The 144,179-nt window shown below is 38.6% G+C and overlaps 4 protein-coding genes and 2 long non-coding RNA genes across 6 annotated transcripts; 5 read left to right on the top strand and 1 right to left on the bottom strand.

The window, feature by feature from the left end:
* The first annotated feature begins 15,160 nt into the window (after window positions 1–15,160).
* LOC110880879 lies at window positions 15,161–16,405 on the top strand. Its single transcript, XM_035978156.1, has 2 exons — window positions 15,161–15,979; window positions 16,091–16,405. The coding sequence occupies exons 1-2, from the start codon at window positions 15,161–15,163 to the stop codon at window positions 16,403–16,405; spliced, it is 1,134 nt and encodes a 377-aa protein (XP_035834049.1).
* Window positions 16,406–37,402: 20,997 nt separating this feature from the next.
* On the top strand, window positions 37,403–45,337 carry LOC110880878 (histidine kinase CKI1). Its single transcript, XM_022129313.1, has 9 exons — window positions 37,403–37,430; window positions 37,528–37,591; window positions 38,152–38,194; window positions 39,301–39,534; window positions 40,837–41,499; window positions 42,113–42,476; window positions 43,008–43,591; window positions 43,964–45,004; window positions 45,128–45,337. Exons 1-9 carry the CDS (start codon window positions 37,403–37,405, stop codon window positions 45,335–45,337), a joined length of 3,231 nt encoding a protein of 1,076 aa, XP_021985005.1.
* Window positions 45,338–46,247: 910 nt separating this feature from the next.
* LOC110880877 lies at window positions 46,248–47,279 on the top strand. The gene is made up of 2 exons (XM_022129312.1): window positions 46,248–46,386; window positions 46,471–47,279. Exons 1-2 carry the CDS (start codon window positions 46,248–46,250, stop codon window positions 47,277–47,279), a joined length of 948 nt encoding a protein of 315 aa, XP_021985004.1.
* A 25,998-nt stretch (window positions 47,280–73,277) lies between these two features.
* Window positions 73,278–75,459, top strand: LOC110884323. The gene is made up of 2 exons (XR_002561057.2): window positions 73,278–73,568; window positions 75,250–75,459. It is a non-coding gene; the product is annotated as an uncharacterized LOC110884323 (long non-coding RNA).
* A 6,913-nt stretch (window positions 75,460–82,372) lies between these two features.
* Window positions 82,373–93,434, bottom strand: LOC110884321 (histone-lysine N-methyltransferase EZA1). Its single transcript, XM_022132027.2, has 16 exons — window positions 93,324–93,434; window positions 90,822–90,952; window positions 90,560–90,724; window positions 89,144–89,228; window positions 88,917–89,030; window positions 88,788–88,835; window positions 88,595–88,703; window positions 88,333–88,405; window positions 87,706–87,817; window positions 87,435–87,616; window positions 87,209–87,343; window positions 83,926–84,013; window positions 83,793–83,840; window positions 83,373–83,501; window positions 83,220–83,297; window positions 82,373–82,850 (listed from the first exon to the last, which is right to left on the bottom strand). Exons 1-16 carry the CDS (start codon window positions 93,357–93,359, stop codon window positions 82,596–82,598), a joined length of 1,788 nt encoding a protein of 595 aa, XP_021987719.2. The 5' UTR covers window positions 93,360–93,434; the 3' UTR covers window positions 82,373–82,595.
* Window positions 93,435–93,989: 555 nt separating this feature from the next.
* Window positions 93,990–96,288, top strand: LOC110881039. The gene is made up of 3 exons (XR_002559569.2): window positions 93,990–95,432; window positions 95,540–95,608; window positions 95,728–96,288. It is a non-coding gene; the product is annotated as an uncharacterized LOC110881039 (long non-coding RNA).
* Window positions 96,289–144,179: the final 47,891 nt, after the last annotated feature.

The raw sequence follows: 144,179 nt of genomic DNA, 5'->3' as shown, positions 1-144,179 counted from the left end.
GAATTCAGAATAGATATCATCCCTGGAGCAGCTCCTATTGCTAGAGCACCCTACAGGCTAGCACCGACTGAAATGAAGGAATTGAGGACCCAGCTGGATGAACTGTTAGCAAAAGGTTTCATCAAGCCTAGTTCGTCTCCCTGGGGAGCACCTGTCCTGTTTGTGAAGAAAAAGGACGGATCGATGCGTCTGCGCATTGATTATCGCAAACTCAATAAAGTCACGATAAAGAATAGGTACCCATTGCCAAGGATCGACGATTTGTTTGATCAATTGCAAGGGGCTAGCTATTTCTCAAAGATCGACTTGAGGTCGGGCTACCATCAACTGAAGGTCAGAGATGAAGACGTACACAAAACAACATTTAGGACTCGCTACGGTCACTACGAGTTCCTAGTGATGCCTTTCGGGCTCACAAATGCACCGGCTGCGTTCATGGATCTCATGAATCGCGTCTGTAAGCCATACTTGGACAAATTTGTCATCGTATTCATCGACGACATTCTTATCTATTCAAGGAATAAAGCCGACCATGAGAAACACCTACGATGTATTCTCGAATTGCTGCATCGCGAGAAACTCTATGCCAAATTCTCTAAATGCGAATTCTGGCTACGAGAAGTCCAATTTCTTGGACATGTCGTAAGCGAGCGTGGTATCCAGGTGGATCCCGCTAAGGTAGAGGCGGTCATGAATTGGCAAGAGCCAAAGACGCCCACAGAGATCCGTAGTTTCCTGGGATTGGCAGGATACTACAGAAGATTCATTGAGAATTTCTCAAGGATTGCTGCGCCCTTAACTTCTCTAACCAAGAAGAAGGAAAAGTTTATTTGGGGCCCTAAGCAGCAAGAATCCTTTGATATTTTGAAACAAAGGCTGAGCAACGCTCCTGTGTTGACGCTACCGGAAGGTACCGAAGAGTTCGTAGTTTACTGCGACGCGTCACACACTGGCATGGGTTGTGTGCTCATGCAGAAAGGCAAGGTGATTGCCTATGCTTCAAGACAGTTGAAGGTGCACGAAAACAATTACACCACCCATGACTTGGAGCTGGGTGCCGTTGTATTCGCACTAAAACTGTGGGGGCATTATCTATATGGAATCAAGTTTGTGATCTATTCAGATCACAAAAGCCTTCAACATTTGTTCAATCAGAAGGAGCTAAACATGAGGCAACGCCGTTGGATGGAGACCTTGAATGATTATGATTGTGAGATCAGGTACCATCCCGGCAAGGCGAATGTAGTCGCTGATGCCCTGAGCCAGAAAGAAAGGATGAAACCCATCCGAATCAATGCTAGGAGAATGGAAGTAAAGAATAACTTGATTGAAAAGATATTAGCTGCACAGCGAGAGGCTGTGTTGGAAGCTAATTATCATAAGGAAAAGTTAGGAGTAACTGAGGAGCAGTTAACTCTTCACAAGGATGGACTTTTGAGATTGAATGGACGGATATGGGTTCCTATTTATGGAGGACTACGAGATGTTATCCTCCAGGAAGCCCATAGTTCCAAATATTCTGTCCATCCTGGAACAGACAAAATGTATCAGGATTTAAAGGCAAACTATTGGTGGATAGGCTTGAAAAAGTCTGTAGCCGCCTATGTAGCCAAATGCTTAACTTGTGCGCAAGTCAAGGCTGAGCATCAAAAGCCATCTGGCTTGCTACAGCAGCCTGAACTTCCTGAATGGAAATAGGAGTGTGTAACTATGGATTTTATCACCAAGTTACCAAAAACGAGCAAAGGAAACGACACAATATGGGTTATAGTCGATAGACTGACTAAGTCAACTCATTTCTTACCCATTAAGGAGACATATAGCTCCGACACTTTAGCCCAGCTGTATGTTGATAAGATTGTGGCCTTACATGGCATACCTGTATCTATTATCTCTGATAGGGATACTAGGTACACGTCACATTTCTGGAAGAGTTTCCAACAATCTTTGGGCACACGTTTGAACTTCAGTACGGCTTACCATCCTCAGACAGACGGTTAGAGTGAGCGTACTATTCAAACGTTAGAAGACATGCTGCGAGCATGTGCTATCGATTTAGGTGGTAGTTGGGATAAGAACTTACCCCTAATCGAATTCTCCTACAACAATAGCTACCATACCAGCATAAAGGCTGCGCCTTTCGAGGCATTATACGGTAGGAAGTGTAGATCGCCTGTTTGTTGGGCGGAAGTGGGAGAGGTCCAATTATCAGGACCAGAGATAGTTTTCGAGACAACGGACAAGATTGTCCAGATTCGGGAACGTCTCAAAGCTGCCCGTGATAGGCAGAAAAGTTACGCTGATCCGAAGCGTAAGGATTTTCACTTTGAGGTAGGTGAAAAAGTGTTACTAAAGGTATCACCCTGGAAGGGGGGTGATGCGTTTCGGTAAGAAGGGTAAACTGAGCCCGCGATACATAGGACCTTTTGAGGTTATCGAACGGGTCGGGTCAGTTGCCTATAAATTGAACTTACCAGAAGAGCTCAATGGAATTCATAATGTATTCCACATCTGCAATCTAAAGAAGTGTTTTGCTGATGAATCATTAGTGATCCCACACACAGATGTGCATATAGATGAGAGCTTGAAGTTTGTGGAGAAGCCTTTGTCGATTGAAGACCGACAGGTGAAAAAGCTCCGAAGAAAACATGTGCCAATAGTTAAGGTTAAATGGGATGCCCGGAGAGGTCCCGAATTCACGTGGGAAGTTGAATCCACGATGAAAGAGAAATATCCCTATTTGTTTGAGTAAATCTCGGGTCGAGATTTATTTTAAGGGGGTGAGGATGTAACACCTCGAAATTTTGTGTCCAATAATGTATTGACACGTGTCTTGAGTTTACACGTGGCATTTAATATTTAATAAAGGACTAATGTTGACAAACCTTGAAAGTGTGTAAATTCGAGGGTTATAAATGTCAAACAAGGGTAAGTATACTGTATAGTAACCCTAAACGATGCTCGTACCTTCAAACGAATAAATCATGGATCGTACGGAAACGAAACGCGGAAAAAAAAGTGAGAGATTACAAGTTGCGGGGGTTAACTGTGTCAACATGTTTAATTATACCTCTGAGTGACCCTTTGACGTACCCGAGGCTTTGTAACAGTAAAATACGCTTACTAGGATATACTGTATAAATTCCGCGAAGTTCCGTTTTAAAATGAGAAAATAATGATCAAATTCGTACGAGAAGGGTTAAAAGCGTCAACAATGAAAGTCAAGACTTTCCGAATAATTAACAAGATAACCGGGGACTTAACAATGCGGGTAAATAACACGAGGCCCTTAGTTGTAAATAATCAAGGGCCAAATCGCAAAGTTACCCCTTCAAACCCGAAAGGTCAGGTTAATAATTACAGAAGATTTCGTTATTAATTACCAGATTCTAGTCATGATTACAAAAGATTTAAAAATCCTGAAAAAACCAACCTCTCGCGGGCCGCGTAAAGGTTTGGGTTAAGTTGAGGCGGGCCGCGAGCCTCCTGGTTGAACGCGTCTGATTTTAAACTTCAGGCGGCCCGCGTAAAAAGTGCATGGTTCTTCCATGCGGGCCGCGTGAGACGCCCAGATGCAGAATGTTTGGACAGACTTGCCTTTTGAGCTAGTGAACGACCAAATGAGCAATAAGTGAAGCATGGGTGCCCTCTACTTGCCTCCTAGCATCAAGGGCCACCTGCCCATCATCCATACTCACTTGTAGACTGATGTGTGATGATCTAGAGGCCTTTCTTGCACTATAAATAAGCATGCTTGGTTCACAACTAAATCACACTTCAAAACACACCTTCTGCTCATTTCTCAAGCTCCCAAGCTTTCTTCTAACATTCCTAAGTCGTGCACAAGTCTCTGTAAGTATGCCAAACCTTCTGTGACTTTGTTTTTGCTTAGTTTAGCCTAAAAGTCAATCCGTCGTAACTAACGATTGACTTTGCGATAACTCACGAATGGTCCAGTGAATTCTCGAATCAAAAGTAGTTATGTGTTGGTATTCATGAGGGTAATAAACCTCTGAAAGGGTTCCCCCTGATCACCACTCTAACTAGTTCAAATATCGAGTCAAACGTATGCTTAAAAAGTCAACAGAAAGCCGTTTTGCGATTTTGTACATAATCTGTAATGTATATGCTATGAAACCTGTTTGAACACTCATAAAAACATGATATTAAGTATATTAACTTGTCTAAGCTCGTTTGATTCGGTCATTTGCCATATTGACCCGGTTCGGAGCTGAAAGTCGCAAAAGTTTGACTTTTGCTTTGACTTCAGTTCTGACCCGTTTTAGTGCAATGTAGATATGCCTTAGGACTCTCTTAGGACCAGGTCACGTGATGGTACCACCCTCTGTGACCGGTTCGTTGTGTGTCCGAGTCTTTTACGCATTTCCGTTAATTACTTAAAAGTTGACCGTAACGCCCTTTTTAAAATAAAACGAGTATTTCGGACACGTGAAGGGACCATAACCTTGCTTACTAAATTCTAAGCATGTCCCTAAAGTTTCACGCCAATCCGAGGTCTAGAATGGGAGTTATGCTAAATAGTGCATTTATAAGAAACTTTTGTAATAAACGGCGCAATTAGCATAACGCCTACCTAAGCCAAGATTTCGTCACCAAAACTTTTAACCACTGTAGTAAAATAATATTTTGGGATTTTTAAAGATTTTTAATTAATTTTAACCTGCTCATAACCTGCGGTTATGGCTACGGTTCGGTAAATACCGAATATGCCCTTTTCGGCCAAAACTCGAGTTCTACAAGGTCTTTTGACCCGATTCCAGTTGCTACTGATTTTAAATAATAAATAAGATAATTTAGACTTATTAAACTGATCGGGAAACTCAGGTTTCCTATAGAACTCAGAAATCCCTTTAAAAGTCTTTAAAATGACCGGAAAACCCCTACGGGGCGTATAATGAACTAAAACTCGTTACGGGCATTATGGAAGGTATCCTACTGATACCACAACCTCTTTAAAGTATATTGACTTAGGAAAACAGTGTAGGACTCCTACGGTTACCCGTTGCGCCTATTGCGCGCACGGTTCGGCTTATGTAACTAGTTTACATAAATTAGCCGATACGGGTCAAACCATATCATTTTGACCCCAAAATCCAGAGTGTGAATATTAAACCCATATAAAACAAGTCTCCGAACTTGTTGGGTCAGAATCACATCCCATTCTCGGTTTTCGCCTTTCACGCGATTAAACCGTATCTATCACTCGAAACTAACCGGTCTAGGCTACGGCTAATATAAAAGACCCGTTAGGATTCTAATAGGTGATTTTAAAACCTTCGTTCCAGAATATGGAGCCCCAGTAAAAGATATCTGTGATTTAACTGGTTAAGGACAATACTTGCAAAGGTAAATACTTTTAACTTATTTTCCCTTATACGGGCTTGGGTTACGGTATATAAAATACCGCTTGATTGAGCATCAAATCTTCCATCGCTTAGGTGGTTAATTGAATAATTTGATCGGCTCATTTAAACAGTCTTGTTACTTAAAAGCCTTTGGGGGGTTAATGACCATGTCCCGGATATCCTTGGCATCATTCGAAGAAATGGCCACGACCTTGACAGTCGGGTGTAGGCGTAAACCCGGTTTTATGTCTATACTATTAAAAGACGTAGCCGATGGTTTACCCACCTCGGTTTTACGCAATGTGGTGTGTCTATTGATCTTTAACCCGGACAGGATCCGGGCTACTGAACGCATAGAAGGAACATGTAATTCGTTCACAAGATTATAATTTTAAATAATTCTCCCAAGTTATAAAAGAATTTGTGCCTCGTGCATTCAAACCAATTTTAATAAACATTTTTCAAAAGTGTCGGTTGAATGTATTTACCAGTGTAAACTGACGTATTTTCCCCAAAAGATTAAGTGCAGGTACTACACGTAATCGGCTGGCAATAGCTCCTTAGCATCTTAAGAAGTCTCGCAAGCTTGATGTCTTATCTGTTGAACAACATTTTTATTTATTTTGATCCCTCCTGTGGATACTATTCAACTACTTGTGATACATTTGATATTACAGTAAATGGTTGAATTATATTTATCTTTATGCTTCCGTTGTGCATTTATATATTGTGGTTTGACTATATTGTTGCCAACTACGTCACGATAATCCCCCACCGGGCCCACCGGTGATACACGTGGAAATTGGGGTGTGACAACGATGAACATTTAGCAACATAATGCACATTCCATTAACACAATGAACATTCAGCAACATAATGCACATTCCATTAACACGATGAACATTCAGCAACATAATGCACATTCCATTAACACGATGCACATTCAGCAACATAATGAACATTCCATTAACACAGTGAACATTTAGCAACAAAATGCACATTCCCTTAACACGATGAACATTCAGCAACATAATGCACATTCCATTAACACGATGAACATTCAGCAACATAATGAACATTCCATTAACACAATGAACATTCAGCAACGTAATGCACATTCCATTAACACGATGAACATTCAGCAACATAATGCACATTCCATTAACACAATGAACATTTAGCAACATAATGCACATTCCCTTAACATGATGAAACTATCATCTTAATTTACATTAAGGATAGACGAAGTTCATATGAACTTACCTTGGTACTTACCCTTACCTGTAAATTCTTACTTGGTTTCCCCTATATACAACATACCAAACTTCATTTATAAATAAGAAGTGATTTCGGAAATCACTTACCTTAAGTGTCCGTATTCGCATCCGTTTCCTCGCCTCCTTTTGACCCGTTAGCCTTCCATGCTTCCATCCATCTTGAGATGATCCCTATACTTTCATGTCATCGCATTCACATTCTTGTTAGCATACATGATTGTACATATTAACGATCACATCAAATTCATGTTTTACATTTGACTTTCATTAGTCAATTCTAACAAGCATAAGGCATATTTCCATAAGTCAATCTTTTCAAACTCATAATTCATCACGTCATCACATATAACACATATGGATATAACACGCATCATATGACTTTCTATAACATTACAATTGTGACAAAAATTCTAACATTGCTACTTATGCACAGTTGACTTTCAGAAAGTCAACGATTAATCATATGACCTTTCGACTTAACCTCATACATCCATGTCATTATAGTAGACTATACTAATGACACTATACACATTTCATACTCACGATGCAATAAGCATACAACCACATGATCATCTAGTTATATGCACACACCAAACATATTCAATTTCGTTCATTATAGTAACATAATTCTACAGCTAACATCATGACCTATGCTTAACAAGACAACATCATTCTAACTTCATCATGTTCTAATGATCTCATATGCTTCACATTTAGTGTACTTTTACTTATCAATTTTGATTAAGCAATTATTCAAACATGTAGTAAACATCATACCACTCCAACATAGAGTACAATATTCTAATGCATACTTTTACCAAATAACATGGCCAACCAAATCCTACATGAATTCCATCTAAAAATAGATTTTTCATGTTTAGTTATCATCAAATACATCATATCCCCATATTACATGATTTCATCCATTACTTGCATACCATGTCATCTATTAATCTCACCTAGGCATTTCATCAAACACTTGGTGTGCATACCACAGTTTATGCATAATGTACAAGCTCCTAATGCATAATCTTCCAAATTCATACATAATTCATCAAATCCTCCTACTAATTAACATATATCATTCACACATAAACATTCAAACATATTATCATCATAGTTCTTTCAATTCTTCTAACAAGACTCCGTATTACTCACATAATACATCAATATTCAATAAGAATTAGACATGGATGATGATTCAACCCATCATTCTCACCATAACTAATGGGTTTCACCTCTAACCATCAAATTAACCTAAATAATACATAACCCATGTTCTATATGATGATTCTAACATATCCTCATACTCAATTTCATACCAATTCACGATCTACAACATAACCCACTTCGTGAAAGATCACCAATCTAACTTTTAAGACATACCTTATGATCCCCTCGTGTAAGTGATCATTGATCCGTGTTTATTCATGAATTTAGACCTCGATTCACCCTTCAATTTGATGATTCTTCATGCTTAGGGTTTCTTGAGCTCATGGAGCTCCTGCTTGTTCTAGAACACACACGATTTGTGTGTTTGTGTGTGTTTTTCATATATTAAATTCAACTTTTACTTTGCCCCACTTTAGTCCCTCAAGTTTGCCACTAAATAATATTGGCACAACTATCATCCTTTAATTGCTTTTTACCACCTTTCTAACTAGGTTAAATTGCCTAGTTGTTTATTTCATGATATACCATATCAGAACATTTACCGAATATAAACATTTGGGTTTTGGGGTGTTACATGCGATGACTTTATAAGCAAGCTTTCCAATAGGCTAAGGGAATGTGGTAATATGACCCAGAGTCCTTCCAATTTACCCTCGAAAATATATTTTGTAAATTTACTAAAAACTCACCAGTAATCTTACCTAGGAGTCGGGTATTTTTAAGTAAGTTTACCACATCACAATGCTAATAGCTTAACTATAACTCATCCGAGGTGGATTCTAAGCCCAAAGCAATACTTTGTGTGATTTTGATATTCTCCACTCATTATTATTACTTATATAATTTATTTTCTGTTTTTTATATTTAGTCTACAAACAATTCAAAAGATAACTAAGTCAACTAGTTGGTAACATAAAAAAGATTGAGTAGTAAAAGTCTTGTCTTTTGGGTTAGACACTTGGTCATTACATAAATATTACTACAAACGATAGATATGATTGTCTATTATGTATGATTGGTCTAAGTAAAAATCAAATCTTATAAATTTAGAACAAGATAACAAAGTTATTATATTAACTCACCCAAAACACAACACATTAGACACAACCCCACATATGTCTACGTAACAAGCTATGCATGATGAAATTGTAAAGCGTCAATTATAAAGTGTTGTGTATTACACAAAATGGAAGCAAATAAAAACCAGATTTTTAAAAAGAAAACACAGATAAACAAACTTTTTAAGAAATTGATAAATTTAAAAGAGAGCAATAACATCGGTGTCCTATAATTAAAGATTTTAAAGTTGGGTATAGAAAACTCGTGGTTGGTACATCTCCATGTTATATAGATTATTGCTTTTTTTTATTCTTTTCGGTTTTCATTTAACATTATTAGACCGACCGTACTGGGGTGTTTTTCCCCCTAATACCGCCCGAAAACGCCGGAAACCGCCCTCCCCTCCGCCCCCGTGGGCGTGTTTGGCCAATTTGTTTGGTCTGACGTGTTTTAAATAACGCTAAAGGGGCAAGGGTTTGACCAATAAGATTCATTTCCATTTTTGTAAAACCAATCAATTTTTTGATGTTTTTTTATTTAATTTTATTACAAAGATAATGGCCCACAATGTACACATCCCACTACATCCATTTTAGAAAACACCAAATAATGCCTCATTACTGACTAGGCTGTCACATGGCGCAAAACGCCCAAAGGTGAATCATGCACACTACGCATGGTCTTATTATTATTGTTTTTTATCCTTTTCGGTTTTCATTTAACATTAGATTTAGTTTTTTTTTTAACATGTAACATCTAATGCAATTTAGTTTTTTTCGTTAGTTTTTAACCAGAGTTTGCCTTAATATCCAATATTATATATAATATTATATATAATATTAAAGAAGAGAAGATGAATAGTGTTGTTAAACATACAATACATGTTTTACAAGTTCTATCATTTTTTTTCTTTATTCTATTTCATCATTTAGTGTAAACTTTTTCATTTACAACTTATTTAGTTTAACTATTGTTTTTTTTTTCCTTTTACTTTAACCAAATTATTTTTCTACCCTAAATAGTTTTTTTAACGAACACGTTAAAACCGTTTTAGACATATTTTTTTTTATTTTTCATTTTCTTTGCTTTAACGAGTGTGACAAAGGTTTTTTTAGTTTAATATTTTCAACAAACACGGCGATACTCTTTTAAACATAATTTTTAACTTTTTTTCTTTGCTATAACGAGCGCGCCAAAACCGACCAAGTTTTTGTCGTTTTCTTTTTTGTTTACTTTAATCTTACATTTGTTATTTACTATATCGTTTTACCATTTGTTATTATTTTGATGTTCCGAGCCGAGTTATGGCGCAAATAGCATAACCCATTAATATATCATTTTAATTAATTTTACAAATTTATTTATCAGTTGTTATGGTGTGCTACGACCCTAGTTATTACCAAAAATAAAAACATAAAACCCCAATTTGTGAAGGGGTATGGTCCCAAAAAACCGCGCAAACCTTCCTACAGGTCGCGCACAGGACCATACTCCTTAATCAACAAGATGTTCAATCCCAACCTCGCGCGGGTACCCCAGCATTGACTAACTTCGCGCGGGGTCTAAAGAAAGAATATTAATCTCAATACTTTGCCTTCTGAATAAGAGTCTTCAACAACTATAATCCTGCGCGGGCTAGTTACGTGCTTAGTAAGGGCCGCGCAGGACCTGTAGCGCATGACCACTTCAGAAGGTACAAAAGGTACAAGTGACAGAGAAAAAGAGCCAATCCGCGTCCTTCAGACTCTGCTCAATCGTGCTCCACGATCGTCTGACGTGCAGGAGACAAAAAGTACTCAAGGACACCTACGTGGCACCAATAATAGGGCAGAGACATCTGTCCCACGATCTCCACTTACCTGCTGATGGCAGAGCGACAACGAGGCCGACAACAGTGACATGTGGCTCCAATCACGGTGCGCCAGCACCGGAAAACTTCTAGAAGCCATTAACGGTCGACACCAGTGAGACAAGGAGCATATCCGCTATGTTGTCGCCTTCCGGCCCAAGGCCTATCAGCCCACATCCTCTACACCTCTCCGGCTATAAATAGAGACCTTAGTTCACAGGTTAATTCATTCTATTCCCTCTACTCTCACTCTTTACTCACTTTAATCTTCTCAAAGCAGATACTTATTCTCACGCCGGAGTCTGGTTAAGAGGGAAACCCCCATATTCCCCTCTTAACGAGTTAACGGTGTTCTGTTTTGCAGGATTAACCCGTCATTAAGGAGCCCAGGAAACCAAAGAAGATTAACCCTTATGGTCGAAACATAAACCAAACTAATTAACACTAAAATTAGTTACGTGTTTCTTCATTGGCGCCTACCGGTTTTTTGCAAATCGCTTTCATCTTCTTTATTCTGAGCTTTCGTTGTTTTTTTCCTTCGATCATGGCTGGTCAAGGAATTATTCCTGATTTTGGCTTTAGAACAAAATCTAATGCAGTGTTGGGGGAGGACAATCAAAACCTCCAAGCCCAACAGATAAAAGAAATCGGCGAAATCGAAGTAGTCAACACCGGGGGACCCCGCGCGAGTATCACTCGCATCACCCAGACGGTAACCCCAGGAAACAACGGTGCTGGACCCTCGAATCCAGCTCCACCTCAGAACATTTCGGCGCTACTAGGGCTACCCGAGGGTGAAACTCCAGCCTCTTGGTACGCCAAGCAAATTGCCACAATCAATGCGACGTATCAATCTTTGAGCGCACAGCAAGCAGTGTTAACGGCAGAACCATCCTTGGTTACACCTCAGGGCCAGAGTCAGGGGGCGCGCCAGATACCCCCACAGGAAAATATCCAAGGAAGAGCTAATAAACCTCCCCCCACGAGAAGGCTGAGCGTGCACGACACGCGCGACACACGGGGAGAGACAGAAAGCTACTATGACTATCCGTCACATGTCCAAAGAGGTCCAGTTCATAGCCGGCTCACGCCGCGCAACATGAACAACGAATGGGACGATACTGACCCAAATGATCCAACATGGCAAGACGATGAAGGTTCCTCAGTCTTCAACCGTTTACAAAAGAACCATGAACATTACAGGCCGAGACAACATGTTGGGTACAGTGAAGAGGCAGAGCGAGACTTTCGCCTCGCCTATCGACCAGCCGAAGCTGCAGAGCATTCAAAATTCATCCCAAAGATGGCGCTGGCGCCGCTATCAAGAGAAAAATTACCACCGACAGTTGGAAAGTTTAATGGGTTGACTGATCCTGATGATCACGTCAGAGTTTTCACAAGCGTTGGTTGCATGGGAGGATGGAATATGCCCATGTGGTGTCATTTGTTTATTCAAACCTTTACAGGGGCTGCTCGCGCCTGGTTCGACAGCCTCCCGCGGGGAAAGATCAAGTCATGGGTCGATTTCAGAACACAGTTTGTGAATCATTTCAGCCAACAAAGACGTTACCAGCGCGACACAGCCGAGGTAACAGACATTTGGCGCAGAGAGAATGAAGGTTTAGAAGATTTCATCACCCGCTTCAACAAAGAATGTCTGGAAATTGGTGGTGTAAGCGAGCAACTCACGCGCGCTCACTTCAAGAAAGCCATTCGCTGTGATAGCCTTATCAGGACTATCACAGGAAAAGACCGAATGCCCAAAGAGTGGGATAAGCTCATGGAAGCCGCGAAGATAGTCGCGCAAACTGAATAGTCACTGGCTGGCAACAAAAACTCTTATACTGAGGACCGATTTTCTAAAGGAAGCTCGCGTGACAACAACAGACGAAACAAAGGCAAAAACCCTGGGTGGAAAGCCAGCCATTCCAGCAGTTATGACGAACGACCTCGTTATGAGGAACGATCTCGTTACAAAGAAGATGCACGAGACACTATTGATCGCATCGGGTAAGGAAAGCGGTCAGGAACGAGAATCGAGAAAAGCATTGGACTCCGTTCATAAAGACACCTAAAGAGGTGCTCATGACGGAGAATCATGATTTTAAGGCGCCAAGGCCTATGACCAACAAAAAGGGGCAAGACCCCAACCTGTATTGCGACTCCCACAAGGATTCAGGTCATCTGACTGTATCAACTTAAGGCAAGAAATCGAAAAAGCACTGAAAAGTGGAAAGCTAGGTCATTTAGTAAAGAACGTGCACAAAGAGACATGTCAGATTCAGCGCCACGTTGATGGAAGAGACAAAAAGGTCAGACGCCTGGAAACACATATGGTCAATGGACCACGATACAGCGCTAGAGATAAAGGCAAGCGACCTTTCGAACCAGCATGGGAAGAGCAACAGGTTATCTTCCCGGTAGTGCGCGAGGGTCCACGCGCAACGTGCCCCGTCGTCATTACCGGCATTATCGGCCATTATGAGACAGAGTGCGTATTCATTGACCCAGGAAGTACATCAGATATCATCTATGAGCAATGCTTTAATCAGTTCGACGATGAAGATAAAGCAAGACTTGAGCCAGTCGATTATCCTTTGTCGGGATTCTGCAATGAAATGGTCTTCCCGCTAGGCCAAATCAGCTTCCCCTCACGCTTTCTGACGGGAAGCACTCAAGAACAACAATGGTCAACTTCATGGTAATGCTTGTCAAATCAAGGCATGGCGTTTTGATTGGGAGAGAAACCCAAGGAGAGCTCAACATGGTAACCTCCACCCCCCATTCAGCAATCGGGTTTCCAACCAAGACGGGGGTGGCAATTATCTATGCAAAAAAGGAAGTAATGTCGGCAGATGAGTTGCGCCCGACAAAAGCGCCAAAAGTCTCAACAACAGAACCAGAAAATGGGTTTTAAATCGTAAATAGCCAGAACAAACGGTGACGATAGGCCACGCTATCTCACCAAACATCAGAATGCACCTCAAACAGCTCTTGTTCAGAAACATGGATATTTTCGCTTGGACTCCGACAGACATGACCGGTGTCCCGCGCGACGTTACAGAGCATTGTCTAAACACTTATCCCTCCATTGAACCAAAAGTACAAAGAAGGCGCAGTTTCGGAGCGGATAAGACCAAAGCAATGAACGAGCAAGTATGTGAGCTCTTAAAAGCAGGAATCCTTCTAGAGGTGCGCTATCAGAGTTGGGTGGCAAACCCCGTAATGGTGGAGAAGTCAAATGGAGGATGGAGAATGTGCGTTGATTATACAGATCTCAACAAGCCATGTCCCAAAGACTGCTACTCTTTGCCCGAGATCGAAAAAAAGATAGACTCTCTCGCACCATACAGATGGAAATGCTTTTTAGATTGTTACAAGGGGTACCACCATGTTCAGATGAAACTCCAAGATGAAGACAAGACAGCTTTCAGAACCGATCTCGGCATCTTCTACTATACAAAGATGCCGTTCGGTCTCAAAAACGCCGGCACGACATACCAGCGCCTGATGGATAAAATCTTCGTGGATGATATTGGGAAACACATCGAAGTCTACATCGATGATCTAGTAATCAAGAGTCCCGAAGAAGGCCAGATGCTAAAGGATATTGGGAAAACGTTCAACTCGTTGAAAAGTGTGAACATGAAGTTAAATCCTGCCAAATGTTCCTTTGGTATGGAAGAAGGGAAGTTTTTGGGCTCCCTAGTCACAAACGGCGGCTTTAAAGTAACCCAGAAAAGGTTCAAGAAATAGAGCGAATGCCGTCACAAAAAAACAATCAAGGAAATGCAACGATTAGCCGCCCTTAGCCACGCTAAACCGTTTCTTATCAAATCACGCTGCAAAGTCATATCCTTTTATCAGCACCTTGCGCAACTGCGTAAAGAAGCAAGAATTTAAGTGGACACCCGAGGCAGAAGCCGCATTCCAGCAGATGAAGGAATGTTTGATAAAGCTCCCTACACTGACCGCGCCGTATGAGAAGTAACCACTCATATTGTACTTATCTTCTTCGGATAAGGTAGTAGGGTCGGTATTGATGGTAGAAAGAAACAGAGTTCAAACTCCAATTTATTATGTCAGTAGGGTGCTTACTGATCCAGAAACGAGATACTCCACAATGGAAAAGTTGGTATTGGCGCTACTTCATGCTTCTAGAAGGCTGCGCAGATACTTTACGGGGCACGTAATCATAGTACTTACCAACTTTCACATCGGCATAATATTGCGAAAACCAGAGACGTCTGGGCGGTTAGCAAAGTAGGCGATCGAGCTAGGTGGCCACAACATCTTGTATAGGCCGCGCCCAGCCATCAAGGGTCAAGTTCTAGCAGACTTCGTCACAGAAGTCCCATTGGAAAAAATCAAAGATTGTGAGATTGTTGAGACTCCCGAAAAAGACACATCTAATGAGTTGTGGTTACTATACACTGATGGGGCATCAAATGAGGACGGCGCAGGAGCAGGGCCTAGTGAGCCCCGAGAAGCATGAATTTACATACGCCGTCAAGCTGGACTTCAAGAACACCAACAATGAGGCAGAATATGAAGCATTTCTGGCAGGCTTGCGCCTCGCCATAAAAATGGGAGCTCAAAATCTACAAGCGCGTGTCGACTCGCTTCTGATCGCCAGTCAAATCAATGGAATTTATGATGCAGAGGGCGAGGTCATGGCCCAGTATTTGGATCAAGCGAAAGAGTTACTTCAACGCTTCAAATCATACAAGGTAGTTCACATCAATCGCTCTGAAAACAAACCAGCAGACACCTTGAGAAAGCTCGCTTCAACGGCCTTTCAACATCTAGCCAAAGATGTAAGGATTGAAGTACTCAATAATCCATCAGTCCTGCTGCGCCAGTTAAATGTGATCGAAGTAGGGCAGCCATCTTGGATGACCCCTATAATTCAATATCTGCAAGAAGGAATACTCTCGGAGAGCAAAGCAGAGGCAAGGAAGATTCAGAACAAGGCCCTGCATTATGAAATGAATGGTGGTATTTTATACCGAAAGTCCTTCTTGGGGCCCTTATTGCGCTGTGTGGACCCCCAAGACGCAAATTACTTGATTAGAGAGATTCACGAAGGGATCTGTGGCATCCATGTAGGACCACGCATGGTTGTCGCGAAGATTATGAACGCTGGTTATTACTGGCCAGGGATGCATGTCGACGCTCTAAGGGAGTTGCGCAAATGTGATTCATGCCAAAGACACTCCCCGAAAACCCTGCGCCCGAAAAACGATCTCATTCCTGTATCCACTGCTTGGCCTTTCCAACAGTGGGGAATTGATATGGTGTGACCTTTCCCTGATGCTCCGGGAGCCGTAAAGTTCATAATCGTTGCCGTTGATTATTTTACTAAGTGGGTGGAGGCCAAAGCTCTCGCCTCAACCACTGCAAAGATGGTGCGCAAGTTTATCTGGGAGCACATCATTTGCAGATTTGGTCTCCCACTCAAAATCGTCACAGATAATGGTACCAATTTTGCTTTACAGGATCTCCAAAATTGGATGAAAGAAATGAAGATTGAGCACACTTTCTCCTCCGTTGCGCATCCTCAAGGCAATGGTCAGGTGGAAAGTGTCAACGAAAGTATCATCGAGGGGATAAAAGCCCGACTGGGCACAAAGAGAAGAGGTTGGGTAGATGAGCTCCCAAGCATCCTGTGGGCTCACTGAACCATGCCGAAGACAAGCACTGGCGAAACTCCTTTTAGCCTAGTATACGGCTCGGAGGCAGTTATCCCAGCTGAAGTTGGACTCCCCTCACCGCGTTTGACAGCAGTCAACACGGTTAATAATGAAGCAGAGCGTCGTCTCGACCTAGATTTATTGGAAGAAAGGCGCGAAATTGCGCGTATTAAAGAAGCAAAGTACAAAACACAGCTGGAAAGGTACTACAATGCGAGAGTCCGCATTTGTCCCTTCACTCCAGGAGAATACGTCTTCAGAGACAACGAAGCTTCAAACGCTGAACGACCAGGAAAACTAGCACCCAAATGGGAGGGCCCATACTTGGTGCATGAAGTGCTAGGGAAAGGGGCATACAAATTGCGCACTTTGGATGGATACATCATCCCACGCACGTGGAATGCGCAACAATTGCGCAAGTGCTATATGTAACTACCTTTGGCCTTGCGCCCTTTACTTGCTTATGTTGGCCATGCCCCTTTTCTGATTTCTATGTTGGCTAAACGCCCTTCTAGTTTACGATGTACGTTGGCCTAAGTGCCTGTTTCTCAAATCAATGAAAGCATATGCCTTATGTTTTTCTTTTATCATAATGACATCTACGTTACAAATGCATGTTAAACTTTTGATTAGCACGAAAACACTTCAGTAAATTACGAGCTCTTGAGTCACGCCTCCAAGGTCCTCCGCAAACATAGCGCGAGACCGGGCAGTTGCACTCATACAAGAGCCACACTTACATTTATTCGCACTAACTTAACCAAAGTTTCTAGCAACAGTGCAATAATTGTAACCTGACAAGAAAAGCAAACATGAAAACATTATATTTAACAAGCGCAGAAGCGCAACAATTACATACGAAAGTAAGTTCAAAACAAGCGCGACCGCGCAAGCAATTACATTGCAAACCTAGAAACAAAGTAAAAGGCACAGAAGCCTATCTATTCATTCATGACCGTCACCATCATCATCATGTTTGTCATCGCCATGTTGGTCACCAGCACCATCACCATCACCACCGTCGCTCGCTGGCCCCTCCTCATCAGATAAATTAACCATCTCTGGTGGGTCCAGAATGGCCTTAAGACGATGACACCAGTCGTCATGCTGCAAAGCTTTTGTGACCAAGTCCATCACGGGCAGCGCTAGATGATCGTATGCACTTTTAGCACGAGCCAACTCTGCATGAACTTCATCAGTCACCGAGCAGTGACTTGTGTCAAACTCCTGCCCGAACATCTCCTCAGCATGCTGTGCACATTCCAGATAACCTCCACGGTGACCAACAGCGCGCGAGGCATCTGTGAGAGCAGCAACAGTCCCATCCAGCTCCCTAGCATTCAAAATCGAGTTGGCCATCTACAGCAAAAGAAATGAATGAGAAACTGGCCCCACTAAATAAAACCCAAGTTAAAAAGAGAACAATACCAGCACTAATCCCCTGCCACGCATCCATTCAGCCTCCGAGGACAGCGTGTCGACAATACCCTGGACCTCAGCATAGTTATTTTGCGCTACATTCAGGGCAGACGAACTTATGGCAAGCGCTTCCTCGGCCTTTTTCCTGGCCTCCTCAGCAGAAGCAACCTTCGATTTTTCAGCTTCAAGATCGATCTCCAAGGACTCACACTTGTCAACCTACTCTCGTAGGCGGCGTTTTAGCTCGGCAATCTCGACGTCCTTGGTGATCAGATCCTTGTCTTTTCTTGACAATTGCGACTTTACATCAGCCAGCTCAACCTACGAAAAGTAAAAACACTCAGACATATTATACAAACAAAGCACAAAGGGAGAAAGGGCAAACGTGTCCCAAACCTCAGCATTCTCCTTCGCCGCTTGAGCATCTTCAACTTTCCCAGTCAATTCCACAACATTACCCTCCAACTCCGTAATCTTGTTGCGAGCTGCATACGAACGCTGGTTGTCCTTTTCACATAACTTCTTGAACTCAGCACGCTCCTTGGAAAACAGCTCTTCAGCCACGCGAAGCTTGCCGCGAAGGCCTTCACGGCCCCATTCTTCTGATTTCCTATCCGATTCAAATTTCGCCTTTTCCTCAACAAAGGCAGCCTTAGCAGTCTCATAATCCTTCACTTCTTTGACCAGCCGGTCACGGTACTTCTCCCAATCAGCCCGCTCCTTCACCATTGTGCGCCATTCACGCACAATCTGGTGATTGGCGGCGCGAGTGTTGGCTTCTCCAACAATGTAGGCTTGATACAGCCCATCATGGGTTCGCGCCCTTTGGCGATTCACCTTGCCAGGAGTGAAAGAATTTAGGAGCCATTCTCAACACGCTGAGAAATCCTTGAATGTGTCTTTCTGCTTCAAACCCCAGGGAGCCTGGTGTGGAGCGTTGCCGCGCAAATCCTCGGTATACGTCTTGTAATACAGATCTCCAATAGTATCTTTTGGACCGATAGGAGATTGCGGCACGAAACCTCCAGGACCACCAGAGCTCGCGCCCCCAGCAACAGCAAGTTTCTCCTTATCAACAGCGGAGCCAGACCCACCAGCAGAGGTTACTTGAGTAGTTTGAACGGGGGCATCAGCTGACAAGGGTTTAACCGGTTTCTCAACCTCTGGTTCTTTCCTTCTCTCATGAATGGGCTGGTCAAGCCCTGTGACGTGAGCGACCTCCGGACCCTGCGCCTTTTCAGGAAAGGTCGCAGCAGTAACCTCGCAGCAGTAACCTCCGGACCCTGCGCCTTTTCAGGAAAGGTCGCAGCGACCTCCGGACCCTGCGCCTTTTCAAAAGCTCTCTTTCTTTCCATCTCCTTTTCCTTAACAGGCTTCTCGCCAGCCTTGTGCTTCTCCTTCTCCGACTCAGTAACCTTGAAGGGTTTGATGATAACCTTAGTGACCTTGGGCCTTTTAAGCGCCGGCTCTGAGGGCTCTGTGATAACAACTCCCTTCTCTTCAGGGGTCTTCTTTTTGGCCTCTGCAAAAATAAAGTGTCAGAAGAAAGTTGACAAAGGAATGTAAAAGTAGGATCCAAGAAGCTAACCAGGAGAAAATCTGTAAAGAGAGCGCAAGTTGCTCTTCTTTCCGATCAAAGGAACTCCACCAGGCTTTGACATCACAGAGGCACCAACTGCAGCCTCCCTGCTTCTTTTCCTGATCAACTTCATAGCAAGCTCTTCCTCCGCTACTTCTTCTTCGTCCTCTTCTTCTTCATGCGCGAAGGAAGACAGAGTGGCCCCAGCATTAGGGTTGCGAGAACCCGCGCTACCTGAGCTCTTTGAACCGGCAACTCCCGCCTTCTTCTCGCCTATACGCGATAAACCTTCAAATGAATCACTGATAATAATGTAATCTTCTAAGTTACTTTGACGAAGGCGGAGGGTACCTTTATCAGCAACACCAGCAGTTGTGCGGCTGCTACCACCTTTCTTACTGGTCACATCAGCATCGATGGTAATGACTTTCTTCTTCTTGGTTTTCTTCTTCTTCTCTTCCGGGTCGATACCTAAGTCGCGCAACACACCTGCAAAGATGGTAAACCAGGAACTTAACTCCCCATTGGAGGATCCGACAGACTCCTCGCTATAAAGATAAACAATCTCTTTCCCAGCAGAAGTCAATGCGCGCAGAGGTCGAGGGTTAGGAATATGCGCACCTTCAGTTGAGGTAGGTGGATCGGCAAAAGTATCAGCAACTGGGTACATGAAGTGACCTTTAATCTGGTCGTACCAGTATTCCTCCCCCGCTCTAAGTGGGCGCATGCCCATGGACCCTCCGAAAGTGGGGAAGGCAGCTTGATACAGATGCGCCTCTACATGTTAAATTACATAAGTAAATACAAGTTACGAAACAAGAAATCAAAAAAACTAAGAAAATTACTAACCTCTATCGTCGAACTTCAAAATTGGAACGTCCTTGCTATCCGCCGCCCATTGGTCACTCATCCCCGCCGTTACTAAAACATTTTCACCAAACACTCGGTTTGGGGTGGCAGTAAGCTTGAGATACCAATTCTCTTGCTTAGGAATCGGCAGATCTTCCTTCACAATCGGCTCAGACCAGGCACGGAAGGTCATGGCAATCGGGATCACTTCCTCGCGAATATAAAAAAAACTTTGGTTTCCAGTTATGGAAACTCTTGGGAGGGTTCAGAAGTATCTTCTTCGCGGCACCTCGACTGGCGAACGAGTAGAAGCCCATATTCCTGATCAGCTGATAAAAAACCCTGAATCTTTCAACAGTGGGCTCTATGTCGTGAGATCGAGAAAGAAATTCGAAATGACGAACCCTAACCATCCCAGGAGGACTCATCTGCGAGATGTGAAATCCATAAAACTGAAGAATATGGGCCATAAAATTCGTCGCCGGCAACCGGAAGTTGCCCTGATTAAAGAAATCTTCAAACAACGTGATGTATCCCGGCGGTGCATCAGCGGCCGTCTGATTCTGGCCGGGATACCTGGCATCCCATTCCGGTGGAAATCGGAAACTCCGAACAATCTGCTCAAACAGCCCTAGATCTCACTTGAGGATGTGAACAAGACCTTCTTCACCGGGATTATCTTCATGATGTTCTTCAGCCATGAATATAAGTTTAAACTTCGAAAGTTCCGAAAGAAGTTCTGAAGATGTGATGTAGAATCTTGAAGATCTGCTATCGTTTTCTTCAGCGATTTGAAAATGCAAGGAAATCGAAAGAAAGAGGAGAGAAAAGATGACAGCAGAAGAGGAAAAAGTGATCTCCCCTCTCATCTCGTCGGATATATATACCCATCGCATTTAATGCGATGGGTAAATATGCCGAGATCATCGCGCGCGTGCCCAATCACAGAACGCCACGTAAGGCGGGAATATCGGAGTGACGGTTACCACGCGCGCGTGGGCCTCACTCGCCTGACGGAAAGCCGAACCGTCAGGGGCAACTTGATGACAGCCGTGTCAGCGGTCAACTAAAACGTCGCCATCAACGACATTTGCACCAACCCGTCAGAATTTAAATTTCGATGGTTTTTCCGCCTAAAGTTACTACAAACTTCATGCAGAAGATACTAGGGTCGCGCATCATTTACATTTGATCAATACTCTTTCGCGCATTAACCTAAAGACAGCGAATCACCAAGAACCAACCTGGTAGTCGCACTGTAATAACGGACAAGCAGTTACTCGCGCGCCGACAACCAGGATCAAGCAAGCATTTTCAAAGCATTAACACTCCTTTTTTCTAAGTCTAGAGCTCCAACCACTTACTTCGGGCATTGTGCAGCACTGGACTGGGGGTACTTGAAGGGGTATGGTCCCAAAAAACCGCGCAAACCTTCCTACAGGTCGCGCACAGGACCATACTCCTTAATCAACAAGATGTTCAATCTCAACCTCGCGCGGGTACCCCAACATTGACTGACTTCGTGCGGGGTCTAAAGAAAGAACATTAATCTCAATACTTTGCCTTCTGAATAAGAGTCTTCAACAACTATAATCATGCGCGGGCTATTTACGTGCTCAGTAAGGGCCGCGCAGGACCTGTAGCGCATGACCACTTCAGAAGGTACAAAAGGTACAAGTGACAGAGAAAAGAGCCAATCCGCGTCCTTCAGACCCTGCTCAATCGTGCTCCACGATCGTCTGACGTGTAGGAGACAAAAAATACTCAAGGACACCTACGTGACACCAATCATAGGGCAGAGAAATCTGTCCCACGATCTCCACTTACCTGCTGATGGCAGAGGGACAACGAGGCCGACAACAGTGACACGTGGCTCCAATCACGGTGCGCCAGCACCGGAAAACTTCTAGAAGCCCGTAACGGTCGACACCAGTGAGACAAGGAGCATATCCGCTACGTTGTCGCCTTCCGGCCCAAGGCCCATCAGCCCACATCCTCTACACCTCTCCAGCTATAAATAGAGACCTTAGTTCACAGGTTAATTCATTCTATTCCCTCTACTCTCACTCTTTACTCACTTTAATCTCCTCAAAGCAGATACTTATTCTAACGCCGGAGTCTGGTTAAGAGGAAAACCCCCATATTCCCCTCTTAACGAGCTAACGGTGTTCTGTTTTGTAGGATTAACCCGTCATTAAGGAGCTCAGGAAACCAAAGAAGATTAACCTTTATGGTCGAAACATAAACCAAACTAATTAACACTAAAATTAGTTACGTGTTTCTTCAGCTTGGTTTGTAGCTTATGTGTTCTGGTGCTTTTTGTTCATACCATGCACTTAATTACATACAAGCAACCTACCATTGAATGATTTACTGTTTTCTCTAATAATCAAACCTGTGTGTTCACCAACTTTATAGTTGACCGTTTTTAGCATGTTTTTCAGGTGATAAAGTTTGTGATAGCCATGGACTTGGACTTAGTAGAGATTGCATTTGAGGACTAGACTGCATGAACATTGTATTTGTTTCAGGCATTGCCATGATAGCATTTGGTTCGTCGTCACATTCACGCGTTTCCGCCTTGATAGGGGTGTGACACAGCTCCACAAATGTTTACCTAAGAGTGCATAGATTGATATATTCTAACACAGTATGTCATCAAGATATATAGGGTATGCATGATGAAATTGTAAAGCGTCAATTATAACGTGCCACATATTACGCAAGATGGATGAAAATAAAAACCAGATTAATAATAAAACACAAATAAACAAACATTTTAAGAAATAGATAAATCTTTAAGAGGGTAATAATGTAGGTGTATTTTTATTAAAGGTTTTAATGTTAGGCATCAGGCAACCTGTGGTTGGGGGCATCTCCATGTTACATTAATTTTTTTTTTTTTATCCTTTTCAGTTTCCATTTAACATTTAACATTTAATTTAATTTTGTTTAACAACATGTAATATCTAATATGCTAAATATTTTAGATATTTTAGTTTAAAGACAAAAATACTCTTGTTTTTTCATTAGCTTTTAACTAAAAAAGCTGTCTTAATACCCAACATTGTTACAAAAAATAAAAAAAAAATTAAAAACATAAAACCCTAACATGTTACTTGAAACCCCAAGTACCCAAACCTATTACATTTGAGAAACCATATAAACTAAACTAATAGGTTGTTTGACATCTTCTGAATGGTTAAATATTAAACCAGTAATAGGTTTGAACCATTAAGTGCTGAATCAGTAAGAGGTCTGAACCGTTAAAAGTTAGTATAATGCTTAACCGTTCAGAGGCAGATGTCTGACCAATTCAGATTATAGGTCTTAACCATTCAGATTCAGTATAATGCTTAATCATTTAGAGGCAAATGTCTGAACCATTCAGACATCTGCTCGCAAAACAAACAGTCTGAACCATCAAGTGTTTAATCAATAAGAGCTCTGAACCATTAAAAGTCTCATTAAGAGCTAAACAAACAACCTCTAATTGTATAATGAGTTAATTACATAGTTAGTCCCTGTGGTTTGCACAAAGTAACATACTTAGGTACTAATTGTTTAAAATCACATTATAGGGTATTAACTTTTCATTTTGTAACGTTTGGAGGTATTAACGTTATTTGTAGGTTTAAAAACACATTCTATTACTACCTAAATATATTATTTTGTGCAAACCACAAGGACTAACTATTTTAATACCCTAGAAGTTAATACCTCCAAACGTTACAAAATGAAAAGTTAATACCCTAGAAGGTGATTTTAAACTATTAGTACCTAAGTATGTTATTTTGCGCAAACCACGTGGACTAACTATGTAATTAACTCTTGTATAATTAATTCAAATCTTTATAAAGTTTTCTTTTTTTTTTTTTTGTCTTAAATCTAATAGAAATTCCAGTTGTATCCATAAAAACACTTTTTTTTATTGCAAGACTAGCTTGAAATATATATTGTTTTGAATAAACCAAAACTTGGTTATTAAAATTGAATTGAAAGTAGACAAAAATATATAAATAAAAGTGTTTTTCTATATATTTAAATTTTGAGTAAACTGCTAAAATGGTACCTGAGGTTTGGTCACTTTTACCACTTTAATCCAAAACTCAAACTTTTTGAATCTGGGTCCTTGTGGTTTCAATTTTCATCTAAAATCAAAATCTGGTCAGATTTTTCAGTTAACATCCAGTTTTTCTTTTTTGTATTTTTTCTCCCTTTTAATAAAGGTCAAAATGGTCTTTTAATGTTTTATTAAAACAAATTAAAAAATCTGACCATTTTGCCATTTATTAAAAGGGATGAAAATGATAAAAAAAAAAACTAGATGTTAACTGAAAAATCTGACTAGATTTTGATTTTAGATAAAAATGACAAAAAAATTGAAACCACGGGGACACAGATTCAAAAAGTTTAAGTTTTAAACTAAAGTGTCAAAAGTGATCAAACATTAGAGACCATTTTGACAATTTACTCTTAATTTTTTTTCTTTGATATTACATGTTATCAGTGTAAACTAAATTGAATGTTAAATAAAGATTGCCATTTAAATAAAGACTCTTGTTTTTTAGAAAGAAAATTATGGTTCAAGTATAATTAGTATTTGTTAGTATAAATTAAGGGTTGGAATAATGTAAACTTCGGCGTTAAAAATAAAGAATGTTAAAATAAGATTAAAAACAAAATATAAAAACAAAATAAAACGAGATATGACAACCTTGGATTGTGACATACCAATTTTTGAAAACTTATAAAATAGGTCCACTGCGTCATGTGGTTTGTATTAATACACCTTAAGATATAATGATATCGTTGAATAAATTTTCAAGGTTACGATACCAAAGAGTGCTTTTATAGAAGATTTTAATAATATGATAACTAAAAGATTAAATACGACAAACTATCAAAATTAAATTGAATTAATTTTGGTGTCATTTTTTCACGTGTCACTCACATTGTCGCCTATGCACGTATTAATTGAGTTAATTGAGTTAATTGAGCTATGAAACACTGATGAATAAGTAAATGCTTTTTGTCTCACATAGAGGACATAAACATTTAATGTTTTTGCTTTGGGTTTACTACATCAAAATACATTTTTTTTTCCTAACGGGACATCAAAAATACAATTAATTTTACCCTTTTGTTATCATATGGAAAATGTTTTATGTTGTCAATGACTGAATGCATGTAATAATTTATAATTGTGACATTACACAACACTATATCATAGTAAGTAAAAGATGTAAGGGTGGAGAGAGTGTTTGTCTCTCATGCTAACATGTCACAACTTCTCTAACATCTATATTAGTGTAATATAAGCTTTTTCCACTACTTATATTTTAGGCTTTTTACCTGTCACAACTTATCAAATCACATGAAATACTAAATGTTTCGTATGCTTCCCGTACCATAACTAATTTTAAATTAAATCTAAAATGAAAAAGATCAACTAGAATGTGATTGCTTAGATTTCGTACACTCAACATCTCCATGATGCTTAGCATGGTTGGCAAACGCCCAACCCACCTTGCCACACCACCATTTGCCGAATCACTTTGTCGCACCGCATGGAGTGGTGCACACCGACTTGCCGTATGTTGTCAATGGTGTTTGCTGAGCTCACTCCCTCCACCCTACGTATTCTAAGGATATTGATATAAGTAATACCTTTTATTTGAAATATATAGTATGACGTAAAGATGTAAGATAAACGTAAGTAATAAGTTAAATCAATTTTAGTTTAAATAACTCTCTGATTCTATTTTTGTTGTATTCATATGTTTTTCTAGAAATAATGCAAAATTTTAAATTACTTAAAAAAATATAATAATAGTAATAACAACAACGACAATAATAAGCAATGTTGGAAAAATTGGGACTAGTCGCTAGTTGGTCAGGAATTGATTAACTATTGGGTAATTGGTGCATTAGTCGCTAGTCGGCCCTAATAATCCAAAAATCAGTGATTCCGACGAGATTCCGGCCAAAATTTGTATGGGTCGAATAGGAGCTAAAACATATCTACTTAAAAATATTACTTCAAAAATGTGTGTATATATAAATCAAAATTATATATAAAAATCTCAATTTAATTAGAGCTTAACGATTCTTACAACAATGATAATAAATTAATAACCATCGAAATTAAAAGTTAAAATAAAACAAAAAGGTGTAAATTTTATTTAAAATAATTTAAAAACAAGAAAAAGGTTATATAGAAGAATGGGTCCTTGACTCTAGTCTAGTTGTGAAGAAGGTACCATGCTATATCTCCTGCATGGAATCAACCAACCGACATTCAACTATCTTCTCACGTAATTCCGTTTACCGTACTAGAAAACACACTTTTATAGTACGTAATAACTCATAGGAAATTTACAATCTACCTTCTAGTAGTGTTATAAACCTCCTTATCGACTCTCATACCATTCAGCCAATAATTCCCTGTTTTGATTCAAGCTTTAGCTACTCGTCTTCCTTCCTTCGCTGCTGTTGTTAAGCTTCGCGAGCAGCGGTGATAGAATCCTCCTCGACAGATTCAAGGTAACCAATCGACCTCTAATTTCTTCTTTTGCACCACAACTTCATTCACGCACAAACTAAACTATTATTGATAATATAAAATGGTAAATAATTTTTTTACGGCCAACAGAATCAATCCCGAGCACTCTCGGGGCATCCACTGGACAAACGGAGTACTCCGAGAGTAACCCGAGTCCACCACCAATTCCAGGGAAAATCCGGTAACCCACTCGCCCATAGGCACGATGGTGAAATTACCAGTAAAACCGATCCAACCCAGGTTTCCCTGGTTCTCCTATTATTGCCCACTAGTGCCTCACTCTGCATCAAATGTGAGTTTAACGGGCATCTCTCAAGAGAAATGCAAACATTCCACCACTTGATTTAGAGATCATTGGCAACGGTAAATAATTAAATAAGTAATGTTATATTGTTAAGACTGGAAAGTATTCATAGTGTTGTAATTTACTAATTTATGCATCAATTCAGTGTTCTAGGTTGATAAACTGAATCAAATATATCTGATCAAAAATAAATATATATTTTCTGGGTTAAGTAGTTTAAGAAATTTTATATTTTTATTACAACTAAAATGGGAAATACATAAATTGCACGAGTTAATGGATTAAGGTAAGAGATTTTCTAAATTAGAGCTGAAATTTGTCAATTTCGTTTTGGTAAATATTTGTTACCCAAGTTACGTTAATTGTCCAACAATTTGTTGTCATAAAACGTATGTAACTTAATACATATGTAATATACATATATAATGAATATAAGGAAGATAAGATAGTAATTTTACATAAAATTTAAGTAATTATATTCAAACACAAGGTACAATTTTTTAAAGCTAGATGTGTTACAAATGGTTAAAAAATATTGAAAACGAATACATTAGAATAAGGAAAAAATGAACACATGGAAATTGCAAATTTTAAGTTGTGAATATTTTTTTTTTTTTTTGTGATTATCAAATGGGAATATTAGAATAAGAATACTCTTATAAATGGAAATTGTAAATTTTAAGGTGTGAATATGGGTTTTATTTTCTTTATGGATATCAATTTACAAGATTAGAATTTTAGAATAGGAGAGGAGAAACTAACCAAAATTTATGCCAAAATCAACCTTTAAATCCCTCAATTCGGTACCACCTTACAAAACTAGAGAGGAGGAGGGTGATTTCTTTGGTTTCGAGTTTCGACCTACAAGAGAAGCGAGACGGCTCATTCATGGGGCAGCTGCAAGTATAAGAGGAATCGACGTTCATCTTCTAGAGGCTAGAAAGTAATTAAGGTAAAACACGATAATCCATTTATTTTAGCTACAAATTTTGCCATATGATTATGAAGTTGATTGGTTGTGTTTAATAGTTAGTAACAAACTCTATGAGTACATTATTATCTAGGAAAGAATGTAAGGTGACACTTATTTCTGGGTATTTTTCTCATACTTGATTTGAAAATAACTAATTGTCTAATGCTTGAGTTCTCTACTAGCATGAAGGCGACGTTGGAGGTGGTAGGGTTTTTTTTAGAGAGAGAGAGATAGGAGGAAGAAGATGAGAGTGAGTCCATCTTTGTAACATCCGTCAAAATGGGTTTTCCAAAATCTGATCCGTTTTGAAATACGGATCCTAACTCTTGAAACTCCGAAAAATTTTCGCGAAATAAACAACCATTGAAGGATTTATCCTAATTCAATTATGAATTTAGTGTTTATTTATTTATTTACTTAGTTAATTAGTATTGCAATTTTCTTAAATCCAGTTAGTTTGTTAGGTTAAATATGGGTTTTTAAAGTTAACAACCAAGGTAACTTAGTTAGTGTAATAAAAGGGGGACTTACTGTAACTTTGTGAAACATGGAGTCCTTTATAATGAAAACAAAGAAAAAATAAATAAATATACGGGGTTGGACAGCCACACAACATATACAATCAATCATCTAGCAAAGCTTCTTCATTTAAAAAAAAAAAGATATTGCCGCCAAGCTTCAATTAGTTAAACAAGGAATGCATGCTGATTGTTCGAGATAAATTTCTTTTCCGCGTTTCTGTTTTTGGTGTCAATCACGAACCTGGACGTGGTTCACCTCCCATATATCATCGGTTTTTTTTTTTTTTTGGAAACTTTAACAACTTTCAAAACAAGAATTAAAAACGCGTTTTCTTCGATTTGATGATAATTACACCTTGTTAAATCCCCCCACGAGCCCAGAAATCTCTCTCAAATAACTTGTTACTAGCCGTCGGAGACGACCGAAGCCGCGACGAGAAATCACTTTTGCTTCGGTATACCTTTAAACCCACTCGTGTATAATCTTTGTTTATACATAGATATACTAGTTACATTACATAAATAATAAAAACAAACTGTATTACACGATTTCTTGTTCAACTTGAGTTTTGATTATTCCTACCGAAGAAGATGACCAGTTAATTTGAATTAGCAAACTAAGCCAAGCTTTCTGGCAGTGTTGTGTGATATTTATTAAAAGAACTAGTTATAAAAACTTTCGCCGCGTTGCGGTGAACTTGTTTTATTACTTAGTCTGTGTTTATATGTGTTTGAAATCACTACGAGCGCGTCGTACACGGAACCGCTGACAAAAATAAAAAGAAAATGTAGAAAGAGTAAACTGCCATTTTGGTCCCCGAGGTTTGGTCACTTTTGCCACTTTAGTCCAAAACTCAAATCTTTTGCATCTGGGTCCCTGTGGTTTTAGTTTTATTGCCATTTTGGTCCAAAAATGAAATCAGGTCATATTTCTCTTATAAAATCCTATAATTTTGTCATTTTCCTCAGGGGCAAATCAGGTCATATTTGTCTTATAAAATATGGTATTTGTTTATAAAAAAGAAATGATCATTTTGCCTGTGCAGAAAAGGACAAAATAGCAGGATTTTATAAGAAAAATATGACTTGATTTCATTTTTGGACCAAAATAGCAATAAAACTGAAACCACAGGGACCCAGATGCAAAAAGTTTGAGTTTTGGACTAAAGTGGCAAAAATGACCAAACCACAGGGACCAAAATGGCAGTTTACTCATGTAGAAAAAAACACTAAAAAATAACTGAAAGAAAATCAACTAAAAAAATTGTATGGTAATGATATTGTTCGGTAGAAACCCGTAGTCAGAGATGAGCAAATAGTAATGGGTACCGGTACCGAATTTCCTGAACCGAAAGATCCTAAGTACCAATTCGGTACTGACGTTTGGCGTTCCTGGTACCGGTTCGCTACCGGTTTTTACCTCCATACACCGATACCGTAACCGGGGTATCAGTTGGCACCGAGCTCATCCCTACCCCTGAAACAAAAAAAAAATTGTACGATACCGCTGTTGTTCGTACGGTACCTGTGATCAGGGATGAGCAAATGGTACTGGGTAGCAGCACCAAACTTCTCGAACTAAAAGACTATCATACTCACTCCAGTACCGACTTTTGGCGTTTTATGTACCATGCTGGTGTTGCTTTTTACCTTCATGTACCAATAACGAACCGATATTTTCAATACAAGTACCGGTTGACACCAAACTTATCAAACTTAAAAAGTAAAGAAAATAATAATTTTATAATATCAAAATAATAAAACTATAAAAAAAAAACTGTATCTAATAGTTGATTATATTAAATATTTTTAATACAATTTTTAATATATAGAGTAATATATAGGGTAATTTCGTTGGCTTCAATAATCTGATACACCAATTTATCCATGAAAAACAATGGTTTAGTTGGCTATTAAAATAAAATAGTTATTAAAATAAAATTTTAAGTTTTATTAGTGACTCTATATGACTCTAGATAATAAACTTGCTGTTGTCCTAAATATGTTTATTTCAACAATTCAGTTTTATTAGTGAATTGTAAAATCAATTAAATCAATTAAATTACTTACATAATTCTTATAAAACCAGTTCACTATTCACAAAAATAAAAGGAAACAAAATTGTAATGGTGTGTCGTCTGGACAACTTATAACTTTCCAAGTGGTGACAATCCTTGATCTCACCCGGATCCATTGAATCTAAGAAATTGTGATGGCACCAGTCGTTCTCTACGTATAAATATAAAATACGATTAATTTTATTTTTTTTTCCTATTTTATTTAGTACGTCCTAAATTCTTGTTTTAGGATAACTCCCATATTGTTTCGAGTTCTCAAATCCTATCCGCGTGATTAATCTTACAACGAATCGCATACGCAACTGTGAGTAGATCTTATTTTTCCCCTTTTTGTCACTTTAATTTTTTGGGGTGTATCATGTGTCACGTGTTCATAAGTGTTTCATATTATTTTCCCAACATGCAAACTTAAATGTCATATGTGTTCATGATTGGTATCGCATTGTTTCACATACATGTATTACGTGTTTACTGCTTTGTGTCGCTGTTTCGCGTGGATCCACCATTGGTTGACCGGTTCCCCCACGGCCATGAGCGAAGTCGGTATCACCTCATTGTTTCGCAGTTTCGCTTTTCGCCTCTCGGGGCTTGAATCACATCATTTGTTTCGCTGATTATGTTTCATTATGTCTTGTCACATTACTTGTTGTTGTGGATTGATTGATAAATTATTCATTGATGTCACTATTACATTTAATATTGCATGTTACGTAATTTTCATTAAATAAAAACAACTAAACTTTTAAGGTTAAATAAAAATAAATAAAGATCTACTCGCCAACTTTTGTTAACCCAAAAAGCATTTTTACACATGATACAGGTGAACAGGTACGAAGAGAAGATTGGACATAGGATGGGCCTTAGTTAACAAGAAACGGATTAGTGTAGTTTATTTGTTATGAACAATGTCTTGTGTTTGTAATCGTGTATTTGAATTATTTGCTTCGTGAAACATTTGTTATGAATTAATGACTATTTAAAACACGCAATAGGAAGTCATAAGCTCTTAGGATCAACCCAATCATGCCCCGATCACCTATTCCGCTGCGGGTCGGGGTGTGACAGATTGGTATCAGAGCTATTGACTTTAGGGACATAGGATAGGTTATTAGACCCTTAGAACCTATAATTTAGTCAACTAGGACCTATGTGCTTATGTGATTTTATGTTATGCTTAACTTATGAATTGTTATTGCTCACGCACTTAAATTTCTTTCATTTCACACACAAACGCATGCAAGCACTTTATTTGCTACTTGATTACGTGATACATGTAATGTGTTATAACTATGTCATGAAGTCTACATATGTGTTACATATATACCATACGAACTTATAAAATCCTTATTTATAAGTTCTCAATTTCACTAAATTTTCGTAAACATTTCCCTCCATTTTCCAAATACTGATTTCATGTTATTCAAACTTTTGTGTTGTTTTTGTTTTCAAATCTCATCAAAGTGAGTTCATGTGACGGGCATGTAGTAACTGGAAGGGTTCGAGCATCAGTAGTCGGGACATCCTGTCTAGGATTGGTATTCGTATAAATCCAAATTAACGGACCAGTTTTCCTACCTGGGGACTAACGATGAGCGTACGAATGACCTATTAGGCCAAAGCATGCCACACCAAACGTCGTGTGAACTAACCCTACTTTGAGTTGTCACAATGTCCAACCAAGGATACCCTCCGATTTTCATACATTACATTCATATTTCTCGATTTTCTCCGGGTTTTAGTGCACGTTATCAGGCTAACACATGCGAACCATACGAAATCCCGGTAATCATGGGGGCCCACATGATTACGAAGGTGAAGTATGGCGGCATGCAAGGCCCAATTACGAGCAAAGCCCAAGAACACTTTTAAAAGTGTTACAATGAGTTATTGTTTTCCAATACACCCCAAACGTTTCCATTTTATCATATGTTTATATTTTTCGTGTATCTGCTAGCAAATCCATCAAAATCTCACAAACACGTTTGCGTTAATTCCAGAAACTCCGGTAAACGCATGGCTGCCCAAATTGCCATGCAAATAGCTACTGTGATTCCTAACATTATGATCCAAGCCTAGCAAGTCGTACCTCTTCAAGCCTTCCCAATCACCCAAGTGGCACCAACCCATCTTACCAAAACAAGAAACCCCACACTGGTCCTCACCCTCAATACAACAAATGCCACTATCACCCTCAACTGACTATTCCTCGCCGATTGGGTGCCAATTGTGGGTGTTATGGTCATTTGGGTAACACTTGTTGTACCCCTCAAAACACAGCTCCACCTCCAACCCAAAACATGATCCAACCCTATCAACAACCACATTATCCATGGTTCCCTATGTTCGAGCTTGCTTTAACTGTGGTGACCCTACCCACTTCAGAAACACGTGTCCTAAGCTAGTTAACATCATCAACGCTCAAGCCCAAGTGAACACAGCTAACCAGACGAACCAGGCAAACCCAACACCTCCATCAGCAAGGGGTAGAGCCTATAACATCAACACAAACCCAGCTGAGGTCAACAACGATGCGAACGAGCAACCCAACTAGCCTTTCTCCCACCATAAAGACTCAAGGCTCCAGTCGTTTATCTCATTTTATCTACATTCCAAGTTTTTATTAATTTCATTTCTTGTTTTGACTATTCAAGATGCAATTGTTTTCAATTTGGGTTTTGACGTTTCAAGTTAACATTATTTCACATTATTTCATCGTTGCAATTAATGCTATGCTACGCCAGTTGTTTTCATTACAAATTTATATCATGTCACTTTACATCGATTAAATTTCATGTCGTCATACATCACGGTAGACCTCGTTTCATAACTTAGGGAAAGTGGGTAACGTCTCACTTTTTCATATGCTGTCCACTTCCTTATAACACCAGATAGAGGTACCATCATCATTTAGTCTTGTTTTCTTCAGATTCAAGACTCAAGCATTGGTTGTTGTGTTTGGTTAGGTTTGGTAGAATTTAAGACGAGTCACATAGAACTAATCATGACTTGATAACAAAGCCAATGAAAATTTGATAAGGACATAGTGGATAAGCTGCTCGTACTTCCTATATATAAGTGTACTTGTCAAAGGATCAAAAGTGTTGTTAGATTGTCATGAGAAGTTCTGTGTATGTAGTGGATAACGATGTGTTGATAATTTCGTTTCGTATTTCATATGTAACAATATCATTCTGACATTTCGATTTCCTCAAAACCCCTTATCATGATTACAAATTCCAATTAGACATTCCAATTACAACTTCTTAGTAAGTCTTTGTCGTGATACGAGCTATCTCCGTGTTATGACGCTTGTCACTTCTATACCTCTGGCAACAAAGAACGATTCCTTTACCGGGAATGTTACTGCCACAATCAAACCTAAACCCTACCTTGATTCTATCTTAGTGAAGACTTTTAGGGTTTATACTAAAACAGTACCAATTAAGGTTTTCTCTCAATTTCGGGATGAAATTCCTAAAACTAAGGGAGACTGTAACATCCGTCAAAATGGGTTTCCCAAAAGCCGACCCGTTCTGAAATACGGATCCTAACTCTTGAAATTTAACTGAGAAACTTAACATAAGTTAGTGATAAGGACCGCACGAGTGTAAAAATTATAAACACTGATACCAACTCTACAATGATTAAAGTATTAGGACCAACTATGCAATATCCGTTATAGCAACATACTTTATTTTTTATCCATAATAGTAACATACTATATATGTATTTACTAATATATGCAATGTAATTCATTTTTATCTGCAATAGCGAAATACTTTATGGGGTCATATATAAAAACACATTGTGTTTTTCAAATAAGTAATACACATTGACGTAAATGAATCAAATGTTTTCAGCGAAGAATTCATGAACCGTTCAGTAGGAAGGTCGTTTATGTTCGTTCGTTTAGTAAATGAACCTACATAAATAAGGAATTTCGTTCGACTAGTTAAATGAACGAATATGAACAAAAGTCCCATTCCTTCAATTGTGTTTGTGAACGCTCGGTAATGTGTTCATGAGTGTACGTTCATTTACGATCATTCATGTTCGTCTGTTTATAATGTTCATGAATGAATACTTCGACCTTCGTTTCACTAATAGGACTTCAAGTTCCAGCACTGCTCCCTCCGTCGTCCATTTCTAGCCTTCGTGAATGCCGATTTTATTTGTGTTCGTGAACACATTCATATCTTTAATTAACGAACACCAACAGAAAATCTCGTTCAGTAAGTGTTCATAGCCTTGTACGTACGTGTACACCATTGAAACCCATTACTCAAACCACACTTTTCTCATTTTATAAATACCCTTGTATGTGTTTTAATGTACGCCAAGACACATATACATACACACATATACATACAGACATATAAATAATACATACGCATATAAATAACAATAACAAATAATTAAAGTTAATAGTAATACAACACAACATTAAAAAAATTAAGTTAAACATAATATTAAAATAATAAAGTTGAAAATAAAATAATAATAATAATAATAATAATAATAATAATATAAATATTAATTAAAAAAGTAATTATATTTTGTTGGAAAATAGTCGGAAATTTCCAAAGAATTTCTGACAAAGATTATTTGTCATTTTTCTCTCTTTTAGTCGGAAAATTATCAGAATATCCGACCAATTTTTTTTTGTAGTTATTTTTTGTTGGAACGTGACATTGTTCTAGTTGATAGTATTATATTATTCTATGATTCTATTTTTCACATTTTATTATATTTGTATTGTTTTGCATGTAATATATGTCGTGTACTAATTATACTAATCGTTGCATGTTCCCTAATTTTGATTAATATACAGTAAATTGTAAAAGACTTTTACTTGAGGTATATATTGCGACTTGTAGAAATTTTATCGACTTATTATTATGATTTTTAGAAATGTGAAAGATCAGCCTATTCCGGGTTTGAATCTTATGATATGAGAGCTTAACTTTTTCTTGTAAGAATAGCTAGGCATGACTATTTATATGATTATTAGTGTTCGAATAATTATAACCAAATAACTTTGAATGTTACTAGTTCTAAGCAAAACACTAATTTGATGATATCCTAATTTATAGTTATACCGAGAAAGAGAACGTTAATCGCTTACACATTATCTTGTCTACACTCCAAGATATGGAGTTATATGGTGAGTTGAAGAAATATAGTATTCAAACAAATCATGTTCACTTTCTTGGCTATATTGTGAGTGCTATAGGAATACATGTGGACAAAGTCCAAGCAATCTAAGAATAGTCTTCTCCAAGTATAGTGACTAGGGTTTGAGCAAATGATCCCTTGGAGAATGCCAATTGTATCATAAACCGAAGAAATTAAAGTCTAAAGAAGGAACAAATGATCCCTTGAGCAAATGATCCCTTGGCTATATTGTGAGTGCTAATGGAATGTCTAAAGAAGGAACAATTTAAGTAGACCTAAGAAATTAAAGTCTATAAAATACATGCAATATGACGACCTTTTGGAGAATGCCAATTGCATCATAAACCGAAAGTCTGGAGTCTTCGATATAGTGATCGATCCCTTGGCAAAAGAACAACCCTTCTCGTTATTGTCACTATTGAAATATATTTTTACCTTTTTTAACGGCAAACTAACATACTCCTAAAATATATTTCTACATACACCTTGTAATTTTAGAGGGAAGAAACTTTACCACCACAATTTACTTAACTTCTCATGTCTAATGAGTGGGAATGGAATAGAAAAGACTAGTAAATAACATTTTAAAATAAAACACGCCCTAAGGGCCTGTTGCCAATACGTAAAACCTGGATTTTGTGATGAAACTCAAATTGGTAAGAAAATAACTCAAAGAAAATTTGCCAAAATTTAATGTCAAGATTGATGAATAAAAGGATAAAAATCATCCCATTTTATCACCATACTAAACTACGCAAAAACTTCAAAACAAAGATTGGTGATTGCTTTCAAGTCACAAAAGCAATAAAGAGTACAATCCTATAACTAAATTTGATTTAATGAATGTTTAAGCCACTAATTAAAGCTTTGTAATCACATTAAAGGAGTCGGTCGTGATAAAAAAAAAACCTGGTTAAGAAGAATTGGACCTTTTGCCTCTAAGTCTAAACTATGAAGTATTACACTTTCATCCAAAATCATTGTTTTTTAATAGGAAACTAATTTACCCCTAAATAATCTAATTTTGCTCACAATGGGTTACACCCACACCACTTGGAAGAACTACACCTTAACAAATACCTTTGAGTCCTTAGGCTATAAGCTTTTTGATACATATAATAGTTGTAAATTATTTTCCTTGTATTACATTTTTGGAGTTTTGTATTATAGTGGTTGAAATACCAATTATTATGTTTAAAAAGATTTAAAAAAATCGTAGAATTGCAAGCTCCTTGGGGGTTTAGTTCTAGTTTTAGTTTTGGCTACTATTTTCAAATTATTATCTAAAAAACTACATACCATTTCTTAAAAATGACAGCTGTTAAATATCAAAACATTAAATTAAATATCATACTATATTAATTCCATAGTAAAATCTGTTACATAAACTAATTGAAATAAAGACGTAATGTTGTAACTATGTGACAAACTTAGGAAGTGACAATCGAGTGATGTTATTTTGATACTCAAAAGTAAAATAATAAACACAATAGAAGGGATATGAATTAAAAAGTTACAGAAGATGAAGGGTGAAATGAAACAAGAATTAAGTTTGTGAATTCATTACAATGATAAGATAATCCATTACCTATATAGATATTATCATCTTATGTGTTAACAAAACAATGCTTCATTTGTGTTGAGAAGCATATGGAGACAAGGTGGCCGGTGATTTCAATGGCGACAAGGTGGCGATTTCATTGCATTTAAGGTAAGCCTTGTTTAAGTTGTAAAATACAGTTTTGGATGGAGTAGATTGGTTGAGTTTCAAGTTCTTTCAGATTACTAATCATTCCGGTTTTAGATAAAAAAAGGTCGGGTTTTATGTCGAAATAGATATGGGTTGATTGAAATCCCTTATTATGATGGAGATAAATATATTGATGTCTTATAATCTCATTGATAAAATTGAAAGAAGCGTGAAAACCTTGAAAGTGTATTGTATGGAGGCTAGAAACAATAGAAACACGTTTTATTTAGGAAATTATTATTTGTTACTACTAACTGAATAAAAAATAATAATGGATACTATTAAATCATTAGTTTTTGTCATAATTATGCATAAGAAGATACTCTAACTCACTTTTGTGAGATAAAATAGTATTTGTATAGAACTTGACTGTGAAATTCTATGTTTATAGATCGTTCGAAAAGAATAGCAAAGGAATAATAGATTATCAAAGAAGAATTTGAGGTAAATTCTATTGTTTTTTTCCCCACTTTTTCTTATTTTACCATAATATGATAATTGAAATTATATGAATGCGATAGGATGATAGAGTTCAATGATCATATTAATGTCAACGGGCTACTCGTAAGCTATTCTACAAGCCATTTATTGATAAATAAAATATATTTATTTATATATTAGTATGCTATTTTAAATATTATACACCATTTATTAGGAGACTACATGCTTTTATTGGTAGAGCATTATCACAAAATATTATAAAGATTATAAAAGTTTTATTACCTTCTTGATACAAAAATTAAGTCAACATGTTTTAAACATTTAATGTTTATGTATAAAGTCAACATGCTATTTTAAATATTTAATGTTTATGTAAAGTCAAGTGTGGTAAAATATAAAAAAAACGTCAATGGATTAAGTTATATATTTTCATTATACTAGTAGAGATATATTTCTTGTAAGTGGTAATTGTGTAAAACGATGAGAAATATTTATAGACTAGCAAATAAATTAGGAGTGTTATGGGGGATGGATGGAGTTCTTCTCACTTTTGTAGAATGCTTCTTCTCATCCCAACTTAACACATAGATCCGCATGCATCTCATCCGAACCAACACATAGATCCGGCCGCATCTAATCCCATCTAACAAATAGATTCGTCAGCGTTCTTATCCCATCCTAACTCGTAGATTTGCCCACATTTTAATCCCATCAGAACTCATGTCTTAAAACTCAACCAAACAACTTGTAGTATGTTAGTGCTAAAAAATTAGCATTGATTGCAATATATCATATTAATGTAATACACTCGATATGCTTGGAATGAACAAGGCAAGTGAATTGTAGTGTAATCATGACTTTAAACATTTTCCCCTTCCAAATATCAATATAATTTACCAAGAATAATAATTATCATTAATGATCTTATTAGTATTATTAAACTAAATGATTATTTTCCAATTACAAAATCTTTTTCCCAATTTATTTTACCATAAAAACTTAGTTTTCATCTCTAAAGTTCTCTCACAAATCTTGGAACTAACTTTGTGATTGCAGGTTTCACCATTGGTTATAGTCTTCTTACAATCACCATAAGATGATCACATCACGACGGTTATTTTTTTGGATTCTATCGGTAAGTTGCTTGCTCTTAGAACTTGTAATCTTGTTCAAGTAGTTGTTTTTAGCAAAGAAGTTAAACTCTCTTAATTACATATATATTGTTGCAGTCACTTATCGGGTTGCTGATTATTTGCTTATTGGTCCCATTTTGGGTTGCAAATTTCAAAGATGAAAAGAAAGTCGTTTTAATGACAAATAAAACTCATCAAGAAATATGGTCGGTTATACAAAAGGCCACAACTACATTGCTTCTAATGAACTCATCGGCGAACAACTTAGCCAAAATTGTAGCCACGTCACTTGGTAAAACCGATGTCACGTTCTCTCACATCCAATCTAAGGTTCGCTTACCTTTCCCATTTATTAGATAACGGAGCTTGAATAACATTTAGATTAATCACCTTTTCTTAACAAGTTAGCTTTTTAAAAAAGATTGAATTATGAGTTTGTTAATTAAGGCTCTGAATTTCTAACATTCTACGAACCCGACATGAAATTTATGGGTTTGGACTTTAGTATAAACATGTTTGGGTCAGTTTGGAGTTGAACCCGCGAACCCATTTAGCTAAACAGGTCGAGTTTGTGTCAACCCGCCGGTTCACGGGTTAACCCATTAGTCCATTTCTTTTCTTAATATGTGTTTTATGTCATAAATTAAATTCTATTTGAAAATCTAAAACTTATAAGAGAAATTAACATAAAGTTTTATATTTAAAATGTAATTGTTTTATATATGTTTGTATTATTTTTGTTGTAAAAATGTATATTTGGAGTATTAATATGTGAAAAAAAATTGGGTCAACCCGTGAATATTTGTGTCCTGTTCAAGTTCACATATTTAACAAGGTTTTCAGGTTCAGGTCCGTGTTAAATTTCTAGGTTTATGACAAGTTAGACGTACTAACTTACAAACACAACCCGTTTAACACCCTAGGGTTATTCATTTTAGACTTTAAATTTGATAAATTTAGAATGTGTGAACTTTATTATGTTCTTTTTTTTTTCATTTTCATTAAATGTACATTAGAATATGTACTATTTAATGTTTTAAAAAGTTTTAAATGCATGTCTTTTATATTTATGTTTAGATATAAACATTTTTTTACTAATGGGATGGTGGTCCATTAGCAAAGACAAAGCCTTTAAACACCTTGGTAGGGGGAGATCTTAGGTTCAAGTCACAAAGACGAAAAGAATAAAAGAAATTTGCTCTTAAAAAATAGATATAAATAAATTTTATTAAAAATTAAGTTGTATCTAAATAAAGCATGTTTTTTTTTGCCTCATAATAAAAAAATATTACAACTCGGTTTTCAATAAAATTTATATTGACATATAGATAAAAAATAACCAAATTGTTTATATATATTTTTTAAAATATCAAATATGACATGAAAATCAAAATTTTATGTTAAATTAAAAACACATATACACTACTAGAAATGTTGGTAGGGAACACGAAAGTTGTCTAATTGAAAAAAAAAAAAAGAAAAATACATTAAAGTTTAAAGAAAGTGAAATTGCTATGTATTTATCAAACTAAAAATGTATTTCTCATTTTACAACAATCCATTTAAAGATAAACAATCTTTACTCTCAAGAAACAATCACTAAAATGTAATCTTCTATCCTTTTGATCAAAGGTGGCTCCTATATTATTTCAAGCACTCCTAACAATCCCGCGAGTGTCACAAATTTCGTACATCAGAAAAGATGGCTTGTTCTTTGCATTATACTCGCAAGCGGACCGACAAATCTTTGCGGTCTATTCAAATACTTCACTTTCTAGACACCCAAATGCGCGAATTACTTATCTATGGTACACTCAGCGTGTTGATTCCCACACCGGGAACTTATTTGGAGAAGCTGTTGTGTTTCCTACTTTGGCTAATGAAACATGGTTACAATACGCACTGAACACGACAAATGGATCCGCTTTATTAGGTAACTCATGGACTGATGAAAAACATCCTCTTGTCTTGAACATAGCTCGCGTGGATAAAAATGGAGTTGTCTCGCTCGGGTCTGACCTCCAATGGTTCTTAGATATGTTTTCGGGCATTAAACCGTTTGGTGGCGGTTTGTATTTGGCTACAAAAGATGGGAAAGTTATAAGTGATGGGATCCCAAACACGCGTATTGTTTATGAAGAAAATGCAACGGTTTCTTTCGAGATTTTAAAAGCAAACGGAGACCGAATAACATTACAACTTAATTACGAGACGCGGAAAACTTATGTTTTCGACGTTTCGGGAACAAAGTATGTGTTATACCCCTCCTCACTTGACATCATTGGAATGCAAACGGTATGATTAATGTTTCTTATAGAATTTTTCATTTATTTTTTATTTATAGCCTTAATTGCATAGATAAGTAACCAAGCTCAGAAATAAATGAATCTCAACAATGTATTTGAATTTATATAATAAATATTAAAAGTTGTAAATCAAAAACAGAACAAGATTTTGAATCAAAAGTAGGTTTAAAAAAAAAAACTAAGCAATGAAGGTGTAACTCTAGTCGTCGTCGTCATCATCATCATCATCATACTCAGTAAATCCCATCAATAGCAAAGCAAAGGTAGGGTCTGAGAAGGGTATGATGTAGACAGCCTTACCTCTACCCCCCGTAGGAATAGAGAGGCTGCTTCCAGTGAGACCCCCGGCTCGATAGTAGTTTTGCATCAAGCCTTGGACATAAGGCACATAACACTCAGCAATCAGGACAAAGACCGATTAGTGCATGTACCCTTTTGTCTTTCAGCTATCAACGCCACTACATGATGCATGATTAACCGTCCTCAGCTTTTAACGTTATTTTCACAAAATTAGTAAAATAACGTTAAAATTAGTGCACATTCACTTTTGCCCCCCCCCCCCCACACACACACATATATACATTAATATGGCATTTTTCCAGGTGTATGTGTTAGCATTACCATATGATGAAGTGCAAAGCAGGATGCATTGGAATCTAGTTATCGTGTCGGTGCTTTCGTCGCTAATGATTCTCGCAGTCGCTATTTCCATGGTGTTAACATTGAAGTTGGCAAGAAAAGAAATGTGTTTAACAGCTGCTCTTGTCAAACAAAAGGAAAAAACACAACAATTAGAGAGAAAAAGCAAGAATCAAAGTGTTGCATTTGAAACTGCTAGCCATGATATTCGTGCTTCGCTAGCAGCGATTAGCGGATCAGTAGAGATGTCGATCAATGAGAATCATCAAGGATCCGAGTTAGCCACAGACTTGAGAATTGTTCAATCTTCTACAAAATATCTTCAGGGTAAGTGATTTGAGGTTTTGCAAACGGGTCCATTTAGATCAACTAAAATTACATGACGGGCAATCTTGGTTTAAAAAGGCGCGCTTAAATGCAAAGCGACCCTAGGCGCAAAGACCTGCTCCTTGTGTGACATAAGGCAAGCTCAGCACAAAAAACGAGCTTTTTTGGAAAAACAACCCCACTGAGGCGCGTGCTTCTTGTACGTGTTTTTGTGCATTAAATTGTTTACATTAAATCATATATAAACCTTTATTTATAACTATATTTTGGGTTAGGGATGCTAAAAACCTATAGGATATATAAATATATTTGTATATACAAGCACCTTGCGTCTCACGTACGAAAGGCCCTCCGCTTTTGCGCTCTGCTCTTTGATTTTAGAGTTTAGACCTTGTTGCTTTTGTGCTCTTCGCGCTTTTTTAAACCAAGCGGGCGATCTGAATCTACTCAAATTACACAACGGGCCAATCTAAGTCTACTCAAATTATACAACGCGTAAATAACGTTTAACTAACCACGACGTTGTTGCAGGTTTACTGAACTCTATTCTTGACACAAGTAAAATAGAAGCAGGCAAGATGGAGCTAGAAGAAAAACCCTTTGACCTGGTCAAAGTTGTTGAGGGTGTAGTTGACTTATTCTATCCAGTTGGAATAAAAAAGGAAGTCGATGTGATTCTAGACGTACAAGATGATCTGTTGACCAAATATTCACAAGTCAAAGGTGACGAACGCAGGCTTAAACAAATATTATCAAACTTATTAAGCAATGCAATCAAGTTCACATCAGAGGGTCATGTTTCTGTTGGTGTTCGGGCTCGTGCAATGAGCCAGAATGTGCAGAGCTCGATAACTGCCTCGGATCATGATAGGTTTGAACGATGGCGGTCGTGTTTGTTTTGTAGAAGTAATGACAAGTGTGGTGGTGATGTTGAAGCAGTTGATGAAGTTGTTGGTGATAGTAACTGCATGGAGTTTGTGTTTGAGGTTAATGATACTGGAAAGGGTATTGCAAAAGAGAAACAAGCTTCTATTTTTGAAAATTATGTGCAGGTTAAAGAAACTGAACATGAGTTTGAAGGCACTGGATTAGGGCTCGCCATTGTTCAATCTCTGGTAACGTTTCGTTTACGTCTGCTTAACGGGTCGTGTTTGCTGGTTGGTGGGTTGAACCCGACATGAACCTAAAAATCGTGTGACATGCATGAACCCAAACACGACCCGTTAACCCCGAGATTTTTTTATTTTTTATATCTCAATACTTAAAATTCTATATTTGCGGGTATTTAGTCACACACATGAACCCGAACACGAGAGGTGTATTCATGGGTCCGGGTTGACACAAACAGGACCCGTTTAACTAAACGCGTCCGCGGGTTCAACTCGAAATTGACCCGAACCCATTTAGGGTAAACCCAAACCCGCAAATTTTGTGTTAGATTCGTGTTGTGTCAGAAATTTACACCCCATATTTCATCCTTATAACAGGTAAGATTGATGGGTGGAGAAATAAGCATAGTTGACAAAGAACCCGGAGAAAAGGGGACATCTTTCAGGTTTCATGTCGTTTTTAAGGTTATCCGATCTGATCAACATGTAATTAGTGATGAAGAAAAGGTCAACATGTCATCAGGGTCAAACACCGGGTCAAACACCCCCTTCTGTAGCCCCAAACGAAGAGATTACAACTCCAGTACAGTTGTTCTTTTCATTAGCAGCGACGAAAGACGTAAAGTGTCACAAAAGTTTATACGCGCTAGAGGGGTTAAAGTTGTTGTAGCGAAAACTGTTGGAGAGCTTTCGGAAACTCTCAAGGAGTTTAGACAGTCCGCGAGTAAAGTATGCTCTCCAGGTTCTTATATAAATTTAAGTTTCGGGTATTTGACAAGGCCCGGTAGGAGCCCAAATAAGGAGGTTCCTTTAAGTGCATTGGATGGGACAGATGCGTCACAGGCCCGAATGAGTAATCCGACCACTCAAACGGGCTTTATATTACTTGTGGTGGACACAACGCGGGCCAATTTTCGTGAGCTATGTAAGGTGGTGGCTGAGTTTAGAAAAGAGTCAAAAGATGCTTGTTTTAGAGTTGTTTGGTTAGGATTTAGGTGCATGCAAGCCCATGGGTTGGATGAGAAGCAACTCCCACCGTCGGATGTCATCATACCAATGCCGCTTCATGGGTCCCGGTTATACTCGTTGATCGATCTTTTACCGGAGTTTAGAAGTAAGTTCCCCTGCACGCCGCCACGTGGGAACCCGCATACACCCGAAAGACAAGTGGAAGTAGAAGAAATCACTAGGATTTCACCAAACAAGAGCCCATTGAGAGGGAAGAAAGTGTTGCTAGTTGAGGATAACTCTATGCAGCAGATGATTGCCAAGAGGATCTTTTTGAAGAATGGTGTGATATTCGACATGTGTACGAATGGGAAAGAAGCGTTGACTTTTGTCTCCAAAGGGTTGACTGATCAAAAAGATCTTGGAGCTTCACATATTCTTCCATATGACTATATCTTAATGGATTGCCAGGTAACTTTTTTACTTTTTTGAAGGGTAAAAAAAGTGTTTACGGTCAACTCGCATACTGAAAAAGGGTCTTGGTGTACACTTATGATTTAGATGTATTAGATGATAACGCTTATGATTTTACAGATGCCTGTGATGGACGGCTGTGAAGCAACATGGCAGATACGACAAATGGAGAAAGAGTATGGTGTACACATCCCGATCATCGGTTTATCTGCGCATGGAGAAGGCGAAGAATTAAACAAGTTCGTAAAGGGAATCGATAGTCATGTTTCCAAACCATTAAATGAGCACAAGTTGTTGAAAGTGATCGAAGATCTTCATAGCAGAAACTAATCTTGAACTTGATATTTATTTGTAGCTTGTACATACTTGAGTTTTGACATATAGCTCAGGTAGTCTTTATTCTTTGTTGGGTACAACAAGATTTACTCCTATTTTTTGACCTTGCTTCCCTAATTCATTTTTGAGCGTTTATTACCAATTTCCTGAAACCCGGTTAATCTCTTAACATCACACACTTAGTTAGATAGTTAAAATAGATAGTTATATAGCGGTTACGAACTACAAGGACCAATGTTGTCAAAATGAAAGGTGGTAACCACCACCTCTTACCGAAAGGGTGTGTTCCCTCCTTCACACCTATTCCGATCGATACAAGGCAAAGACAGGAAGAGAGGCACCGGTTGAAACTTGTGGACAGGAAACGACATACCTCTTCACGATTAATCACAGCCACACATTCAAGGGACGTGTCTATTCGCAAAGAGACACAACTCTTCACTCGTACCCGTTGAAAACTATAAATAGGATCGATTGTTTTCATTTGTAATCACTTACTCTCTCATTCGATTGTACATACATTCAAGTTATTATTTATGCAAGTTTGTTTAAACACGCTCGTTCTAGAGATCAAGATCCATTTCGGGCCAACAAATTGGTATCAGAGCATCAGGCTCTAGGCGTGGGAATCGCAAGGCATCGCAGGGAATTCGCGATCAGGTTTCAATTTCGTTTTTCAATTCGCAAGTTCAATTCAGAATTTTTGATTTCGGTTCTAGGGTAATCGGTTGAACCGAAGGGTTGGTTAGGAATCTAGGGTTTGTTTGATTCCGGGGTTTTAGTGCGAATTAGATTATTTGGTTGTTTGATTATTACACGATTCGGGTAATCGTGGGTTGTTGAGATCTATTGAAACCAAGAAAGTTAAAGCGTAGTAAAGGTGAAGATTGTTCAACAAGAAGACATGTCAGGAACATCCGGACAAAATCCGATAATAATACAGAAGGAAGGAAATTCTCTTTCCCAGTTTCAGTGTCCAATTCTGAAACCAACAAACTATACGGTTTGGGCTATTCGTATCAAGACGATCCTTGAAGCGAATGGTTTGTGGGAAACGATCGAACCGGCATAAAATGCAACGGTAGACACTAAGAAAGACAAGTCTGCAATTGCATATCTGTTTCAAGCAATACCAGAAGATGTTGTATTGCAAGTTGCAAGTTGTAAGACTGCAAAAGAAATTTGGGATAATCTAAAGGTTAGACACGTTGGTGTTGATCGGGTACAAAAGGCGCGTATGCACACGCTATTGTCAGAATTTGAATTGTTGCAAATGAAGGATGAAGACACTATTGATTCGTTTACCGCAAAGATTAATAGTATCGTTACCCGGGCAACTGAAGTAGGAACGACATTGAGTCAACCGACTCTAGTACGCAAACTCCTAAATGGCGTACCGGATAAGTTTACTCAAATCGTTGCCTCCATGGAACAATACTCCGATCTAGAAACTATGACGCTAGAAGAAGCGGTCGGAAGATTAAAGACGTATGAAGAACGACTAAGGATAAAGAAAGGAAATCAAGGAGAAAGCCAAGATAGGCTTATGTTCACACATCATGATAACACCAGAGGAAGACAATCTGGAAACCGCGGTCGTGGTAGATTTAACCAAACGCGTGGAAATTGGCGAAACAACGGAAATAGGCAAAGTCCCAGAAACGAAGGATCTACATCTAGATCTAAAAATGGAAATTCTAGAAATTGGAGGAAATTTGCAAGAACCGACCTAAGTAAGATCCAATGTTTTAAGTGTCAGAAGTTTGGACACTTCAAGAAGAACTGTTCTGAGAAAGACGAAGTACAAGAACATTCAAACCTCGTCGAGGAAGACGAAGCACCAGTATTGCTAATGGCAATACAGGAAGAAAACGTTGTTCAAGAAAGGGTTCTACTAAACGAAGAACGTACCAACAAGTTACGCCTCAATAGATGAAAGTCTATGGTACTTAGACAACGGGGCCAGCAACCACATGACAGGAGTGCGAAGTCACTTCAGAGAGTTAGATGAAACGATGACAGGGCAAGTACGGTTCGGTGACGGGTCGCACGTAGAAATTAAAGGCAAAGGTTCAATACTACTGGAATGTCTAAACAAGAACAAAAGATTGTTTCACAAGTATACTACATTCCAAGTCTGAAAAGCAACATATTAAGCCTCGGACAACTTACAAAAATCGGTTGCAAAGTTGTTATGGACGGAGATCTACTGACTATTCGAGATCGAAATAGAAAGCTACTAATGCGAGTTAAGAGAATGAAGAACAGGCTGTACAAAGTCAAACTGAAGACTGGAAAACCAATCTGCCTACTCTCAAAGACCGAAGACATAGCATGGTTATGGCACGCAAGGTTAGGCCATTTATACTTCGATGCTATTAAGGAAATGACTCGTAAGAACTTGGTGCATGGAGTTCCTCAAATAAGTCATGCTAGTCAAATCTGTGACGCATGCTTATTAGGAAAACATAGTAGGGCATCATTTCCAAATCAGGCAAAGTTCAGATCCATAAAACCTCTGGACTTGGTCTATGGAGATTTGTGTGGTCCTATATCCCCACCAACACATGTTGGGAAGAAGTATATATTCTTACTTGTAGACGACTGTACTCGCTACATGTGGGCATATTTACTAACTTCCAAGGATCAAGCATTCGAAACTTTTAAGGAATTCAAAGAAAAGGTGGAAAAGGAAGCGCAGACCAAGTTAAAAATGCTAAGGAGGATAGAGGAAGTGAATGCACATCGGCTGAATTCAACAAATATTGCAAAACCAACGGCATAGCAAGACAGCTCACAGCACCGTATTCCCCACAGCAAAATGGAGTAGTAGAAAGGCGAAACAGGACGACTACTTGCAGTATGCTGAAGGCAATGAACATACCACAGAACTTTTGGGGTGAAGCAATACGACACACGATATACGTACTAAACAGGGTTCCAACAAAAGCCCTGGTGAACAAGACACCATATGAAGCATTGAAAGGAAGAAAGCCAAATCTGGAACACTTGAAGGTCTTTGGCTGCACTGCTTACGCTAAGGTACTACCACTTCAACAAAAGAAGTTAGATGATAGAAGTGCACCTATGGCTTACCTTGGAATAGAAGAAGGATCAAAGGCATACAGATTATATGATCCGGCGCAGAACAAGATATGTGTCAGTAGAGATGTAAAGTTCATGGAAGGTCAACCATGGAACTGGAATAGTTATATGGAAACGGTGGATTCAGGGAATCCCGAATGGACAAACTTCGTCATTCGAGAAGATGACAACCCACCAGAATTAGAAGAGGATGAACCAAGTAGGTCTGGTAGTAGCGGGCCACATCATGAAGAATCAGGAGTAGATCAGACAGAAGAACCAAACTCCTATGAAACCCCGCCAGCACACTCGTACAATCAGAACTCAGCAGGAAGTTCAAGCAGTTTATCAAGTGGAGGTCCATCCACCTCTGAAAGTACAACAGAAAGTATTAGTGACACTCCAGTAAAACTGAGAAGTCTCGAAGATTTATACGAAGAGACAGAGGAAATTCAAGTAGATCCACAAGAATTATTACTTGCTGAAGAAGAACCAAGGAATTACAAGGAAGCGTCTAGTGACAAAAGGTGGATTGAAGCAATGAAGGCCGAGTTAGACTCGATAAACAAGAATAACACTTGGAGATTGACAGAATTGCCAAAAGATCACAAGGCAATAGGTTTAAAGTGGGTATTCAAGACTAAGAAAGATGCAAACAGAAACGTAGTCAGACACAAGGCAAGACTGGTTGCGAAAGGATATGTTCAGCAACACGGAATAGATTTTGACGAAGTCTTTGCACCAGTAGCACGTATGGAAACAGTACGGCTAATGTTGGCTTTAGCAGCATATCAAGGTTGGGAGGTACATCATTTAGACGTGAAGTCTGCATTCTTGCACGGAGACCTTAAGGAGGAAGTCTATGTATCACAACCAAAAGGATTTGTAAAGCCAGGAAATGAAGGAAAGGTTTATAGGTTATCAAAAGCACCGTATGGATTAAGACAAGCACCAAGAGCCTGGAATACAAAGTTAGATCAAACCCTAAAGTCACTTAACTTCAAGAAGTGCACTTTAGAGAATGCAATCTATACAAGGACAAGTGAAAGTTCTACGCTAATAGTTGGAGTCTATGTTGATGACTTGATAGTCACTGGAACTTCAAAAAAGGAGATAGATATCTTCAAATCTCAGATGAAGAACAAATTTGATATGAGCGATCTAGGATTGCTAGCATACTATCTGGGAATAGAAGTAATTCAAGCAGAAGGTGAGATAGGCATCAAGCAGACAGGATATATCAACAAGATACTCAAAGACACCGATATGTTATCCTGCAATGACACAAAGACTCCCATGACTCCAGGAACTCAATTAACAAAGACTGAAGAAGGAGATCTAGTAGATGCAACACATTACAGAAGCCTGATAGGTTCTCTCAGGTACTTATTGCATACAAGGCCAGATCTATGTTATCCAGTCAGTCTACTTAGTAGATTCATGCAAGAACCAAAGGAACAACACTTGAAAGCAGTGAAGCAAATACTACGTTACATCAAAGGAACTAAAGAGCATGGAATCATTTACAAAAGGCAAGGAGGATGTAAGATCACAGGTTATAGTGATAGTAGTTTTGGCGTTAATACAGACAAAGGAAAAGGAACAACTGGTCTGGTATTCTACTTTGGAGAATCACCTATAACCTGGTGTACACAGAAGCAACAGACAGTGGCATTATCATCATGTGAGTCAGAATTCATGGCAGCCACTGCAGCAGCATGCCAAGCACTATGGCTTAAAAGATCGTTAAGTGAAATTACAGGCTGGAAGGAAGAAAAGATAACACTCAGAGTAGATAATGTTTCAGCAATAGCACTCATGAGAAATCCAGTCTTTCACGGAAGAAGAAAGCACATTGACACACGCTATCATTTCATAAGAGAATGTGTGGAAAACGAAGATATCACTGTGGAACACATAAGTGGAGAACTACAACGGGCAGATATACTAACAAAGGCACTAGCAAGGATCAAGTTTGCTACAGTGAGGGAACTGCTCGGAATTCAAGATTTGAAACAACTTACGGATGTTCGAGATTAGGGGGGTGAATGAAACCCGGTTAATCTCTTAACATCACACACTTAGTTAGATAGTTAAAGTAGATAGTTATATAGCGGTTACGAACTACAAGGACCAATGTTGTCAAAATGAAAGGTGGTAACCACCACCTCTTACCGAAAGGGTGTGTCCCCTCCTTCACACCTATTCCGATCGATACAAGGCAAAGACAGGAAGAGAGGCACCGGTTGAAACTTGTGGACAGGAAACGACATACCTCTTCACGATTAATCACAGTCACACATTCAAGGGACGTGTCTATTCGCAAAGAGACACAACTCTTCGCTCGTACCCGTTGAAAACTATAAATAGGATCGATTGTTTTCATTTGTAATCACTTACTCTCTCATTCGATTGTACATACATTCAAGTTATTATTTATGCAAGTTTGTTTAAACACGCTCGTTCTAGAGATCAAGATCCATTTCGGGCCAACATTTCCCATATGAACCTAAGCTTAGTTCTAACAAAAGAAGCTACTTCTTAAGTGAGCTGGGTCGGTGGAATACTTGAGAAGCCTTTAAGGTGACATTCAGCCACTTGGATGCATTAAACCCCCGAGCGGTCATCAAGCGATGCATTCTCTCGCCATCCTGCTTAAATCCACCATGTATAAGAGCATTTATAACTCGCTCAAATTCTCCCTGCGTTAACTTGTCCTTATTAGCCTCGACAACCCCAAGGGCTTCTTTTCTTCCCGAGCCCAAGCATACATATCACAAAGACTTATATGAACATCAAGTAAAGGAGAAACAGATCGTCAGATGGTTTGAACTTCTTTGAGTCCAATAATTCTCTCAACAGAAAATCCGCTGACTTGGGATCATCGACATTAACATAAGCCATGATCATTGAGCTGTAAATTTTAATGTCAGCCTTGGCTTCTCACGGCGCTAAGAAAAACTGCGCCTCAGGAAGTTTTGTTGTTTGTTTTTGACTTTTTGTGTCAATTTCACGCATTTCATGTCTTTTTATATGTTTTTTTATGAAATTAGGTAGTATTTTGTTTCTTATAAAATATATAATTCTTATATTTATTTTTCAGTTCCGCCTTGAGGCGTACGCCTCGTGAGGCAAAGGGAAAACACCTCGAGGCACGATTCCGTACTTTTAAACCTTAAAAACATCAAAAACACACATAAAAGACATGAAATATTTGAAATTGACTAAAACATAAAAAACAAGCATCAAAATTCCCTCCTCTTTTTGATGGGAATTAAATTCACTAGTCTAGTATGCCTTGAATCTTGTTATATAGTTTTATTGAACAGATAAATTTTTATAGGTTGCAGAACTTGTACTGGATGAAGAATCATTTGAAACTAATGTAAGAGATTATTCACAACTAGTAAATGCACATGCCAAGCATAACCAATTAGATGATGCTGAAAGAATACTTAAGAAGATGAATGAAAAGGGAATATCCCTCGACATATCAATGAAAACCGCAATGGTTCATATGTATAGCAAGGCAGGCAGGCAACCTAAATCTTGCAAGAGGCACGCCACAACCGTTTTTTTAAACAATTGATGTTTTTTATGATGAAATTAGTTAGTATTTATTTTTATAAGATATCTAATTTTTTATATTTATTTTTTAATTCTGCCTCAAGGCGCACCTTTTAAAATAAAATGTTAGACCCAAATTTATACCATCTATTCCCTGGCAATGAAGATAATAAAAGCATAAACGCTTATATAACAAAATTTAAAAGATGATAAGTACCTTGAAATACATTTGATAATTGTGGTCTTTGAGTTGATCAAGCAGCGCAACCCAGTCAACCCTGTTATGTTAAAGTAGCTCAATCCATTCTGCTATCAAAGGAGAAGGGTCATCATCCACTTGCAATGAAACTATTTTCTCTGTAACAGTTTTGCATTTCCCGGAAATCGGTTTTGGTTCTTGAGGCCATATAGATCCTCCAGCTTCATGAATTTGCTCTGCCACTTCGGCTTTGAAAGATCAAGACCATAAATATTAGTGGGGTAGGGGCGTCCATCACTCACCACACAGTCATCACTCACAACATACAATCAAGTTTCGCCATGTCATCAAGCATCATTCCATCACTAGTGATAGATTTTAGTGGAAATGTCCATCACTCACCACACAAACATCTACCATTAAAAACAACTCACCACACAAACATGTACAACGCGTGCTCCAGGAACGGAACCAATATAAATTTAGCCGAGCACGGGCTACGGCTCAAGTCCTATTCGTAGTGCATTTTTTTATTTTTTTTTTCTGTTTTATAACAAGGATACCCCTAAATTAATACAAGGATACCCTTAAGACCACACGGTGTGGGCATTCAAAAAAGGCGTTGTTGCTGCTCAACGCCGTTCACACTGTCCCATCCTCCGCGTTACCACGGCGTTATTGATTAGGCCGGGGAATCTCCACCGGCGTGGAAGAGCTTTTGGCATCGACGTGGCAAGTGGTTAATGGACGTGAATGTTAGTCGTTTAACCCTAATGGTTAACTTTTAAAATTTATTAAAAAACTTACCTTTTTTTAAATTCTAATTTCACACTATAAATACAACCCCCTTGTTCATTTTTAAATTACAAACTCCACCACTTCACCTAAATTTATACAAACTCTCAACGTCGTTTCACTTCACCAAAAAAACCGAGGATGAGAGTCGTTGTGTGGATCGAAGAAGATTGTACTTTGCGAGTCGTGGGTCGAAGCTTTGAGCTAACACCAGATACGCGCTTGAGCGGTCCTTTTTAGAGGACAACCCGACAACACTTTCAAGCCTATACGGGTGAGAGCAACCGAACCGTCGACTCCCTCTCGTATCGTTTTAGGACCACCCGTCTCGATTGCGAAAGATTCGAGATGATCCACACCACCGTGGAGCTCGAGGGTGGTGATCTCGGGGAGGACGACATCATCCAAGTGGCTCTCATCAGCTTTAGGCACGTGTACCACCGTGAATTCAAGCTCCGCTCGACGTGGGAAATTATTGGATTTTTTATTTAAATTATCTGTTGTTTAGTTTCGTATTTTTATTTTATGTAATGTTTTTAAAATTTATGTAATGTTTTTTTAATGTTATGTATTTTTTTACTTACTAGTAATCCAAATTTTTAAGAATATTTTTTAGATGTTTACATTTTAAGCTATTATATTTAACTTTTTTAATTAATATTGTTCACATAAATCAAACCTTCTAATATGTTATTATGTTTCTTTAAAGTTTTTATCAAAACATTTTCTTTTATAACACTTTGAAGATCATTTAATTTTTATATTTCTTATAGGCAATAAATAAATCATTTTAATAATAAATAAACATGTCAATGTTTTTATTGTAAATACTCAACATTCAAGAATAAAACTAATAATTCTCACTAGAATGAGTTAAACACTTAAATTTAAACATAAAAATATATGGATTAAGCCTACTGCTGTAAGTTATTAGTTCAGTTTGTTTTTTTCTAGTTATTTAAAATGGTTATTCGAAAACCAAATTGAAACTTTTGACTATTAAAAATCCGAAAACCTAATCGTCAATTTTTATTGGGGTCTTCTATTTCCACACCCCTATAATCTTATTTTCACATCCCTATTTGTATACGGGCCGTATAGACTTATACGGGCCGTATAGAATGTTTATGCACAGAATTTAATGAGTGGAATGTTTTTTTTTTGTTTTTATATGTATACGGGACGTATATTATATACGGGTCGTATACATATTTGCATATTGTTTCGAAGGTTGGACAAGGGTTTTTAGTTTTGAGATCTGTATACGGGCCGTATAATGTTATACGGCCCGTATAGCCCGTATAGAAAGGTTAAATTTTTTGTTGAAATCGGGAAACCGTTTAATAAGTTTTGTAAATTTTAAAATAGTGTTGTATATATCGGATTATGTTACGAGTTTGTAGTTAAACGTATTTATTATGTTTAATAAGTTTCCTCTTTGTAAAACGATAAATATGTATAGAAAAGTTAATTTTTTGTTGCAATCGGGAAACCGTTTAATAAATTTTGAAAATTTTAAAATAGTGTTCTATATATCGCATTACGTTACGAGTTTGTAGTTAAACGTATTTATTATGTTTCATAGCTTTCCACTTTGTAAAACGATAAATATGTATAGAATAGTTAATTTTTTGTTGCAATCGGGAAACCGTTTAATAAGTTTTGTAAATTTTAAAATAGTATTGTATATATCGGATTATGTTACGAGTTTCTAGTTAAACGTATTTATAATGTTTAGTAAGTTTCCAATATGTAAAACGATAAATATGCGATATGATTATGATAAACTACGACAACAATTATTAAACAAACAAGTTAACATCTAAACATAAGATTATATTTATAATGTTTTACATCTAAAACAAAAAAAAAAAGATAAACTTTTACAAAGTTTCAAACGTAAAATAACAAAATAATAATAATAATAATAATAATAATAATAATAATAATAATAATAATAATAATAATAATAATACAATAAGCAGCTACGGCGGCGGTGGTGGTGGTGGTGGTGCAGCGCCAGCTCGTGGAGGTAGGGGCGCGGCAGAATGCATAGCCACAATCGCCTCGACCATCCACTGTACATCATCTCTCACTGCAGCTAAATCCCCTCTGACTGCAGCTACATCCGACTCGACTTGAACGAGTCTCTCCTCCACCCCCGGTGGAGGCATCACACGCTGTCTCACGCTGCGTCGAACGTACGGGCGATCACCCCGTAACTCCTCCGCAGCTACCTGTGACCGATCGACAGTATGAGCGACCCCCTCTCCGTCGCCTCCCTCTCCCTCGCCCTCGCCTCCCTCGCCCTCGCCTCCCTCTCCCTCGTCTCCCTCCTTATCATCACCCTCTCTACGGGGTCCCTCACCCACACCATAAGCCCAAACCAGCTGCCCTCCCTCGACCTCGCGAGCCAAACCCATCGATATGGCTGTGTCCCTCCCAACCCTGTCAAGCTGGCGTGTCAGGGTCATATCACTTGCCACCTGCGGGGACAGGAGGCGAAAGAAACCCTTCGCCAGACAGGTGACGAAGGCCCCACAGCTGATGTGGGAAGAGGGTCGCTTAAAAGCGTAGTCGGCGAGATATGCGGCCAACTTGTACGCCAAGTTGGCCCTCCCGCCGGTAAGTAAGTCGTGCAAGAAGAATAGGTCATTTTGGGTGACCCATTCCCTGTTATCATGATGACCGGGGATCGTCACGGCGATACACTGATGTAGGTATCGGTGTAACGGGTCGTAAAGATCAGTCGCCCGTGCCTTCGGGGATCGCTGCTTCGGTTTCGCAAACTCCCCGAACCCAATAATGCGCTAATACGGCCACAACACGTCAGTGGACGTGCTGACTGGCGCATCAAAAAATGCGCGGGACCTTGCGTCCTCCTGTGAGTACAGACCCAAGGCAACAGCGAACTGAGGAAGTGTCATCCTCTGAGTCTTGCCGCAAATAGTAAAAGCTACGGCCTCTGTCGTCAAAAAATGCTGAAAACCCCCACCCCGGGTGTTCGTAAATGAAAAGGTAGTTAAAAACTCTAAAGTAATCTCCCTGTGGGCCCGCTCTGCGGCGGCATCAAATAAGCGGTCCCACGGGGAGTTAGCTAGCATGAGCTCCCAGACCCGACCGGTTGCTCCAATATCGATCAAAAACTGAAAATATACGGTCCGAGGCGCATCCAGCACCATCTCCCGTAATTTGCCCAAAGCCCCATAGGCAACCGTACCTCGGGGGATATCTCTAAGAAACCGCCCCGTCTTAGTAAAATCGGGCACAACCTCCTCCTCCTGTCCACGTCCACGTCCCCGTCCGCGTCCACGTCCACGGCCCCGACCCTGACCCGACCTCGACCTCTACGGGTCGCACCAGCTGCTTATGACTCAGCCATATCGTCTGTAACAAATAACAATTATGTAACACCTCGTAAAATCGTAACCAATAAAATAAAGACACGTGTCATGTAAGACAAACGTGTCAGGAACCCGGATCAAATAAAAGATGTATGGTAGGATTTAAAAAGGGCGTCATGTTATTAAAATACCTCTGAACGACCCAAGGGCGACATGTTATTAAAATACCTCTGAGCGACCCAAGTCATAAATCCCAAGACCTCAAATCATTATGATAAACATCTAATATGTTAACCGGATACTCTTAAATAAATAAATTCCATCCCTATATGGAAAATGCGTTCTTTACAATGCTACTACAATCAGGAAATTTACAATTCTGATTAAAAGAATTAATCTTGAGCTAAAATATGTCCAAGCATGAATTCTTGAAATATCCGTCACTTTAAACTTATCACTAAGTGCCAAAGTGGTGTAAGTGCATGCAAGGCATGCAATATCTGAGCAAAAGGGACCCTCAGCTGAAATGAAATGCACAAGATTCGGATTGGAAAGAAGTGCATGGTCAAAGCCTATGATGTAACGCCCTACTTTTACATACTTTCCATAATTAGAAAGCTCGCCTTGTAATGCTATTTTTGGAAATCTTGTATTATTGTAGTCGTCTTTTCGTTGTAAAATCCGAGACTTGGATCATAAATAAAATTCGTATTTCTTTAAATTCACCATCTACATATTCATACATGTTCATACGTTCGAATTCATTGTACATCGAATCCTTATTTGTAACTCATACTTATACTTATTCACGATGCATGTCCATGCTTGTCCTTATATTGTTGATACCTAAAAACCCCTAATAATATGCTTATTTATACAACGGTTTATCATCTAATATGTGACATATACTTGTCACTTACAAACATGTTACATACTTGTACATTACACTTTTTACCTAGTTAAATCATGTTTTATTTCATATTTCACCTTGTTACAAGTTAGGGGAAACATTGTTGCATATTATTACACAACTTAACTAACAAAATTACTCATTATAATGTCTTAAAAAATAAAAAAATAAAGGAATATGGCAGCCCCAATTCAGCAAAATTCAGCCCCATATAGTTGGGTTTTGTGGGCTAGTTTCAAGGTGTAACCCCTTCTAAACACTTCCAAAGCCCAACCCATTGAAACCCTAATCCTTCCCCCTATAAATACCACTTATAACCAGCCTCTCTACCACTTTTGCAACACTAAAAACTCTCAAAACATCCTCCAAACCGTAGCTGAAAGCAAAGGTTCGAGCAGATTGACACCCCTTCACGAAAATGAGCATAACTCACTCATTTCTTAACGAAATCACTTGATTCTTTTTCCTACTTACTTGGATAATCATGGGGTTCGATTCCTAGACTTCTCCTTGGAGAAATCAGACCTGGAAATGCCCCGAAATCGTCCATAAACTTTCTGTTTGTTTTTATGTTCATCAAAAAATTGTTTAAACCTATGTAACTTGTGTTCAACACATCTCATACCTATGTCCTAATGCTTACAACTTATCCCATGGTTGGCTAAGCTTAAAAACAAGGTTGAGACATTTAAAATCAGAGGATTAAACCTCATAAACTTGGTGTTTTGTCTAGGGTTTCAACCCACAAATCATGTCAAGCTTAGGTCTTGATGAATGAGTGATTAGGGAACAACTTGGGTTGTCCTACATACAATCCTCACGTGATTTGATGATTTCTCTATAGTTAGGTTGTTTATGTTATTGTGCAAATCCTAGTTCGTGACCCTCCTTGGTTGTTGTTACACCAAGTGAAGTGGTGAACATTCAAGGCGTTCCTAAATGGAAGCATGTCCTTCCTACCCCATACATGACATCTATGATAACACGAGGTGCCTAAATGAAGATTCTAATCTTCTACCTCCTACTTGAATTATTGGACTAAATAATATGTAGTACTTAACCTAGATATATATATACACTCATTCGAACCTTTGATGTTGAACTCATGTTTATATGTTAAAGTAGTAGAACATCACCTAAGACCTAAACCTTGTTGTGATTCTTATGGGTGTTCAACTAATGAAAACATTATCATAACCCTTGTGGTTACCAAGTGTCATACAAGTGTTAAGTGTTGAAGATGATTATTTTCACATGCTATTCACATATCTTACTTTTTATGTTGTTTTGAATGCCGAATCTCGACTCTAAGCATACTTGAAATTTAACCCTACACATTCAATCTTCCAACCTCATCAACTCGTCAATAATTGGATAATTGGAAAGCATATGCAAACTTTGTGAGTATACTCGTATTTCCCCCTTTTTACTTTTACCACTTTTGGGGTGTAACATGTTTATCTATCAACTTACACATGAACATTTTGCTTAACACATGAACATTCCTATAACATGCTTGTATACGTGATGGCTTGATGCTTTAAACTTGGATTTATCTTATGTGTTGAATTTATCATTAACTTCGTACGAGCCAAACCGTGACATATGTAGCGCTATAGGATTAACGACCCGCCCCTTTATCTCGGTTATGTCATGAGCATATTGCGTTTCCTTGGTTCGATATGTTAGACACATACCATATTTAAAGGCTTATCTTGAATCACATGCTTGCTATGAGGAATTGTTCAAAACTTATCTTTTGCTATGTACGTATCAAACTTGTATACTCGCCTTTGCTTTTGCATTGAACTTTATTTTAACATGTTACAGGTGGATGTTGACGATGCATGGAATCTAGTAGGATGCTTAGATACCCACTTAGAAAGAATTGTATTTGTATTGTATCATTTTATTATTCATGTTGTTGTACTTTGTTTCAAAACCTTGTACTTGATTCTTTAGAAATGAAATGAAATGATTATTTAAATACTTGTCACAATTATTAGCGTTATAATGTCTCGAGCAATCTTCACACTTCGTCTCATCCCGATGTTTCCGCCATTGGTTGGGGTGTGACAGATTGGTATCAGAGCCATAACTATAGGGAATTAGGAAAAGTAGGAATGCTTTCACCTAGTCTATAGTTTTAGAGCCTTATTCGTATGCTTTGCTTGGGCTACTACATGATACTTTATTTGTTACTTATTCATGCTCTTTTAAACATGTATGTTACTCGTGTGTAATATTTGACATATTGTTCTTACGCATTAATGCTTGTTTTATTATGTGTTAACACTTGTTTCGTTGTTCGATTCTTTATGTGTTATTCTTGACATATTTCTCTATGTGTTAATACTTGTTTTATCATTTCATTATTTAAGTACCATTCTTGATATGCTTTCCTATGTGTTTACACTTGTTTGTGTATCTCCTTCGACATACACTTCCCTCATGCATTTTACTCGATTATTCTAAATCCGACAACACTCACATTGTACAAATGAGACGAATTCACCAAAATAGGCGTGAAACCCACAATTTGGTGAACGACTCTCAATCTACCTATTCTTTTTTTTTACACGAGATATCGCCATTAAGCTAGGAGTGAAATCCACATCTTAATGGTAAATCTCAAATTTCAAATTCTAGTGGACCCTCGTCAACACGTCGAAATTAAATTTTGACCCGACGAGTACCAACCACACTTTGGATACGAAATCGTCAAGTTAGGGGTGAAACCCGCACCTTGTCGACTAGTTCCACTCCTTGGCATTTTTTTTCATAAATCCCGCCAAGTCTCGAAATTTCGATTGATTTGGGACATGTAGTAACCGGAAGGGTAACTACCGTTAACCGACTTGTCGGCGAGAGTATTTTACCTATTAGGCCAAAGCATGCTCCTCAAATTCAAAAGACTTTTCGACCACTTGGGTTAGTCAAAGTTCCGTTTTGGAACACTCCAAACTTTGGTCAAACATGTGTTTCTATTGTTCATTTTATATGATGCAATCTTTCAATCTCGAGTTTACCTTTGATTTCTCTTTTCACACGCACAACATATCGAACCTTTTCGATACATTTATATATGCATGATTTTCATATAATTTAAATTCATATTCCTTGTAACAACTAGTGGAGAGGTATCATCGAGATTGGAGTGATTTCCTTACCTTGACGATTAACTCCACTCCCCTTTTCTTAAAAACGACCTCACCAACGAGTTAGGGGTGATTCCCTTACCTAGGTGATCGTTACCAAAACGTCTCTTCAAAATATCTTATTATGCAAACTCGATCATATTTTATACCCAAATTGTTTATCATTATTCAAAATACCCACTCATACCGATTTCAAAATACATTGTTTTATCAAACGTACATCTTATTCTACAACCTATTTTCACTCAACTCATATACACGAGATTCTTAATCATGTCTTAAAACGTTTTATTACTCGAACTCCAAAACCTTATGAAATGCTACCTATCAATTAAATCGGTCCAACGAAACTCTTGCCCATGAACTTCATATTCGACTTAATCACTAAAACTTGCTCACATTATATCGTCATACTAGAGACTTCCATTCTTAATTGAAACCAAACCAACCATTCTCAAATACTTATAAGATCTTATAGAAGTTATATGATTGTTTTACCAAATACCCTTTTCAACATCAACAAATCATTTGTTAATTTTTTTTTTAATCACTAAGTGCTTTTGCTAAATTTCTCTTCTAAGAATCCTAGTTTTCACAAGAACCTCCTAAATTCATAATTTCTTATTTGATGAAACGAACTTACTTTTTAATGAAAACCTTTTTCCTACACCAATTAACAAAACACGTGGGCAAGAAGACTTCATAGGGACCGACCATTTTTTTCGGATTACGTAAACCCTTTTAAACAAAATTAGCATTTCTATCTGTTACAAAATACGTTATGCATAACCAACGAGTACTTTCTGTTCCTTTACATATACAAACTATATTCTACCTTTCAAACCAAGCTCAATCTAATTTTGATTCGACAAACTCAACGTTTTGTTTAAACAACTATACATGCACATCATCATACACATTTTAGTCGATATCTCGCGATAACATCATTTATATCGTTCGTATCTACATACTTAACCTTTTTTTTTCGCAATGTCTCAACGTACACCATATACGCAATATTTATTTTTCATACCTACACCTATGTTCATAGGTTTTATGCTTGTACTCATACACATACTACTTATACGTTTTACGCTTCTACATGTACACATACTACTTACACGTTTTATGTTTATGCTCATACATACATGCGTATTCATACTTAAACTTATGCTCATACTTTCGTCCTTACTCATGATTCATACATTCGTACCTATACGCGAGCGCAACCCGAGGGATTCGCTTGCGTGGGTCCCACACATACTTAAACATGGACTGGCTTATATACTACATTCTTGTACGTACACATTCTAAACCTTTTTATGTATACCCCGATTCATGCACAACTAGTACAAGCTATGCGGATCATGCGACGATCAAAATAATCACGGGTGCACACGGGATTATAGTGATAGGCGTATGAGAACCATAGAGTGTGCTACTGCGTATGGTAATACACGGAACGTAACATGACACCGAAGACGAAACGGACGTAACATGGTCAAAACATGGTGGATACGCCGCGGGTATTTCCTATAGATAAGTGTTTTCACCATGTTACCAAACCGTCGTAAAACGTGCCATGAGAAATTCAGTGTTTTGCAGACCCTTTGACCTAATACAAACTTTAAATAACTCACAAACGCATTGTATCCGATTATCCATGACGAGACTTCATCTTTAACACGCTACTTTCGTCTATCTAATACTTATATCATTCATATACTTACATTCATTTAGTGTCAATTGTTCACCCCATACTCCTATTATTCTCCATTATCCTTTCTTTCATATGAACCCCGTTCACATTCAAACTTATTTAAACTCCTTTGCCTATGCGCACGCATACCCATTTTACCTATGCTTAAACGCCTCAACGCATTTTAGTCAAACAAATTCCTATCCTATCATTCTTCAAAATTTCGTACTTTTCTAAACGTTTCAAAACTCCCAAGTCTCGATTCTTTTAGCCAAAATGCTTTTTCTCCAAGGTCTTCCTCTTGAATAAATTTCGGGACGAAATTTCCTAAAGGAGGGGAGACTGTAACGCCCTGCTTTTTCATACTTTACATAATTAGAAAGCTCGCCTTGTAATGCTATTTTTGGAAATCTTGTATTATTGTAGTCGTCTTTTCGTTGTAAAATCCAAGACTTGGATCATAAATAAAATTCGTATTTCTTTAAATTCACCATCTACATATTCATACATGTTCATACGTTCGAATTCATTGTACATCGAATCCTTATTTGTAACTCATACTTATACTTATTCACGATGCATGTCCATGCTTGTCCTTATATTGTTGATACCTAAAAACCCCTAATAATATGCTTATTTATACAACGGTTAATCATCTAATATGTGACATATACTTGTCACTTACAAACACGTTACATACTTGTAGATTACACTTTTTACCTAGTTAAATCATGTTTTATTTCATATTTCACCTTGTTACAAGTTAGGGGAAACATTGTTGCATATTATTACACAACTTAACTAACAAAATTACTCATTATAATGTCTTAAAAAATAAAAAAAAATAAAGGAATATGGCAGCCCCAATTCAGCAAAATTCAGCCCCATATAGTTGGGTTTTGTGGGCTAGTTTCAAGGTGTAACCCCTTCTAAACACTTCCAAAGCCCAACCCATTGAAACCCTAATCCTTCCCCCTATAAATACCACTTATAACCAGCCTCTCTACCACTTTTGCAACACTAAAAACTCTCAAAACATCCTCCAAACCGTAGCTGAAAGCAAAGGTTCGAGCAGATTGACACCCCTTCACGAAAATGAGCATAACTCACTCATTTCTTAACGAAATCACTTGATTCTTTTTCCTACTTACTTGGATAATCATGGGGTTCGATTCCTAGACTTCTCCTTGGAGAAATCAGACCTGGAAATGCCCCGAAATCGTCCATAAACTTTCTGTTTGTTTTTATGTTCATCAAAAACTTGTTTAAACCTATGTAACTTGTGTTCAACACATCTTATACCTATGTCCTAATGCTTACAACTTATCCCATGGTTGGCTAAGCTTAAAAACAAGGTTGAGACATTTAAAATCAGAGGATTAAACCTCATAAACTTGGTGTTTTGTCTAGGGTTTCAACCCACAAATCATGTCAAGCTTAGGTCTTGATGAATGAGTGATTAGGGAACAACTTGGGTTGTCCTACATACAATCCTCACGTGATTTGATGATTTCTCTATAGTTAGGTTATTTATGTTATTGTGCAAATCCTAGTTCGTGACCCTCCTTGGTTGTTGTTACAGCAAGTGAAGTGGTGAACATTCAAGGGGTTCCTAAATGGAAGCATGTCCTTCCTACCCCATACATGACATCTATGATAACACGAGGTGCCTAAATGAAGATTCTAATCTTCTACCTCCTACTTGAATTATTGGACTAAATAATATGTAGTACTTAACCTAGATATATATATACACTCATTCGAACCTTTGATGTTGAACTCATGTTTATATGTTAAAGTAGTAGAACATCACCTAAGATCTAAACCTTGTTGTGATTCTTATGGGTGTTCAACTCATGAAAACATTATCATAACCCTTGTGGTTACCAAGTGTCATACAAGTGTTAAGTGTTGAAGATGATTATTTTCACATGCTATTCACATATCTTACTTTTTATGTTGTTTTGAATGCCTAATCTCGACTCTAAGCATACTTGAACTTTAACCCTACATATTCAATCTTCCAACCTCATTAACTCGTCAATAATTGGATAATTGGAAAGCATATGCAAACTTTGTGAGTATACTCGTATTTCCCCCTTTTTACTTTTACCACTTTTGGGGTGTAACATGTTTATCTATCAACTTACACATGAACATTTTGCTTAACACATGAACATTCCTATAACATGCTTGTATACGTGATGGCTTGATGCTTTAAACTTGGATTTATCTTATGTGTTGAATTTATCATTAACTTCGTACGAGCCAAACCGTGACATATGTAGCGCTATAGGATTAACGACCCGCCCCTTTATCTCGGTTATGTCATGAGCATATTGCGTTTCCTTGGTTTGATATGTTAGACACATACCATATTTAAAGGCTTATCTTGAATCACATGCTTGCTATGAGGAATTGTTCAAAACTTATCTTTTGCTATGTACGTATCAAACTTGTATACTCGCCTTTGCTTTTGCATTGAACTTTATTTTAACATGTTACAGGTGGATGTTGACGATGCATGGAATCTAGTAGGATGCTTAGATACCCACTTAGAAAGAATTGTATTTGTATTGTATCATTTTATTATTCATGTTGTTGTACTTTGTTTCAAAACCTTGTACTTGATTCTTTAGAAATGAAATGAAATGATTATTTAAATACTTGTCACAATTATTAGCGTTATGATGTATCGAGCAATCTTCACACTTCGTCTCATCCCGATGTTTCCGCCATTGGTTGGGGTGTGACATATGAAATCTCAAATTTTTGTCCTCTGGTCATCGGATGCGGACCGCAAAGCCAAGGGCTTACGGTCCGTAAGTCAGTAGCTGGGCGATTTGAGCAAGGGTCGGTTACGGACCGCAACCGTTTAAGCATACGGTCCGTAAGAGTAGCATACGGACCGCAAGAGCTTAGGCTTACGGTCCGTAAGCCTGTCGCTGGCAGCAGGTTTTGGACAGCTGCCTGTTCAGCCTGTTGCACCGCCTTAGAAGTGTGGTTTTCGAAATCAGGGGCATGATAGGCAGTATATAGCATCACAGAGACACCTGGGATGATCTTGTATCAATCATAGACTTCCTTGTGTTGATCTTGAGCATTCTAGTTCACTATATAAAGAAGTAAAGTTGCAACATTTTGTTCACTTCATTCAAGCTCTTCTCATTTGATCTCTGTAACTCCTTGGCCAACAACCAACTCTTCCTAAAGTCCCTAATCCCACTTAGGACTCTTGTAAGTGTTCCTAGTCCTCCTTAATTCATTTTAGCTTAGTTATTTAGCTAAAAGTCAAACCGTCGTAATTAAGGTTTGACTTCGAGATTAGTCAATAATTATCCAGTCAAATCTCGAATTAAAAATACCTATAAGTAGGTAATTATGTGGGTAACAAACCCTTAAAAGGGTATTTTCAGATTCCCACTCTAACTATGTTAATTGTCGAGTCAAAGCTTACCTTAAAAAGTCAACAGAATGTTTATTTTCAAATTAATGCATAATTAGCAATGTAGGATACATGCAACCTGTTTGATCATTAATATAACTTGGTAATTAATGTAAGAACATGTCCCAACATGTTCAACTCGACAATTTTCAGTTTAGGCTCGGTTTGGAACCAAAAGTCGCATAGTTTGACCTCTGCTTTGACTTTCAGTTCTGACCCGTTTAAGCCAAGTTTAGGATTACCTTAGAGCTTCTTTTGGACCTATTTACATGTTAGTATAACCCTCTGTGATTATACAACTTGGTTCATTAGATATCCTATTCACATGCATGATTCCGTTAAATGTTTATATGTTGACCATTATGCCCAAATGACCTTAAAATATGACTTTTGAAAATATAAAAGGGTAGACACCTTAGCTACTGATTTATAAGCTTATACCCAAAATTTGAGATCAGATTGAGGTCTAGAATTGAAGTTATGCTCATTAGCGTAATTAGAAGCCTTTGAAGGAATAAATGGCATAATTAGCATATAGCCTATCTAAACCCAAATTTCTATACAAAACTTTGTACCTACTGATATAAAATAATATTTTGGGAATTTTAAAGATTTTTAAAGATTTTAGACTGAGCATAACTTAGTGTTCTAAGCTTAAATCGGTTAATGCCTGTTTTGCACTTTTAGACTATAAAATGAGTTTTATAGATCCTATTGACCCCAAACCTTTTTCTACTAATCTAATATGTTAAATAAAGTATTTTGAGCCTTCTAGAATTTTAAAAATATCAGCTTTCCATACCAAACCCGGAAATGGCTCCAAATCGCCTTTTTTAGCGTTTTTAACGCATAGTATGTACTAGAACCTTTTTAAGCATATAGGGTTGAAACCTACTGATGTATTCAGTAAATTTTTATATTCTAACAGTAGGCAAATATTTTAAACTCAGAATTCCATTTTTGACCTTTTAGGCCTATGTGAAATTACCAAAATGCCCCTACGGAGCATAGTATGGTTATAAGTAATAAATTTCACATATATATGATACCCCACTGTTATAACTTATTAAATTAAGTACATTTACTGATTTAATCAGACCTGTAACACAAGTTATTATTTAAACTCTTTTACACCCTTTAAAATGACCAAAATACCCTTATGAGGCATAGTTTGGGTTTAAAACCATTTGGGGCATAATGGAAGGTATCTTACTGATATCACAACATGTTTAAGGCATATTAACTTAGGAAACTAGTATATGACTCTTATGGTTACTCGTTACGCACTTTACGCGTTCGGATCGGCTTATGTAACTAGTTTACCCATTTTAGCCGAAACGGGTTAAACCATATCATTTCTGTCTCAAAATCCAGAATGTGATTAAGCTACCCATATTAAACAAGCATGCAAGCTTGCCGGGTCAAAACCACATTCTAAAACGGTCTTCGCCTTATCGTGCGTTTAAAACCGTAATCTTCATTTAAAACTAACCGGTCTAAGCTTAGGCTAAATTAAAAGACCCGTTAGGATTCTAATAGGTTATTAAACCTTCATTCCAGATATAGGAGCCCAGTAAAAGCTATCTGTACTTGCTGATTTGATACGGCTGGGATTAAATTTATATTTAGCTCAGGTAAATACATTTAACTTATTTTCCCTTATACGGGCTTGGGGTACGGTATATAAAATACCGCTTGGTCGGGTAATTGACCTTAACCAGTCGGTGGTTAAGTGTTGTCAAAATGACCTGTTTGAAAATGTTGTTTTGTTTGTTTAACGCCTTTAGGGGTTTAATGACCATGTCCCGGATATCCTTGGCATCATTCAAAGAATGGCCACGACCTTAGCACACGGGTGTAGGCGTACACCCGTAGTGCATTCAAATCAATAAAGTATAATTGTCGGTACGAGAGAAGTCTCGCGGCAGAACTATACTAAGTGGTGTGTCTATTAATCTTTAACCCGGCACGACCCGGACAACTGAACGCATAACAAACATGTAATTCTTTTACAAGATTATAAGCAAATAATTATCCCAAGTTATAAAAACTTTTGCGCCGCGGGCATTCAAATCAATTTTAAACCTTTTCAAAATGAGTCAGTTAAATTGTATTTACCAGTGTAAACTGACGTATTTTCCAAAAAGGCTAAGTGCAGGTACTACGCGTAATAGGCTGGCCACTCCTTAGCATCAATAAAAGTCTCGCAAGCTTAGGATGCATGAAGTCTATTGAATAAAAGTTTCCTCTTTGTTTTGATCCGCTTGTGGATCTATTTCAACTGTTTGTGATACTTGATATTACAATTTTATTTGGTTGAAATAAATCTATCTTTTGCTTCCGCTGTGCATTTATATTTTGTATTGTTTGACTATGACGATATCAACTACGTCACTAATCCCCCACCGGGCCCACCGGTGACACGTGGAAAACAAGGGTGTGACAAATTACAACTTAGCAATCACTATACGATTATCGTTAACGTATTATACGAATATTGTTCTTGTATACGAACGTATTGTACATATCATATATGCTCGTACAATGTTTGAACATTCAACAAGTATACGACCGTATATAAAATATACGTTCGTATAATGTTTGAATATTCAAACATTATACGACCGTATATAAATATACGATCGTATAATGTTTGAATATTCAAACGTTATACGAGCGTGTATAATGTATACGATCGTAAAACCTTTGATTATTCAAGATTATACGGTCGTATAAACTGTATACGGTCGTATAATGTTTGAATATTCAAACATTATACGATCGTATACAATTTATACCACCGTATACACTTGAATAATCAGTTACAATTTTCTGTTTCAATTTTTTTTTCAAATTGAATTATACAATTGTAATCGTTACGCCTATCTATGCTTTACTATACAAGACCATAATCTAACATGTTACGGAATTTGAAAGTTTACTATACGAAAACGTGCCGTATAGGAAGAACGAGAAGAAAACGCCAAAAACGCCGAAGAACGTTGTCCAAGAACGATCCGAGAGAAAACCGAGAGAATTTTTGGTGGAATGTTGAGGCCGTATGGTGGAAATGAGGTCGTATAAAACTTATACGATCTTTTTTCCTTTGTATACGGGCCGTATAAAAGTATACGACCCGAATTTATTTTAATTTTGTCGTATACTTAATATACGATGACGGTATACGAGGCGTATATTTTTATACGGCCCGTATACAATTCAGTATTTTTCATTTATTTTCAATTACTATATGTGAAACTGACAAAAATACGGTCGGTATGCGTTAACGTTGATTCGTTTAAACGTTTTTTCAAATTCAATTTCAACAAGTTGCCAAAACATTTATATAACGTGTATGTTGATCATTACAAATTGTCAAAACATGTAAATAACATTTTATATTCATAGGGTACCTATATCTATGTAATCCCTGGTCCTATATTGATCAACGATCGTATTATATTGGTCAATACGTTCCTTGTAATAGTGATACCAACTTTCTGCTAGCGTATTCCGTGTAGGTTGTCGCCAGTATCCTGATGGGGTTGGCATTGGATATTCCCCTTCTAATCTTACGTGAATAAAATGGTTCCTGTGTACATGTACAATCGCGACTGTTCGATGCGGAATACTTTCTTCGGCTATTGTGAACATGGGAAAAAATGAAGCACAACCAATGTCACTTAATAAGAGACAAATGACATTCCACCGGTTTGCTATCAGAAGCCCCGTGAATGGCATTTGTAGCCACTTATGTGGAGGTGCTCCGTCTATATGCTTGGACCAAACTAATGATTGCAGAACTTGTTGATACTGAACTTCATGTATCTTTTTCCAAAATTCGTGGAACCGATTGCACTCATCATGAAGATGATCCCGTATGAACGGCCACTGCCACTCTTTAAGCGATAAGCCGACCGCCATAGATCGAAACCCACAATTACCATCACCCTGCACATTTTGTATGTGACTGAGGTGTGTATAGAAGCACGGTAGAATGTACTTTTTGAAGTGCATGAACATATTAACTTGTCCGACAGGCAGCAAAGGTAAGTCTGGTGGCTCTTCCTTTTATTTTGCGACCTTGTTTTTCGTTTTCGAATTCTTATGCCTTTCGCTATCTCACTGAAGAACATAGGTGTTTCAGTACAATAACTTTGTGACTCGACAAACGAGCTGTGCCTGGTAGGTTCGATCGTTGACTCTTGTGTGCCAAACCCATCTTGTGAATCACTATACTGGTCCTGCGTTGTAAAAAAGCTGTGTCTTGAAGGCTCCGTAAACGAATCATCCTTCCTTTGTTGCTGAGCTTTTAAAGTTGGACGACCCCGTGCGTTTTTTTGCACAACTGGGTGTTTAAGCTTCGTCTTATTGAGTTGTACCAACTCCTTCATCTTTTGAATCAAGTTTTTCTTGAGTTCTCTCGGCTGAGCACTTAAAAGTTGTTTGAGAAGCGCAAATTCGCCGTCTAAGTCTAAAGAGTCCACCTTGCTCGGTTCGACTATGGAGTCCAAATTTAACTTTCTCCAAAAAGGGTCTATCAACTCCAACGGGATCATTTGACCTAAGAAACATATCAACAAACAACATAAAACGTCAATAAGATTTTGCGTGATGAAAGGCTATGATTATAAAATGTGGTTGGTCGAATAATGTATTACCATTCGTTGTATACGGTTCCAACCGACACGCGCACGGCAACCCACAACTTGTATACAAACGGCACGCGCATGTACGGTTATATAACTTTAATTTTTCTATTTCATTTATTTCGTCTGATATCAACTCTAGGCAGGCATGTGAAACCTTCTTTAGTAGGAGATTAAATATTGGTTTATTATGATGACCCAATGTTCGGCTCCTGCTTGTTTCAATGCTGCCTTTGATTTCTGTCACCTGGTTTCTTATGAGCTTATCGATAAGTGGTACCACTTTCTCCAGGGTGTAATTAGAGTCGCCTAGGTACTGCTTCAAAAGGGCATGTTAACCCTCTGCCCTGTTTGTTGTATTTTGACCGAAGTTCAGATGTTGGTCGCTCCAGAACGAAACAAACCGGTCTCTATATGGTTGTAACCAGATTGAATCCAAATAGTTCATAATCTCTGTAATCAAAGTCAAGTGCAGTTAAGACAAGTCAAATAAATACGATTATTAAACAAAAATTATATAAAACTTACCGTCGGTTTTTTTGCGTGGCAAGTTTGATCGTATTCGCTCGTACCAGTAGTTGTAGTCAAGATCGGTCGTTGAGTTAATTAGCTCGCCCCACTTGTAAAGAAACCTCCCCCCTTTATCCTCTGTTTTAAAGCTTTGCCTGCAATGCTTGAAGATGTTTTGCTGTATGTGCCACATACACAATGAATGTCTAGCCCTGGGAAACATGGTTGCACATGCGTTCATTAGGGCGCGATCTATATCGGTTACTATTACACGGGGTTCCATAACACTGTCTAATGAGTGTTTCAACCTCTGTAGAACCCATGTGAAGTTTTCCTGTTTCTCGTTGCTTACGAACGCATGAGCAATGCAAAACGACATCAACGTGGATGTAACACCGATAATCTGGACTAGCGGCATTTTGTACCGATTCGTCTTGTAGGTGGCGTCTATAAGCAACACATGCGGGAAAGCGCGCCACAACATGTTCGACTCCGGGTGGATGAAGAAAACATCCTCGACCCGTTCGCCGTTTTGAGATGTTCTATGGTAAAAAACAAACCCAACCTTCTCCAACCGGTTGAAAAGTATCTGCATTGGAGTCTCGCCGACTTGTTCCATTCGACCCAATTTGGCCCGAGCATTGTATATGGTGTTTCTTGTTGAGACATTATGGGGGTTCTGTTCTTTAATGGCAACAAAAATGTCTCGTGGTTTTATGTTCTGATGCGTCATTTGCTCCACTGTCCTCTCTTTTGATGGAGTCAACCTCATTAGGGACGGATGACCCTCTGGATACAGAAATGGTTCGTCGTTATGTTTAGCTTCCTCAACCCTTAGATCCCAATAACCTAACCTCTTTTTGTATGCCCCGATCAGTTGGAACTTGCAACCGGTTTTCCTGGTCCCGCTGCGTCTGACCGTGGCTGTTGATTTGTACTCGCCGGCACAATCGCACGTAAGCCAGATTTTTAACGGCTGACCGCTACCCTGTTTATCGTAGATGGTGCGTTTGATGACGAGGGCGTAGCCATTTACGCGTCCAACGTCTCTACACCACTCTACCAATTCATCCATGCTAGCGAATTCCTAACGAAAACACTTATATGTGTCAATTAATGATTAACCAATCGGTTTAGCTTTAGTATAAACGAGTTCGGGTCAGTTTCAGGTTGAACCTGCGAACTCGTTTGGGTTAACGGGTCGGGTTCGGGTCAACATGGTCGGGTTGGAGGGTTGACCCGTTACACATTTATACTATATATTAACATAGATTTCATAATTTAAATATGATATTATTATATATATATATATATATTTGTGTTTTTTAAGTAAATTTTAACTTTAATATATTAATTTCAGAAAAAAATAAAAAAATTAGGGTTTAATGGGTCGTGTTCGGGTCAACCCATGAAAGTTCGGGTCGTGTTCGGGTTCTTGTGTATGGTACGATTTTCGAGTTCGGGTCGAGTTCGGGTTTGTGTAAAATTTTCAGGTTCAGGTCGGGTTGAACCCACCAACCCGCGAACACGACCCGTTGAGCAACCCTAATCTAAGGTTTTAATAAAAACAACATCAAACGTAAAAACACTAAAATAGTTAACGTACAACAAATAAACGTATAATTAAATGTTATACCTTCTTGTTTTGAAACTCACTATGTTCCTGGTCAGCATTTGGACCCTCCGGCGGTCCATCACTTATGGGAGGAGACTGAGAACTATCAGTCGGTGGTCCAAAAATAACAGGAGGGTCTTCAAAATTAACCGGGTGTTGCGATGGATAATAACCAGCATAATTAGGCTGAATTGCATCCAAACCCCAAGTATCCTGACCTGCATCAGACGCAAGAATGGGATCGAACGGAGCATTCAGATCAAACATGCCCGCTTTGTTATCTTCATTGTTATAATAACTCCCCTGATTCGCCTCGTTATCAAACACATTAAAAAAGTTACCCCAACCCGACATTATAGCGTAAATAATTTGAATACAGAGAAAAATAGAAGAAACGAATAGAAGTTGAATGAAAATGAATGAAATTAGTGTCGTTTATATAGAGAATTTTACGGAATATTCCATCGTTTCAAATGATTAACACGTGAATCGAGGAATCTAACGTCGAATCAAATAACTCGCACGAATATCGAGTAATCTAACGTCTAATCACATAACTCGCACGAGAATCGAGGAATATAACATCGAATCAGAGAATCTTACGTCTACTCGCACGTGAATCGAGGAATAATACGTCGCGTCAAATAGTAATAAAACAATAAAATAAAGGAAATTCATTGTATACGAGCCGTATAGATATATACGACCCGTATAAAGTAGCCGTATAATATATATACGACCACAGTATCATCTTATTCTAACATGGTTGATACGGGCCGTATAAGATTATACGGCCTGTATAGAATAAAGTGAACTGAGTAGCCTTTGTCGGTTCACTTTATTCTATACGGGCCTTATACGGCCCGTATCAATCATATTAGAATAAGATGATACTATGTGGATTTATTAGGACCCTTTTTATTTCGGTTATGGTTATTTCGATTTCCCTGCCCACCACCCCTAGTCTAGTCTGGACAACATATCACTATATCAAAGGTCAAGGTGTTGGCATAAAACATATTTTTCTCAAATAGAAAAAAAGGCCCAAAAATCCTCCTCTTTTCATTGCTCTTCTTCAGTTATTCGATTATGAATCAAGAAACCCTTCCGTTGGAATCCACTAACACGTTTCCTTGATTGAGTCAAACCCAATTCTTTAAATTCACCAAGACCCCCCCTCAACGTTTCCTCTAATGGGTTTCAATTTGGATAAAAATTCAAGATTATATGATGATTGTCGCATTCCAAAGGTACCGTCTTTAAAATCACTGTCTTTGATTGATTTAGGGTTTCAGTATTCTATGTGATTATTTATTTATGGGTCGTCAAGTAATTGTATATGATTATGATTATAAACCCCAATGAATATATGATTGTTTAGGTAGGGCCATTATTTTATATGCTAAACACTCAGATACCTTCAGCATTACCTACTGTTTGTTAGATTATGGTTATTATGCTAATGGATGATATATGATTGTTTATTGAATCAGTTATCATTCCATGTTATGTTTGTTAGTTAGTCAGTGTCTTTAAAGATCCGAAAAGAGTATATATATGATTATATAGGGGTCATTTTACATGCAAATATTTCCTCTATGTAGTTGATTTAGTTCATTGGGTGTGGAGCTGAAGTTGTATAGCACTACAGCATGACATTTATGTAAGGGTTAGCCATTACTAAAAAAATGAATTATTACCATTGTTAGGAGGGGCTCTTCAAGATGATATTTTCATATATAGCATCGCACATTGATGGTCCCACTAAGAAACAAAATCCGGATAACCTCAAACTGTATGAAACCTAGCTATAGTAATTTGTCTCGTTAAATTTGGTTCCTATATTCGTTTAGAAGTTTTTGAGGGTTCTGTTTTAATAATGGTTTACTATTCATAATCCCTACTTATAGAGTTGTCTAATAACCCCTAGATGCAATGCGCTATGAGGATCACCTAACATAACTTACCTAAAAAAGATGCTGTATAATGTTTCTTTTCTAAAGTTTCGGTCGTATTTCTGAGTGCGTAAAAGTTAAAAATCCCTACTTTCTTTTTCTTTTTCTTTCCTTATTTTGTAACTCTAGTCTTAAAACACGCCGCTCCCATCACCAGAAACATGTTAGAATCAAAAGCTAAATTTATATGTTTTTATCCATCATTTTGTTGAGTTTTGATGTTTGACTTGTTTGTTATATGGAGGCTAACAACACTGGATTGCTCGTGCTCTCTGTATACATTGTTTCTTCTTCTCATTAGTTGTTTGATCTTTTTTTGTTGCTATTTTGTATTTTGTTTGTGTTGAAGAAATGGGTATTTATCTTTAACATCTGTATTAAATGTTGATGTTTATCTATATATTATCAAGATGAGTAATAGGTGATGATGTATGCAGTGACACAACATATTAAACATGCTCAGACTGTTTGATTTAAACGAAACGAAACGTAAACATGCTCCAATTTTAAAAGTCTTTTGGAATGCTTAGAAAATGTTAATTTGTAGGGCTATAATCAAACATTAACAACACACAAATGAACTCAAACGTATAGATGGAAACAAAAGAAGCACTAAGGTGTAATACATTACACTCGCTTAAATTTTTTTATTTTATTTTATATAAATATAGACTACATTAAAAAATAAACAAACTTTTACGAACAATGTTTCAACGTCCGCAAATGTAAATAAACCATCCTCAATTTTATAATAATTTTATAATAATTTCATTATAGACGAATTCAGCATCACTGTTTTAGAAAGAGCATATGAAATCCGGTATAATCGTGATTGAGATGAAATTATGTGAAAAGGTAAGGATGTTAATTAGCTTCCATATTTTATGTAGAAAAACACTTGACCAATCAACTTAGAGCTGCTTATGGCATGTTGTGACGTGAACTAATGCAGGTAAATGTTTCGTTACAATTACAGTAGGACAAATGAAGTAAGAGGTAGACATATTGTTTGTCGCCAAATCGAGAAGAGCTAAAGGTGCGTTCTATTGATTTTGTTATTTTTACTCTTTTGGGTTGGATCACATGATGTTGTACGTTTTTAAAATGCTCATGCATGATAAGTGATTTCTGTAGACGTATTCATGCTGTTGTGTTATGATAAGTTATGTTAAAAGTGATTTTTGTATTCCATTAATACACCGAACTTACGTATTTTTAAATATATTAAGTTATGCTAAATTTTTTGTATAGTGTTAATACCGGCTGAACCAAAGCGGTTATGGTTATGTTTGCCGGTTCAGTATGCTAAAGATACTAAAATGTGATGATTATACCCATTATAATGTCAAACAAGCGTTTCAAGTCAAAGGTGTCAGTTTGACTTTATAACAAGTCAAACTGTTGGTAGTCATTTTTGAAAGTTTCTGATTTTAGCGCTTGCAATGGATTCATGTCTGCCCTTTTTCATGAAGTTATTTCCATTTTCTTTCATGTATCTTGTATAATTACATTTACCAAACACCTTGATTGTTGAACAGCCTTAATCATTTATTACATTTCTAAACTGAACTTCCCCTTAATTGTTTTAATATGCATAGTAACTTAATAATGTAAGTATGTAAATCATGAAACCAGTATACTCACCTCGTGAGTTTCATTAAATCTAGTTTCGATAATTCATGAAAATAGTCTAATTTTAAATATGGTTAACCTAAATTTTGTGCAAAATAATGTTGTTTTCCTATATGTTTACACAGTGAACGTTTCGTGAATCAGACTGATGTATATGAAATTAATCTTTTATTTGCATTTACCAGTATAAAATTCACAAGATCAGTTAACAAAGTATGATTGTTTAAAAGATTATAAGACCATGTGTAGTAAACGGTTTAGTGAATAATGCCCCCACCCTTGGGCGTTTTCTGCCATGTGGCAGTCCAGTCAGCAAGGGGGCATTATTGGGCGTTTTTACAAAAGGGGCGTAGTGGAATAATGCCCAACGAATCATTACCCAATTATTATTATTTTTTTTTAAATTTAAAATTAATTGTATTTGACATGGAATAACCTCATTGGCCAAACAAATTGAAGATCAGCGTGTTTCAAATCACGCTGGAGGGGGGTTTATTGGAAATAACGCCGGAAAACGCTGGCGGGAGTGGTGACCGGGCGTTTTTGGGGGGAGAAAACGCCCACTACAGGTGGTCTAAAGCAGCTGTTTGGAAAATATAACGAATTTGTCAGATTACAGAAACGATGGTCATCCATCAATTCGTGGAAGAAAAGTTGGTACTGCTTTAAAAGGGTAAGCTTGCAGCCATTGGAGTTCAGATGTACAGAATCAAATACTGTATGTTCGTCTACAGTTTACAATTACAAGAAAAAAAGAAGGTACATTCAGTGAACTAATTATGGTTGCTCATGACTCACGAGCCGAGCTGAAAATCTGAGCTCGGCTTGGTTTTTAAACGAGCTGGCTCGGCCCGGCTTGGTTAGGTTTAAGTTTTAGAGAAGAATTAATACATAGCTTTCAGAACTCAATAGTCTAAAATATCTCTCAATATATCTTTAATAAGCCAAAATCAAGTTCAACCAAATACAAAATAAGTTTCAAATTTTAACAAAATACAAAATAAGGTCATTTACGCCCCGCTTGCGGTATGCACATATAATGTATATATGTGTGGGCCCTCGGGGGCAAAAGTGAAAGTGCACTAATTTTAACGTTATTTTACTAATTTCGTGAAAATAACGTTAAAAAGCGAGAGACGGTTAATCATCCATCATGTGGTGGCGTTGATAGCCGAAAGACAAGGGTTGCATGCACTAATCGGCTTTTGTCCCAATTGCTAAGTGTTATGTGCCTTATGTCCAAGGCTTGATGCAAAACTACTATCAAGTCAGGGGTCTCACTAGAAGCAGCCTCTCTATTCCTACGGGGTAGAGGTAAGGCTGTCTACATCTTACCCTCCTCAGACCCTACCTTAGCTTTGCTATTGGTGGGATTTACCGAGTATGATGATAACAAAATAAGGTCATTAGCTTCCTAGTTAACCCCCAAATATGCCATAGATATCCAACTACCCACCTATATTATATGTATATATTAGACTGAATATTAATACAGCTGGCGCTAATTGTATTACCTTAATTAGATTAGGTCTAGAATATCTATATATATCTTGTCCTACATTGTATCATACACACAATTACAATTACAATCAATATACAATTGATACCAATCTTTATGGTATCAGAGCTAGGAAAACCCTAGTCTCTCTATAGCCGACATCATCACAGCCTCTGCTGTGATTTTCGATCAGCCCCTGTTCTTTCTGTTCTTTATCGAAACAATCAGAATGTCTTTGATTGAGCCCTTCTCCTCTACTGATAAAACCACACACAACTCCCACAAGTTCGGGTTTACTCTCACCCCGACCAACTATGGCTATTGGAAGGCCATGATCCAGCCGTTTCTCACTACAAACGGGTTGTTTGGTTATGTCAATGGCACAATACTCTGTCCAGAACCCCTGATCCAGCCACCTGCTGCCACTGGAAAGGAGACAACTGCAGCAGCCTCCACTCCTAACCCTAGTTACACGGCTTGGATTTCCAACGATGCACACATTCGTATGCTGCTGATGTCAACTATTTCTGAAGCATCTTTCCAACACGTACAAGGTACAACATCTCATGATCTCTGGCTTGCTCTTGAACGCGCTTATGCACCGCATACTGCGTCACGAGAATTTACCCTCAAAACTCAGCTGATGAAGATACAAATGAAGGGCGATGAAACTTATGGTGCATATCTTGCTAGGGCACAAGAGTATGCCTCTGCCCTAGCAAACATCGGATCTCCAATGTCAGACAAAGACATTGTGATGCTTGTGGTTTCGGGTCTCCGCGATGAATACAACCCGATTAAACAAAACTTGGTAACACGTCAATTCACGGCTGTCTTTTCTGAACTCCCTAGTCTTTTAGCAGACTATGAGTACATGATCAAGAAATCAGCCCGGAGGTTGGTCCAGCGCAGGCTTTTACAACCTCCAGCAGTCAGAATCCTTCTCTTCCCACCGATACAATGCAGGCCCTTCAACAGCTTGTTTCCAAACTAGGGCTGCAACTTCAGCCCGCTACTACCATGCCCTCCTCGTCCTCAAACGCTGTTGGACCAGCGGCTTTCTATACAAATCGAGGGCGTGGACGTGGCAACAATTACAACAGGGGACGTGGACGTGGATCACATCAGAATCGCAGCCAAGGAAGTGGAGGTTTTCGCCCTAATCCAGGTCAGTTTAGTTGGGCATCTAACCAGAATACTGTTTATGGCACTTGCAACAGGTGCGGAATTGGCCATCTTCCTTCTCAATGCCCGAACCGCGACCCATCTACCTTCCGGTCCAGGCAGCCCTCGGCTTATTATGCCGACACTCGGTCACAAGCATCCTCTCAATGGCTCCCTGACACCGGCTCTAGTAACCATGTCGCTCCGGATATGACGGATTTTGACTCTGCCGAGCCCTACTACGGTGAAGACAATCTACATGTTGGCAATGGTACTCCTCTTCCCATCTTACATATTGGTTCTAAACAATTTTACTCACCCAACAAAACCTTTCAATTAACCAACATCTTACATGTGCCTGAAATTAAGAAAAACCTTCTCTCTGTTCAAAAATTCTGTCACGATAATCATGTCTTCTTTGAATTTCACTCTAACTTTTTTGCTGTGAAGGACATGTTTACACGCACTACCCTCCTCATGGGTCCAAGTGACGGTGGGCTCTACAAAATTCATCTTCCCAAAAATCAACCAATCCCAAAAGTCGCTTTTTCAACAACCCGTGCACCGGCTTCTACATGGCATCAAAGATTGGGACATCCACACTCCCAGCTTTTTCATTCTATGCTTTCTAAATATTGTTTACCAGTTTCCAATAAAGATTCTGTTTTGCATTGTGACTCTTGTTCCATTGGAAAATCTACAAAATTACATTTGTCATCTTCTGAAAACAAAAGTTCACATGTTCTTGATTTAGTGTTTTGTGATGTTTGGGGACCCGCACCTGTCCCGTCTTTCGATGGTCATAACTATTTTTTATTATGTGTTAGACCATTTCTCTAAATTTATGTGGCTGTTTCCATTAAAACGAAAATCTGATGTCTTTGAAACCTTTAAACAATTTGTCACTATGGCTGAAAGACAGTTTTCAACCAAACTAAAAACTGTCCAAACCGATTGGGGAGGGGAGTTCAGGAACCTCTCTACCTTTTTCTTCTCCATAGGCATCATACATCGCCTATCTTGCCCTCACACAAGTGAACAAAACGGTGTCGTTGAACGACGACATCGTCATGTTGTTGAAACCGGTCTCACTTTCATGGCACAGTCGGATACACCACAACGGTTTTGGCATTTTGCATTTGAAACTGCTGTCTACCTCATAAACCGTATGCCGTCACGTTCCAATTACATCGTCTCACCGTTTGAACACCTTTTTAAACGGAAACCAATCTTTTCCTTTCTTCGTGTCTTTGGCTGCCAATGTTATCCCTATTTGCGTCCTTACAATCCACACAAGATGGATTTTCGGTCCATCCCCTGTATCTTTCTTGGATACAGCACATCTCATCACGGGTACCGATGCTTTGATCCCGTTTCCGAACGCATCTACATTGCCCGTCATGTTCGGTTCAATGAAACCTCTTTTCCTTTCAAAGCTCAACCCTCTATTCCTTCACCTTCTTCACAACCCGATTCTAGCCCGTACATATCCTCATACCCTACACCTACTCCTACTCCTACTCCTACACCTGATTTCCCTACCCAGCCACCTCCATCCCCTCCTGTCGACAATCACCTTACACCTCCCACCCCTCCACCTCAAACCTACTCTTGCCAAACTAACACCCGTCCCACCATCCCTGCCTTTGAAAAATACTCCCAAACACACCAGAATGTCGATCCTCAACCGACATCCTCCTCACCATCTGATCCCACTCCCACTCCTCTCCCTCTACCACCAACTAACACCACCACTGAACCATCTCAACCCACCCACCGCTCTCGTCCATCTAACTTACGACAAAACCCTAAAAAATCCAAGCCATACAATCCCTCATCCTTTCATACCACTCCATCTCCCTCCACTCCATCTCCCTCCACCACCGAACCCACCACCTTCGCCACTGCCAACACAGATTCTCATTGGCGTAAGGCTATGGCAGATGAATATTCGGCCCTTATACGGAATGGCACTTGGACACTGGTACCATCTCCACCTAATGCTAATATTGTTGACTGCAAATGGGTTTACAAAGTCAAGCGTGATCAACATGGAACAATTACGCGCTACAAAGCGCGCCTGGTGGCTAAGGGCTTCAATCAGCAACCTGGTATTGACTACACAGAAACATTTAGTCCTGTGGTCAAATCTACCACCATTCGAGTTGTCCTTTCTCTAGCGGTTACCAAACAGTGGCTGCTACGACAACTAGACGTGCAAAACGCCTTTTTACATGGAGACTTGAAAGAAAAGGTCTATTTAAAACAGCCCCAAGGGTTCGTTGACCCACTTAGACCAGCCCATGTGTGCCTCCTTCATAAGGCTTTGTATGGTCTGAAACAAGCACCCCGTGCTTGGTTTGAGCGGCTATTTTCCGCATTGCTGTCTCTTGGCTTCAAAGGGTCTAAGACGGATCCCTCTCTGTTTATTTATTCCTCTCACGGGACTCTCATGTATATGCTGGTATATGTTGATGATATTATCTTGACAGGGAATAACAATGCTGCCATCAATAACGTGGTCAACAGTCTGAGCCATACATTTGCAATACAAGATATGGGGCCCTTATCCTACTTTTTAGGTATTGAAGTGGCTCGCCGAGGTTCTAATATTATCCTATCTCAGAGAAAATACATTAATGATCTATTGGTCAGGGCATCTCTTTCCAAGGCGAAACCAGTTCCTTCGCCATGCAACACTACTGCTCCTCTCTCTCTTGGTGACCGGTCTCCTTTTGATGATCCGGTTAGATATAGACAAATGGTGGGGGCACTACAGTATGTTACTTTGTCACGTCCTGATATTACTTTTGCAGTTAACAAGGTCTGCCAATTTATGCATGCTCCCACTGAAAATCATTGGTCCGCAGTTAAACGTATTTTGAGATATCTTCATGGAACTGCCGATCAGGGTCTTGTCATTACCCGATCTGCATCCTCTATTTTGCATGCCTACACGGATGTTCATTTCAATACCTTGAGTGCCTACTCCGATGCTGATTGGGCAGGTTGCCCTGATGATCGTCGTTCCACAGGGGGCTATGCTATCTATCTTGGATCAAATCTCATCTCCTGGTCTGCAAGAAAACAAAAGACTGTCTCGAGGTCATCTACAGAATCGGAGTACAAAGCCATGGCTGATACGGTGGCAGAATTAACGTGGCTTGAATCATTACTGGCAGAACTTCGAGTTCCCATGCATTCTGTTCCAAACTTATGGTGTGACAATTTGGGGGCAACATACTTATCCGCTAATCCTGTCTTTCATGCTAGAACAAAGCACGTTGAAGTTGACTTTCACTTCGTTCGTGAAAAGGTTGCTCAAGGAAAACTACGTGTTCAACATATCTCTACAAATGATCAAATCGCTGACGTCTTCACAAAGCCAGTGCCATCAGATCGCTTTCTCTTTCTGAAGTCCAAGCTAAGAGTCGGTCCCCGGCCTTAGCTTGCGGGGGAATATTAGACTGAATATTAATACAGCTGGCGCTAATTGTATTACCTTAACTAGATTAGGTCTAGAATATCTATATATATCTTGTCCTACATTGTATCATACACACAATTACAATTACAATCAATATACAATTGATACCAATCTTTAGTATATAATAATCTGACCGAGCCGAGCCAAAAAGAACGAGCCGGCTCGTTACTAACCGAGCTTGTATATAATAATCTGACCGAGCCGAGCCAAAAAGAACCAGTCCGGCTCGTTACCAACCGAGCTGAGCTTGGCTCGATTTCTAAAATATTGAGCAAGCTTTTTCCGAGCGAGCTCTTTGGACAGCCCTAGAACTAATACTTAAAATATATCATATCTGTATAGTCAATTCCATGAAGAAACATAGTTGCTCTCTTTGAGCAAGTTCACATAATCTTGTTGACTTCATAAAATGTCGACATTTGAAAGCTAAGCGATAATAAAAGTAAGAAATTCAATCCTGCAAGAAGCTGAAAGATATCTAATGTATCACCTAAAACCTAGGTTTATGACAACACACGCCAAACCGAAGAAAAAAGGTTTTTTAACGGTGTGGTCGTGGTTTTTTAAATTTAGCTTGAGGAGGAACCGAAGGGCCTTCTTTCGGATCAGCTTGTTGTGGCTTCTTTGATCTGGCATGAGGAGCACTGGACGGGCCTCTGTTTGCATCATCGGGTTTACGAGCCCAAGAAGGTGACTGCTCAGGTTCGTAACAGTAATCATAAAAGATTTCTTGACCCGCTTGAATTCGCTCTTTGGCAAATATGCTGACATGATGATCTCCTCCCACTTTTATTATCTGCACATAATGAATTGGTTTCAGGACGAGTGTTTGGCATTGATTGCTTATTTAAAGTTTGTTTAACACATAGTCACATTATTAAAATCACTTTATAGTTTATAACACATAAATAATTGTCTTGTATCAAAAAATACAAAAATATTTTATCTACTTTTAAAAATTCATCGGGTGGAACCAGTTTGATATATATTTTTTTCTTTAATGACCCATTTCAACCTGAGCCCATTGGTCAGAACTTCTTTGACCCGAACTCGTTTTGACCTGTTAGCTGACATGACCCGTATGTTTTGTCAGGCTTTAAATAACACGATAAGTAGATAAGCTGTTTAAACAAGCAAACTCAAAAACAAAAACAAAGACACATACCGAGGCATGACAGTTGGGATTTGGTGAGTGATTAGCAAATTTGAGTTTGTTCCCTAGACGAAGAGCATCAATGACATACTGCATACATACAACTTGATTTGAGTTCGGATACTATTTATATACGAAATCGCGATTGCTAAAAAAAAGACTTGCCTGATCATTCAAGTTGAAAAGGAAAGACGAATTAACACGATCATATAACTGGCCTCGGAGATCTGCTTCTTCCTGTGAGATCAGTTCACCTGTATATTCTCCGAGATGCTCGTCTTTCTCAATGGTGTTCTAAAGACAAATAACCAATAAATTTTTTTATTTAAGCCTATGAATCTAAAACCAACAGGCATAGTTATTAAAGCGAGCGCCCACGCGCGCCTAGGCGCAAATAAAGCCCCGGGCCCAACAAATCGCCCTGAGTGCGCCTCGCGCCTTTAATAACAATGCTTCAGGTTAGTTCATGCCATAGTTATTAAAGCGAGCGCCCGGACGCGCCTAGTCGCAAATAAAACCCTGGGCCCAACAAATCGCCCTGAGTGTGCTTCGCGCCAACAAGATAGGGTGTTTGATTTGTATTACCTTCATAAATACTCCCCAACCAGCAACATCAGATTTACCCATCAGAACCTAAGGATAAAAGAATTTTGTAAAAGTTTTTTATACATTGATAATAATAATAGTGTTGTTATCAAGGGATAAAAAAAGTGCTGACCCTCTGGTGTTGCCCTAGAAAGAGCCTCATATTACCACATTGCCCTTGTCCTCTTCTTTGGGGCTCACCTAGTGACCCACCACCACAACTGCAATGTTTTAACGGTCAAGTAAGTTTATATCACATTTCAAAATAAGAAAGTAGCATGTATTGTACACATAATATCCTCAGGCAGGCTGACACCATTCTGTTCCTATATCAGGGTCAGATCGTTTTTGTCGATCCGCCAAAAAAAAAAAAAAGAAACTAGAATATTGAACGCTCTGTTAGTACATGACATGGCAAAACACAATTATTTCAATCAAAACAACTTTCAAAGTTTAAACACAAAAGAATTAGAGAATGGGATGTGAATCTTGTAGGTTGGTTACAGCATAAAGTGAAATGTATCATCCTTCAAAGAATTTGATTCTCCTTGATTAATAGAAAATGGTGTTTTTTTTTTTCTATTTCCCAAAAAGGTTGAATTCCGTAAACTTCAAGCAGCCTATGTTAAACTGCCTTAGTTGAGGTGAATCAAGCTCAAAAGTGCTCGGTGATCAGACTAAGCTGATCTAGCGACGCATAAGAAACACCTTTGACAATGGTGGTGTCCTTTCTATTTCTCAGAAGGTTAAATCGTGCCAAACCCTCCACACCCTAAGTCAAAATGCCTAACGCCCATTACGTGTGAGGTAAATCAAGTCTGCAAGGCGTCTGGTCTAGACCAACTCGGCTACTCTTTAATTAGAGTTGAAAGGAAGAACATTGAAGTTTTTCGAACTACTTATATCACAACATTGAAGTTTTAAACTTTGACAAAAAAAAATGTCTACTTCTAATCCACTCAATAATATAAGATGAACACATATTTGTTGGACTTTCTTCATTTATGTCGTATTTAGACAAGAATAAATGATGATAACATGGTTTACGCCTTACGGTTTGGTTGATCTAAATATATCAAGGAACCTAACCTAGCATCCTTTAGTTAACCTCCATTTGGTGTTTGATAACATCTACTTAAAATAAAAGAAAAAATATCCAAAGATTTTATATAAAACTGCATGGTGTGGGATAAAGGCCCTAGGGGCTTTATCACACCACGTCTACGTTACGTAAGCGTGGGGCTTTACCATTAACTTGCATAATGTGGGATAAAACCCTCTTTAAAGCCCCTTTAACTACATAAAAAAGAAAAATTAAAGAGATCTGATTGGATATGCACCCCCCCCCCCTTCCCCAAGTCTCTCTCCATAACGCTCATGATCCTTTTGGCGATAACCTCCATAGCGCCCAAACGGTGTGTGGGGCACTATAGGGTGATGTGGCATGGGGCGTGGTTCCACACCGCATAGCCTAAGTGTAGTGGGATAACTTTTTTTTGGAACGGTTGTTTGTTTTTCTCTAGCTTCTTGCTAGTGTAGTGGAATAACTAAAAAGTGTAAAAGTTGTTGTCATGTTAATGATATGCAGGCAGTGGAGCAATAAATAAACTATACAATAACTAGGGTGCAGTGGTTAACTAAAAATTAAATAAAAGAAGAAAATAGAAGTGTGATTGGTTGATTGTTAGTAGTCCCTATCTTTTATCTCTCTCACATGGGCTTTACGCCCGTTATTCCCGTGGTGCCTAAGCCCTTTGGCGCCCCCAATTGGCGAGCTGGCGTGGAGGGTGGGCCGTTAAACGTGCAACTTGTCGAGTGGCGTTAGCCCACTACCAATGGTCTAAAGAGCCTAATATAATTAGATTAAGTTTAGATTTTTTCTTAAGAACAATTGTTTTACACCTAAATATTACCTAACATTGTATTTGTATAGATTTGAACTCATACCACTTTTTGTAGGAACAATCACCATACTACTAGGTCATATGGGTTGATAAAGTCTAGTAGTGCTAGCTTTGACATTTTAACACAAGATTAAAAAAGCCAGGTCAAGATCTATGTGGTTCGGTTTAGTGAATCATTACCTAAGTACCAAACCTAAAACAAACGGATCAGTGGATCACATGATAGATCACTAGAGATTCACAAATAGTTAAAAGGCATAGTTTCAACGCATAAGGTATTTTTAACATAGACCGCGTGGTAACATGTTGCTGTTTAAGGGTGTAAATGAGGTGAATCAATTCTTTATGGTGCCAAGATCGAGCTTGGCTTGATTACAAACCTCGAAGCTCGAAACTGGACTTGAGCTTGATGGAGCTCGCTTACTTGCTTAAAAATATGAGGGTGAATATGTAAATATTACACAAAGGTAAAGATGTAAAAAGCAAAAGCTTGATAAGTTTTATGAGCCAAGTATCTCAATAACCGAACTCTACTTATAAGTCTACTCATTTAGATCTAGCTCAGCTCGACTTACGACCTAAATCGAGTGAATTTCAAGTATGTTATGATTTAACTTGAGTCAGCTACACTGGTCAAAGCCTAGCAAGGTTTGGTTGCATATTAATAAAATTAATCCAAAATTTTTGCTTATTATTATCTGATTATTTTGTTGATATATAATACTACATTGCGTTTATAATCACATTTATGTTGAAATTATGAATGAAGATGTAGATGATGCTGAAAAAACATCATAAAAGTGTGTGTAATCTTTTTACATAAACCTTGTCCCAACGCTTTGGACTTTTTATCTTTTACATAATATAATAAGCTATCGAAACACCCTTATGTATATTTATATAGAAAATATTAATTCATATTATTTAAAAATTCAGACGCTTATACAAGCCTAAAACTTTGGTCTAACCCATTTACACACTACGACTACGAACAATAGTTTGGACCCATCCATGTACATGTCTACGGATGGTCATATTTCTTACGCTCAGATCCTTGGGATGGTCATATTTCTTAAGCTCAGGGTTGTAATGAGTTAAGTCAACTCGCAAACTACTTAATCAAGACTACAAAATACTCGGAATAGACTCGATTTAAGTCCAGTCGAGCTCAAGCTCGAGATACTCAAACTCAACCCACAAGCCTTATTAAGCTAGTTTATGTGTGTATCACACATACACTTTCACACACATGTACTCCAAAACTCTTCACTTCTAAAATCTACTCCATATGTAAGCACATGATCATGAATCAGTAAGCAAGCAGGTAATTGAAGAAATATGCAGGCAGATATATCATTGTATATTTAATAAAGTCGATCATATAAAGATTAATTCAGCTGACAACCGGAAACTGCACTAGTCACATAATATTTAATCAAGTCACGCACACTAAAAGAGAACACTAGTTAAATACACACCGATTACCACTGCCTTAAATGTATAATTACCTACCTCACCCAACAATTTCGACAGATATCTGGGTCACATTCACGCCCGGCTGCAAAACACGGGCATTGCTGGCTTCTGCATTGGCTCCTATTAGCACAATGGCATCCCCTAAACCGATTCTTGCAGATTTTTAAACACCTATAATTAACATCATATTATGTGTAAGAATCGGTTACTTCGTATTCTACCATCTATTTTAGCAACATATGACGTATTCTATCATACATACCCACAATACTTTTCACAGCAGGTGTAATTGTTGAAGCAGGGGCAACCCTTTCCACACACATTGCATCCACATGGAGTATATTGTTTGTTTGACTGTTTTCCATCGGCAATTCTTCTTGGATGCCCACCGGCTTTCTTTCTTTTACCTCTCCTTCCGCCTGATGATGCTAAATTTTCATGATCCTAATTAACAGAATGATCAAAATTAGACTATGCTAGTTTATCCTTAAACACACGTTGAGTTGCATTCACATGAAGATAATCATCAAAACCTTAGGATGATCAACAACGGTTGAAGAGCCAGTTGGTTCATCGTTACGCATGCGTGTGTATACTTCCATGCATGTTTTGAGCCCTGGAAGTAAGGTCCTTGCTATAAGGCAACTGCAATTCATAATTAATGTTTATAAAAAGGTTAACAGCAAACTCATGTGTAATGATATATGAATTGGAGTAAATTAAACCACGCACACACACACACACATATATATAGTAGGATCCGGTTCAAATGAGAACCACCTTGAGTTGTGAGAACCATGAGAACTTCTGCTTCCCGTGCGAGTTTTGCCACGATTTTTTGTACAAAGGTAGATGAAAATGTCACAAACACATCTGCACAAAAAAAAAAAATGCCGAGCCGGTATTTATTCTTCATTTACATTGATGTAAAAAAATGTGCGGGGTGACGTCAACAGTTTTGTAAAACAAATTTACATCAGTTCAAATGGAGAATATATACCGGCTCGGCAATTTCTTTTTTTTTTTTTTTTAATAGATATGTTTGTGACATTTTTATCTACCTTTGTACAAAAAATAGTGGCAAAACTTGCACGGGAAGTAAAAGTTCTTACGGTTCTCACAACTCAAGGTGGTTCTCATTTTACCCTATATTACATTACCTGTTTCTTCCAAATATCTTTACTCCCTCCAAGTATAGATCTTTCTCAAGTGGTTTCCAAGTGATTATATCTGCTGAAACACCAAAACAAGAACCGAATGTATCAGCTAATCACCTTTGTTTGCTAGCTCTGTTTATTAATTTCAAAGTATATGATTGTCATTTAAAATCCCATCCAGAGCTTGCTTCATTATATTTAAACGCTATATAACATGATAAAAAACCAACTATATATTCTTTTAAATAATGTCGTGCAGAATCACCTGGATGAGCACCAATGGTGGAATCCTCATATGAGCGTTTGTAACACTGATTACTGCAAGGTTTCTCATCTTGTCCAGATACAAGTACGGGACCCTCTAATCTTTCAGCCTGCAAATATTCATGCAAACAAAAATACGCAACTTTAGGTTGTTGTGATGAACTTCCAATTCCGAAAGCGTAACTCATGCTTACAGGAAAGATTACAGGTTGGCCAGTGCCGTGGAGACGACAATTAAACTCCTGTGAAGTAAATAGTGTTTAATCAGCATACAGTTGGTTAACCAAATACTGTAATGAAATGAGAAAAACGGTATCAAGTACCAAACACCGTCTGCAGAACACAGTATCAAAGATATACATATTACTGGCAAGGCTTTCATCAAAGACATTTTGGTTCATTTCTTCATCGTTTTTCTCGAGCCTGGTAATTTCCTCCTGCATAAAAAAGATGACCGAAAATAAATAATATATCAATGTAAATGACATATGGAATAGCTGTAATAAGTAAAATCGAGTCTCTCGGTAAGACATAGGAAGAAGTTAATTACGCGAATTTCAGTAGTACTTCTGCTGAGGGACCGTGCCAACGTTTGAACCACTTTCTCACTTGGTTCAATCGTTTGACTAACCATCCTGAAAAAGTAATAGAAGTTTGAAGCAAAGATTTATTAATTATGGACTGATATCACATTATCACCTAAAAACTTTTGCCAGATAGTACAGCAGCAGGATACATACATATAGTTATAAAGAACGACAAACAGAATGAACTATATTAACACCAAACATGAGGACAGCATATATATTCTAAGCCTCTACTAGCAGGATAAGAAATATAAGATAGAAAAACAGTGATAACCATGTTTCTTTCATTTTGGTACTATAAAGTAGGGTTGTAAACGAACAACAAGGCCTTGTTCGCGTTCGTTCATTTAGGAATGAACATGTTCATGAACGGTTCACGAACGCTAACCGAACGAGATTTCTTGTTTGTGTTCTTTATGAATTGTTCATGAACACCAACCAAACGTAAATGAACACAAACAAACGTTATCTATTCATTTTAAAATAGAATCTAAAGAATCCATCAAAAATAAACAAGTACTTAACATAAGTATCCGAACATAGTTAACATAATTATTATAAAGATAATTAAGTCAAAAATTAAGAAGTTTGTCAAGCTTTAACACAAAATGAAGTTGAAATGGTTACATCAGGGATGCTAGCGGAAGCGTATAGTATAACTATTGTTTTAAATTTTTAAAAATTAAAAACAATAAAATAAAATATATCATATAAAAACCTTTAGAGAACGAACACAAACGAGCAAACATAGATGAACACATTACCGAACGTTCACGAACATAAACGAACGAAGGCAACCTCTATTCATGTTCATTTGTTTAACTTATCAAACGAAATTTCTTGTTCGTGTTTGTTCATTTATTAAATGAACAAACATAAACGAACCTCCCACCGAATGGTTGACTGAACGTTTGGTTCGTTTACAGCCCTACCATAAAGTGAAAATGCAAGAGCCTTGTTTTGATATTGAACCAACTATAAAACTAGAAAAACAGTTATAGCCAACTGTCATAGACAGAAAAGAAATCAGCACAATGAAACACAAAAATAATCATAGACACTACAACAAATAGATCATAAAATTTTCGCACTCAACACTTTAAAAGAGTAGAGAAAAAAATTAAGTGCAGACATTAAGTTGTAACAGACTGATATCTACTAGGTGCAGACAATTATTTTATTATTTCTGTAAACATTTTTTATATAAAAAAAGATTACAAGTGCAGAAATTCATATGATGTTTTATATTTCTTCCCATTAACAAATGTAATAATCATCTACATGTTTACAAAGGCGAACGAGTTAACAAAATCAGTTGCACAAAAGGAGGTAATTGTGATCAATATTAGAGTGATGAGGCGAGTCTTAAGTATATTTACCTTATGATACGTTTCTCACCCTCCGAAAATTCATAAGTTTCTTCACGTGGAGAAATAGTCTCCTCATCACTATGATCAATATAGATCATGGCCTCACTCCTGTTTTGATCATAGCACATATGTCGTTTCCCTCTGACCGACTGTTCGTCAGTCATTTTCTGGTTTCTGTACCATGTTATAAAGTATTTCATAAACTATATTTAGCATGATGATTCTTTTAGTACAATAAGAGAGTGTAACTTAGAGTCAAATGAAGAAACACCTGGTCGTATGTACATAAGTAACATAAGGTGGGAATTTTTCAACCATCGGAAGAGTGGCGGTTACAGGGATGTTAACTTCTTCATTGTTGTTATCTTGGGCAAGTGATCTTTGATCTTTTGCAGGTGTTATCTTCAATGGCGTAATCACAATTCAAAACTCACGAAATTTAGAATGTCTAGCGATAGTCAATTCAATTACTTCAACAAACACAAACATACATTCTACTGATTAAAATTTTCAAAATTACAAGCGATTGGTAATAGTATCTTGCATCATTCTGAAAAATTATTCACATAAAATGTTAATCTTCAATCGCTTAACCAAAATTCAATCAACACCAAATATAGAAATGTAGAATCGTTACAGTTGATCAACTATACCTAACACACAGTTAACATAAACAAACACAAACATACATTCTTTGGATCAAAAAAATTTCTAAATCACAAGTGATCGGTTATCTTACATCATTCTATAAACTCATTTACGCAAAATGTTTATCTTCAATCGCGTAAATAAAATTTAATCAACGCCAAATGTAGAATCACTAGAGATAGTCTGTCAACTATATCTAACACACAGTTAACATAAACAAGCAAAAGCTACAAATAATCGATCGGTTATCTCACATCATTCTAAAAAAGTCATTTACGTAAAATGTTTTTCTTCAATTGCGTAATCAAAATTCAATCAACACCGAATCAGTCGATCAGCTATACATCTAACACACAGTTCACATAAACAAGCACCAGTTAAGTAAAATGTTTTTCATCAATCACTTAATCAAAATTAAATCAACGCTAACACACACTTCACATAATCAGGCAAAAGCTACAAGTAATCCATCGCTTATCTTACATCATTTACGTAAAATGTTATTCTTCAATCACGTAATCAAAACTCAATCAACACTAAACTTATAATCGTTAGAGATAATCGATCAACTATATCTAACACATAGTTCACATAAACAAGCAAAAACTGCAAATAATCGATCGGTTATCTACCTCACATCATTACGAAAAATTATGAGTTAAGTGCCATTTTCGTCCCTGTGGTTTGGTCACTTTGGCCATTTCAGTCCATTTTTCAAAAATGCGTCATTTTCGTCCCCCACGTTCTGGAAAGGTGCCATTTCAGTCCAAAAATCATAACCCAGTTAAGTCAGTTAGTAAATAAGGACTGATTGTGTAAATTTGTAACATAAAAGGACTGATTGTGTAAATTTGTAACACCACCACCACTAGCCCTGCCACCACCACCACTCCGCTGCCACCACCGCCACCACAGCCACCACCGCCACCATAGCCGCCACCACCACCACCACCGCCACCACAGCCACCACCGCCACCACAGCCACCACCGCCACCACCACCACCACCGCCACCACAGCCACCACTGCCACCACCGCAACCACAGCCACACCGCCACCACAGCCACTGCCACCACCGTCAATCATCACGTTGATCATCATCAACAGTTCTTCGAACCACAGCCACTGCCAACGTATCATCATCATCATTCAATAACATATCATCTGGCTTGTGCGATCAGAAGTTCATCATCATTCAATAACATATCATCTGTGTTCTTCATCAACGTATCATCATCAGTCACCGTTCCTCCACATCTTCTAGTCACCATATCATCTCCATTAGAACCTGCAACATCACTTTCCTTTGTGCTTCGAATCTCACCATCCTACCTGCAACTTCATCAACCCACATCGACACCGATTCCGATCTCTGTTCACCTTCAACCTCCGTTCAAATTTCTACTACCAACCGTTAGCACCGCAACCTCCTCACCTCCGATCACCTTCACCACCACTTCCGTTCATCATCGAGTCTATATCATCGGGATCTCACGGTGTAGGGTATTTTAGAAACGGTGATGATGGTGGTGGTGGTGGTGGTGGTGGTGGCAGTGGCTGTGGTGGCGGTGGTGGCGGTGGTGGCGGTGGTGGTGGTGGTGGCAGTGGCTGTGGTGGCGGTGGTGGCTGTGGTGGCGGTGGTGGCAGCGGAGTGGTGGTGGTGGCAGGGCTAGTGGTGGTGGTGTTACAAATTTACACAATCAGTCCTTTATGTTACAAATTTTCACAATCAGTCCTTATTTACTAACTGACTTAACTGGGTTATGATTTTTGGACTGAAATGGCACCTTTCCAGAACATGGGGGACGAAAATGGCGCATTTTTGAAAAATGGACTGAAATGGCCAAAGTGACCAAACCACAGGGACGAAAATGACAGTTAACTCAAAAATTATTTACGTAAAATGTTTCTCTTCAATCACAATCAAATTCAATCAACACTGAATTTAGAATCTGTAGAGATAGTCGATCAGATAAATCTAACACACAGTTGACATAAACAATGACAAACATACATTCGTCGGATTGAAATTGTTTAAAATTATAAACGATCGGTTATTGTACGTGGTTTCGACGAATCAAAAGACGATAGATGCATAGAGTTTAAGTTTAGAGATAGAGAATAGACCTTGGATGAGTCGTTGCCGGTGGATCTGGAAGCCATTATCGACGGTGACGGTGACGGTGACGGTGACGGTGTTGGTGAAGTTGGTGAATGGTGAAAGAAGGAAGACTCTTGTGAGACTTGAGTAGTGTGTGTGTATTACACTATTACTTGAGGATCATGTGGTTTAATGGGGTCCACTAATTGTAGGCCCACTAAAGACGCTTTTCTTGTGCTTTATTTCAGCAACGGTTTCTTATTTTATTTCTATTTCTATTTTCATTTAGATTTTAAATCAAAATATATAATAAACATGAGTAGCGGTCTAGTAATATAAGGGGGGACGGGGCGTCCTATGATAGCCTCTTCACTACGCGTGGAATCCAAAAGCACACCGCCGCCATCGAGTTTTTTGACGCGTGAACTTTAAAACGCGTCAATTATTTCATGCGTGAAGAAGTGAAGAAGCTGAGAGAAATTGTTGGGTTGTGAGAGAAATTGTTGGGTGTGGTGACTGGTGAGTGAGGGTGTAGGGAGTGGTTAGACACTTTAAATAGGTAAACTCCCAAATCACCCAATCAAACAGTGCCACGTCATTTTACCTATTTTGTTTACCTAATGCTCAAAAACATTGGCGGTGGTTAGACACTTTGGAATAGGTAAACTATTTTTTTATTTTTTAAACTAGTATATTTAATATTTAAGAACTCCGGAGCGAATACTTTACAAACCGTCATGAGCTTCATATAAAAGTGCCATGTCGTAGCTTGTCAGTCTACGTAAGAACTCCGGAGCGTATATTTTGCAAACCATGTTGCAAAAATATTCTAGGCACTCGCGGGAAGTTCTTTCGGCCATATGCAAGTACTCGTCGTTCTCGTCTGGAGTGATACCAGTTGCGAGCTATTTAATAGCCGATGTAACCTTTTGCAACGGCGTAAAGCCCTTCCTACCTCGTGCATCGAAGACCTCTTGAAACCACGAGTCGTTCGCTTCCACGTCGCTCACAATTTTTAGAAACAAACGTTTCGACATACGGAACCTATGCCGAAAAATATTTTCACTGTATTTCGGGTCTTCGACAAAATAATCCACCATGAGTGTCTCATGCCCCACCTCACGTTGACGTTCAACATATCTCCTTCGGTTAGATGTGCTCGTGTCTTGAACTTCGGCTTCTTCGATGAGATTTTGGAAAAAAGAATGCTACTATCGGATGAATCGTTGCTACTATCGGGTGGAAAAAATAACGGGAGTTCATCCGCCATTTTGTTTTGGAATGATTGGGTAAATGTTTGGTATTTTTTGGTTTGGTTGGGGTATAAATTTGAATGTGTTTGGGTATGAATTATGTTTGGTATTTATAATTAAATTTTAAAGAGAATTTTTTTTGTTTTAAACGATTATATAGCCGTTGAGCATCACCCCCAACGGTCAAAACCTTCATTTGTCGATCGGTAACATGTCACCGATGTTCAAAACCCACTTTACCGCACCCCTTGCCGCCCACACCTTATACCTTGATGGGCATTTCCACTAAAATCAATCACTAGTGATGGAATAATGCTTGATAACATGGCAGAACTTGATTGGAAGTTGTGAGTGATGAGTGAGCGATGAGTGATGGGCGCTCCTACCCCTTAATATTTGTTTTTGTAAAGTTAGTGTTGGTTTAAAATCTTGTAAGAGCAATATTACCTGGTAATTATGTGTAAAAATGTTTTTCGAAAAAATAAAACTTTTTATAAACAACAATCAAACGTACCTAATCTATTATATATAATAAATGAAAGTGATTTGGGCCACGTGTCACTTAATTAGGGCATTCTCAGTTCTGTTTTCCCGCCCAACAGTACCACACTTCCATCCCTTTTATATTCCCTCCGTCTCCTTTTTTTTTTCTTTTCAAAACCCTACATCTGAATCTTCTTCTCCTTCTCCTTCTCCTGTACTCTTCTCCCTTCTTAACCAAAGATCAAACCAAATCATCTCATCATCAATCATTCAGCCTTTGTAATTTTCATGTCTGATTATATCACGAAGAGGTAATATCTGGCTTTTGTAATTATCATCCCGAGCTATAGTTGGGAAGATTCTTTCATCTTCTTCGTCGGCAAGGTTCTTCCATTTGAGGTTTGATTTGTATGTTTATAGATCTGTGTTGATTTCTTCTTCTTCTTTTCATACAAAGTTTTAATTAAACCCTAATTTCTACTCGTAATCTCATCATATGGTTCCAGGGTTGTTGTCATCGATGGTCATCAAATTTGAAATCCGCTTACCTGCGGATAGATTTCCGCCATGAACTGGTATGTTTGAATATGTTCAGAAACTAAGGTTTTTTTTTCTTAACAGTGATGATATGAGTACAACATCTGTTGATTATTGATCTTTGAACATGTTCACCGATTATTCTTTTTGAAATTAGGGTTTCATTTGCTTGAGATTTGAATCTTCCGATTGTTGAAGCCTTTGAAGCCGATCCTTTTAAATTTCTAGTTCCCGATGTATTATCTGTTTGTAACAGCAGTGGTTCAGCATCTACAGTGGATTCAACATCAGGTGTTTGCTATTATTGTTTGATGTTGTTTGCTATTGTTGTTTGATGTTGTTTGCTATTATTGTTTGATGTTGTTTGCTATTATTGTTTGATGTTGTTTGCTATTGTTGTCAAGTAAGGTAAAAATGACCATTCTAATTACCTGAATATTGCGTATGATATCCTTTTAATTTTAATCGCCCAACAAGTTTTTTGGTTTGTTTCTTTCATATTTCATTATGATTTGTATGCTTTTATGGTTTGATTTTATATTGGTCATCACATTAATGGTGAGTACTCAAGAATATTGGATGGTTTACTTAGTTTTATTTTGGGTATTTTTGGATGATTTCATCCATTTCTTTAGATAGTTCATGATTGAAGATGCAGTTAAAGGGATCATTTGAGTGAAATGAATGTTGATTTATCAGAAGATGCAGTTGAAGGTATCTTAAAGAAGGTAATAATTGCATTACATCCCTGTTGGAAAATAGAATTGATAAATTTAGGGAAAGTGAGGTTGAAAGATGTTAACCCAATCTGCTGAAGTGATATACTCTAATTCTCGCTTTATATTTTAGTCTAATCACAGTTGTAACGAATTCATACAATCTGCTGCGGGTTATTATAGGTTTGTATTAAAAGAAGCATAAAGTTAAAATAAACACAAAGAAATATTTTTAAATCTACATTTAAAATAATTTTTGCTGGTGACTAAATGATGATTATATATGACTCTGGCAGATGATGATGATGTAGAAGCCGCAGTAATTCCTACTAAACGCAAGAAAGCATCTGCTATTGCTGTAAGATAAGATTTTATCTTACTAGAGTAATGGTCTTTCCTACCCTTTTTGTATTAAAAGAAGCATAAAGTTTGGTTTAAAGCAGCTCTTTATAAACAAAGTTAAGGATTAAGTATATGAGGACAGGGCTACTCTTCAAAAGCTGAAGAAGTGTTTTCATGTACTGCATCTTGGTCTGTTCACGAGAGATCAGGTTTCTATAAATCCTGTTGTTGATCCATTGAGTACTTCCGTGGAGTTCATGGCGATTGTCGAAGATATACTTTAATGGAGTTTAAAGCTAAAAGCACTAAATTTTAAGCTAAAAGCACTAAATTTTTGCTGTTAGGTTCTTAAATTTCTAGGTGTTGTTCTTAGATTTTAAATTGTTGCTTTTAGATTCGTAAATTTCTTAGTTTCGTTTTCTTGAATTCTATGTAATTTTGTAAAGAAGTACAATAACAAACAGTGGTTTGAACATCTGTTTGCATTTTGGTCAATAGATAATGGAAACCCATGTTAGGATGAACAGTGTTTTTAAGAGGAAAACAATGTGAGAAGACAGTAGATCATATTAAGTTAAACATCTGTTCAGGGTTAAACAGATGTTTGGCCTTTAACAGATGTTTGGCCTTTTATATCAGAGGTTTGGACTTAAACAGTTGTTTGACCTTAAACAGATGTTTGGCCATAAACAAATGTTTGACCTTAAACATATGTTTTACCTTAAATAGATGTTTCGCCTTCTATATCAGATATTTGGACTTAAACAGATGTTTGACCTTAAACAAATGTTTGGCCATAAACAGATGTTTGGCCTTAAACCAAACATTTAAGGTCAACATCTATTTCACTATTGGCCAACATTTGATTGACTTTTGGTCAACATCTGTTTTAATTTTGGTCAACATCTTATTTTTTAAACAAGTACAAAATCCCAAATCACCCTATTATTTAAGTGCATTGAAGTAAAAGTGGAAATGATATTATTCATGTGGTCCTGTTGTGGTTTTGTTTGACCTCTAATATGGGTTCATGATCTAATCCGGTGATTTGAAGACATTGTTGTTTCATGTTTATACTAATAAATAAAAATCAAGTACACTTGGATGATTATTAAGCTCCTCATTTTGATTGTTTGGGTATAGTATTCTTGAAATTGGTCTTTTTTTGCAAACAGATGTTTATGGGCAAACATCTGTTTATGGCCAAACTTCTGTTTATGGGCACACATCTGTTTAAGCTCAGACCTTTGTTTATGTTAACAGTGTTTATATGTAACAGTGTTTTTCACATCAGTGTTTTATAGTTTGTTAGGTTGTTAGATGTCATCACCTTAGTGTTTTATATGTAACAATTTTTATGACGTCAGTGTTTATATGTAACAATGTTTATTCCAACAGTGTTTATATGTAACAGTATTTATCACATCACTTCATTAGTTTGATCTGTACTATAAATTGAACACTTGTTTCATTTTTTATACTAATAAATAAAAATCAAGTACACTTGGATGATTATTAAGCTCCTCATTTTGATTGTTTGGGTATAATATTCTTGAAATTGGTCTTTTTTTTTGCAAACAGATGTTTATGGGCAAACATTTGTTTAAGCTCAAACATTTGTTTAAGGCCAAACATCTGTTTATGGCCAAATTTCTGTTTATGGGCAATCATCTGTTTAAGTTCAAACTTTTCTTAAGTCCAGGCAACTGATATATAAGGCGAAACATCTGTTTAAGCCCCAACATCTGTTTAAAAACCTGTTATAACCACTGTGTTGGTTGAAACATTTGATTGTTAAAAGTTATCCACTGCTGAAATACAACCTCTGTTTCTTCAATCTTCGTGTTGACCACTGACTTACCAAACACCAGTGTTTAAAAAACTGTTGGGTATCCACTGATAGGAAAAAATAGCCACTGTTCACTTTTTTATTGTTGACATCCATTGATATTGACCATCAGTGGTTTTCCTAAAAAACAGCCACTGCTCACATTTTTATTATTGATGGTGTTAATTAGTGATAGATTGAAATTATCAAATAAAAACTAGAATTACAATGAAATTGCCATTTTACCTAATCGTTACATTCCAATGAGATAAGAGTTCCTCCAACATTGTTTTCGTGATAAAATTTAAAGTTATATTAAAAAATAAAAAAAATTCTTCATGACTATTTTTTGCAAATCAAATCAGTAATTAATGCTAATTTCTTGAGATTTGGACATTTAAAATATGCAAAATGTGAATTTCAAACTGACGGTTATTATCTCTTAATTAAAGTTAAAATAAAAATTAGAAAAGTCATAATGACAATTGCTTTCAAATCAGATCAGTAATTACTGATAATATCAGTAATTTTGAAATTCAAAATATGCGAAATGGTAATTTAAAATTGACGTTCTCTTTTTTTTTTCCTACTTTGCATATCATTTCTAATATTTAATTAGTTTAATAAAGTAGGATATAAGGATATACACTACTTACCTTTCAATTCCCAATAAACATCATGACAATTGCTTTCAAATCACGAAAACAGTAATTACTGATAATATCAGTAATTTTGAAATTCAAAATTCAAACCATATATTCTTATCCTATAAATAAGATATAATTATCTGGTTTCACATTCAAATCTCGCTCGCTCATATATGTGAGCGTATCTTTCTCTCTCAAATGCATCTTTCTCGTGATTCAGCCGCTAATCTCCGATTACACTTCTTTGTTCGAATGTTTGTTGATTATGTTTACATGTTATCGTTCCAGTATCATTGTTCCAACATCGTCGTTTCAATGAAAATTCGCATCCCACATCAACCTTTCAATATCGATGCTGCAGTATCATTGTTGCAACATCGTGAAAAGTTGCATGTGCTACCTTCTTTGATGGCAGAGTTGCAGCTTGAATGGACGATATGTATCTTCTATCTTGAAAAGTTGCATGTGCTATCTTCTTTGATGGGAGAGTTGCATTGTTTGATTTTCGTTAAATCGAAAGTCATGTTTTCTTGCGCCAGGAAGATTTTCTTCTTTTATGGAAAGTATAGATTCGTGCAATATCGTGAAAACTCAGATGTGCTACAACAGTTGAGAAGAGACCTTTGCATTTTAGGTTTATTTCTTATTTGTGTTATCAGTAATATTGAGTGCGGTGATAGAGACGTGGAGTTTATGGCGATGCTGAAGGACATACATCGAGAGGTTCAGCAATCGATGGATTTGAAACTAAAGTTTCTTAATTCTTGCTGTTATTCTTAGATTTGAACTTTAATATTGTTCAGTATGTGATGTAATTATTGGACTTTTAGTTTTAAGGTCATGAATAAATGAATAAATTTAATTTTATGAATCTATGTTGTGTTTTATTTTTACTTATTATTTAGTGTTTCAGTAATATTTAGATTATGTTGATGTTGAATTGTGTCTGAACATCTGTTTGGTAAGTCAACAGAGGTTTAATAGTGTCAAGGATTTGTTTGATGGTCAACCTCTGTTTCTTCATTCTTCATGTTGACGACTCACTGACCAAACATCTATGTTTCAATCACTGTTGGCTATCCACTGATAGTTAAAAAATAGTCCGGCTCACATTTTTATTGTTGACATCCACTGATATTGACAATCATTGGTTTTCCTAAAAAATATCCACTGCTCACATTTTTATTGTTGATGTGGTTAATTAATTATAGAATGAAATTATCAAATGAAAACTAGAATTAAAATGAAATTACAATTTTTTGCTAATCGTTACATTCCAATGAGATAATGCTTCGTAGATTCGTAGATGTTTGAAGACCGACAAATGTTCAAAGAAGCAGCACTGTGGACATTTGTCTGTCTTTGTCGTTCTTCAAACATCTAGGAACCATTATTTTAGAATACCCCTGAATTTATCTGAGCTGTAGAATGAGATCCTCCACTGTTTGGTTATCATCTTTCAAATCCATTGTCCCTAAATTTATGGATTCTGTTTTTCAACAGGGATGTAATGCAATGAGTCCTCTCAAATGAATAGACGGATACTTGCTTCCTCTCAAAGGGTTATAGTGTGGTTATAACAGCTGATCATGCTAAGGACTGTTATAATTAACCACTGCTCCTTATAAAGACTGATGGGCTTATTGACTCGGGAGGCCTATGCACTGTTGAAGACAAAGCCCTGTTAAAGACAAGCACTTATGTACCTAAAGCCTGATCAACGAAAGGAAAACCACTGCTCAGTAGCAGCAGTGTTTCAACATCTACAGCGGATTCAACTTTAGTATTTATGTATCAGTGTTTCTTATCTAACAGTGTTTAGTGTAGCAGTAGTTCGCTATACTTTATCTCTCGAGACAAACCATATACAAACTCAAAGACGAACCACTGTCCAACAACAAAAGTGGTTCAGCATCAACAGTAGATATTCTACCTTTGTTTATGTTAACAGTATTTATATGTAACAGTATATATCACATCAGTGTTTTATACTTTGTTAGATTGTTAGATATCATATCACTGAGATGTTTATATGTAAGGCTATTTATCACATAACCCCATTTTGATTGTTAGATTTCATATCACTGATCTGTACTATAAATTGAAACAGTGGTTTAATTTTTATACTACTAAATAAAAATGAAGTACACTTGGATGATTATTAAGCTCCTCATTTTGATTGTTTGGGTATAGTATTCTTGAAATTTGTCTTTTTTTGCAAACAGATGTTTATGGGCCAACTTCTTTTTAAGGTCAAACATTTGTTTAATTTCAAACATCTGTTTATGCCCAAATATTTGCTTAACTCCAAACAACTGATATAGAAGGTAAAATATCTGTTTAAGGTCAAACAATCTCAAAATAGTTAAAAATGATAGTTTTCACTAATCCTTAAAAGTCTGTTACAACCACTGATTTGGTTCAAACATCTGATTGTTAAATGTTATCCACTGTTGAAAGACAACTTCTGTTTCTTCAATCTTCATGTTGACCACTGTCTGACTAAACATCATTGTTTCAATAACTGTTGGCTATCCACTGATAGTTAAATAATAGTCATTGCTCACATTTTTATTGTTGACATCCACTGATATTGACCATCATTGGTTTTCCAAAAAAACATCCACTGCTCACATTTTTATTATCGACGGTGTTAATTATTGATAGATTGAAATTATCAAATAAAAACTAGAATTACAATGAAATTACCATTTTACCTAATCATTACATTCCAATGAGATAAGAGTTACTCCAACATTGTTTTCATGATAAAATTTAAAGTTAAATTAAAAAATAAAAAAAATTCTTGATGACTATTTGTTGCAAATCAAATCAGTAACTAATGCTATTAGAAAAGTCATCATGACAATTGCTTTCAAATCAGATCAGCAAACTACTACCCATAGCCAAGAAAGTATAACTTAGTAGATGTTTCCTTTGGCAAACATATACCATAGCAGTGGTTTTGAAATTGCCGGTAATTTCAAATTCAAAATGCCTTGGGATATGTACTTTGCAATTAATGCACGTCAAGCAATCACTTCTGTCTTATGGTAAAGGCGTCTTATAGGTAAATGAATATGTTAATTGTAATTATAATAACCTGTTTAATTTTATAGTTTTTCCATGTAAATGCATTAAAAGCCTAACGAGTGTCGCATCGTATTCTTTCGTCTGACGATGTATTTAGTCATAACCGCCTTCATTGGGTATAGAAATGTCACGGCCCTAGCCTCGGTTTGACCCGGTGAAGAGCCGCGAGACAGGAACCCCGTGGTATTTAATTAATGTGACAGCGGAAGACTTTAATACAATATATTTTAATACTTGAAATGCCCGTTTAATTTATTACATAATTAGGGATAAAACCCTGTAATTTACAATAAAGTGATTTCACTGGGAAATCTTTATTTTTAAAAACATGTTTCTTTATTTACTTATATTGAGCCACTTCCTTAAGCTTGTAGTGCTTCATGGCACTTTTCCTGGATCACAACAGATCACTTGAAATATGTTTGAAAAAGATTTTATCAACGGGGAAATACTGAGTGAATCATTCTTTTTGTCTAAAACGATACTTTTGTTATAATTTACAGTATTAAGAGCGATTACAATGTTTATACATGTCAACCATATACCCACGGTATTCGTCACTCGACCACCCATTGGCTATCTCGTTGTCCAATGGTGTCTATGACTATGGTCATATCACCCCTTGGCTAACCCGTTGTCCAATGGTGACGGATAACAAGTAATGTATACAAAACCCCACATACTGGCTGTAATGAAGACTACAAAGACTTAATCCCTGTAATTATAACTTTAAAACCAAACATGATTTTGAAAGAAAATTTGGTAAAAAGAGAATGACTCACTTTGCAGATTTTATGCGGGCGGAGTTAAGTCTACTGATTAGCCTATTTAACCTAATTTAAATAACAATGCACACGAACTGGGTTAGTAACTAATACAACATTTACGACAACTCACGAGATTAAACCCTCACAACAAATGACAAAGTGCGATACTTAAACATTCATCGAATTAACGACGAATGACAAAGTATAAACCCAATTTGAGCAGCACTTAAACATCCGTTGGATAGTTTCAATCGATCGGACATTGAATCGTATTAGCGATCGAGTTATTACCCTGTTTATCGCGGCAGCGTTTAGTGATTCGTGTGTGTTTGTAGTAATTAAGTGATATCTCAGCGTACAAATGGAATTTGAACGTCGAGCTAACGCAGAAATTCAAGTCCCACACCCCTCTATTTATATCTGGAAAATGGGTTCCCCCGCGTGTCGCGACAGGGACCACTGGTCCTGTCGCGTGTCGCGACGGGTCCACTTCCAGCATAGGGTTGCTTCGTGTGTTTGTAGCCTGGGTGAGTCAGCGAATCAATGAAATTCTCATTCTACAACGAATTGTGAAGATAATCGTCAATTAGGGTTTACCCCCCTTGAGTTTTAGGGGCCCTGATCCTGATTCTGATTGTTCTGAAAATTTTAGGGTTTATGCAGGATTACTTGGGTTTCTCAATTAGGGCTTCCTATTGGACAATTAACATAATAAATAATGATTTTAGTGAGAGTTGTTACATCCTCCCCACCTTAATAAAAATCTCGTCCTCGAGATTTACTGGAATAGATGAGGATATTTCCGCTTCATTTCTGATTCTAGCTCCCAAGTGTATTCTGGTCCTCTTTTTGAATCCCACTTGACTTTGACTAACACTAGTCGTTTATGCTTAAGAAACTTGATTTTTCTATCTTCTATCTGTAGTGGTTTCTCCGCAAATTTCAGCTTTTCATTTACTTCTATATCTTGAATAGGTACTACCAGGGATTCGTCAGATAGACATTTCTTGAGGTTGGATACATGAAACACATCATGTACTCCAGCTAATTCTTCTGGTAGTTGTAAACAATAGGCAACTGGTCCTATTCGTTGGATTATTGGAAATGGTCCTACGTACCTTGGACTTAGCTTTCCTTTCTTACCGAACCGTACTACTCCTTTCCAAGGAGAAACTTTCAAAAGTACTTTGTCTTCGACTTGAAACTCTAACGGCTTGCGGCGATTGTCTGCATAGCTTTTCTGACGATCTCGAGCCGTTTTCAGTCTTTCTTTGATTTGAGTTATCTTGTCAGTGGTTTCTTGCACAATTTCAGGACCTGATAATTGACTTTCTCCTATTTCTGCCCAACAAACTGGAGTTCTACACTTACGTCCGTATAGTGCTTCGAATGGGGCAGCTTCAATGCTTGAGTGATAACTATTGTTATAGGAGAATTCAATCAAGGGTAGGTGGTTATCCCAGTTACCACCAAAATCGATGACACATGCCCGGAGCATGTCTTCTAGAGTTTGTATCGTCCTTTCACTTTGTCCGTCTGTTTGTGGATGATATGCAGTACTTAAATTTAGTCGGGTTCCCATTGCTTCCTGAAAACTAGTCCAGAAATGGGAAGTGAAACGACTATCCCTATCCGATACAATGGAGAGCGGAACTCCATGTAAGGATACTACTTCGTCTACGTACAACTTAGCTAACCTTTCCATGCTAAAGGTTTCTTTCATGGGTAGAAAATGAGCTGATTTGGTTAATCGGTCTACAATTACCCAAATTGCATCATTACCTTTTCTGGTTTTGGGTAACTTAGTAACAAAATCCATTATTATGAGTTCCCATTTCCATACAGGCATTTTGATGTGCACAAAATGCAACATATAAATTACATCAATTGTGGCTTAAAACTAACCCTTTTTTAGTACTAATGTTGGAAAAAGTATGCTTTTGTCTTCCTTTTGTGTTTTCAGGATTACATGAGCTCAAAATAACAAAAGAAGCAAAAAGACAACAAAATCTAACAAAAATACAAGAAAAGGAACAAAAGTGATATGCTCGACCCCTCAACAGCATCTCCCCAAGCAAAACAGAGAAGCCAGAAGACTGAACACGCCCCGTGCTCAACGAGCACGGGGCCGTGCCCAAGAAGCAGCAGAAAAGACAAACCTATAGAAGCTTCTATTGCCCACCACAGGGCCGTGCCCAGCGGACACGGGGGCGTGGTCAGGTTGCTGCAGGCGCATTTATTGTAATTGCGAATTACAATTAATGAAGAGAGAGAGAGTGTCAGATGGACACGGGGCCGTGCCCAAGCTTCTGTTCAGCCTATAAATAGGAGTGCTTGGAGCCATTTCAACTCATCCCTTGGCACACCACCTCTCTCACACTTCACCCACCACCCACCACCACCATAACACCATCATCCACCACCATAACACCATCATCCACCACCATCATCCATTGTCCATCATAGAGTGTGTGAGTCGTCTCGGGATCAAAGATTGATCGTAAGAGTTCTTGACAATCAAAGGCCATGTTTGCCTAAGTCTCTTACATCACTTGGTGAAGACAAGTGTTTAGTGTAATACTTTTTATGTTTAATCTTTTGCACTTTTTAATTGGTTTTGTATTAATGACTTTAATTACTAGTTTCTTATGTTGAAGGTGATTCTTCCTTATCGTTTGTCCATGGTGTCTTGGCATTATTTTACTGTCTATATAAAATAAAAGATTTTCACCATTCATATCTCCACGATCTATATAGAGGTATGTTGGCTACCTGGTCGGGGGTTAAGGGAACGGTTTGGTAAGAGTCTTGCCATTGTTCAGTGTATAGATCCTGCAAAGGACCTGGGTCAAATTTAGTAGGACCTCCTTCAATACCCAAAGGTATTGGATGGCGGGGGTCCAAACTCTTTGATCCCCTCATAAGTTAAACTACTATTAAAACTTTAACCCAGATACTTAGGACTGTATCCCTGCTGACTCAGACTACTTAGCTGAGGGTAACGTTGCCTTCAAAAGAGGGGCCTACCACATTATGCATTAATAACTTAATTAATTATCTTTCAATAATCCGACCCTTTAGGATTGTATCCTTGCTGACTCAAACTACTGGGTTGAGGGTAACGTCACCTTCAAAAGAGGGGCCTACTACAATAACTAAGATAATCTCTTAAACAAGTGCAAAAGTGCGAAAATAATCAAAGGTTACACTAACACACGAGTCAGATCCGAGTGATTCATCTTGTCTATCTGTTTTTACTTTTTTTTATTTTCAGCATTTTAGTTAGTTCTATTTTCTTAGTTTAAAAAATCTTTTTCTAACATTTTGATTTCATTAGACGTTGAGGATAAACCGGTACTAAAAGCTCTTGTGTCCTTGGACGACCTCGGTATCTTACCAACACTATACTACGCCCACGATGGGTGCACTTGCCCATATATGTGTTGAGTGTTAGTAAATATCGTGTTTTATAAATTTAAAACTTGGCTAAAAAGTGTAAAATGGCTTAAAATATACACCTAAAACATATACACACTAACACGCATCAAGTTTTTGGCGCCGTTGCCGGGGACACAAGGATTTTAAGAAAGCTTAAAATCGACGGCCTAATCTATTTTTCAAAACCTTTTTAAAACGCGCGCATATTTTTCTGCATTTTAGTTTAGTTTGCATTTACAGTAGCCTGAATACGGGGCCGTGTTCACTGAACACGGGGCCATGCTGCATATTTTTAGTTAGATACCCAGATATAGACCCTGAACACGGGGCCGTGCTCACTGTACACGGGGCCGTGTCCAGCCTCTGTTTCCGTCTTTATTTTCTGTTTTCTGGTCCCGAGACTCAGTTGTGGTCTGTTGAGTGATTCTTATGGATCAATACTCAGGAGGCTACAACTACACTTATGAGGAGGATGATTTTATGGGAGACTATTGCACTGATTGTGGTAACCCGCACTCGGTACAATATTGTAACTTATTTCAACCATCCGCTTCATACAACTATTATGAGGAGCCCAGGTACGAGCCATCGACTTCATACACATCCTATAAAGACCAAAGGTATGAACCTTACCCCTCATACTCATATTTTGATGAATCAAGGTATGAGCCTTCATACTCATACTTTGAGGAATCAAGATATGAACCACCACCTTCATATACTTATTATGAGGAACCATGGCGTGAACAACCCACCTCATATGAGTACTATGAAGAACAAAATTGCGACCCTTATCCATCATATACTTACAATGAGGAACAATGGTGTGAACCATCTACTTCATATGGGTACTATGAGGAACCAAGGATCGAACAACCGGATTCAAGCTTAGAGGATCCCGATCCTTACTCTATGACTGATATAGCCGATAGGATAATAGAAAAACTTAAAACTATCGAACGTTGCATAAAAGAATCTCGCGCAAGGGAAGAGGAGTCCCGCGCAAGAGAAAAATTAAATAAAGAAACGATAGTTGAAGAGTTAAAAATGGAAGAACAAATAAGTGAAAAACCGACACATGAGCTAAACAACGAAAAAGGTGAAGCCGATAAAATTCAAGAAGAGTCTAATTTTGAAGAAATTAATCTCTTGTCACCTTCTTTTGAAAATCATTGTTTAGTACCAACTCATGCTAAGTTTTTAAAAGAGCTAAACACTAGCACTAAAATTAGAGAAATGGTAAGTGTTAAGTTAACTAATGATCAAACTTCGCTAATAAAAGAAAACCCTTTTGAAATTAACATTACACCGGTTCCATGTTTTTTTTTTCAAAATTCATTTATTAGTAACGTCACCATTGATAAAGATCTTTGTGTTAACATAATGCCTAATTACATTTTCGAAAAATTAAGTATTAGTGATTTTGCTCCACTTCAAATACCCATTTTTCTATCCAATCGGAAAGTAATAAAATTAATCGGTGTAGTTGAGGATATCTTGGTTCAAACAGATCAATTGGTTATTCCAACCGACTTTGTCATCCTCGATGACACTCCTCTAGTGTTGGGAAGACCTTTTGTAAAAACTCATGAAGCTTTGAAAAACCGGAAGTCTAAAAATCTACCTCTTCAATTAGGGGCATTCAAAAGGAGCATAGATCTTGAGCGTTCAATGAAATATCCTTTTGGTAATAATGACCCCCTAATTGAAGATGAAGATGAGCCACCCGATATAAGTGAAAAGATTGACCACTTTGTTGAAGAAGAGGTCGCCATAGAACAAACCTTTAAGGTTCTTGATCTAGATGAGCCCCAAAATAAGGAGTCTCCTAAAGACCCACCCCTCGAGCTCAAAGAACTTCCAAAAGGTTTGGAATATGCTTTTCTAGACAAAGATGGTAAATCACCTGTAATTATTTCATCTAAATTAAATAGTGTAGAAAAATAAAAACTAATTAGACTTTTGAAAAAACATAAAAATGCAATTGCTTGGAAGCTTGTAGATATAAAAGGAATAAGCCCTTCCATGTGCACGCACAAAATTTTAATGAATGATGACTACAAATCAGTAATACAACCACAAAGAAGAGTAAATCCAAATGTCCAAGAAGTGGTTAAAAATGAGGTCATCAAACTCCTTGACGCCGGATTTATTTATCCTATCTCAGATAGTCCATGGGTAAGTCCCGTCCAAGTAGTTCCAAAGAAAGGAGGTATGGCGGTAATAACTAATGAAAATAATGAATTAATACCAACGAGAACCGTCACAGGATGGCGAGTATGTATAGATTATAGACGCTTAAATGAAGCAACATGGAAAGACCACTTTCCTTTGCCCTTCATTGATCAAATGTTAGAACGATTATCCGGTCATAAATTTTACTGTTTCTTGGATGGATTTTCAGGTTACTTTCAAATTCCAATAGCACCTGAAGACCAAGAAAAGACAACTTTCACATGCCCCTACGGAACTTTTGCTTATCGTCGCATGCCATTTGGTCTATGTAATGCACCTGCAACATTCCAATGTTGCACGGTGGCCATTTTCCATGATATGATAGAAAAGACAATGGAAGTCTTCATGGACGACTTTTCTATCTTTGGAGATTCATACGACCAATGCCTCAATAACCTCGAACGAATGCTATCCCGATGTCAGGAAACTAACCTCGCCCTTAACTGGGAAAAATGTCATTTCATGGTAACAGAGGGAATAGTACTCGGTCACAAAATCTCGAGCGAGGGAATGGAAGTTGATCGAGCAAAAATTGACACAATTTCTCGATTACCTCCACCATCCTCCGTTAGAGCAATCAGAAGTTTCTTAGGGCATGCCGGATTTTACAGACGGTTTATCAAAGACTTTTCAAAAATTTCAAGACCTCTAACAAAATTACTTGAAAAAGATGCACCTTTCATCTTTGACAAGGATTGCAATCAAGCATTTCTAACCCTCAAGGAAATGCTAGTCAATGCACCTATCATGATAGCACCCGATTGGAAATTACCTTTCGAAATCATGTGTGATGCAAGTGACTTTGCAGTTGGAGCTGTCTTGGGACATAGAAAAGAAAAGTATTTCCACCCAATTTATTATGCGAGTAAAACACTTAATGATGCACAAGAAAATTACACAACCACTGAAAAGGAATTACTAGCTGTGGTATTTGCTTTTGATAAATTTCGTTCTTATCTTGTTCTTTCTAAAACTGTAGTCTATACAGATCATGCAGCTATCTGATACCTCTTCAAGAAACAAGACGCCAAACCCCGTTTGATCAGGTGGATTCTACTCCTCCAAGAATTTTATATTGAAATCAAAGACAAAAGAGTAGCAGAAAACACAGCAGCAGATCATCTTTCACGCCTAGAAGACCCAGCTTTGGAGGCAACTAGGGACGAGCAAATCAACGAAAAATTCCCAACAGAATCCTTGGAAATGGTGGAGTATCGACAAGAACCATGGTATGCCGACTATGCTAACTACTTAGCTAGCGGTATAGTCACCAAGGGATGGCCACACCACCAAAGAAAGAAATTCTTTGCTGATGTAAAACCTTTTTCCATCACCCATATTTTTCCTCACGGTGCAGTAGAAATTAAATCTCGAAATGGAATTCCATTCAAAGTCAATGGCCAACGGCTAAAGCTCTATCGAGGATCTATTGAGGATGAAGAGGAAGAGATCTCGCTCCAAACGGTCGACGAATAAAAGGCATCCACATTGTACCTGGTATGTTACGAACAAATTGTCACACCCCCAAAATCCACCTGCGGAGTATCACCGCTTGGGAGCGTGACTGACCAGGATCAAGCCACCAATCATATTGAACATGCATTTAATATTAAGTAAAATAACTGAAAACCATCCATTCAATACAAAAGGTGATCAAACAAATCATCGTTTCAAAATGTAGCGGAAGCATAGTAAATAAACCAGTAGTAGTTAACAGTTTTAAGTGTCATAATAGCTCAACAGAAAAGCCACGATCCTTGTCCACAACGACCCGCTTCTCTAGTGCAAGCTCCAAGTACCTAACGATCTGCAAGGCATGTAACAGAATGATCAACAAACTAGTTGAGCGAGTTCACAGAAAGTAAATGCGTAATAGTAAGTTCGTTTGTAACAGGTGGCTCTACTGGGCCGTTTGTATGTTCTATTGGTGGTGGTGTTCCACGTTATTGGTGGTGGTGTTCCACGTTATTGGTGGTGGTGTTCCACGTTATTGGTGGTGGTGTTCCACGTTATTGGTGGTGGTGTTCCACGTTATATAACCACTAGACTACTCGTAACTATAGGTATCCTTCACAACCGAGGATAGTGATCAGTATAAGTATCCTTCACATCCGAGGATAGTGATCAGTATAAGTATCCTTCACATCCGAGGATAGTAATGTGGTAGTCTAGTCATAGTATCAATAGTGTATCTAATCAACCTTTCAATCCCATTCCCAACACCCCGGGAATCCCATGCCTTGGTAAGAGTGTGAACTCACCTTGGTTTGCTCGGTATGCTAGGTTATGCACTCACAAGAATTTAATCACGTCCTATTGTATGCACGTATAACAAATCAGTTCATGTTCGCAATGATACGCATGCAATTTAATGTTCACATAGCAGTCAGTTTGCATATCGGCACAACACGTATTATTGCACGTATACAAATGTTAACGTTCATCAAGCATGGCATGCCAAACAACTCAAGCATATAATTCCATCTTTCAAAGTAGGTTCATAAATCCCTAGTATCTTTCGAATCCAACTATTATCTTTCGACAACAGTTATCACAATTATCCTTCGGACCGAATGTTATGTTTCGGACCAATGTCATCTTTCGGTCAAAGCTATCTTTCGGTCCAAACTATCTTTCGGTCAAAGTTATGGTTCGGTCCAAACTATCTTTCGGTCAATGCTATCCTTCGGTCAACACTACTATGTTTCGATCAAAGCTATCCTTCGGTCAACACTACTATGTTTCGAAGGACTATGTTTCGAAGGACATGTATCCTTCGACAAATAACAGTTACGTTTACACAAAGTTTCCAAGTTTAACCGATTATCAATTAACACAGATTCAAGTATTCAGTTACTTCAGAATCGATCAAACAGGGAGTTTCATATACAATCTCATGAACCCTAATTTAACCATATGAACAATAATAACACAATCGAACCGGCCCTAAATCACTATCATGCGATTCTATTAAAACAACATCAAAACCTCAAGTATAGACAACCAATCATACTAACTGAACCGTTCGGATGCATCACATACATAATCGATTAAACAGGTTAACATCATTCAAACAATATATTGCAATACTAACATACATATCCGGTTATCATAGCCGATCCACAAAACATTATCATTGAACATCATCAAAACAGATCCGATTATCATACTAACAATATATTGCGAGACAATTTATTAATCATGACATCAAAGCATTATAAACAACATCACACACTAACCGGAAATCTGGATTACGGATTGAAATCCTTCGAACAGAGAGTAGGTCTGCTATATGCCGTCACACACACACAAGGGAACTAGGGTTTTTGAAACTAACCATCGACTTTCATGCACTCACGTTTATAAACGTATCACAGGAATGGGCCAAGCCCATTAGAAGACTGGGCCGAAAGATGTCGAAGGATCTCTTCTTGGCCCGAAGGATATGTTTCGAGACCCTTCAAGCCGAAAGTTGATCTTTCGGATCGAAGGATATGTTTCGTGATCCTTCGATCCTTGAGCCATGTTTCGTGGACATCCTTCGAAGGTTGGACATCCTTCGAAGGTTGTTTGTGTGATGTAATGTGTTTCACACTAACTAGTTTACACATTTACAAGTTTCACAATGTAACAAACAAACAACTATGCACAGTCAAACAATCAAAACGTATAAAATTTCATGGCAACCAAATGTGCAAATGAACAACTAGTCAATACATGATCGTGTAATACATATGAAATCGAATCTTGGAAATTCGAGTTGTCACATTATCCCCAACTTGAAAGAAATTTCGTCCCGAAATTTGGTACGCACTCACTGAGGAAGCTAGGTAAGTTACATCGTTCACTGGTTTTCCTGGGGTGTCACATCATCCCCCCGTTGATTTGGAATTTCGTCCCGAAATTCAGTAGTAGTAGCTTCGGCCTCAGAAGTGGATGCATTGGTTTCGAATAACTGGGGGTACTTTTCTTTCATCTGATCTTCGCGTTCCCAGGTATACTCTGGACCACGCTGGGAGTTCCAACGAACTCGAACAAGAGGGATTCTCTTGTGTTTGAGGACCTTAACATCCCGGTCCGTGATTTCAACAGGTTCCTCGACGAACTGCAACCGCTCGTCGATAGTGAGTTCCTTAAAAGGAACTATAAGGGTCTCATCTGATAGGCATTTCTTCAGATTCGACACGTGAAATACATTGTGAACTGCACCGAGTTCAGCTGGTAGTTTTAATCTGTAGGCTACTTTTCCAATCTTTTCTAAGATTTCGAATGGTCCGACGTACCGCGGATTCAGTTTGCCTCGTTTACCAAATCGAACCACACCCTTCCAGGGTGAAACTTTCAATAAAACCCGGTCCCCGACCTCAAATTCCAATGGCTTTCTACGCTTGTCCGCGTAGGCTTTCTGACGGTCGCGTGCTGCCGCCATGCGTTGACGTATCTGTGCTATCTTTTCTGTGGCGTCCACAACAATCTCTGGACCCGTAATTTGACTATCCCCCACCTCTGCCCAACAGAGAGGTGACCGGCATTTACGTCCGTACAATGCCTCAAATGGAGCGGCTTGAATGCTGGTATGATAGCTGTTATTGTATGAAAACTCCACCAAAGGGAGGTGCTTTTCCCAGCCGTTGCCGAAATCGATGACACACGCTCGAAGCATGTCTTCTAGAGTTTGGATAGTTCGCTCAGACTGCCCATCCGTCTGAGGATGATATGCTGTGCTCATGTCTAATCGTGAGCCGAAGGATTTGTGCATTGCTTGCCAAAGCTCTGACGTGAATCGTGCATCGCGATCCGAAATAATGGAAGTGGGCACTCCGTGCCTCGAAACAACTTCTTTAAGATAAACGTCTGCTAGGGTAGAAAACTTATCCGTTTCTTTGATAGCCAAGAAGTGAGCAGACTTTGTGAGTCGATCAACGATTACCCAAATAGTGTCATTCCCACGCTGGGATCTAGGTAAGCCCGTAACGAAATCCATGGAAATTTCTTCCCATTTCCACTGCGGTATCTTGGGCTGCTGAAGTAGACCAGCTGGTTTCTGATATTCAACCTTGACTCTCGCACAGGTTAAGCATTTTCCAACGTACGTAGCGATGTGAGCCTTCATACTAGGCCACCAATAAGTAGTACTGATGTCGTGGTACATTTTATCCGACCCTGGATGTACCGAATAGCGAGACTTGTGGGCTTCATCCATTACAAGTTCGCGTAAACCGCCATAAAGTGGGACCCAAATACGCCCCGTTACATAGTAGGCGCCGTCTTCCTTTTGTTCCATGCGTTGCCTTGAGCCGCGTAAGGCTTCAGCTTGGACGTTTTCGGGTTTCAGTGCTTCTAACTGAGCAGCTCGTATCTGTGCAGGAAGACTGGACTGAATGGTAAGCTGTAGCGCTCGCACGCGCTTAGGTAGAGTGTCTTTCCGACTGAGGGCATCAGCCACAACATTGGCCTTGCCTGGATGATACTTGATGGCGCATTCGTAGTCGTTCAGAAGTTCAACCCATCTCCGTTGACGCATATTCAAATCCTTTTGCTTAAGAATATGCTCGAGACTCCTGTGATCGGTGTAAATCGTGCACCTGGTACCGTACAGGTAGTGTCGCCATATCTTAAGCGCGAAAACAACAGCTCCCAGCTCTAAATCGTGCGTCGTATAATTCCGTTCATGAACCTTGAGTTGCCGAGAGGCGTATGCAATAACTTTATCCCGCTGCATCAATACGCAACCAAGCCCCTGTATCGATGCGTCACAATAAACCACGAAGTCATCCGTGCCCTCGGGCAGTGAGAGAATAGGTGCGCTGCAAAGCCTGTCCTTTAAGTACTGAAAAGCGGTCTCTTGCGTATTACCCCATCTGTAAACGACACCTTTCTGTGTTAACATAGTAAGTGGTTGCGCGATCTTGGAGAAGTCTTTAATAAATCGCCTGTAGTAACCCGCCAAACCCAAGAATTGGCGTATTTCTGTCGGTGTACGCGGTGCTGGCCAGTTTCTGATCGAATCAACCTTGGATGGATCAACATGAATCCCATCCTTGTTCACCACATGGCCTAAGAAGTGGACTTCACGAAGCCAGAAGTCGCATTTTGAAAACTTTGCGTACAGTTGCTCCTTTCGAAGAAGTTCCAAGATAAGGCGTAAGTGCTGCTCGTGCTCCTCCTGACTCTTGGAGTAAATCAAAATGTCGTCGATGAAGACGATAACAAACTTATCAAGATACGGTTTGCACACCCTGTTCATAAGATCCATGAAGACTGCAGGCGCGTTCGTAAGCCCGAATGGCATGACAAGAAACTCGTAATGACCGTAGCGAGTTCTGAAAGCGGTTTTGGAGACGTCCTCATCCCGGACTCTCAGCTGATGATACCCTGACCTTAAATCAATCTTGGAATAGTAACACGACCCTTGCAACTGGTCGAATAGGTCATCTATGCGCGGAAGAGGATAACGGTTCTTCACCGTCACCTTATTGAGTTCACGGTAGTCGATGCACATCCTGAACGTACCGTCTTTCTTCTTTACAAATAACACTGGAGCTCCCCAAGGCGAAGAGCTTGGACGAATAAAGCCCTTTTCCAAGAGCTCTTGTAGCTGCTTCGACAGTTCATCCAGTTCGGTTGGAGCTAAACGATACGGTGCGCGGGCTATTGGTGCTGCTCCAGGAGCTAACTCAATCTGAAACTCGACTTGACGATGAGGAGGTAAACCAGGTAAATCTTCAGGAAACACTTGAGGAAAATCACGCACAACTGGTATATCCTCTAGCTTCTTTACCTTTGCTGATGCGTCAGTGACAAGTGCCAGAATGGCAGTATGTCCCTTTCGTAAACATTTCTGCGCCTTTAAGAAAGAGATGATGCCAACCACAGCACCACTCTTGTCACCTTGTACTTCGAGAGGTTCTTGACTGGAGCGAGGAATACGAATAACTTTTTCCTTGCATAAGATCTCCGCGTGATGTTGGGATAACCAATCCATACCGATGACGACGTCGAAACTACCCAAAACTATGGGTATGAGATCAATCGAGAAAGTCTGACCCGCTAGAACAATACTACAACCCTTGACTACCTGTGCGGCTTCTATACTTTTACCATTGGCTAGTTCTACGACGTGTTTGGTGTCTAGAGGTGTTGGTGTACGTTTTAATAATTTACTCATTTTCAATGACATATAGCTTGTATCAGCACCCGAATCAAATAAGACAGTAACATAAATATCGTCGAGAAGAAACTTACCCATAACCACATTGGGATCATTCACTGCATCTCCTCGACCCAACACAAAAGCACGACCACGAGCTTCATTGCCGTTGTTGTTGTTGTTTCCCCCGTTGTTGTTGTTATTGTTCCCGTTGCCCTGATTGTTGTTGTGATTGTTGTTGTTCTGGTTCCTGTTCAACTGAGGGCAATGCCTTTTGAAGTGACCCTCTGCACCGCACTGATAACACCCTTTGTTACCCTGCTGCTGATTCTGCTGTGCCTGGGGTTGCTGCTGATTCTGGTTTGCAGGACGAGCGCTTCTACAATCTTTAGCCTCGTGACCCATCTTGAGGCATCTTTGACAACGAACCTTATTACACTGGCCACTGTGATGTTTGTTGCAGGTGTTACACTTTGGAAGGTTTCCTCGATACCCTCCCTGTCTGTGGCTGCCTGAGGAGTGCTGACTGGGACTCTGGTAACTGTCTGTCTTTCGCTGTTGAGCTTGCGACTGCACTGAAGCTGATCCCTTGCTAGAATCCCCATCCCATTTTCTCTTACTTTCACTGGGAGTAGCAAGTGTAGTAGAAGCAGTAGTGGTAGCAGTAGCACTAATACGCTTTGGCAGTTTGTTCTGATCCACTGCCTGATCGGTGATGCGATGAGCGAGACGCTGGATTTCCTGGATGTTGTTGAGATTAGCCGAGGTAACGTGGCTCTGTATTTCTGGTGCCAAACCTTTGAGATACAGCTCAATACGCTTGTATGGAGGGTCCACCATAGTTGGACATAACACAGCCAACTCATTCGATCTCTTGGTGTAAGCTTCGATTTCCGAACCAACCATTTTCAAGTTGTACAACTCGTCCTCCAACTTGTGAATGTCTTCTCTAGTGCAGTATTCTCTCTTGATCAGTTCTTTGAATTCATTCCAGGGTGTGGCGTTAGCAGCTGCCAACCCTAAGATCTGCACTTGTGCGTTCCACCAAGTGAGCGCAATCCCTTCAAGTGTGCCAGTGGCGAACTTCACCCTGCGAGCCTCAGGGCATTCACACATTTCGAAAACCGACTCGAGCTTTTCAAACCAGTGGAGGAGTCCAACTGCCCCCTCCGTGCCACTGAACGAGCTAGGACGACAGTCCATGAAATTCTTGAATGTGCACCCAGGTTGTTGCTGAGCGGGTTGACCTATTGTGTACGAATAGGGCAAAGTTAAGTACGAGAATTAATGTAGGATCTAAAGATCCTAGTGTCTATACTGCAGGGTATACTACCTGCTTGGGCGGCTGCAACTGCCGCAGCAACGAGAGCCTCTAGCTGGGCTTGAGTCATGGTAATTCGTGCGGCCATTGATCTTCACATCAAAGGCAACATAAGTGAGAAAGGTTCGCGAATAGTGCGATGACAGAAGAGTGTAAGCACATAAGTATTCTCATGCAATGTCAAGTTGTGAGCAAGGTAATGTAAGCATACTACGAGCAAAGTTCTATGCAAATTCTAGCATGTAGGCAATAAACATAAACCTTATTACCTAAGAAGTTGAGTCTTGCACGTGGAGCGAAGCGTCGTTGTGGATCGTTGAGAGCACTGTTCTGGTTATAGTCTGGTTTTAATAAAAACGTTTTTTTCCATATTAAAACCAAGTTCTCTATAACCAATGGCTCTGATACCAATCTGTCACACCCCCAAAATCCACCTGCGGAGTATCACCGCTTGGGAGCGTGACTGACCAGGATCAAGCCACCAATCATATTGAACATGCATTTAATATTAAGTAAAATAACTGAAAACCATCCATTCAATACAAAAGGTGATCAAACAAATCATCGTTTCAAAATGTAGCGGAAGCATAGTAAATAAACCAGTAGTAGTTAACAGTTTTAAGTGTCATAATAGCTCAACAGAAAAGCCACGATCCTTGTCCACAACGACCCGCTTCTCCAGTGCAAGCTCCAAGTACCTAACGATCTGCAAGGCATGTAACAGAATGATCAACAAACTAGTTGAGCGAGTTCACAGAAAGTAAATGCGTAATAGTAAGTTCGTTTGTAACAGGTGGCTCTACTGGGCCGTTTGTATGTTCTATTGGTGGTGGTGTTCCACGTTATTGGTGGTGGTGTTCCACGTTATTGGTGGTGGTGTTCCACGTTATTGGTGGTGGTGTTCCACGTTATTGGTGGTGGTGTTCCACGTTATATAACCACTAGACTACTCGTAACTATAGGTATCCTTCACAACCGAGGATAGTGATCAGTATAAGTATCCTTCACATCCGAGGATAGTGATCAGTATAAGTATCCTTCACATCCGAGGATAGTAATGTGGTAGTCTAGTCATAGTATCAATAGTGTATCTAATCAACCTTTCAATCCCATTCCCAACACCCCGGGAATCCCATGCCTTGGTAAGAGTGTGAACTCACCTTGGTTTGCTCGGTATGCTAGGTTATGCACTCACAAGAATTTAATCACGTCCTATTGTATGCACGTATAACAAATCAGTTCATGTTCGCAATGATACGCATGCAATTTAATGTTCACATAGCAGTCAGTTTGCATATCGGCACAACACGTATTATTGCACGTATACAAATGTTAACGTTCATCAAGCATGGCATGCCAAACAACTCAAGCATATAATTCCATCTTTCAAAGTAGGTTCATAAATCCCTAGTATCTTTCGAATCCAACTATTATCTTTCGACAACAGTTATCACAATTATCCTTCGGACCGAATGTTATGTTTCGGACCAATGTCATCTTTCGGTCAAAGCTATCTTTCGGTCCAAACTATCTTTCGGTCAAAGTTATGGTTCGGTCCAAACTATCTTTCGGTCAATGCTATCCTTCGGTCAACACTACTATGTTTCGATCAAAGCTATCCTTCGGTCAACACTACTATGTTTCGAAGGACTATGTTTCGAAGGACATGTATCCTTCGACAAATAACAGTTACGTTTACACAAAGTTTCCAAGTTTAACCGATTATCAATTAACACAGATTCAAGTATTCAGTTACTTCAGAATCGATCAAACAGGGAGTTTCATATACAATCTCATGAACCCTAATTTAACCATATGAACAATAATACCACAATCGAACCGGCCCTAAATCACTATCATGCGATTCTATTAAAACAACATCAAAACCTCAAGTATAGACAACCAATCATACTAACTGAACCGTTCGGATGCATCACATACATAATCGATTAAACAGGTTAACATCATTTAAACAATATATTGCAATACTAACATACATATCCGGTTATCATAGCCGATCCACAAAACATTATCATTGAACATCATCAAAACAGATCCGATTATCATACTAACAATATATTGCGAGACAATTTATTAATCATGACATCAAAGCATTATAAACAACATCACACACTAACCGGAAATCTGGATTACGGATTGAAATCCTTCGAACAGAGAGTAGGTCTGCTATATGCCGTCACACACACACAAGGGAACTAGGGTTTTTGAAACTAACCATCGACTTTCATGCACTCACGTTTATAAACGTATCACAGGAATGGGCCAAGCCCATTAGAAGACTGGGCCGAAAGATGTCGAAGGATCTCTTCTTGGCCCGAAGGATATGTTTCGAGACCCTTCAAGCCGAAAGTTGATCTTTCGGATCGAAGGATATGTTTCGTGATCCTTCGATCCTTGAGCCATGTTTCGTGGACATCCTTCGAAGGTTGGACATCCTTCGAAGGTTGTTTGTGTGATGTAATGTGTTTCACACTAACTAGTTTACACATTTACAAGTTTCACAATGTAACAAACAAACAACTATGCACAGTCAAACAATCAAAACGTATAAAATTTCATGGCAACCAAATGTGCAAATGAACAACTAGTCAATACATGATCGTGTAATACATATGAAATCGAATCTTGGAAATTCGAGTTGTCACACAAATGGGTAAACATCGAAACCGGTAAGTCTTCTAAGCATGTTTTTGGGAAAACCGGGGCACTCACACGAGCACCAAAAAAAAAATTTCAAAACTTTGCTCGGCACGGGGCCGTGTCCGCTGGACACGGGGCCGTGTCCGCTGGACACGGGGCCGTGTCTGCGCAACTGTCAGGATAAAAGTCCCTTTTCACAACAGTTACACCATTCCACACGCCCCGTTTCCCTGAAGAACGCTCTGGTCCAGGCGATTTTCCGCAGAATTTCGACGTCTCCTCTCACTCTAACAACATCAAGGTATGATTCTCTCATCATTAGTAGTTAGATTAGTTATTTGCATGTAGTTAAAACATCAAAAATTTGGGGAAAAATCTAGGGTTCTTGAAGTTCATCCGAATCAAGCCTCAATTTTTTTGCAATAATATGTTAGCATTAGTTTAGATTAGCGTAAGGGGAAGTAAATACACTTTTATTGTTGATAGATTTGGCCGATTTCTCACAAAAACCTCAAACCTTTGTTTTCGAACCGAAAAAGATGAAATTGAAGGGGTAAACAGTTTGGTTTGGGAAAAACGGCACTTGGGGTTTCATTTTCGGGGGAAACCGCACCTACTTGGCCAGAAATTTTTAGATTTTCGGGACCGGATCGAAAAAATGAAGTTTTTGAGTAACAAACGCCTGGACACGGGGTCGTGCCCGCTGAGCACGGGGCCGTGTCCAGCTAACTGTTTGCAGATTTTTTCCGAAAACCTCACTATTACATGCTAACTTTTGGTGTATTCTTTCAGATGTCGGCGAAGTTCACAAGATTCAACGCAAATGAGCTCGATGCTAGGGCCAGATATGACATGCTTCAAATAAGACCCGAAGAATACCCAAGGCAAGCATGTACGGATCTCTTGACCATGGTGAACCAACTTGACCAGTTCAACAACCTCGTTACCGGACCACTAAGGGTTGCCCTAACCACTCGACTTCGATCGGTACATCAATGCACTTTAGAGTTCTACAGTACTCTCACCTTCACTTCAAGGTGTGACCCTTTTGACAATGAGGGGGTTGCATTTCGATGTGGTGGGATGAGATACTCGATCTCTATGGCGCAATTCGGGGCAATAGTGGGACTATATACGGAGGAGGATTTGGGAAATGAAGAAAACACCGGGGGATTGCGAGAACTGGATGAAACTGAACACCAAGCCGCATGGGCTCAGATTGGTGATGGGTTTTACAATCCGAGCAGCACTAAGAGTACTAAGCTGAGGGATCCGCTTTATCGCTACATTCATAGGCTCCTCACTTACTCTCTTAGTCAAAGACATGACAGCAGCGGCGTTGTTGGGTTAAGAGATTTGGTAGTCCTTCACTGCATCCACAACCGAAGACCCCTCGATGTTCCATTCCTCCTACTCCGGAACATGCATCTGAACCGGCTTGCTCATGCACCAACCCCTATCTTCTATGGGGGATGGGTGTACCGCCTCTTCAAGCACTTCACGCGCATTCCTAGGTCTTTTGAAAGAAGCCCATGGTCGGGGCGGGTCGATGTGCACATTTGCTGCGCCATGAACCTAATCTATGAGGCGGAAGATGGATCAGTGAGCTTTCAAAGGATGCAAGGTCATGCATGGAACCCGCAAGAGGCGCTAATCCTTCACGCTCCACCTCCCCAATATCAGTACCAACCCCACGGTGATCCGGGGCAGTCCTCCTCACAAGGAGGTGGTTTTCCTAACTTTCAAAGTTTACATGATCTTTTGCAGGAAAACCTTATATGCACAAGGAACACCTACAACCTTGCCAACAACACATACCACCGGGTCGGAGCCATTGAGAGAAACATCACCGATATCCAAGACGACATCGGGAGCATCCGAGAGTATATGGCGGGTCATGGGGGAGGAGGTGACGACAGTGATGAAGACATGGACTAGGAGGATGAAGAAGGAGTAGGAGTGGACGGTTGGTGAGCCCACAGGTTAATTTCCCTTTCTATCAAACAATTTCCGGCCTGCGTGCTGAAGTGTTGAACAATTTACTTTCCCTAACTTATTTTTATTTTCTGCTTTTGTTTTTACTTTTAACTTGATGGTTTGGATGTTTAATTTGGTAATTTTGGACGTTTGGTATTGTTTGGTGTGGTATTTACTGATAAAACAGGTACAAACGAGGCTTAGAGTGCTAAACATTAGTGCTACTAAAGCCAGGACAGGAAAACCGGAGAAAGAAACCTATTTTTCAGCCTTGCAGACTGTCCACACGGGGTCGTGTCCGGTCGACACGCCCTGTGCGCACCTCCCAGACCTGCTGTTTGTTAAATTTCTGCAGAATTTTTGCCAGACACGGGGTCGTGCCTAGCCAACACGCCCCCGTGTCCATCTTCTGTAAGTTTTCATTACTGGCAGTTGAACACGGGGTCGTGTCCAACCGACACGGGGTCGTGTCCAGACTGCCAGTAACATAAAATTTTGCTTTTAACACCATTTTACACATTTAATCAACCTAAAAACTTATTTTTGGGACACATTGAGGACAATGTGTAATTTAAGTGTGGGGGGATGCTAAAACCTTGAATTTTTCAAGTCCTAATAACAAGCCTTACACAAAACTCTATTGGAACCGCTAATCACCCCAAATTTTTTCCAAAAAATTTTTCATTTTTTTTACTTGTCTAAGTTTAAGTTGGGAATTCAAGTCTTAACAAGGTTATATTTTTACAAGTTTACAACCGATAGCGTCGTAATAAAAAGAACCAACATAAGAAAATTATGAAAAGGCATGACAAACTTAGTTAAAATTTGATTATATATACTTGATCACATAAAAACCCTTTCCCACAAAAGTGAGTTTTGAGCCTTTAACGAGCATACAAATATATATCTTTACACTAAATGCTCATTTTTCGTTTCTTGTGTGAATAGCCGCTTGGTTCGTACGACTCTAGAACTTGCCACAACAATACATTCCCGGTCCTTACCAACTTAAATCAAAGTAAGTAAATGATGGAGGCATTAGGACTAACCCTTTTCTTTCTACAACATTATTTTTCATTTTTTACCACCTACCCAAAATCCCCCTAGTTAACCCCTTTGAGCCTAAACCTTTTCATTTCTTAACCCAAAAACCACCACCCTTTTTACCCACCTAAACCTTTTTATTTTTAACCCTTTATTTTAGTAACAACGGTCGGTTTTCTAATGACTCTATTAAAAAAAAAGTTGTATATTTTGATGAAACAAACAAACAAACAAGTTCATCAAAAATAACCTTGTTTGAAACAAGTGGTTCATCAAAATAAAATAAAAATGTGAAAAATAAAAAGTCTTTAAAAAACCGACGTTTGTTACGCCTTTCGCCCTTTTTACTTACCACTAACCCAACCACCCACCTTTAGCCCAAGCCTAACCTTTCACCCAAAAAGTCCTCTTGGTATTTACAAAGGTATATAGTTAAAAAGGAGGAGGATTGATTGCTTGGCAAGCTTATGTTAGGAGTAAGTTCCATGCCGCTCTCGAGTGATTCACTAAAAATACACCTTCGGCCGAGTGTTGAGTGATTCCCTCGTGAGGTATGTGAACTTGTATATAAATGAAATTTTAAAAAGGTATGTTATGCCCTAATAAATAATTTATCTTATGAAATGTTTTTAATAAATCATGACGAATAGGATTGTAAATCAATAAAAATAAAACCTAAATAATCTTGGAATTCCCGACACTCTATGACAGACCCAAAAACCTTCTCTTCTACCCATTCCATTTGGGAGTGAATAAAGCCACATTATAAAGAGTTTTGCTTGAGGACAAGCAAAGATTCAGGTGTGGGGGTATTTGATGTGTACAAAATGCAACATATAAATTACATCAATTGTGGCTTAAAACTAACCCTTTTTTAGTACTAATGTTGGAAAAAGTATGCTTTTGTCTTCTTTTTGTGTTTTCAGGATTAAATGAGCTTAAAATAACAAAAGAAGCAAAAAGAGAGCACATTTTTCAACAAAAATACAAGAAAAGGAACAAAAGTGATATGCCCGACCCCTCAACAGCATCTCCCCAAGCAAAACAGAGAAGCCAGAAGACTGAACACGCCCCGTGCTCAGCGAGCACGGGGCCGTGCCCAAGAAGCAGCAGAAAAGACAAACCTATAGAAGCTTCTATTTCCCACCACGGGGCCGTGCCCAGCGGACACGGGGGTGTGGTCAGGTTGCTGCAGGCGCATTTATTGTAATTGCGGATTACAATTAATGAAGCGAGAGAGTGTCAGATGGACACGGGGCCGTGCCCAGCAGGCACGGGGCCGTGCCCAGGCTTCTGTTCAGCCTATAAATAGGAGTGCTTGGAGCCATTTCAACTCGTCCCTTGGCACACCACCTCTCTCACACTTCACCCACCACCCACCACCACCATAACACCATCATCCACCACCATCATCCATTGTCCATCATAGAGTGTGTGAGTCGTCTCGGGATCCAAGATTGATCGTAAGAGTTCTTGACAATCAAAGGCCATGTTTGCCTATGTCTCTTACATCACTTGGTGAAGACAAGTGTTTAGTGTAATACTTTTTATTTTTAATCTTTTGCACTTTTTAATTGGTTTTGTATTAATGACTTTAATTACTAGTTTCTTATGTTGAAGGTGATTCTTCCTTATCGTTTGTCTGTGGTGTCTTGGCATTATTTTACTGTCTATATAAAATAAAAGATTTTCACCATTCATATCTCCACGGTCTATATGGAGGTATGTTGGCTACCTGGTCGGGGGTGTTGGTGCAGTTGTCTGTCAACTACATCTTCGTTTGAGTCTTAGGGTAGGGCTGATTGTATTGTGAACGGAAAACGAGAAATCTTGTATTTGGTAGGTTCGCTTATAGGGTATATAGAGTGGTCCGCTTATTAGTCACTTTATACATAGGTTCGCTTATCTGTCACTTAGGTGGTTCGCTTATGTGACATGATGAGTGGTCCGCTTATATGGAGTCCATATAAGCGAACGATAGTGTCTATATATAGGGGGTCATTTGGAGCGGATCTTAGAACAGTTTGTGTGTGTGAAACAGCGAAGCCCTGTCCGTTTGTCTCCGAATCTTGTATATTTGTCAGATTATCAATAAAGGAGACGTTAAGTAGTGAAATCAAGCTTTATGAAGACCGAATCAATGAATTCCGCCTCTGATTCTGTCTAAGCGCTCTTCTGAACGACTCGTCAGGTCTCGAAACGGTCCTACAAGTGGTATCAGAGCTCAGGAAGAAGAGTTCTTACCGTTTAGCTCGTTTTCGCTCGAAAATTCTGGTTTCTACACCTTCTTTTATTAGTTCAGGGAGTTTTACCGGTCAAAATTGAACCAAAATTTCACAGATTGTGTATTATTGGACATAGACAAACAATTGAAAGTTTCGGACCAAATTATGGACTAAAAATGGGTCAAAACAGCTTCGAACATAGGTTCGCTTTTTCCGACTTTTGAGTAGATTCGCTTTTGTGACCGAGTTAGGTTCGCTCATTCGGACACATTTTAGTAGATCCGCTCCAAAATTACACCTAGGTTCGCTCAAGTGGTTCGCGTTTAAGGACATTTTGTATATAGGTTCGCTTTTGAGGTTAAATTCTGGTCCGCTCATTGGATTGTAACCTGGTTCGCTCATTAGGTTGTGATCAGGTTCGCTTTTGTGGTTTGAATCTGGTTCGCTCCAAATTGTTATGTGGTTCGCTCATAAGTACATTTTGGTTCGCTCCAGAGTACACTCTAGGTCCGCTTATTTGATCATCTCAGTCCGCTCCAAATAATACTTTGTGGTTCGCTTGTGTGTTCATTTCTGGTTCGTTTATTCGAACACAAGTTGGTCCGCTTTTGTGGTTTTGATCAGTTTCGCTTTTAAGAACAAAGATTTGTCGAGTGTATTCGAACGATGACAGAAATGATTTTTGATGAAGAAGAAAATAATAAGCTTGAAAGCCTGAATAATTGGTATATGAGAACTGTGGATACCAATTATAGGAATGTGAGTACAGACATTTGGGTTAAAAGTTTTGAACTTTTCATATGTCAAAAGGATGAAACATTGAATGAGATGGAAGCACGATTTAAAGTTCTAACAGACAATTTGTGGAGAACGGGTATTAAAATGTCAACTGATGAACATATATTGAAATTGACAACTGCATTACCTGCTAAATGGGATGAATTCATGGTTGAGCTAAAAGGAAAAGATTTTTTCCAAGAGCTTAATCCACATCAGTTCTTTAATGAGGTTTATGCAGAATGTCGTAAGGAAGAAACGAAAAGAAGGGAATTTTTGAATGAGATAGGAAAGAATTTACAAGAATTGGAATTAGATGTGATTACAGAAATCGATAAAAGAGTTCGGATATGTCTTGCAACAAAGAGGATTCTGAAATATGATATTAAAAGGAAATGTTATATAGATGAAAGTATGAATCCTTTTAATTTTGTTAAACTGTTTGGTGCAGGAACATACAAGACGGTAAAAGATCAAGAATCAAAGATTGAAGAATCTGTGAAAAATGACTCTTCAAGTTCTGCATCAGTGTACTCAAAATGTGACAGCTTCAAGACTGAAAATGACAAACTCTAGAAGGATGCGGATAGTTTGACATCAGAAGTCAAGAAGTTGAAAGAAGAAAAACAAACTGATGAAAAGCAGATTCTTATTTTGAAGGAAAATTGTGAGAAGTTGAAAGCTGAAAATGACAAACTGTTAAGTAACATGAACAGTTTGACATTTGAAAACAAAAAGTTGAAAGAAAAAGAAAAAGTTTTTGAAGGAAAAATTAAGGATTTTGAAATGGAAAAATCAAGAAGTGAAAAAGAATTTCAAAACCAAATGAAAATTCTTGAAGATGAGAGAAATGTTTTTAGTCAAAATAACATTGAGAAGCAAAAGTTGATCAATTCTCATCTTCAGAAAATTATAAATTTGGAAAAAGAAGGTGAACGTGCTCAAAGGAAAATCAAAGAGTTGGAAAAAGAGCTTGAAAGTAAATAAAAATCTTCAGAAGATTTGGATTTCTGGATTAAGCTTGAAAACAAGAATCTGAAAGCGAATGAATCAAAATTTCAGGAACAGATAAAAGTTTTGAAAAATGAAAAATCTGTTCTTGAAAATTTGAAGCATGAGAATGAAGAAACAATCAAGACTCATTTTGGGAGAATATCTCGGCTTGAAAGTGAAGCTGAGGATTCGAGGAACAAAATTGAGGAACTTGAAAAGAAATTGAAAGGTTTTGCGACATCTTCTGAGTGTTTGAATATCCCCTGTCCAAAACCGATCAATTCTGTTCCAATAAGTGACAATGTCACAAACTTTGATAATGTCAAAGTTAAAGATTGTGGTGTGAAATCTGATGTTGAAAATAAAAAATCTGAAAAACAAAAATTATTTTTGAAATCAAAAGAAAATTTTCAGAAAACTGTTCTGCAATCAACTGAAAAGGGAGAATGCTCTAAGCAAAAACCTTTGAAGAAGAAAGTGGAACAGAAACAAAAAGTTAATAAAAGTTCATCAGATCGAGTATCCAATCGAAATGAAAAATTACAAAAAGTAAAAAATGAAAACTCAAAAAATGTTGGTAATAAGTGGTGCAGGTCGGACCACAGTGCTTCAAAGCCAAATTCAGCAAATTTGAGAAAGGAATATCACCAAGCCAAACAATGCTTTGATCTGAGCGTTTGGACTCAAAATGGTGATTGGTACGATAACAGAGTGTGTTACAGCTGCGGATATCACGGACACATTGCTGTTAACTGCCAGTATTGGAGTTATGAGACCAGGAGGTGCTTTAACTGCAATATCAAAGGTCACGTTGCCCGAGATTGCCCAAGGAGATCGAATGAAAGATTGAGGGCTAATTATCAGAAATCAGCAAAGATTCCAGTCAAAGTCAAGCCCCAGGAACAGAAGGTTCTGAAACCTAAAGTTCAAGAACAGTCAATTCAGGAAAAGAAAGTTAAACTTTCACAGGGGCAGAAAGACAGACTGAGGAAAAAGAGGAAGAAGGCGAGAGAGTATCTCGAGAAGATTTTGTCCTCGGGTTCATCCGTTGGGAAAAATAAGAGTTCTGATGAATTGACTTCTTCGATTGAAAAGTCTAGCAAGACAAATTCATCAGATACAAATCTGAGGACAGAACAGAAAGAGGAAAAGAAGAAGAAGAAAATGGTCGGCGATGAATCTGACAGGTCAAAGTCAGACAAGCCACCTGCAGGCAATGATTCTGGTTTGTCAAAGCCAGAGGAGCCATTGGTTGAGGTAAAAAAGGAGAGTTCTAGTTTAACAATGGATGATGCAAATTTTCCACCATTGTTGAACAAGAATTCGAAATCACTCAAGGCTGGTCAGGCTTTGGTGAATCTGTTTAAATGAAAAATCCTGACTTGCCGGAGCTCCCAGGTTTGTAAGCGTGGAGCATGAATCGGCATCTTTCTAAATCAGTGTTTAAGATTTTGCAGGAATTGCCGGAGATCCCAAGATGGTATCGTGGTTCATGAATCGACATATTTCTCAAAAACTATTCGGTAACGTCAATCATACAAATGATAAAAAAGGTTTGTATGTGTTTTTCTTACAAGAGGTATTAGACGAGTTTATGTTTTGCAAGTGGTACAGAGGATTCTGAACTACAAATGGTAAATCAAGGACATTAACTTGTACTTGGATTTTCCTACATCTGATCGAAAAACAAGATGATGAAGTAACCCCGTACCTAAAATGTTTGGTAAACAAACTTATATTTTCCGGAAATACCATTTTGATTAAAACAAACTTAAGTGTTTTGAGATCACAATGGGAAAATAGTTTGTTGTGAGGAGGAGTTCTGATTGTTTATGTCAAGTGGATGGAGAATTGAAGTGATTTTCATCGTGTTGTCATGTTTGTACAGTTTGTTTCAAATTTTCCCAGAAAATCAAAATTGAAACATATTTTGATTTTAGGGGGAGTAAAATTTTAAAAAATTAGAAAATTTGAAAATGTCAAAAACATTGAAAAATTGTAAAAATGAGTTTTGTTGCGAAACAAGAGGAAATGATAGTAAATCAGTTGGACTATTACAGCACGCTAAAGAAATGTAATGTCAAATGTGATAAATGGTCTCACTGATGATGTGACGATAGGTTTTCATACATTTAGTAGATTTATCTGGGATATAAACCTAAAATTTCAAACTTGTGAAATTCTGGGGAACATTACTTGGATATATAGGTAACCCCTGAAATCTCGTTTGAAGGGTCTCGTATTCTGATATACTAGGTGTTAATACTCTATGATGTCTGGGGTATTATTCCGGGACTTCTGCTGAACGGTAGTTCTGACCTAGTCCTTGGCTAATACTTTCCGCAAAATGCTTGAAACATAGCATAAAGCCCTCAGCTGATTAGACAATAAAATTGATAATCATCTGTTGTAGCTGAAAAGATCCTCTAAAGGGGACACATTGCTAAGTCGAAGCTGATATCTCTCTGCTGAACGAAAGTTCTGACCTGAGATCCCTCAGTTCTCGCATTTAACCCCTAATTAATGTACAGATATCATTGTAGTATTCATACCTGTAAGACTGAATATTGGGATTCTGGATACGGGAGTATATTCAAGAGGTGGGACACATGAATTGAACTAAGTTCATAAAACACTTAAATAGTATCCTGAATAGATTGAAAATTGTATGAAAATTTAAGAGGACAACTATATCGTTAATCTACGTGAATCGTTTAGAACTTAAAACGATTAGAAGCTTAACGGTGCTTGTGAGGTGTCTTAAAAACTGATATGATCCTCTTGCACAAACTCACAAAAATATGTTTGTTCTGCATTTAAATTTCTGTCTTTGTATTTACGTTTCATATTTTGAAAAATCCAAAAAGATTCTCGACAACTGATGTTGAAGAGCTGATTTTCAAAATCTCAAAGGCTAAACTTGATGAACAGACATATTGGTTAAGTGATTTGAAATGTTTAAAATGATTCATTAGGTTGAATCAGAAATTGGAATGTTTCAAATTTGTGATCAGGGTTTAAATGTAAATTGTCTCAAATGCTTAGTTGATTCGTTAAGTTGAATCACAATTATTTTGGTTTGTAATAGAGTGTTTGAGGGTTGCAGGTTTCTGATCCTGTTGCTACGGAAAGCCAGGAGGTATAGCAGAACCTGAGGAGAGCTTAAACTGATAAAGCCAGGATTTGATTTCAATGGTGATAACAAATGCCAGACAGCGATCCCAGCTCGTTGATAGGGGGAGTCTGATGAAAGTTAGAGCCAAAGAAAGATCCAGGCACATGATTCCAGGATGTAGTTCTTGAAAAAGATATGATTCCAGGCAGAGTTCCTGAAGAAGATCGAACAAGATTGAAGAGCTGTGAATGATTGAAGGCTCTCACTGAAGATTCCGTCAACATTCAAGGGGGAGTCTGCTGGTGCAGTTGTCTGTCGACTACATCTTCGTTCGATTCTTAGGGTAGGGCTGATTGTATTGTAAACGGAAAACGAGAAATCTTGTATTTGGTAGGTTCGCTTATAGGGTATATAGAGTGGTCCGCTTATTAGTCACTTTATACATAGGTTCGCTTATCTGTCACTTAGGTGGTTCTCTTATGTGACATGATGAGTGGTCCGCTTATATGGACATGTCCATATAAGCGAAGCATAGTGTCTATATATAGGGGGTCATTTGGAGCGGATCTTAGAACAGTTTGTGTGTGTGAAACAGCGAAGCCCTGTCCGTTTGTCTCCGAATCTTGTATATTTGTTAGATTATCAATAAAGGAGACGTTAAGTAGTGAAATCAAGCTTTACGAAGACCGAATCAATGAATTCCGCCTCTGATTCTGTCTAAGCGCTCTTCTGAACGACTCGTCAGGTCTCGAAACGGTCCTACAGGGGGTTAAGGGAACTGTTTGGTAAGAGTCTTGCCATTGTTCAGTGTATAGATCCTGTAAAGGACCTGGGTCAAATTTAGTAGGACCTCCTTCAATACCCAAAGGTATTGGATGGCGGGGGTCCAAACTCTTTGATCCCCTCATGAGTTAAACTACTATTAAAACTTTAACCCAGCTACTTAGGACTGTATCCCTGCTGACTCAGACTAGTTAGCTGAGGGTAACGTCGCCTTCAAAAGAGGGGCCTACCACATTATGCATTAATAACTTAATTAATTATCTTTCAATAATCTGACCCTTTAGGATTGTATCCTTGCTGACTCAAACTACTGGGTTGAGGGTAACGTCACCTTCAAAAGAGGGGCCTACTACAATAACTAAGATAATCTCTTAAACAAGTGCAAAAGTGCGAAAATAATCAAAGGTTACACTAACACACGAGTCGGATCCAAGTGATTCATCTTGTCTATCTGTTTTTACTTTTATTTTTATTTTCAGCATTTTAGTTAGTTTTATTTTCTTAGTTTAAAAAATCTTTTTCTAACATTTTGATTTGATTAGACGTTGAGGATAAACTGGTACTAAAAGCTCTTGTGTCCTTGGATGACCTCGGTATCTTACCAACACTATACTACACCCACGATGGGTGCACTTGCCCATATGTGTGTTGAGTGTTAGTAAATATCGTGTTTTATAAATTTAAAACTTGGCTAAAAAGTGTAAAAGGGCTTAAAATATACACCTAAAATGTATACAAACTAACACGCATCACATTTCTAACGGTTGTAGTAGTCCCGAAGGTTTCTGATGTTCTGCTTTTACTTGTGAACAAGTAAGACACTTAGATACATATTTAGCTATGTCCTTTTTCATACCTATCCACCAGAAATTAATTCTTAAATCTTGGTACATCTTATTGTTTCCTGGATGTATGGTATACCTAGATTTATGAGCTTCTTCTAAAATTTTATCTCTTAAATCTCCCTGCTTAGGTACCCAAATTCTTTTCTTATGGAATCTCCAAATTCCATCATTTCCTTGCTCTAACTCCTTTATTTGTCCTTTCATTCCTTCAGCATCGTTTCCGATTGCTGCTTCTTGAATTCTCTTTAATTGTTCCATTAAATCAAATTGCAGATTTAACCTAAGAGCACGAACTTGCTTTTGCTTTTCATGATACTTACGACTTAGAGCATCAACGACTATGTTTGCTTTTCCTTCGTGATATTGGATATCACAGTCGTAGTCACTCAGGATTTCCATCCATCTTCTTTGCCTCACATTCAACTCTTTCTGCCCAAATATGTACTTTAAACTCTTGTGATCCATGTAGACTGTAAATTTACTACCGTACAGATAGTGTCTCCAGATCTTAAGGGCAAAAATTATTGATCCTAATTCTAAGTCATGAGTCATATAATTTTCCTCGTGCTTCTTCAATTGCCTTGAGGCATACACAATTACCTTCTTGCGTTGCATTAGCACACATCCAAATCCTAATTTTGAAGCATCACAGTATACTTCAAATCTTCCGTTCCTTCTGGCAAGGCTAAAATTGGAGCATTTGTCAACCTTTGCTTTAAAATCTTAAAAGCCTCTTCTTGCCTGGTCCCCATTCAAACTTAATTGCTTTACAGGTTAGTTTAGTCAAGGGTACAGCTATCTTAGAAAAATCCTTAATAAATCATCTATAGTATCCAGCTAAGCCTAGAAAGCTTCTAATTTCCATAGCTGTTTACGGGACCTTCCATTTGGTGATTGCTTCTATTTTAGAAGGATCTACGTGAATACCTTCGTGATTCACCATATGCCCTAAAAATTGCACTTCTTGCAGCCAGAATTCTCACTTCGAGAATTTGGCGTAAAGCTTTTCCTTTCTTAACAATGTTAAGAGTGCATGCAGGTGCTCACAATGTTCTTCCTGACTTTTGGAATAAATAAGTATATCGTCGATGAAGACAATTACGAATTTATCCAAGTATGGTTTACAAATCCGATTTATCATGTCCATGAATGCTGCAGGAGCATTTGTTAGTCCGAAGGGCATGACTGTAAACTCATAATGACCATACCTAGTTCTGAAAGCAGTTTTAGGTATGTCTTCCTCTTGTACTTTCAACTGATGGTATCCGGAGCGTAAGTCTATCTTATAAAAATATCTAGCTCCCTGGAGTTGATCAAAAAGATCGTCAATCCTAGGTAATTGTAACACCTCGAAATTTTGCGTCCAATAAAGTATTGACACGTGTCTTAAGTTTACACGTGGTGTTAAATACTAAATAAAGGACTAAAGTTGACAAACATTGAAAGTATGTAAATTCGAGGGTTAAAAATGTCAACGAGGGATAAATATACTGTACAGTAACCCTAAATGATGCTCGTACCTTCAAACAAATAAATCATGGATCGTACGGAACGAAATACGGAAGAAAGTGAGAGATTACAAACTACAGGGGTTAATTGTGTCAACATGTTTAAATTATACCTCTCAGTGACCCTTTAACATACCCGAGGCTTTGTAACAGTAAATTACGCTCACTAGAATATACGATATAAATTTCGCGAAGTTCCGTTTTAAAACGAGAAAGTTATGATCAATTTCGTATGCGAGGGGTTAGAGCGTCAACAATGAAAGTTAGGGCTTTTCGGATAGTAATTAAACTAACCGGGGACTTAACGGCGCGGGTAAAAGTCACGAGGCCCTTATTCGTAAATAAACGAGGCCCAAAACGCAAAGTTACCCCTTCGAAACCGAAAGGCCAGGGTAATAATGGCAAAAGATTTGAAAATCTTGAAATACAGTCCTCAGGCGGGCCGCGTCGAAGAAAGCAAGAAGCTTACGCGGGCCGCGCGGGCAGTGCAGATTCGTTTGCTGACAATAGGATCCAGGCGACCCGCGTAAGGGTAGCCTGATCCTTAACGCGGGCCGCGTTAGATCGTCAGATGCAGAAAACGTGCACAGGTTCAATATTTGTTGTTTTAACCGACCTTGGATGCAATTATGGCAGCATGGGCGCCCCCTACACATCCCCTAACACTCAGGGACAGTTGTTGAACATCCATGATCAATTATAGACCTTGTTGTCATGATCTAATACACCAATTTTCACTATAAAAAGCCATAAGTTATGCACATTGTAACCACACCTCAAACCTGCTTTCTTGATCACTTCTGGAGCTCAAGAACACTCTTCTATCATCTCTGGTTGTGTACCAAGCTTCTGTAAGTATGCCTAACCCTTTGTGGTTTAGTTTTTACATAGTTTTAACTTAAAAGTCAATCCGTCGTAATTAATGATTGACTTTGCGATAAATCACAAGTGGTCCAGTGGTTTGTCGAATCAAAGGTAGTTATATGTTGGTAATCATGTGGGCTTTAAACCCCTAAAAGGGCACCCTCTGATTCCCACTCTAACTTGTCCGAATGTCGAGTCAAACTTGCTTAGAAAAAGTCAACAGAATGCTATTTTGCGATTTTATGCATAATCAGTAATGTAAATGGCGTGTAATCTGTTTTAACACTCATATAACATGATAATAAGTATATTAACTAGTCTAAGCTTGTTTGATCCGACCATTTACTGTTTTGACCCGGTTCGGAACCGAAAGTCGCAAAACTTTGACTTTTGCTTTGAATTCAGTCCTGACCCGTTTTGGTATGAGTTAGATATGCCTTAGGACTCTCTTAGGACCAGATTACATGGTGGTTTAACCCTCTGTGACCGGTTCGTTGTTTGTCCAAGTCTTTAGCACATTTCCGTTAAATGCTTAAAAGTTGACCGTAACGCCCTTTTTACTTTAAAACGAAAATTCCGAATATGTGAAAGGTCAATAACCTTAGTTACTGATTTCTAAGCATGTCCCTAAAATTTCACGTCAATCTGAGGTCTAGAATAGGAGTTATGCTAAATAGCGTAATTACGGAAACTTTAGTAATTAAACGGCGCATTTAGCATAAAGCCTATCTAAACCCAAATTTCGGCACCAAACCTTTTACACACTGATGTAAAATAATATTTTGGGATTTTTAACTATTTTTAACCTGCCATAACCTTCGGTAAATACCAAATATACCCTTTTCGAGCATAACTTGAGTTCTACAAGGTATTTGACCCGATTCCAGTTGCTACCTATTTTAAATAATAAATAGAGTATTTTGGACTTTATAAACTGTTCGAAAAACTCAGATTTCCTGTAAAACTCAGAAACCTCTTTTATAATCTTTAAAATGACCGAAATACCCCTGTGGGGCATATAATGGATTTAAACTTGTTACGGGCATTATGGAAGGTATCCTACTGATACCACAACCTCTTTAAAGCATATTGACTTAGGAAACTTGTGTAGGACTCTTACGGTTACCCGTTACGCCTTTTGCGCGCACGGTTCGGTTTATGTAACTAGTTTACATAAACTAGCCGAAACGGGTCAAACCTTATTGTTTTGACCTCAAAATCCAGAGTGTGGTTATATTACCCATATAAAACAAGTCTTCAAACTTGTTGGGTCCGAATCACATTCCATTCCCGGTTTTCGCCTTTCACGTGATTAAAACGTAATTATCCTTTGAAACTGACCGGTCTAAGCTAAGGCTAAATTAAAGACCCGTTAGGATTCTAATAGGTTTTTAAACCTTCGTTCCAGAGTAGGAGAGCAGTAAAAGAAACTTGCATTTGTTTATTAAGGATATTACTTGCTCAGGTAAATACTTTTAACTTATTTTCCGTTATACGGGCTTGGGTTACGGTATTTAAAATACCGCTTGGTCGGGCAATTGACCCCAACTCATTAATAGTCGGGTGATTTCAATGTGCCCCGTTTAAAAATTGGTTTTGTTGGCTTTACGCCTTTGGGAGCTTAATGACCATGTCCCGGATATCCTTGGCATCATTTTACGAAATGGCCACGACCTCAACACACGGGTGTAGGCGTACACCCGTCAATGTGTCTATATTATAAAGGTATAACCGTTGGTTTTCCCGCCACGGCTTTATGCTTTGTGGCGTGTCTATTAACCTTAAACCCGGAATGACCCGGGCGACCGAACGCACAGTAAACATGTAATTCTTTTACGAGATTTAATTATAAATTATCCCAAGTTATAAAGAGTTTGTGCCTTGTGCATTCAAATCAGTTTTATTAAACATTTTACAAAAGTGTCGGTTGAATGTATTTACCAGTGTAAACTGACGTATTTTCCCCAAAAAGATTAATGCAGGTTCTACTCGTAATAGGCTGGCCACTCCTTAGCATCGTTAGAGTCTCGCAAGCTTGGGATGCCAGTATCTGTTGAACAATATTTTATATTTTATTTTGATCCCCTGTGGATTTGTTTCGACTACTCGTGATACTTGGATATTACAATCAGTGGTTGAAATATAATTTATCTTTATGCTTCCGCTGTGCATTTATATATTGTGTGGTTTGACTATATTGTTGCCAACTACGTCACGGTAATCCCCCACCGGGCCCACCGGTGATATACGTGGAAACCGGGGTGTGACAGGTTGGTATCAGAGCCAACGTTGAGTGAATTAAACACTATCCTTATGTGTTTAATCTCAATGACACAATTGCACATACTTGAGTCTAGACAAGAACTTAGGACAAATTCGAATTTGTTATTCCAGTTTGTCTTTTATCGTTTATTATGATTTAAAGAATTGTTAAGCAGGAATTATGCCACCAGCAACTAGAAGAGGAGGAAGAGGCAAAGGGCCGATCACTACTCACAATGATCACAATGATCACGAGGCCGGACCTTCGAACATGCGAGCTCCTTCCAGCACGAGGAGCGAAGAACCTCAGAGACGTAGAAGAAACCTCTTTGAGCCAGCAAGACGGTCTACCTCACACAGTTCGACACCTTCATACCGTCACTCTTTTGGACCAGATTCGGAGAACAATCCCAGTAACCCTCAACCTTCGTTTATACCTCTCCGGCGATCTGCTTCGCACCGTTCCTCTGGCGATCCTACTCCTTTCCTTCAAGGCCTAATTAATCCGGTTGATTATGTCCAAGAACCAATAGGTTATAACCCTTTAGGACCTGAAGACCATTTCTCCGAAGATAATGCGGTAGATATGGATGAAGACACGGATCCCATAGAACCTGCACGAGGTACTCCCAACCATCCAATCGAGATCTCTGATGGGTCATCCTTCCATGGAACGCCCTATCAAGGTCCCGATAGTTACCAGGCGAGGTTTAACCAGTGTGATTGGTACTTCACACCTTCTCATCACTTCTCGCCTCATGAGCAGCAGCAGCAACAGGATCCTTCTGAGGATTCGCGTTTCGTGGTAGTTACGCCACCGCCTCCACCGCCACCAGTTCAGCAAGCACCTTCTGATCCACCAAGGCGTAGGAGATCAGGCGCGCGAATGTCCACCCGAGGAGGGGAATTCCACTTTAGCACCCCTCGTCACTCGAGTGCAAGTCACTTTCCGCCAGTAGTACCTGAAGAACCACAGTTAAGGGAACCTTCTGGTCACCATGCAGAGGTGAATTCTGCACCAGTTGCACCACCTCCGCCACCATTTGGGTATGATAACCCTATACCAGCGTACGCCGGTTCCACCGCGTACAACCCGTTTGAGCAGCCGACTCATACGCACTACAACTATAATCATGATGCCGACCCATACGTGGTAGCGTCTAATTACAATGCCCTCCATCCCGACAGACCTTATGGAAACCTTTGGGGAGTAGATTACTCAGCTCATGGGTATCCAGCACCTCCTAGACCTCCGGTTCAACAACCGTCGCAGCAGCCACGTTTTTCTCCACCGGAGCAGGAAGAAATCCTCCACCGTCTAAACCGAGTGGAACGAGACTTTGAGCAAGAACGTAAAAGTAATCGTGGATTCCTTAAAGGCCTAGCAAACCTACTAAAAGGGAGGAAAAAACGAGATCATTAGTCTCTTTATGTACTATAGTATTTACTATTACAATCAAGTCCCTGCGAGGACATTTGTCTTAAGTATTTTAGTCCCTGCGTGGACATTTATCGCGTTTAGTCCCTGCGTGGACAATTGCATTTCAGTCCCTGCGTGGACTTATCTTTTAGTCCCTGTGTGGGCATCTATCTATGTATTTGGTCCCTGCGTGGACTTGTTTTCTGTAAACCTCTGCGTTGGTATTTATTTATTTAAAAAGTCCCGTTTAGGGCAGTGTGTAACCATTATTATGATTAATGGAATATATGTTATAAATTTCATTTTTGTTATTATATACATTATTATATGAAATAAATCAAAAATCATTCCTTTTTAAATTAATCTGCCTACCAAAGAATCTTAATGGTGAAACCTAGCCTGGTGTCATTATAAGACCCGGCCAAGATGGTAAGACCTGATTAAAAGATTCAGATTTCTGTTAACCTCTGTAAACATGTTAACATCCTTGACAGATGTGATTCGTTAAAATCACACGCGCCATTCTTATATACGAATCCATTAAGGGATTCCAAAACCCAAATTAATGATTTGTAAATCAAGGGTTAAAATCGTCAATAAAGATGATCAATTATTTAAAACATCCATTAGTGATGAAGTGCCTACAGGCCATACTTATTGTCATAAAAGACAAAAGGCAGTTGTAGTCTATGACTCCCTGTCAGAAAAGGTAAAAGAACTATGGTTCAAACTTTCGTGCCTTGATTCTCTGTAATCCCGGCTTATATTATAAAAACGTCCTTGTGACTAGGCTTTGTGCCACTAACTACATTATTTGTAAATAGGATAAGTTATATTCAAATCCTAAATAACAGTGAGTAACAAATTAACCAAATATGGTCTATGTTTACCATGGTTAATGAATTGCCATAAAAGACAATTCTATAATAAACTCTTAAATAAAACATTGTCATTATCTTCTGTAGCAGATTCAAGTTACAATGGCTGACCCAAGTGGAATTAATAGTCAATCAAAGGAGGATGACAACGATAACGCCCAGATTCATTTAACGGGCTCTGAATTAAAAGCTTTGGTAGACAACGCTGTTAAGGCAGCCTTGGATCGGCAGTACGAAGAATACACCGAGTCCCGAAGCAGAACCCTATCTACACCACACTCAAAGCCAAAAACCCACTCTAAATCTCACAGCAAACCACCCTCGACTCCGTCTAAGCCTAAGAAGGACGACGATAGGCACTCATCCAATGAGAATAGTGTCTATCCTAAAAAGAAAGTGGTCGATAATGCACCTCGCGCCAGGGGTTGCACGCGTAAGTATTTCGTTTCTTGCAAACCCCGAGATTTCACTGGGGAAAAGGGCGCTGTAGATTGTATGACCTGGTTAGACGAAATGGACACAGTTGTGGACATAAGTGGTTGTGCTGAGAGAGATGTGGTGAAGTTTGTATCCCAGTCGTTCAAGGGGGAAGCCCTAGCGTGGTGGAGATCTCTGGTTCAAGCCTCTGGGAAGGCTGTTCTGTATAGCATGACGTGGGAGGAATTTATTGCTCTCATCAAGGAAAATTACTGCCCTCAGCATGAGGTTGAGAAGATAGAGTCTGACTTCTTATCATTGGTCATGAAGAACCTGGATTGCCAGGCATATCTCACGACATTCAACACTCTGTCGAGATTGGTTCCGTATCTTGTAACACCGGAACCCAAACGGATCGCGTGCTTCATTGGGGGTTTGGCCCCAGAAATAAAAGCTAGCGTGAAGGCTTATAGGCCTGCTACCTTCAGATCCGTGGCAGATATATCTCTGTCTCTCACGCTGGATGCAGTGAGGCAGAGATCGTTGAGAAATGCTGATAGCGAAAAGAGGAAACGTGAGGATGATGATTCACGTAGATCCAGCAAGAAGCATCGGGGCAATCGTGACCACAAGAGGGGGTCAGAGAACAAGAAAAATGACCGACAGTCGGGCGACAAGCCCTTGTGCAAGGTTTGTCAGAAGCACCACTTCGGAAGGTGCAGATTTGAAAAGAAATCCCAACCAAAAGTCGTGTAGGATATGCAAGTCCTCTGAGCATAGGACTCTTGAGTGCAAGAAACTCAAGGATGCAACTTGCTATAGTTGCAACGAGAAAGGGCACATCAAAACTAACTGCCCGAAGATAGTGAAGAAGGCTGAAGATGGGAAAAAGACCAATGCGAGGGTCTTTCAGATGGATGTTAAAGAGGCTATCCAGAACGACAACGTCATAACCGGTACATTTCTTATCAATGATGTATTCGCTAGAGTGTTGTTTGATTCTGGAGCAGACAAATCCTTTGTGGATGATAAGTTCTGTGAGTTGTTAAAATTTCCTGTTAAAGCCTTGAATATGAAATATGAAGTAGAACTAGCTGATGGGACTATGGGAACAGTTTCAACTGTTTTAGATGGATGTGTTATGTCCATTAGGAATCACTCATTTCCTTTATCCCTATTGCCCTTTAAATTAGCTGGTTTCGACGTAGTATTGGGCATGGATTGGTTATCGCATAACCAAGCCCAAATCGTGTGCAACTAGAAACAAGTGGTGATTAAAACTCCATCTGGAGAACTACTTACCATCCAGGGAGATACTCGACATGGGTTGCCTGCGCAAGTGTCTATGCTAAAGGCATCCAGATGTTTGAAGACAGGATGTGTCATTTATTTGGCACAGGTGACCATTGGGGAGGAGAAACCCAAGATTGAAGACATTCCAGTCATCTCTGACTATCCTGAAGTTTTTCCAGAAGAACTGCCTGGTTTGCCACCAGACAGGCAAGTGGAGTTCAGTATCGACATCATCCCAGGAGCCGCGCCTATTGCAAGAGCACCGTATAGATTGGCACCCACGAAAATGAAAGAATTGAGGACGCAGCTAGATGATCTGCTAGCCAAGGGTTTTGTTAGACCAAGTTCATCTCCTTGGGGAGCACCAATCCTGTTCGTCAAGAAGAAAGATGGTTCGATGTGCCCATGCATCGATTACCGTGAGCTGAATAAAGTTACAATCAAGAATAGGTATCCTTTGCCCAGGATCGACGATTTGTTCGATCAGTTGCAAGGAGTAAGCTATTTCTCCAAGATTGACCTGCGGTCAGGCTACCATCAATTGAAGGTCAAGGACGAAGACGTACATAAAACTGCATTTAGGACTCGTTATGGACATTTCGAGTTCCTGGTGATGCCTTTTGGGCTCACCAATGCACCTGCCGCATTCATGGATCTCATGAATCGCGTTTGCAAGCCTTATTTGGATAAATTTGTCATTGTCTTCATCGATGACATCCTTATCTACTCAAAGAGTCAAGCTGACCACGAAAAGCATCTTCGATGTATTCTCAAACTGCTTCATCAAGAAAAGCTTTACGCCAAGTTCTCTAAATGTGACTTTTGGCTACGAGAAGTCCAGCTCCTTGGACATATAGTCAGCGAGCGTGGTATCCAGGTGGATCCCGCTAAAGTTGAAGCCGTCATGAATTGGCAGGAGCCGAAGACACCTACGGAGATTCGCAGTTTCCTAGGTCTAGCAGGATACTACAGACGCTTCATCGAAAACTTTTCAAGAATTGCTGCACCCCTAACTTCCTTAACTAGGAAGAGTATAAAGTTCAATTGGGGCCCTAAGCAGCAAGAAGCTTTTGATATCCTCAAACAAAAGCTAAGCAATGCTCCAGTGTTGACATTGCCAGAAGGAATGGAAGAATTTGTCGTATATTGTGATGCATCACACACCGGTATGGGTTGTGTGCTTATGCAAGGGGGCAAGGTGATTGCCTATGTTTCGTGACAATTGAAAGTGCATGAAAAGAACTACACCACCCATGACTTGGAGTTGGGTGCCGTTGTATTTGCACTAAAGCTTTGGAGGCATTACCTTTATGGCATTAAATTTGTGATCTATTCTGATCACAAAAGCCTTCAGCATCTGTTCAATCAGAAAGATCTGAATATGAGGCAGCGACGTTGGATGGAAACTCTGAACGACTATGACTGTGAAATAAGATACCATCCAGGCAAGGCCAACGTAGTCGCAGATGCCTTGAGCAGGAAAGAAAGAGTGAAACCAATAAGGATCAATGCCAAGAGCATTGAAATCAAGAACAGTCTGAATGAGAGATTGTTAGCTGCACAGAAAGAGGCTGTGTTAGAAGCTAACTATCCAAACGAAAAGCTAGGAGTAACTGAAGAGCAGTTGTCCTATGGCAAAGACGAAATTCTGAGATTGAATGGAAGGATATGGGTTCCTGTTTATGGAGGTCTTCGTGACGTTATTCTTCAGGAAGCCCACAGTTCCCGATATTCCGTTCATCCTGGTGCTGATAAAATGTACCAGGACTTGAAGGCAAACTTTTGGTGGATAGGCTTGAAAAAGTCTATAGCCACCTACGTAGCAAAGTGTTTGACTTGTGCGCAAGTGAAAGCTGAACACCAAAAGCCGTCAGGCTTGCTACAACAGCCTGAACTTCCCGAGTGGAAATGGGAAATGGTGACGATGGATTTCATCACCAAGTTGCCAAAGACAAAAAAGGGAAATGATACAATATGGGTAATAGTTGATAGATTGACTAAGTCAGCACATTTCCTACCCATAAAGGAGACTCATAGCTCCGATATATTAGCCCAGTTGTTTGTAGACAAGATTGTAGCCCTTCATGGAGTGCCTGTGTCTATCATCTCTGATAGAGATACCAGATACACATCACACTTTTAGAGAAGCTTCCAACAATTTTTGGGTTCACGTTTGAATTTCAGTACAGCTTACCACCCTCAGACAGATGGACAGAGTGAGCGTACAATCCAAACGTTAGAAGACATGCTTCGTGCATGTGCGATCGACTTAGGTGGTAGTTGGGATAACCACCTACCATTGGTCGAATTCTCCTATAACAACAGCTACCATACCAATATTAAGGCTGCACCTTTTGAAGCCCTATATGGTAGAAAGTGTAGAACGCACGTTTGTTGGGCAGAAGTTGGAGATGTCCAGATGACAGGACCTGATATAATATTTGAAACAACGGACAAGATTGTCCAAATTCGTGATCGATTGAAAACTGCCCGGGACAGGCAGAAGAGCTACGCAGATTTGAAGCGTAAGCCTTTCAATTTCGAAGTAGGCGACAAGGTTTTGCTTAAGGTATCTGATGTGCTGAAAATGTGGGTTAATTAAAAACAACTAAAATTACCCTAATTCTAGACTCTCTAAGCTTTAAATTTATAAAACTAAGACTCGATCTAAACCCTAAACCACACAACCGGCAAGTGAACCGATCAAAGTAGTAAAGCTAAAGCAAGTCTGAGTATCGAACCCAAGAGACTCTACTGATTACGCTACGACTCTATCTAGACCTAGACTGACACGACATACTAAATTGTTTATTAATTGGGGGGGGGGGTTTCTAAAAATCCTAAGAATACAAATAACGAAAAACTAGATTAGCTAAATAACTAACACGAACTCGAACGAAGACTTTGACCAGAGATGATGAGGACTACCTAGGCTAGACGCAGGCTAAACTCAGAATAGATTTCTATTCGATAATTTTGTGGTGTGGAAACGGGATCTTTGGATACTAAACCTATTAAGACACCACTAAGCCCCTCAAACACTCTCAAGGCGATTCTTATGGCACTACCTAGGCTGTTACGCTCACCGGTTTTCTAGAATTCTTTTCCGTCCTCTAGTTTCTTGTGTGACAACCGGTAATTAACGGCTTCTAATTACGCGATTAGCAAATGTCTAAGGCGATAATAAATATTGTTTAAGGCACGAATTAACTTAATTAGGCCTTTGGAATGCCTAGGAACGCAGATCGGACGTTACAGTGCGCGTATGAGGATTTTCGTGAAATTTACTGAATATTAAACGAAAACGAACTGACATCGAACAAAATACTGACAACGCCGAAAATTACGAATTTATACACGTATTTTATATTTATAAGTTTAGTTTTTGCGAATTTATTGTGCTTCATTACGTTACAAACGCAAACATGAACGAGGAACGCGACTGCAAGAACGCACCGTAAACGAAACGGAAGCGACGGACACGTGTAATGCCTTTAAAACTAAAATTTTATGATGTATTTTAGATTGTAATTATACTTTTATATTTGAGGTCGAAACCAGATCGAAAAATGGATTATAAACGAGCGACGACGAAATTTACGCGCTTTATACGCAACCGACGGTTAAACGTGACGAAAAAAAAAACGCGCGAACGTCTACCGACATTATATTACGTACATTTAACCCTAAAGTTTTAGTCTACAACGTTACGTGGAGTTCGAGATGCGAAAACGAGTTCGTATGGGTTGACGGGCCGCTTAAAAACACGAGGATTGGGCTTGTGGGCCTTAGGCCCAAGCCCAAGCCCATTAAAGAATAACCTAGTGTATATAAGAGAAGTATGGAACCCTAATCCATTTTTTAACCAGATCACATATACGCACACCATGTGCTCTGTTCCTTCTCCTTCACTTATTTGAGAAAACCCTAAAAAAAAATAAATACATACAAAAACACCATCATCTTCTCAAACAAATGCTCACAAGCATCACCTGCTGCTCTTCTCTCCC

Source organism: Helianthus annuus, chromosome 10 (genome assembly GCF_002127325.2).
Source record: "Helianthus annuus cultivar XRQ/B chromosome 10, HanXRQr2.0-SUNRISE, whole genome shotgun sequence".
NCBI classification, from domain to species: domain Eukaryota; kingdom Viridiplantae; phylum Streptophyta; class Magnoliopsida; order Asterales; family Asteraceae; genus Helianthus; species Helianthus annuus.
Note: the sequence above shows the minus strand (reverse complement) of the source record. Positions and strands in the feature narration are given on the sequence as shown.

Excerpts from the sequence above, each read along its gene's own strand:
- LOC110880879 (XM_035978156.1), top strand. The coding sequence starts at position 15,161 with ATGGGGCATCAAATGAGGACGGCGCAGGAGCAGGGCCTAGTGAGCCCC. Across the intron at positions 15,980-16,090 it reads CGAAAAACGATCTCATTCCT|TGGGTGGAGGCCAAAGCTCT; the intron begins GTATCCACTGCT and ends TATTTTACTAAG.
- LOC110880878 (XM_022129313.1), top strand. The coding sequence starts at position 37,403 with ATGAAGGGTGAAATGAAACAAGAATTAA. Across the intron at positions 43,592-43,963 it reads TCGCCATTGTTCAATCTCTG|GTAAGATTGATGGGTGGAGA; the intron begins GTAACGTTTCGT and ends TCCTTATAACAG. Across the intron at positions 45,005-45,127 it reads ATATCTTAATGGATTGCCAG|ATGCCTGTGATGGACGGCTG; the intron begins GTAACTTTTTTA and ends ATGATTTTACAG.
- LOC110880877 (XM_022129312.1), top strand. The coding sequence starts at position 46,248 with ATGTCAGGAACATCCGGACAAAATCCGATAATAATACAGAAGGAAGGA. Across the intron at positions 46,387-46,470 it reads GACGATCCTTGAAGCGAATG|CAATACCAGAAGATGTTGTA; the intron begins GTTTGTGGGAAA and ends ATCTGTTTCAAG.
- LOC110884321 (XM_022132027.2), bottom strand. The coding sequence starts at position 93,359 with ATGGCTTCCAGATCCACCGGCAACGACTCATCCAAG. Across the intron at positions 90,725-90,821 it reads ACTTATGTACATACGACCAG|AAACCAGAAAATGACTGACG; the intron begins GTGTTTCTTCAT and ends AACATGGTACAG. Across the intron at positions 83,502-83,792 it reads GTTGGGGAGTATTTATGAAG|AACACCATTGAGAAAGACGA; the intron begins GTAATACAAATC and ends ATTTGTCTTTAG.